Here is a 124,669-nt window from a genome sequence, read left to right on the forward strand (position 1 = left end):
CTAAGCCTCTGCCTTTGGCTCTGGTAATGATCCCAGGACCCTGGGATGGAGCCCCATCAAGCTCTCTGCTCAGCAAGGAGCCTGCTTCTCCCTCTCCCACTGCCTGCCGCTCCCCCTGCGCATGTTCTTTCTGTCAAATAAATAAAGAAAATCTTTTTTTAAAAGAGAATATAGAAATACATTCTAAAAATCTTTTTAGAAGATTTTATTTACTTATTTGACAGAGAGAGAGAGAGAGAGAGAGAGAGAGAGAACAAGCAAGGGGAAGGTGAGAGGGAGAGGGAGAAGCAGACTCCCCGATGAGCAGGAAGCCCGACGGGCCTCGATCTCAGGATCCTGAGATCATGACCCAAGCTGAAGGCAGATGCTCAACCAACTGAGCTGCCCAGGTGCCCCAAGAATATAGAAATCTTTAGGATGTAATGGACAAGACTTGGTGGCCAGATGTGGAACATGAGGGAAAGGGAGGGTGATGTCTTCGTTTCTAGTTTAAGCAACTGGGGGGGATGGTGGTGCCATCTCCTCAGAGCAGATTCTGTGGTTCAGCTGGGAGGCCTGGAGGAATCCAGGAGTTATACAGATAGGAACACAAATTCTGAGCTGGGGGAAATGTCTGGCTTAAGAGATGGTAATTGGAATGCACAATGAAATCATGACAAAATGGCTTTTTCTTCTGAGACCTCTTTAGGCTTACATGTAAATGTAAGTTACCATCAGAAAAGCTTACATGTAAATGTTTTCTGGTTGCAGACGGGCTTCTCCACTTCATCTAGACTGTTCTATAGCCCCCAGATACTTCTAGCAATGGAGGGCCCCTGTAAAGAAGGGGCCCAGAAGCTTAAACTTCTTAGCTTCAGGCTATCTGCCTCTGCCCTTGTGGATGTATTGGATAAGAGAAAGCAATGGAGGGCAGAATCTTGAGGAACGCCTACAATTGATGGACGGGACCAGATGAAGCGGCCTTTGAGGGAGACTGAGAAGGGGCGTCCAGGGAGGTAGGAGGTAGGAGGAGACTGGGAAAGGCTTCACAGAAGGCAAGAAGAATGGCTGTTTAGAGGATCATTATCACTAGCAATCAACCGTGTGCCAAGTTCTGCTAAGGCAACTTCTGCAATGTCTCACCCTCTAACTCCACTGCCACCTCCTGGTCAATAGCCCCCATTACAACTGGGTGACTGCTCTGGTATCTCTATTTCCAGCCTCTAGTGGAGCCTGGACCATGCCCATCCCACCTCCACGAATTTCACTAGCTCCCTGTCACCTCCAAACTAATCCCACTACCTAGCCTAGAATGCTGGACCTTTGGCCACCTGGTTCCAGGTGACTTGTCTATCTCAATCTGCTCCCTCATAAAGAAGATAAGCTGATCTATTCGCCATCCCCACATCCCTCAGCCTTGTTGCAGCTGTGTCATCTTCTTGAATTGCCCACCCTTCGTGCCTAAATTTTTCAAGGTCAGTCTCCAAGGACATCTTATCTAGAAAACCCTCCCTGATACCGACTTGATCTGATCTGACCCTTGACCACCTTCTCTTGTGACTGCAAAACACTGCCCTGATTTTCACCAAGCTCAAAGATTACCCCCAATGAGACTAAGTTCTTGGGAGTAGAGACTGTGTCATGATCTCTCCCGTCTCTCCCATTTAACCAGTATAGGCCCTGACACTCAGTGGGCAGAGAAAATGCTAGTAAGGAGAGCACACCCACTACCACCCAACTGTAGGAACAAGAAGTTGCGATTCAACTACCCTCAGGAGCCAGGCAGATAAGATAAGTGCATGAAGTTACCCAGAGTAAGACAATTAGGAATGGTGGGGTATGTGGCAAGTAGGAGCTTTCATTCTTCTGCCTAAAGTATTAATAACACTTGGAACATTAAAACACCCTGTAAATCATATCTTAAAGCTAACTTGACCTGAAGAGTCATGAGTTTGAGACTCTGAAATATGGATCCAAAGTACATCCCTCTCTTTGGAGCTTTCAAAGCAATTTTACATCAGTAACTCTATCTCCCTTACATGTGTGGGAGAAGTGAGGCTCAGAGACCTGAGGTGCTTCTTAAGATGACATAGCAAGGAATTAGTAGCACAAGGCTAGGTCCAACCCTTTTGGACTCTGGCCTGGCTTCCTGTCTTCTGAAGGTGATGGGAAGAGGGTCTAAAAAGATGGGCACCATTTAATTTTTTCAAATTAAGGCTATTTTAGGGGGCACCTGGGTGGCTCAGTCGTTAAGCATCTGCCTTTGGCTCAGGTCATGATCCCAGGGTCGTGGGATCGAGCCCCGCATTGGGCTCTCCGCTCAGCAAAGAGCCTGCTTCTTTCACTCCCACTCCCCTTGCTTGTATTCTCTCTCTTGCTTGTATTCTCTCTCTCGCCTTTCTCTGTCAAATAAATAAAATCTTTTAAAATAAAAAATAAATAAAAATTAAGGCTAACTTTTAGAACAATATTACATTGATAGCATTGAGGGAAAGGCACAGAGACTTCTTAGATACACCCGGTCCCCACACATGCAGAGTCTATTGCCAACATCCTTCATGATAGTGGGACATTTGTTACAACTGATGAACCAACATTGACACAGTCTAATCACCCAAAGTATATGATTTACCTTAGAGTTAACTGTTGGTGTTGTACATTTTGTGAGTTTAAACAAATATATGACGGCATGTATCCACCATTACAGTATCATAGAGAGAGTATTTTCTTCCCTAAAAATCCTCTGTTCTTGCCTCCTATTCATCCCTCCCCCACTGACCCCTGGCAATCACTGATTATTTTAGTCTCCATAGTTCTGCCTTTTCCAGAATGTCATACAGTTGGAATGATACAGTATGTAGCCTTTTCAGATTGGCTTCTTTCACTTGATAACATGCATTTAAGTTTCCTCCATGTTTCTCTTTCTCTCTCTCTTTCTTTAATTTTTAGAGAGGGAATTATGGGGGAGAAGGAGCAGAAGGAGAGGGGGAGAAAGAATCTTAAGCAGGCTCCATGCCCAGGGCAGAGCCCAATGCAGGGCTTGATCTCATAACCCTGAGATCATGACCTGAGCCAAACTCAAGAGTTGGATGCTTAACTGGCTAAGCCAACCAGGCACCCCTCTTCCATGTTTCTGTGTGTCTCAATAGCTCACTTCCTTTTCGTGTTGAATAATATTCCACTCTCTGGATGTATCATGGTTTATCCATTCATCTACTGAAAGCTAGTTTGGTTGCTCCCAAGTTCTGGCAATTATGAATAATACTATAAACATCCATTTGCAGTTTTTTGTGTGGATATAGGTTTTTAAAAAAATTCCTTTGGGAATTAAAAGGAGTTTGATTGCTGGATTGTATGGTTAGAGTATGTTTACTTTTGTAAGAAACCACCAAACCATCTTCCAAACTGGCTATACCATTCCCAAAAGCAATGAATGAGAGTTCCCATTGTTCCACATTCTTGTTGGCATTTGGCGTTGTCAATATTCCGAATTTGGGTCATTCTGATAGATGTGTAGTGGTATCTCACTGTTGTTTTAGTTGGCATTTCCCTGATGCCACATGATGTGGAACATCTTTTCATACATTCATTTGCTGTCTGTATGTCTTCTTTGCTAAGGTCTTTGGCCCATTTTTAATGTTTTCTTATTGAGTTTTAAGAGTTCTTTGAATATTTTGAGTAACAGTCCTTTATCAGATGTCTTTTGTAAATACTCTCTCCCAATCTGTGGCTTGTCTTCTCATTCTCTTCACATTGACTTTCACAGGGACATTTTTAGTATACGTGCTGCCGAAGCGAGCACTCACAGGGACGTTTTTAATTTTAATGAAATCCAGATTACCAATTATTTCTTATATGGATCATCCTTTTCTTATTGTTTCTAAAAGGCATCAATACCACAGTCAAGGTCATCTAGATTTTCTATGTTATCTTCTAGATGTTTCACAGTTTTGCTCTGTACATTTAAGTCTGCAATCCATTTTGAGTTAATTTTTGTGAAGGGTGTAAGGTCTGTATCTAGATTAATATTTTTGCTTATGCATGTTCAGCTGTTCTGGCTTCATTTGCTGAAAAGAGTATTTTGGCTCCATTGTATTACCTTTACTCCTTTATCAAGATCAGTTGCCCATATCAATGTGGGTCTACTTCTGGGCTCTCTATTGATCTATTTGTTCTTTTGATCTATTTGTCTATATTTTTGCCAATATCATGCTTTCTTGATTACTGCAGCTTTACAGTAAGTCTTGAAGTCTTTCAACTTTGTTCTCCTTCAATAATATCTTGGCTATTCTGGCTCTTCTGCCTCTAAAGTTTAAGGTATAAACTTTTAAAATCAGTTTGTTGATATTCACAAAATAACTTGCTGGGATTTTTATAGGGATCGCCCCAAATCTATAGATCAAGTTGGAAAGAATGGACATCTTGACAATATTTGGTCTTCAACACTGACTTCCCATTCAACTGAAATTTCATTTGTCAAATGGAATAATCTCCTTTTTATAGGGTTGTCTGAAATGTTATCCAGAGTACTGTAATCCCTAGCACAATGTCCCTGCTCTCAGGAAGCTTATCTTTTAGATGGGAGGGGGGCAGACAATAAACAAGCATCAGATAAATTAGTAATTTCCAAGTAAGTGTTGTGAAGAAAGCATGGAATAGGGAGTGACTGGCAGTGAAAGGGCTGTTCCAATGTCAGGGAACTTCTCTAAGGAGGCAACATTTAAATTGAGACTTTCATGAAAAGGGAGAGCTAGCCATGAAGAAAAACTTTCAGACAGAAGAAACAACAAAAATGAAGGCTCTGGAAGCAGAAATGAACTTGATGGTTTAGAGGACATGGTGGCTTCAGTGTAGTGAAAAAGGTGTAAATGAAGTTTTAAAAAATAAGTAGACAGGGGACATATTCTGTAGGATATTTATTCTTAAAATTAAAGTATAAAATGCAAGTGCACAAAATATACAAATGTTAAGTACACAGTTCAATGAATGTTCGCATCTGTCTCGATCTGGAAATGACCTCTTCCAGATCAAGATAGAGAACAGAGGTCAGCAGACATTTTTGGTAAAGCACCAGACAGAAAATTGCTTGGGCTTTGTGGGCCGAGGGCCTTTCTTGCAACTACTCAGCTATAGTACCGTAATAGGAAAGCAGACATAGATGCCATGTTAGTCAGTCGGTATGGTGGGATTCCAAGAAATCTTTAGTTACAGTGAAATTTGATTTACATTTGCTTTTCATGTGTCACAAGAGTTTTCTTCCTTTGACTGTTCCTCAACCATCTGTAAATGTAAGACTTGTCACTTAGACTTGTTAACACTCTTAGCTTGCAGGCTGTATGAAACCTGGGGCTGTACAAGACTTGCCCTCTGGGCCATAATTTACCAGCTCCTAATACACGTTTCTAGTATCCTCCTTGTGTCTCTTCCCAGGTAAAAGTTATCTCTCTCAATGGGTATTATTTTTATCACCATCAGTTATTTTTTTTAAAGATTTTTTTAAAGTTTATTTTATTTTATTTTATTTGACAGACGGAGAACACAAGTAGGCAGAAAAGAGAGAGAAGAAAGGAAGCAGTCTCCCTGCGGAGCAGAGAGCCTGATGGGGGGCTCGATCCCAGGACCCTGGGATCATGACCTGAGCCGAAGGCAGAGGCTTAACCCACTGAGCCACCCAGGTGCCCCTTTTTTAAAGATTTTTATTTATTTATTTGACAGAGAGAGACACAGTGAGAGGAGGGGCGGGGTGGGAGAGGGAGAAGCAGGCCTCCCACCGAGTAGGGAGCCCAATGCAGAGCTCGATCCCAGGACCCCGGGAACATGACTCAAGCCATAGGTAGAAGCTTAACAACTGGGCTACCCAGGCGCCCCACCATCAAGTTAGTTTTGTCTGCTCTTGAACTTTATATAAATGGGATCATATGTCAATTCTCTTGTGTTGGCTTCTTCAACTCAACATAATGTCTGTCCTATGGAGATTTTAAGATACATAATTTAAGTGAATTAAGATGCCACTCGGGGGTCATAAGTATGAGAGCAACATGATCTTATTTATATGTAAAGGTCACTCTGGTTGCTATGTGGAGAATGGAGTAAAGAGAAACAGAAGTGGATGTGGGAAAGCCAGTCAGGAGTAATCCAACCAAGAGATAATGGTGGCTGGCTCTAGGGTGATAGTCATAGAAACAGAAGAGAGATTTGGGGTTTATTTTCAGTTTGAGCTCATGAATCCAATACCAGTTATTTTTGTTTTTAACCAAGTATTATAATACAAGTAGTTCACACTAATAAGTTTCCTGAATAACCTTTCTGAGACTGGCTTCGCGGATTTTCATGTATAAACCATGTTCCTATCCTCAAGGGGTTAAAACTTTTTGGGGTGGGGTGGACAGACACGAATCCAGATATAATGCAGTCAGTGCTTTAAGAAACCCAGGAAGGGGGCGCCTGGGTGGCTCAGTGGGTTAAAGCCTCTGCCTTCGGCTCATGTCGTGGTCTCAGGGTCCTGGGATCGAGCCCCGCATCGGGCTCTCTGCTCAGCAGGGTGCCTGCTTCCCCCTCTCTCTGCCTGCCTCTCTGCCTGCTTGTGGTCTCTGTCTGTCAAATAAACAAATAAATAAAATCTTAAAAAAAAAAAAAAGAGAAAGAAACCCAGGAGGCTATGGGAGCCAACAGTAAGGACAGCAGCCTAGGTGTGGTCAAATGGGATCAACTGGGGGTTGTCACCCTTGAGCTGAATTTTGAAGGAAGAATAGCTGAAAAAGGATGAAATGGTTTATGAGAAGGCCAAGAAATGTGAGATCTCTTGGGAGCTCAGTGTGGTTCTATGATGGGGTCTCAGAAATATGTAAGCTTGGTATGGAAAAAACAAAACAAAACAAAACACACTGACCTGGGCCTAAATGGATGGACATTCATCCACTTTTTCAATCAGTCAAATAATCTGTCCTGGGTCCTTCTTTATGCCTTGAGGCTCCAGCATAGGCCAGAGGTAGCAAATGGGCAACCTGTGGCTGAATTTGACCCTTAGATGTATTTTGGCCTGCTGGGTGACCACTGGAAAATAGTGGTTTGAATAGTGGCTATTCTTGCGAAACAGAGCATATAGTCTCCAGTCCCTCACATTCCTCACCTGACCTTCTTCACTTATATTACTTTCGTGGCTCTTTTAGGTATTTTAGCTTTCTATCTTTTTTTCACATTTATTTTCTTATTGATGTATAATTAGCATACAATGTTATGCTAGCTTCACGGGCATACGTTTTTCAGTTTTCAACCCCTGATCTTTCCTGTAAGAAAAACAGATCTTCAAGTAAGTGACACAGAGAGAAGGATCAACTCTGAGTAAAATAGGTAAGAACTAAACTGAGTGAAGAGTTTTTGAACGAGAACTTCATCAGGGCTCCCTAATCTGGCTCCCAAGGTGGGCTTTAATCGGTAAATTTTGTATGTGGATCCTTGTGATTTAGACTGCTTGGCTATGAATCCTGGCTTTGGGCTCTGTCACTGGTTAATCTATGAGCTTCAGTTCATTTGTAAAATGGAGTTTGTTGGGATTAAAAGAGAGAATCAGTGCACAAAGTGGTCTCAGTAGAAGGTAACTGTTGTTATTCTATTCTGGGGTGAGGGCATCTCCAAGGAGTTCTTAACCTAGAAAGTTGGCCAACAAATGGCATGGAGGTGATTAGGAGCTACCGGGAATAACACCCTTGCGTAAAACGAAGCCGTTCTCTGTTAAAGTGGACTGCCGTGGGGAATCCAGAGGCCCAGGCCCTACTACTAACTTGCTGACAAACAGCTTCAGCTCTCTGGGTGATCTATTAAAAAACGGGGGAGTGGTCCGAATTGGCAGCCGCAATGCAGCTTCACTGGGACTTTCTCTGGTGGAGGATAAAGACGCTTTGCCGCGGGGCAAGCGCGGAGTCTCCAGGACGACTACATCACCCAGCCTGCTTTGCGCTTCAGGCAGCGCCCTACGCTAGCACGCGAGCCTCCCCGTTCCCCCAACCTCCAGTTACTGTCTCTCGCGAGAGGACGGGCCGCGCCGGCGGTAGCGATAGTGAGCTGTGGTGGTGGTGTTGGTGGTGGTGGTGGCGGCCGAGACGGCGGCGGCCATTTTGGTGGGGCCTCAGAAGCGGCGGCGGCGGTTCGCTGAGAGTAGCGTCTTCCATTTTTCCCACCCACCGCCCGCATCTCTGTGCCGCGAGAGGAGGCAGTGGAAGCAAGGCGGTGAAAGTAGCCGCGGGCCCCAGGGGAATTTAAAGGCCGCGAAAGCGGCAGCCAAGAGGGTGCCCTCCCCCCTCCTCGGCGGGAGGGGGGGTGGAGCGCACGCCCCCGAGGACGCAGGTAAGGAGAGGGAGACAAGATGGCGGACGCTCCACAGTTCCCCCTCCCCTGACGGGTGACTGCGCGCGCATCTTTCCGCCACCGCCTCTCCTCCCACCTTCCCGGGGTGCTGCGCGCGCACCTTCGGCCGGGGCCCCGGGGCCGGTGCGCGAGGCTGTCGGCGCGCGCCCATAGAGACAGGCTGAGGGGGGCCAGGCCGGCCAGCACAGGGCCCGGGCGCATCTCCTCTCCCCTCCCGCCCGTCTGCGCACGCGTGCCTGAGCGAGCGAGCGAGCCCTGAGAGGACGGACCCAGGTGCGCTCCTGCCCGCCCACCAACCCCAGCCCCCCCCCAGGGGCGCGCGGGAAGAGGAAGGGGGGCGTGGGACGAGGAGTCGGGGCGCGCGCCCACCATATCCAGTCAGTAACCAGGACCTGGCGGCACGAACCCTCCCTTATGTCAGCCCTTCGCGGTCAGGTGGTGGGGGGCTCCCTGACGGGTAGGGATGAGAGACTTTCCAGCCTGCGACCCTTGTGTGCGTGGGTTTGGGCTCTGGCGGGAGCCCCCGGGCGGTGCGCGCAGCCGGCTCTCTCCACCTCCAGGCGCGCACGCGCGGGCCCCTCCCCCAGTCTGTCGCGCACGTTGGGTGGGGTGGGAGTCTAGGAGGGGGCGGGGCTATCTTAGGGTTAGTGGCAACTGGGGGCAGAGGTCAGGGGTCACGCCGGGTCAGTCTGTTGGAAGGAGTTGGGAGAGAGCAGTGAAGCCGGGGGTCAAGAGTTCAGGCGTCTTGGATTCTGGTTAGCTCGGGTCCTGCGAATCTGTTGTGGAGGAAGGAGTGAATCAAAGGCTGCACTCTGGTGAAGGAATTTCCTTAAACACTGGGGAAACACTTCCGGGCCTTCGGTGGGTTTACCCCACCTGTTTCCGGGGCATGGTTCTTTGCCGAGCGGTCTTCCTCGCTTCTGACTTCTCCAGTTTCCTGCTGCAGTTCTTGTGTTTGGGGAAGTGTCTCATGCTGCAGGTAGAGGAGTTACAGGGCCCTGTCCTGAGGAACGGTGGATTCTCCTGTGATTCTGTTCAACACTCACTGCAGAGGAGAGCCAACATCTTTCTGAGCTTCTGGATGTGACAGCTCTTTTTACTTTGTTATATGCTCTCCATTCAGTGGTTGGAGCCTTTTGCACTTAAGCTTTTTAAACTTTTTTTTTTTGCTTCACTTCAGGGCTTCTCTTCCAGCCAGAATCTTTGGTCTTTAGGGAATTCCTTTTTCACAAAACATGATTTGCTTTTATTTTTCTGAAATGTGAGCTTTTCTTACTATTGTAACTCTCTTTTCAGCCTTTGATTTGGGTATATTTAAAAACCTCAGAAGTTGTTGGAAAAAAGGCTTTGATAGATGTTGGTAAATGTGGATTGGTTACTCACTGTTGTTTTCCATCCTTTCTGTTTGTTTCAGGCGTGATTCCCCTCAGTACGGCGGCACCGTGGAAGTACAGACTTTCACAGGGGGTGTGGTCTCAGCTCACACAGGTGAGGGTTCAGATACCGTTTTCTGTACTGATGCTAATGGGAGAGATGTTTGAGATAATTAATGAGAAAAATTATGTCAGTGTTTTCGGTTTGATGATAGTGGTACAAGAACAAACTGGACATGTGGTTAGAGAAAGGTCTGATCATCCTTGTTTTCCCAAGGCGAGTAGCACATTCTCCATGGTTTTGGCATGAAACTACCTCAGTTTCAGTCTTCCTGTCAATTCCATTTATGTCTCTGTGTGTGATGACTTCCTAACTTAAAATAGGGAAAGCATTAGAATGCATGCTTCATTGAGGTCAGGGATATTCTCTCTGTGTCTCTATCTTTAGTACATAGAAGGAACTAAACTTTTACCAAGGTGTGAAAGGTACCTGGCTTGCAAGGTAGGTGTGAGGATTATAGAACATATCAAGTTGGTGCTTAGTAAAGTATGACACGTAGTGGAAGCTCGGGAAACATAGGCTATAATCATTGTTCATTATCTTTATTCTTCTTCTTTTTTTCAAAAGATACTTATTTATTTGACAGGGAGAGAGATCACAAGTAGGCAGAGCAGCAGGCAGAGAGAGAGGGGGAAGCAGGCTCCCTGCTGAGCAGAGAGCCCAATGTGGGGCTGGAATCCAGAACCCTGAGATCATGACCTGGCTTGAAGGCAGAGGCTTAACCCACTGAGCCACCCAGGCGCCCCCATTATCTTTATTCTTTAACGTTGTTCTTGGTTTTTGTTTGTGTTTGTTTTTTTAAGATTCGTTAATGTTTTTAAATCCCATTTTTACTCTTTTTGCCCTATTTTAGGTGCTCCAGAGGCCGGTGGACCTGAGCGGAGGCTGGGACGCCCTAGTGGGCCCCGGGCCCTGGAAGGCGGGTCCCGGTGGCCGGTGGCCCAGAATGAGGCCAGCTCCCAGCATGCCCTGCAGCCGGACGCCAGCCCCTCGGCCAGCAGCAGTGGTGATAACGACCCAGTCATTCTTCAGGCGTCCAAAGAGGAGCCTGGGAGTGGGACCATGCAGAGCAGCCCCTCCCCTGCTCACCCTCAGCTCCCAATCCTGCAGACACAGGTTTGAACGTGGGGAGGGTTCCTTCTCTGGTTCTGCTTTGTGGGCTGTTGGATCTGAGGCAGAAGAAATGTGGCAAGTTTTAGCCACATTTCCATGATCCTAGCTATCTGTATATGGAAAATTTTTGGTGCTCAGGTTCACCATCAATGTGATTAGATATTCACACACTTTTTGACAATAATATGATATTGATTGCTAAGAGTGAAGAAACTCATTGTTACCTGAAAAGGGTAGAATTAGGCCAGGTTTGAAATGGAGGTTGGGACAACATGCTTCCTAAGACTGAGCTTTGAGAATAGCTCAGTTTCCTTAGGAACTGGAAAAACATAAGTATTATGGATGGTGTGTAGTGTTTATACTTTTCTCATACTAAGGAAATGTAAGAGTAGGAAAAATGTGGCTTTTGAGAGTAGACATACATAGGTTTGCATAGAGTAGGCTTTTGATGGGTATGGATTTGATACTTAAAATTTTCCTGAGCAGCTGGGGAATTTTGTGATACACAGTCTTTTGTCATTTAACTGAGGTAGGAATTTCAGTGGCACACTTGTTAGGCTAGTGTGCTGGAGTGATTTGTTTGCTCACATCCACATTTAAGTGAGACTTTGTTCTCTACTTACTATTTTTTGTGCACTACTTTATGAAGTAGTAGGTGAGTGTTTGAGAGCAGTGACCAGCCCCCCTCGCCTTCCCTTCCACCTTCCTAGTAAAGGAAACTACCAAGATTGATGAAGAACATAAAGAAGTTTAAGTAATCTTGGAGGTGGTCATTGTTGCTTTTTGAATTTGGTGGTAACTCAGATTTATTCTAATAGGTGAATCTGCCATTCTGTGTAAAGGAAGAAAAAATAGGGAGTTGTGTATGTGAATGAAATTCTTTAGGTTCTGAAAGGATCATTAGAGTTTGAAATTATATACTATGGTATTATTCTTGAATTTGGGAATTGTAAATGTCTGGCTATAACTCCTTTTGTATGCCAGGCATCTATAAACTTGGGTCTGCTATCTTGAACACCTTACCAAAACATTATTTTGTATATTTATGTTGATAAAAACGAGGTTGGTTATTTACTCGAGTTTTTTCTTGTAAGATAGAATGATGAGAACTTCCAATATCTTGCTAAGCATTCATTTTATCTATCATTTTCTGTTTATTTTTAGATGGTGTCGGACGGCATGACAGGCAGCAATCCTGTGTCCCCTGCCTCATCCAGTTCCCCAGCCTCTAGTGGGGCAGGCGGCATCTCCCCCCAGCATATAGCTCAAGATTCCTCTCTGGATGGACCTCCAGGACCCCCAGATGGTGCCACAGTGCCCCTGGAGGGGCTCAACTTACCCCAGGCTGCTGACCTGGCTAACAAGGGCCCAAAGTGGGAGAAGAGCCATGCTGAGATTGCAGAGCAGGCCAAGCATGTACGTATTGGGAAGGCCCATGAGGATTCTTCTTTCCTCAATTTCTATGTCCCATGAACATTTTACATTTCTTTCCTTGTGGATTTAGAGTATGGGCTCTGCCTTAAATTGCAAATCTTGAGCAAGTTGCTTGGTCTCTGAACCTCCTTTTCTGTAAGTTAGAGGTGGTGTAGTAGTCTATAAACTGTTGTGAGCTCTAAGTTAAAGGAGAGAATAGACCTGGAATGCTTTTTAAACTGTGAGGTTCTTAAGATTTACTGGTTTCTACTGCTCATTTCTATTCTCTAGCCTCTGCTGCTTCACCCAGTGGTAAGTGTGGTCCCTAGACCAGCGGCATTGGCATCACCTGACAGATTTGTTAGAAATTCAAGTTTGTTGGTACTCCTCTTACATCTATCCATTTAAAGCTCGAGGGTGGGGGCCCAGCAGTCTGTCTTAAAAAGCACTCCACGTGATTCTGATGCATGCTTAAATACAAGAGCTATGGTCTAATAATACCCTTGTCTTTCTTGATTTTTTTCTTTACCATCAGGCCATTTGTTCTCTGTCCTCTCTGGCTGTTATTTCCTATGATTTAGTTTTTGTCAGGAGAAGACAAGAATAATGAAAGCAGTTGTCTTGAGTTTGTTTTTAAAGATTTATTTCTTTATTTTAGAGAGTAAGTTGTTCAGGGGGAGGCAGAAGGATAGGGACAGGGAGAAAAGCTGAGAGGGGAGTCTGACAAGGTTGCTGGATCCTACAAGCCTGAGATCATGACCTGAGCTGAAATCAATAGTCCAGTGCTCAACTGACTGAGCCACTAGGGCTCCCAGTTGTCTTGAGTTTTTAAGTCACTTTTGTAGATTTCAAATGCTTTCACTTTTTTGCGTGTGAAATTTAACCATTGTAGAAACATGTTATCTTTTTATCATACTATTGTTTAATCTTCTACGTATAATTTTTCAGTATTTTCACCAAAATGTATATTTTTATAAAAACAAGTCAGATTGTATATGTTGGGCTTTATATATCTAAGCATGAACCTACTCTTAAGTGGAATTCGACAGCGATGAAGATCCTTTGTATCCAATCTATAAGGGAGGGTACACCCCCTGCTTCCCTGGAGGCTTCCCTTGAAATCTGTTTTCCTCAGTCTTTCCTATGTTCGTGGGGCATGGAGATTGAGTGAAATAATGGAAAGAACATGAAATCTGTGTCTGGAGTCATTAGACCTATTTTTAATTCCCAGCTCTTACCACTTCCTGGTTGTGTGATCTCAAGTAAATCACTTAATCTAAACTCATCTTTTTCTCCCTCTCACTTGAAAAAGTTATAATACCTAGTTACTTGCAGGATTGGTATGCGGACTTTAAGACACATAAAACATTCAGTCCAGACAGTGCCTATATTTAATCAGTGCCCAGGAATTCAGTTGTCTTCATGAGGTAGCATGTGTGTGCAGTAACTTGACTGACCTAGCTCTTCCTTGTTAGGAGGCTGAGATTGAGACTCGGATTGCTGAGCTGCGGAAGGAGGGTTTCTGGTCATTGAAGAGGCTGCCTAAGGTGCCTGAGCCTCCCCGCCCCAAAGGGCACTGGGACTATCTTTGTGAGGAGATGCAGTGGCTCTCTGCTGACTTTGCTCAGGAGCGTCGTTGGAAACGGGGTGTGGCCCGTAAGGTAGGTCATCAGCTGGGCGTACCTTCCATCATTTCTTTTCCAGATTTCCTTTTCCTTGATAAGTGGGTTGGTTTGAAGGGAACCAAACAGAATAAACAGTATAGGGTGCTTATTAATGCCCATAGTTTCAGGAGGCAGGCTCTGACTTCCCAGATTTCTTGGCCTTGATTATTCTCATTGCTGTTGGTTTGAGGAGGGAATAGGAGACTGGCCTTGGAGTGTTTTCACTCTGGTTCCTTATTCCCACAGGTTGTGCGCATGGTCATCCGGCACCACGAGGAGCAACGGCAGAAAGAGGAACGAGCTCGGAGAGAAGAGCAAGCCAAGCTACGCCGAATTGCCTCCACCATGGCTAAGGATGTCAGGCAGTTCTGGAGCAATGTGGAGAAGGTAGGCAACAGGGATTAGGAAAGGGAAATGCCGGAGGTTTGCTTAGTGGTAGCATGGTAGCAGGAATGATCAAAACTTCCTGAGAGAGGGGCGCCTGGGTGGCTCAGTGGGTTAAGCCTCTGCCTTCAGCTCGAGTCATGATCTCGGGATCCTGGGATCGAACCCCGCATCAGGCTCTCTGCACAGCGGGGAGCCTGCTTCCCCATCTCTCTCTCTGTCTGCCTCTCTGCCTACTTGTGATCTCTCTCTGTTGAATAAATAAAGAAAAATCTTTAAAAAAAAAAAAAAAAACTTCTTGAGAGAGTGAATATTCTAACTTCAGGCAACTCTGGTGACATTTCTGTTGCGCATTGGATCGCTCTAGTATTGAGTGCTGTGAGGAAGAAAGAAATAATGTGGAAAAATATGGTCCTGCTTTTGGGGATTGTTAATAAGATTCCTGGATCCCTCTAGGCCATTTGTCCATCTGCAGGGCATTCAGCATGCTTTTCCTAAAGCCTCTTAATGCCATTTACCTGTTTAAACATCATTGAAGTTCTCAGTAATCAAATTGTTCTCACATACGAAGTTTTGTTTCTCAAGTACTGCCTGGTTTCTGTCTGTATATTCAGTCTTGTCTCCTGCCAGTTCCTTTTCTTTTCTACTTCAAATATTCTTTTTTTGCACATCCCTGGTAACTTACCCATGTTCTTTCTGCTGCCAGGAATGCCTTTCTTCTCATGCACACTTAGGGAACCCCTACTTAGTTTTTAAGATTCAGCCCCAGATACATTTGTAAATCTTTCTCTGCTGCCTGAAGCTAAATTGGCTTTTCTCTTTCCTGTGCTTCCTTTTTGATTTTTTCAAAAGCACTTTTTTGTTTTGTTTTGTTTTCATCAGAAGCACTTTCAAGGACATTTGGTTTTTCCCTCTTGAAAAGCAAGTCCAAAGACTAGCACAGAGGAAGTTTCCCTAAATGTTGGGTTAAAGATTACATGAATAAAAGATTCTATTAGTGACCTGTCCATTTCATGCTGTGGCAGGTGGTGCAATTCAAGCAACAGTCCCGGCTTGAGGAAAAACGTAAAAAAGCTCTGGATCTGCACCTGGACTTCATTGTGGGGCAAACTGAAAAGTACTCAGACCTTTTATCTCAGAGCCTCAACCAGCCACTAGCATCCAGCAAAGCTGGCTCTTCCCCTTGCCTTGGCTCTTCCTCAGCTGCCTCTAGTCCTCCACCCCCGGTTTCCCGGCTGGATGATGAAGGTGTGTGTCCTCTTTGGCTCTGTTACTCTTCCTCATGTACCCTTTCCAGAGCTGAAAACCCACCCTGTGGCTTGCAGGGCCCCGTGGACTTTGTGACCTTGTTCTCCTGCTATAGATGGGGACTTCCAACCCCAAGAGGAGGAGGAAGAGGATGATGAGGAGACGATTGAGGTTGAAGAACAACAGGAAGGCAATGATGCAGAGACCCAGAGGCGTGAGATTGAGCTGCTTCGACGTGAGGGAGAATTACCATTGGAAGAGCTGCTCCGTTCCCTACCCCCTCAGCTGCTAGGAGGGCCTTCCAGCCCCTCAAGAACCCCCTCATCTCGTGACAGTGACACCCGCGATGGGCCTGAAGAAGGTGGTGAAGAAGAGCCCTCTCGGGTGTTACAGGTATGGGGAGAATGGGTAGAGGGAGGACTCAGTGGGAGCAGAGCTAGAGGTTCAAGGACTGAGTTCTGGTTTATAAAGTCGTTGTGGTTTTTAGGAGTTCTCCCTGGTTAAGGGCATTTGGCTCTCATTGAGGGATGGATAGGGAAGAATCCGGGTTTGGGGCAAGTTGCATTCTGAGATGGGAAGTTTCCAATGCTGTAGTGGAAGAGTACTGTACTCTACAACTGTTATGTGACCTTGAAAAAAAATACTTAATCTAGTTCTTGCCACTTTTGTGAAATGGTCCTAATACTCCCTATTGGTTTGTAGGTTTGGAGCTAGGATGATAATCCTGAAGTCTTTCTGGACCTAAGCTGTCTCTTTCTTATAAGTCTGAGTGTGTGGGGTTGGTGCTGGGGGCCTGTGTTTCTTATCTAGCACTTTCACAGATCCTCCTCTGGACAGTGGGGCCAGGATTTGGTAGCTGGTGCTGAAAGAAAACCCTTGATTGCATCCTTGCTCTGGGACTGTGCCAGTGGCAGCTGTTACTCAGTGGGACAGAGAGACTGTTCTGTGACGTCATATTCAACATTGCACCTTTCTCCTGCTGTTCTAACCTTAGGTCTTGTCCCTTTTCATGCTTTGCCATTCAGGTGAAGCCCCCACCCTCTGTCACACAGCGCAACAAACAGCCTTGGCATCCAGATGAGGATGATGAAGAGTTTACTGCCAATGAGGATGAAGGTCAGGCATGTTCTCTTTATCTTATTGCCCCTTGCCCTTTGAATTATCTGGACCTAACATTTCATGCTTTCTCCTCTCTTCAACTTGGACTGGGTCCTATGATTCTGTTCCCATTGATTTTGGTTCATTCTCTCTCTCAGCGGAGGATGAAGAGGATACCATAGCAGCTGAGGAGCAGTTGGAAGGGGATGTGGACCATGCCATGGAGCTGAGCGAGTTGGCTCGAGAAGGTGACATTCACCAGACGTTTCATGAGCATCCGCTTGGTGTCTCTTCTGTGTAGGATGCGAGGGATAAAGAGATGAATAAGAAAGACACTTTTTATCCCCCTTGGAGGAACTACAGGTCTAATGACAGAGAGATGTAAACAAATAATTATAAATAGAGTATGACGACCAGTTATGATGGAAGTTTGAACAAAGTGACATGACCACTTAGTGGAGCTAATGTAAGAGCATGTTGGCCACATTTGACCTGAACCTTAAAGAGAGGTTTAGTTTGATGCTGTCCTTCCCAGTGGAAGGCAGCAGCATCTATAGTTCTAGCCCAGGTTGTGGGGCTTGGCTTTGTAGCTGGTGCTGAAAGCACACTCTTCTGTCTCCCTTCAGACCTGAGCCCAGTAGTGTGTGTAGAAACCCAGATAAAATGAATGGGCACCACTCAGACCTCTCTTTTGTCTTTACCCCTTTTCCCTCAAAGCACCCGGAAGCTTAGCTGTTGTTTCTTTTCCAGGTGAGCTCTCAATGGAGGAGCTATTGCAGCAGTACGCAGGAGCTTATGCTTCTGACGCCTCTGTCCCAGGCTCTGGGAGTAGTGAAGAGGAAGACGAAGATGAGGTTGAGGCTAACAGCTCTGACTGTGAACCAGAGGGGGCCACAGAAGCCGAAGAGGCTCCTCAAGAGGATAGTAGCAGTCAGTCAGGTGACTGTGTGGGCCACAGGCACCCTGGAGGGGAGATACTAGAGGAGTAGGTATGGTGAGCACTAAGCCTTGGTCTTGTGCTTTAGAATCTGCTGAGGAGCAGAGCGAGGAAGAGGAAGATGAGCATTCAGAGGAGGAAGAAACGAGCGGCAGTTCCGAATCAGAGGAATCTGAGTCTGACGAGTCTGAGGAGTCTCCATCACAGAGCCAGGCAGAGGAGGAGGAGGAGGAGGAGGAGGAGGAAGATGATGACGACTTTGGGGTGGAGTACTTGCTTGCCAGGGATGAGGAGCAGAGTGAGGCAGATGGGGGGAGCGGACCTCCCACCCCAGGACCTGCCACTACTCTAGGCCCTAAGAAGGAAATTACTGACATCGCTGCAGCAGCTGAAAGTCTTCAGCCCAAGGGTTATACCTTGGCCACCACGCAGGTAAACCCAAAGCCCAGCTTCTACTTTCTCATATCTTGACTTTTCTGTTTCCCAGTGACTCGTGCCTCATTTCTACTGTGCTACCTCTCTTTTTCCCTACCAGGTGAAGACGCCCATCCCCCTGCTCCTGCGGGGCCAGCTCCGGGAGTACCAACACATTGGGCTGGACTGGCTGGTTACTATGTATGAGAAGAAACTTAATGGTATTCTTGCTGATGAAATGGGGCTAGGCAAGACAATCCAGACCATCTCCCTGCTTGCTCACTTGGCCTGTGAAAAAGGTAACGAGGCAGGGCCCTCCCATTTGGGTCTCCTTGGCCAGTCCCCTGCAAAGACTGTTTAATGGGGACTAACCGCAGGATGGTGAACCACTCCCTGTTTTGTGCTGTCTTGGTAGCTTTATTGACTTTGGTCAGTAACTGGAGATGCCAGCGTAGGATTCTTAGGAGAGGCCATTAGGTAGAGTGATCAAGGTTATACCTGAGGAACCAGAACAGAGCCCTAAAGTTTGTATTTCCTTACTATCTCTCTTTTTAATTCTGCTTAAAATCTTTCTATTTTGTTTAAGTTGAGATATAGTTGGTATATAACATTATACGACTTTTAGGTGTCTAGTATGACGTTCTGATACTAGTATGTGTTGCGAAATGATTAGCACAGCAGGTTTAATTAACGTACACTACCACACAGTTGGAAAAACTTTTTTTCTATTGTACTGAGAATTTTTAACATCTCCTTTAATGGCTTTTGAATATGCAGTCCAGTATTATTAACTATAGTCATCATGCTGTACACGTCTCATTCTTTTGCTAAACAGGTAACTGGGGTCCCCATTTGATCATTGTCCCCACCAGTGTGATGCTGAACTGGGAGATGGAGCTGAAGCGGTGGTGTCCCAGCTTTAAAATCCTCACTTACTATGGAGCCCAGAAAGAGAGGAAGCTCAAGCGGCAGGTTCGCTCTCTGTGTGATTGATCACTCCCGCGCCTCCTTTGCCCCACAATGATGCCTCTTTTACTCTTAGGCCCTTTTCTCAAAGAAGTTCCTTTTCCTCCCCTTTCTGTTGCTGCCTTCTTCTTCTGGGACTTGGCTGTTTTCTCCAGACCTGACTTATGTCCTTTGAGGACCTTAGCATACCTTTTCTTTATCCTTTCTTTTCTTTTCACCCCACCATCTGCTGCTTTCTCCTGATTCCTCAGGGCTGGACCAAGCCCAATGCCTTCCACGTGTGTATCACGTCTTACAAGCTGGTGCTGCAGGACCACCAGGCCTTCCGTCGCAAGAACTGGCGTTATCTCATTCTGGATGAGGCTCAGAACATCAAGAACTTCAAGTCCCAGCGCTGGCAGTCCCTGCTCAACTTCAACAGGTGGGGATGCAAATGGGCATTTGGAAGAGGGTTGACTTGACTTGAAGAGTGGGATGCTCAGAAGGTTGGGACCCTGCTGATCATCCTTCCAATTCCCTGTGTTTCTTTGCAGCCAGAGACGCCTGCTCCTCACAGGAACTCCATTGCAGAACAGCCTCATGGAGCTGTGGTCCTTGATGCACTTTCTGATGCCCCATGTCTTCCAGTCTCATCGCGAGTTTAAAGAATGGTTCTCTAACCCCCTAACTGGCATGATTGAGGGCAGCCAAGAGTACAATGAAGGTCTGGTCAAACGCCTGCACAAGGTAGGGCCTGAAACAGTTTGGCAGGGTCTTGGGAGTGGCAAACTAAGGGTAGTACCTGGAAGACCTTTAGGGAGAGGGAAATCAATGCTGGGCTGAATTTGCTCAGTTGTCAGGTGGCAGTGTTCTGGTGACTGACCCATTGCCAAATTGAGTGACCTCATCTTAGTCATCATTTTACTTGTCCCCACCCCCACCCCAACTAGTGACACTTGTCTTTATTCTCTGAGTAGAATGGTACTGCTGATTGGTCCTTGCTTAGATTTCTTCTTACCAGGCTTTCCTCAACTTTTGGGTTCTTTCTCTTTTTCTATGGGTTTTTTTTTTTCCCCCCTTCTCTCTCTCTCTCTCTCTCTCTTTCTTTTTTTTTTTTTTTTTTTTTCCTTTTGTTTTCTCTGGCTCCTTTTGTCCAGCTTTTTTTTTTTTTTTTTTTAATTTAAAGATTTTATTTATTTTAGAGAAGGGGAGGGGGAGGAGCAGAGGGAGAGGGACAAGCAGACTCCACAGTGAGTGCAGAGCATGATGTGGGGCTCCATCCCACAAAGCTGAGATCATGACCCAAGCCAAAATCAAGAGTCGGATGCTCTACTGCTTTGTCCAGCTTCTAAGTAACATCTCTCAGCATTCTGGTGAGACAACTCTTTTGTCTCAGTTTATATGTCTTAAGGCTTTAAAGACTTTCTGATTTGTATTTTTACTCTCCCAACCAATCTGTATTTAAATTTCTGACTTGGTATCTTTAATTCAGAGTTACTGAATTTGAGTCTTGAATACACTGTATTTAAGCCAAACATCTCAAATTTTATAGCCTACTGTTTCTACTCCGTTTTGTTCACACTGTCACTTCGGTAAATCAAACTAGAAACCAGAAGCTTTTTTAGCTCTGTCTCTTTTCTTCATTATATTTATATTTTTCGTTTCTTCCATGTCTATTTAAAGACTATCCTATCAGATTTTACCTCTTTGGATTTCAGATTCGCCTTTTGTTTTTTCTGCTGTCACTGCCACAATTTTTGTTCTCAGCTTCTTTCCTGGATTTACTTTCATAATATTATAAATTTACAGTTCCTTTTTGAAATGTAATTTAAGCCATCCCTTCTGCATAGTTACTCTGCCCTCGGTGTCTTTCTCTCTCTCTCTTTTTTTTTTTTTTAAGCATTTCTTAAGGAGTGGTATTATCATCTTTATATAGATCTCCTTCAACAGACCGTAAAGTCCTGAGAGGAGAGCTTACATTTGACTCCTCTGTGTGTGATTGATTCCTGGCATACTTTATGGCTTTACGAGTATTTACAGAAGGGCTAAGCTAGGGTTCTGCTGGTCATTAGGCCAAGACCCAGCTAGAGGGGCTAGGCTGGGGCTCAGTGCCCATCGTTCTCCTATTAGCCTCCTGCTTATTTGCTTTTAGGTTTTGCGGCCTTTTTTGCTGCGCCGGGTTAAGGTGGATGTTGAGAAGCAGATGCCTAAAAAATACGAGCATGTTATCCGCTGCCGGCTCTCCAAACGTCAGCGCTGTCTCTATGATGACTTCATGGCACAGACCACGTAAGGGAGGACAGAGGGTAGGCCCTTCGGCCCTATGTTGGAACAGATGTGATTGTCAGGATGCCCCATTTATTTTTCCTCTCTCCCAGAACTAAGGAGACACTAGCCACAGGCCATTTCATGAGTGTCATCAACATTTTGATGCAGCTGCGAAAAGTCTGCAATCATCCAAACCTGTTTGACCCTCGACCTGTTACCTCCCCCTTCATCACCCCAGGAATCTGCTTCAGCACCGCCTCTCTGGTGCTAAGGGCCACTGATGTCCACCCCCTCCAGGTAAGTCGTTCCCAAAGTTATTGGCCCTAGCCCAACCCTGTATCCTTTTTTTTAGGCTAGAGTCCAGTTATTGCATCCTTCCCTTATAAATTGAGCACTCTTCCCCTAGTTTCATCGTTTTCTATCTGTGTGACTTAGGGCAAGCTAATTTTTAATTGATCTCTAACACTAAGTTTGGTTGCCCTTGAAAGTAGGGATTATAAAGGCCTATTATCTGCAATATGTTTGTGAAAACTGTGTTAATATTTTTGAAAGTGCCTGACATGTTAGTGATACTTAAATACTATTTTGTTTTTTCCTGTTCCTTCCCTCTTTTTGGACACCCCCCCCCGCCCCAAACTTTTAATTTTGTTGTGGTAAAATACACAAAGTTTACCACGTTAACCCCTTTTAAGTGTGTATTTTAGTGGCATGAGTATATTCATGTTGTGCGACCACCACCACCACGCATCTCCAAAACTTTTTTCATCTTTCCAAATTGAAATTCCATGCACACGAAATAATAACTCCTCATGGTCCCCTTTCCCCCAGCCCTTGGCCGCCACCATTGCTTTTTCTAAGTTTGACTCTTCTGGGTCCTCATATAAATAGGATCATATGTATTTGTCCTTTTGTGACTGGCTCATTAGCAGATTGTCTTCCAGGCTCATCCATGTTGTAGCATGTGCCAGAATTTCCTTGTTAAGTGGGTGATGCCATTTCATACATGTGTCTACATGTCTGTATACATCCACGCTTACACACGTATATGTCCTGCATTTTGTTTATCTGTTTACCCATCATTGGACACTTTGGGTTATTTTCATTTTCTGGCTATTATAAATAATGCTACAGTGAACATGGGTGTACAAATACCAGTTTGAGTCCCTGCTCTCAATTCTTTTGGGGACACAAAATTGCTAGATCATATAGTAGTTTGATTTTTAATTTTTAGAGGTAAACTGCTGTAGTATTTTCCATAGTGGCTGCTGCATTTCACATTGCCACCAGCGATGCACAAGGGTTCTGATTTCTCCACATCATTGCCAGCACTTGGTGTTTTTTTGTTTTATTATCATAGCCGTCTTAACAGGTGTGAGGTGGCAGTACCTCATTGTGATTTTGATTTGCATTTCCCTAATGCTTAGTGATGCAGAGCATCTTTTCTTGTGCTTTGTGTATTTCTTTTGGAGAAATGTTTATTTGGCATATCTGCCTGATTTTTTTAATTGGGTGGCTTTGTTGTTGAGTTGTAGGAGGTCTTTATATGTTCTGGATATTATCCTCTTATCAGATACATGATTTGCAAATATTTTTGTCCCATTCTATGGCTTACCTTTTCATTTTGTTGGTAGTAGCCTTTGATGCAGTCCCATGATCAGTTTTTTTCTTTTGTTGCCTGTGCTATTGGTGTCATATCCAGGAAATCATTGCCTTATTGGTCCATCTGACATCATGCTTTTGTGTTTCTTCTACCAGCGGATAGACATGGGTCGGTTCGATCTTATTGGCCTGGAGGGTCGTGTCTCTAGATATGAAGCTGACACATTTCTACCCCGGCACCGCCTCTCCCGCCGGCTACTGCTAGAGGTGGCCACTGCTCCTGATCCCCCACCCCGGCCCAAACCAGTCAAGATGAAGGTCAACAGGTACCAGGGCTGAGGGATAAAGGAATGGGTTCCTAGAAAAAGTGGCTACACTGGCTGGGGGCAGAAATTGGGGTGGAAAGGAGAGAGTTGGAGGCTAGGCTAAATGTTTGTATGGGACGGATGAAAGTACTGGAGGAAGTTGGGGAGAGAAGAGAGTCCTGGGAGGTGCCCTTGTGTTTGTCACCGATCTGTTGCCCCCTTTTTCTGCTTGGTGCTTTTTTGGTTATCTTGGATTTCTTTCCCTCTTTTCCTTTGTGTTCTTTGTCTTTATCTCCTTTGCTTTTGTAATGTTTGTCTTATGTTTTTGCTTCATCTTCCTTATTCCTTTCTTTTCCTGTTCCTATTCTCCTTCCCTCCCTACCCACCCTTTTGATTTTGTCTTTATAGGATGCTGCAGCCAGTGCCCAAGCAGGAAGGCCGTACGGTGGTGGTGGTGAACAGCCCACGGACCCCCATGGGCCCTGTCCCTGTCCGACCCCCTCCAGGCCCTGAGCTCTCCACCCAGCCCACCCCTGGCCCAGCACCCCCAGTGCTGCCAGCACCGCTGATGGTGTCGGCCTCACCTGTTGGGCCCCCGCTTATTCCGGCATCCAGGCCTCCTGGCCCTGTTCTATTGCCCCCACTGCAGCCAAACAGTGGGCCTCTGCCCCAGGGTGAGTTACAGGGGGGCCAACCTGCTGGGGGTTTACCTCAGGCAGATTGTTCAGGTCTGGGAAGGAGTAATGAAATTAGTGTTGAGGGAGCTAAGTTGGAGACAGAGTTGTGGTGGTTTCTGGCTTGGGAGTGTGTGTGGAGATTGCTGGGAGCAGGCTAAGGCTCCAGTCAGTATATCTGACAGATGTTTGCTTTGTGTCTGCAGTGTTGCCATCCCCCCTGGGGGTCCTTAGTGGGACCTCACGGCCTCCTACGCCAACCCTGTCCCTGAAACCGGCCCCACCTGCTCCTGTTCGCCTAAGCCCTGTCCCGCCTCCAGGCTCCTCCAGCCTGTTGAAGCCCCTGACTGTGCCACCAGGCTACACTTTCCCTTCCGCTGCTGCCACCACCGCCTCTACCACCACGGCTCCTGCTTCCACCACGGCAGCACCAGCTTCTACTCCTGCACCGCAGCGCCTCATCTTGTCTCCTGATATGCAGGCTCGCCTGCCTTGTAAGTTCTCAGTGGTCTGTGAGTGAAGGCTTTGAGATGAGAAGAAGGTTTACATGCTACAGGGCTGGAGAAAAGCTCAGGAGTATAAAAGTGTAAAATTCTAGGTAGCTAATGTATGTGAAGTATCTTGCTGTATGCTGGAAATTCATAATCAAGAGCTGTCAAGGAGTTCTCGGGCTAGTGTGGGAGATGACCCAGAGAGGAGTGAATAATGGTAAACCGAGCAGTGGAAAGTTTATTTGGGGTTAAAGGGCAGCATGGAGTTGGGGGTGGTGATTAGCTCAGTATGATGGCAGCCCATTAGAAGATATAAAGGAGATTGTTAGGCAAACAAGTGGGATTGAAAGTAGCAGCACATTGAAGGCTCAAAGGCTGAGTTTACTGGAATTTGGTAAATTGAGGGGGAGGGTTGGAGGAAGTGGAGACCTGTGCTTCGTGGGGCAAAGTGGTGTTCGAGTCATCCCTGGGTATATTCGTCCCTTTCTTTGTTCCCAGCAGGTGAAGTGGTCAGCATCGGGCAATTGGCCTCACTGGCACAACGTCCAGTGGCTAGCGCAGGGGGGAGCAAACCTCTCACCTTCCAGATCCAGGGCAACAAGCTGACTCTGACTGGTGCGCAGGTGCGCCAGCTTGCTGTGGGGCAGCCCCGCCCGCTGCAAAGTAGGTAAAACCCACCCCCTGTCCTGCCTTTTTTCTCCTCTTCTTTGTCTCTTTGTTTTTGTTGCTCTTTTCAGACGTCAGTCTTAATGTTTCTTTCCCTAGCTTTTGGTGGGTGGGGCCAAAGGGAACGTTTGAGAGGGTCTTTTGAAAAAGATAGGGTTGACATCATTCTAGAGAAGTTATCCCCTCTCTGTTCTTTCCATTTCCTCTTGCCCTTGCCTCTGTCCTCCTCCGGCTGATAGCTGCTTCTCTTTCTCTCTCTCTTCCCTTAACCCAGGGAATGTGGTGCACCTGGTGTCAGCAGGGGGGCAGCACCACCTCATCAGCCAGCCTGCCCATGTGGCTCTCATCCAGGCCGTGGCCCCGACCCCTGGCCCCACCCCTGTCTCTGTGCTGCCTTCTTCGACCCCCAGCACCACCCTTGCCCCCACTGGCCTCAGCCTTCCGCTTGCTGCTAACCAGGGTGAGGCTCCTGGCCTTCCTACTTACTTAGCCCTTGCTGGCCTTGGTCCCTTCAGGCATGCCCTGGGTTACTGTCTGTCCAGCCTTCCCTCAGTGTTGTTTTCCCTTGCCAGTATCTCCAGTATCTGTCTGCTACCCTCTCGTGCCCCTGGACTATTTCCATCCTTTGGGTCTCTTGTTTCTTTTCTACCTTCCCTCAATGTAGCTTCCTCTTGCAGTGCCACCAGCCATGGTGAATAATACAGGCGTGGTGAAGATTGTAGTGCGACAGGCCCCTCGGGATGGACTGACTCCTGTTCCTCCATTGGCCCCAGCACCCCGGCCTCCGAGTTCTGGGCTTCCAGCTGTGTTGACTCCACGCCCCACATTAGCCCCTGGCCGGCTACCCACGCCTACTCTGGGTACTGCCCGGGCCCCCATTCCCACGTCCGCTCTGGTGAGGCCCCTTCTCAAGCTGGTCCACAGTCCTTCGCCCGAAGTCAGTGGTGAGTCCAGGTGGCTAAGAGCAGATGTTTTTTCCAGGAATAGACATAGGGTGGCCCAGAGGATTTCTTAGTCGCATAGGTTTCTTATTTATCAGCATACTGACTTGCTTTGTAGTGGGCCCCAGAACTAGGCTGCTGAGGTCTTGCCTTATTTTAGAATATACTTCTTAGAATCTTGGGAGGGAAAGGAAATGTTAAATTGTCAAAGTCCTTGAATCTTTCATGTCATGGGGTGGGAGTGAAGGTTTTCTGGGAAAGGGATGAAGTGTGGGGGGTAAGGGAAAGGGTGGGACAGGGTAATAGAGCAAGAAAAGAATTCTAGGGCTAACTCATCCTCTGTCTCCACAGCTTCAGCACCCGGAGCTGCTCCCTTGACCATCTCTTCTCCTCTCCCTGTGCAGTCCTCACTCCCTGGGCCAGCCTCTTCTCCAATGCCAATTCCCAACTCCTCCCCCCTTGCTAGTCCCGTGTCCTCTACAGTCTCTGTTCCAGTGTCATCTTCACTTCCCATCTCTGTCTCCACCACGCCTCCTGCCCCAGTGTCAGCTCCACTCACCATCCCTATCTCAGCCCCCCTGCCTGTTTCGGCTTCCGGCCCAGCTCTGTTGACCAATGTGACTCCAGCACTGGCACCTGTTGTCTCAGCGGCTCCTGGACCTCCCTCTTTGGCACCAGCTGGGGCTTCCCCATCAGCGTCAGCCTTGACTCTAGGTTTGGCCACAACTCCATCCCTGTCTTCATCTCAGGCACCTGGCCACCCTCTGTTGTTGGCTCCAGCCTCTTCACATGTTCCAGGCTTGAACTCAGCTGTGGCCCCAGCATGTTCACCTGTCCTGGTACCAGCTTCTGCTCTGGCCAATCCTTTTCCGGCAGCACCAAATCCAGCTCCAGCTCAGGCTTCCCTTCTGGCTCCAGCACCTTCTGCATCTCAGGCTCTAGCCACCTCTCTGGCTCCCATGGTGGCTCCACAGACAGCAATCCTGGCTCCTTCTCCAGCTCCTTCTCTGGCTCCTCTTCCAGTCCTGGCTCCATCGCCAGGTCCTGCTCCCCTCCTGGCTCCATCGCAGACTCCGGTTCCAGTTCTGGCTTCGTCATCTACTCCAGGAACCTCTTTAGCTTCAGCTTCTTCAATGGTGCCAGCCCCAGCTCCTGTGTTGGCTCCATCATCAACTCAGACCATGGTACCAGCCCCGGTTCCATCACCTCTTCCAAGTCCAGCTTCTACACAGACACTGGCCTTAGCCCCAGTTTTACCATCCACTCTTGGTGGCTCGTCTCCATCTCAAACCCTCTCTTTGGGAACGGGGAACCCTCAGGGGCCTTTTTCAGCTCAGACATTGTCATTGACTCCAGCGTCATCCCTAGTACCAGCTCCAGCCCAGACATTGTCTTTGGCGCCAGGACCACCACTGGGTCCATCGCAGACGCTGTCTCTGGCTCCAGCACCCCCTTTGACTCCAGCTTCTCCGATGGGCCCAGCCCCAGCTCACACGCTGACTTTGGCTCCAGTATCGTCATCTGCTTCACTCCTGACCCCAGCTTCAGTGCAAACATTGACCTTGAGCCCTGCCCCAGTTCCGGTGTCCACCTTGGGTCCAGCTGCAGCCCAGACTCTGGCGCTGGCCCCAATCTCAACACAGGCCCCAGCTTCCCAGACATCCTCCCTTGTGGTTTCGGCATCTGGCGCTGCTCCCTTGCCCGTCACCATGGTATCCCGGCTGCCTGTTTCCAAGGATGAGCCTGAGACACTGACATTGCGCCCTGGTCCCCCCAGCCCTCCCTCCACTGCTACCTCGTTCAGTGGTCCCCGGCCTCGACGCCAGCCCCCACCACCACCTCGTTCCCCTTTCTATCTGGTAAGTTTTACTCCCTCAGAGAGAGGGAACAGGAACTTGGGGTTTCTTTGGAGTTCTGGTAGAGTGAATGGAACAATGATGTTATATTTTATCCTGGTAGATTACACAGCCTAGTTTTGTGGACCTGATAGAGTGTGCAGTTGGCCAAGTCCCTTCTCTTTCCTGGCCCTTTCCTTTTTTCTGTGTAATGGGAATGATAATCTGTATTCCGCTTTTCTCAGAGGAGAAATTGAGGACCTAATGTGCTTTTTAAAACTATGAAGAATTACTGATACATTCAAGGCTGCCTTGTTACTGTTGGTCTGTTTGGTACTTGCTTATTCTTGAGTCAGTGTTAGCATCTGATGGCCTCATTTTACAGATGGAAAAACTAGCTCACTAAGTGATGTTATAAATGTGGCACAACTTGTGAGAACTCAGATGTGTTGACTCCATTGCTTTCTCCTCTTCCACGCAAAAGGCATTCCTCAGAGATAGGAAAACTTTTTTCAGTTGCTAAAACCATCGCAGTTGTCAAGTATTTGAGCTTCTGTGGGAAGGGGGTGGCACCATGGAATACAGTTCCCTAAAGATCACAAGCCTCTGACTGATGGCTTTCTCTTGTAGGTTTGTTGGTTTTTTTTTTTTTTTAAAGATTTTATTTATTTATTTGACAGACAGAGATCACAGGTAGACAGAGAGGCAGGCAGAGAGAGAGAGGGAAGCAGGCCCCCCGCTGAGCAGAGAGCCCGACGTGGGGCTCGATCCCAAGCCGAGATCATGACCTGAGCCAAAGGCAGAGGGTCCAACCCACTGAGCCACCCAGGCTCCCCTGTTGGTTTGTTTTTGTTTTTGTTTTTGTTTTACCTCCACGGTGTAGAAGGAGCTATGTTTCTTGTCCTTCCATGAATTTTGTGGTAACCATTTTTCTTTGTTACGTGTATGGTTCCATATATGTTTTTGGTTAAGTTAAACTTACAGCTCAAATTAGAGTAAATAATTCAAGAACTAATAGAAAGAAAGATCTAGTGAATTGTTCCAGGTCCTCTGTGTCTTTCTGTCCCTTTAAAATAAAGGGAGCTGCTGCTTATTCAGAGCTGCCTCTTATTTTTTTCCTCAGCCCCAGACCCCCACTCCATCAGTGCCGTTGACTCCGCCTTTCAGTCTTTTTCTAATGCTGCCAGGTTGGTCTGGCTTGCTGCAAGGAGAAGAGAGCTAGATCCTAGCCCAAGAGTGGCGGCTGCATGGTCTGTGCTAAATTTTGGTTGCTCTGCAAGTATGTGGAAGCTTTTTTTTTTTGTAAGATTTTATTTGTTTATTTGACAGAGACACAGCAAGAGAGGGAACACAAGCAAGGGGAGTGGGAGACGAAGAAGCAGGCCTCCCACCAAGCAGGTCCTACCAGGACCCTGGGATCATCACCTGAGCTGAAGGCAGACGCTTAATGACCCCCTGTAGAAGCTTCTCAACACTTTTTTTTTAAAACACTTTTTTTGTTTAAGCAGTTTATCATAAAGATCACATACTTCACAGTTTACCCATGTAAAGAGTGGCTTTTAGTATATTCACATAGGTTGCAACCATCACTGCTGTCGACTTGAAAACATTTTCATGGTCCTGAAAAGAAACCCCACACCCTTAGCCATCATCTTCCAACTCTTCCATCTCTTCTAACTTTAGACAAGCACTAATTTTTCTGTTTCTTTAGATTTTGCCATGGAGTCATGGCATATGGTCTTTTGTGACTGGCTTTGTTCATTTAGCGTAATGTCTTTGAGTTTCATCCACGTTGTAGCATATGTTGGCATTTTGCTTTTTTTATTGTTGAATAACATTCCATTGTGTGGCAGTACATTTTATATATCTATTCAGCAGTAGATGGACACATTTGGAATATTTCTACTTTTTGGCTCTTATAAATAATGCTGCCCTGAAGGTCACTTGTAAGTTTTTTTGTCTTCATATGTTTTCAGTTATATTGGATGTATGCCTAGGAGCAGAATTACTGAGTCGGATAGTAACTATGTTTAACTGAGGAGTTACCAAACTGTTTTCCAAAGTGGCGATAACCATTGATACCACTTTACATTCCCACAGGCAGCACAGAAGGATTCCAGGTTCTCCACATCTTTGCCAACACTTGCTGTTATGTCTTTATGTTTATAGCTGTGCTAGTGGGTGGGAAGTGGTATCTTGTGGTTTTGATTTGTTTTCCTAATGGCCAGTCATGTTGAGCATCTTTTTGGTGGTTTGCCATTTGTGTATCTTCTTTGAAGAAATGTTAGGTACTCAGATCCTTTGTGTTTTTAATTTTTTTAAATTTATTTTTATTATTATTTTTTCTAAGTAAATCCTATGCCCAGTGTGGGGCTTGAATTTGCAACTCTGAGATCAGATCAAAACCATGCTCTAGGGACACCTGGGTGGCTCAGTCAGTTAAGCCACTGCCTTCTGCTCAGGTCATGATCCCAGGGTCCTGGGATCAAGTCCTGCATCGGGCTTCTTGCTCCCCAGGGAGCCTGCTTCTCTCTCTGCCTCTGCCTGTGTTTGCGCGCACACGCACGAGTGCTCGCGCACACGCACGAGTGCTCGCGCGCACGCGCGCTCTCTCTCTCTCTCTCTCTCAGAAATAAATAAATAAATAAAATCTCTTCAAAACTGTGCTCTACCAACTGAGCCAGCCAGGCACGCCTACCCTTTTTAATTGGGTTATTTTACTGATTTGAAAGATACATTCTGGATACGAATACCTTTTCAGATACATGATATGCAGATATTTTCTCCTTTGCTGCTACTTTTGAGAGTGACCTGCTCTGCTAGGATGCTTTCCTTTTTCACTTTGATCCCCAAGAGCCTCAAGTTTAAGGGAGCAGACAGGAAGGGAGATTTGGGACATTGCTTTTTTTCAGGATCATCTCCTAGGGTTCATCTTCATTTGTTCATTCTCATAGCAGCTGTTTATTGAGAGCCTGCTTGGTGCCAGATAACTGAGCTAGATAGTGGGTAATTATAGTGAGCAAGGTAAGATACAGTTTGTGTTATGGTTGCAGTTTTGTGGATAGAAGACGTTAGTCAAAGACTCATACAGATGTAAAACTACCAATGTGGTGAGTGCTGCAAAAAAAGAGGTAGTTTTTTAGCCTGTGAAACTTGAAGTGCTAGTGATGGGAAAGGACTGGGTCAAAGTCCTACAAATTTCCTGTCTGCCAGGGCCCTCCCCTTTTCTCTCTTAGGGTGATGAAACCCAGATGTCTGATTAGCTTTTCCCAATTCTACCCCATTCTAGTAAGACCCTTGGCAGAAACCTCCCATGGATTTGATTAGCCACTCTGTCCTGGTCAGTGATTGGAGGAAGGCTTTCAATAATTGTTTCGGATCTACTTCTAAAAGCCAAATTAACTTGAACGGTGTGGAGTTTAAGTGTTATTTAAGAAAATTTCCAGAAATCATCCATTTTATAAGCTTATTAAATATACAGATCTTAGTTTTGAATATTCAGGCATTCTGTTTGGTAGCATATAAAGGAAGATCGGGGGTTTTTTGCAGAGAAGTTATTTCATATAACATTATGAAAAGAGTAACTCATAACTGACAGCTTGGAAAAAAACATTAAAAGCATAATGTAGTTTTGAATCCTGTGGTTTCCATAGGTTATGTTTAATTCTGGGATGAATGGTCAGGTTTTCTATGAGGACACTGATCACTTTGTGTGTGTGTGTGTGTGTGTGTGTGTGTGTGTGTGTTTTCCTCTCATCCCCAGGACTCTCTGGAGGAAAAGCGGAAGCGGCAGCGGTCTGAACGCCTGGAACGGATTTTCCAACTTAGTGAGGCTCATGGGGCCCTGGCACCTGTGTATGGGACTGAAGTCCTGGATTTCTGTACCCTGCCCCAACCTGTTGCCAGCCCCATCGGCCCTCGTTCTCCTGGCCCCAGCCACCCCACCTTTTGGACTTATACCGAGGCTGCCCGCCAGGCTGTACTGTTTCCCCAGCAACGACTAGACCAGCTGTCAGAAATCATTGAGAGGTTGGCAGGGCTAAGTGCTAATGGGAACCGGGTCTTGGGGCCTCTGAGTGGATATAGTGGTTAGGGCTGGTGAAGGTGCACTTTTGGGGCCTTTTTAGAGTTCCATCTTTTATACTGCTTGCCTTCTTCCTTTACAGGTTCATCTTTGTCATGCCTCCTGTGGAGGCACCTCCCCCTTCCCTGCATGCCTGCCACCCACCTCCTTGGCTGGCCCCACGTCAGGCAGCCTTCCAAGAGCAATTGGCCTGTGAGCTCTGGCCACGGGCTCGTCCTTTGCACCGTATTGTGTGTAACATGCGCACCCAGTTCCCTGACTTGAGGCTCATCCAGTATGACTGTGGTAAGTTCATTGGTCAGTAAGGATCCCTAGACCTTTTCCCCCACCCTCTGTGAGTAGGCAAAGACAATATCAAAGGGATGCTGTAGCTTGATTTTTGTGAATTTCATTAAATATCAGCCAGTTTTTCAGGCTATGTTTATAGGCAGGATGGAGAAATGTAGACCTTATGATGGATTCTTGGCATTCATGGATTTGACTTCGATGAAAGTTGAAAATGTGTGTTAACTCATGCATTTGGTAATTATTTTGTGAGTATCTGTTGTATTTTACACTTAGGATATGGTGGCAAATTAGCACAGCAGAGAGTTTTCAGGTTCATGGGGAAAGGTGCAAGGTGGTACAAGACTGCACAGTAAATAGTAAGTGTGTTTTAGGAAAACACAAGGATCTTCCTGTCTTTGGTTAGAATCTTTTTGGTTAGAACACATTTGGCTGCAAGTATTGGAAAACTGAATAGTGGCTTGAACCACAAGAGCATTTATTGTTTCCTTAATGAGAAATTCTGAGAATAGTGGTATATGACTGATTCAGTTTACTGATGTTTTCGTGGACCCAGGACCTTCTGGTCTTTCTCCCATCCTTAGCTTTTATCTTCTTATTCTCATGTTTATTTCTTGATGGTTCTACCATGGCTGCCACAACTCCAGGGAGCGCAGCAGTGCTCTGAGCAGGAAACAGGGCTTGAGATAAAATATTCTCAGCAAGTTTCTCTTTTTGGGGGGTGGGAAGAAAGTTCTCCTCATTGACGATGCTTCATAGCTCACTGCTTTAATTTGGGCCATATGCCCATCCCTAGAATAATCTCTGACAAAGGGAAATGGCAAAGAGGAACTATGGCTTTTTTATTTTTATTTTTGTTTTTGTTTTTTAAAGATTTTATTTATTTATTTGACAGAAATCACAAGTAGGCAGAGAGGCAAGCGGGGAGGGGGGAGCAGGCTCCCCGCTGAACAAGGAGCTAGATGTGGGGCTCGATCCCAGGACCCTGGGATCATGACCTGAGCCAAAGGCAGAGGCTTAACCGACTGAGCCACCCAAGCGCCCCAACTATGGCTTTTTTAGACCAGTCATGATTTATCTTTTGGGGTTGGATTGGGGTTTATCATCCCTGGATCAAGGGATCTCTGCCAGGGTGTCTACAGTGTAAATCAGGTTCTATTATGCAAGAGTATCTATTGGACAGTAGCGAATTGTTTCTGCAACAACCCAGCAGAGATGTTTCTTCAGTAACATGTTTGGAGATTTTGTAAATGGCCTTAGAATGTAAGACAGCAAAATTTTTATTAATGTATGTTTAAGAAATATTTTAGTTAAAAAAAACAATTTTGTAACATTTGAAGCCATTGAGAGTAAGTAGACAAATTGAAGTCTTTGTTAAAAGCATTTAAACTGATTCATCAGAAACATTATAGAAGGTATTTCTGTGTTTGATGGGAGATTGAATTAGATAACCTCATAGGATCCTCTCTCCATGGTTATGATCTTAGGGATCTTCAGTCCTTGTATGTAAGTCATAACATCCAGTGGATGTTGTTGATGTCTGTCCTGTGAATCTGTTGTGTGTTTCAGCTGGCATAACTCAGAGTAGCTCCTTAAAGATTTCCTTCCTGTTCATATACCATTGAGGGTTTCCTTTTTTCCCCTGAGGGTCTATATGTTATTCCCCCCCCAGTTAGACATAGAAGGTAGATCCTAGACAGGAGCAGACTGAAGAGGGGGATCCCATAAAAGAAGAAAATAAAGTTGAATATATTTTTAAAAAATATTTAATTAGGGATTCTCTGGTGGCTCAGTCGGTTAAGCCGCTGCCTTCGGCGCAGGTCATGATCCCAGGGTCCTGGGATCAAGTCCCACATCGGGCTTCTTGCTCAGTGGGGAGCCTGCTTCTCTCTCTGCCTCTGCCTGCCACTTTGCCTGCTTGTGCTCCCTTTCCCTGACAAATAAATAAATAAAATCTTTAAAAAAATTAATTAACTTATTTTAGAGAGCATGTGTATGGGGATGGGATGGGAAGGGAGAGGAAGAGAGAATCTGCACTGAGCGTAGAGCCCAACACGGGGCTCAGTCTCACAACCCTGAGATCATAACCTGAGCCGAAACCAAGAGTCAGACACTGAGCCACCCAGGCGCTCCTAAAGTTAATTTTTCTTTTTAAGATATTTTTACTTATTTGACAGAGATCACAAGTAGACAGAGGCAGGCAGAGAGAGAGGTGGAAGCAGGCTCCCTGCTGAATAGAGAGCTTGATGCGGGGCTTGATCCCAGGACCTGAGATCATGACCTGAGCCGAAGGCAGAGGCTTTAACCCAGTGAGCCACCCAGGCACCCCTAAAGTTAAATATTTTTGATCTCTTAGGCTAATTGAAACCCTCAGCTAAAAAAAACTTTTATTATTTTTCAACTAGAGTCTTTCAGTGCTAAGTGTTCTCCCTATTCCAGCTTATAACAAGCTCCCCATACCCTTCATTTTTCGTCAGGAAAGTTGCAAACATTGGCAGTGCTGTTGCGACAGCTCAAGGCGGAGGGCCACCGGGTGCTCATATTCACCCAGATGACCCGGATGTTGGATGTATTAGAACAGTTTCTCACCTACCATGGCCACCTCTACTTGCGTCTGGATGGGTCTACTAGAGTTGAACAGAGACAGGTAACCCGGACATCTGCAGACCTTTGAGGCTCACCTCAGCTACTGTCTCCATTTTCTAGACCTCACAGTCCAGAAGGGGCCCCACTAAGCCTTGGGTCTGTGTGGGTGGCCGTGTCTCCTGATACAGTCTTTTTTCTTTCTCTCTAGGCTTTGATGGAACGATTCAATGCAGACAAACGCATATTCTGCTTCATCCTTTCAACTCGGAGTGGGGGTGTGGGTGTGAACCTGACAGGAGCAGATACTGTTGTTTTTTATGACAGTGACTGGAATCCCACCATGGATGCTCAGGCCCAGGATCGCTGTCACCGAATTGGCCAGACCCGAGATGTCCACATCTACAGGTATTGCCTACTCCCCTCATTTTGCATCCTCTTTACTGGTAGGGTTTTATTAATCTGTTTGGCTGTTTACACATCGCCTTCATCACTCCCTAGACTTATCAGTGAACGGACAGTGGAGGAGAACATCCTAAAAAAGGCAAATCAGAAGAGAATGTTGGGAGACATGGCCATTGAGGGAGGCAACTTCACCACAGCCTATTTTAAACAGGTACTAAGATCTTCCCGTCTATGCAGGAGACAACTGCTGTGCCCGTAGGGGTTGCTCCTGCTCATTAAAGTCGATTCTGGGGCACCTGGGTGGCTCAGGCTGTTAAGCGTCCACTCTTGGTTTCAGCTCAGGCTGTGATCTCATGGGATTGAGTTGTGCGCTGGGCTCCGCAGTCAGCAGGGAGTCTGCTTGAAAGAGTCTCTCCTTGTGCCCCTCCCCTCAAGTTCCTGCGCTCTCTTTTTCTTTTTCTCTGAGATAAATGCTGGATGTATTAGAACAGTTAAACAGTAAATCTTTAACAAAAATAAGTAAATAAGATGCTTTGGTCTCCACAGATCTTCCTCTTCAACTAGTGGCATTCCTGATTATTTCTAAGAGCTTTTATTTCATAGTAGACTTGGGTCCAGCATTCTATTGGCTCTGACACTTCCCTCTCTTCTCTCCAAAGCAGACCATCCGAGAGCTGTTTGATATGCCCCTGGAAGAGCCATCTGGCTCATCTGTACCCTCTGCCTCTGAAGAGGAGGAAGAGACTGTAGCCAGCAAGCAGACCCATATTCTGGAGCAGGTGAGAAAAGAGCAGGCACTCTCTAGAGTAGAGCTAATAGTTAAGGTGTGGGCTGTCTGGGGTGAAAGAACATTTCTGCTGCTTCTCAAATGACTGTTGGCCTTTAGGAGTTGTGAGTAGATTGCTTATTGGCTCATAAGATTTCATAGAAGAAAGGATTTGGAATCCTCAGTTACTTGTTTGAATTCTAATAGTACCTCTTACTAGCTGTGTTTGTTAAGCCAAGTCTGCTTCATCTTCTGAGCCTGGAATCTTGCTTTTCACCTTTCTAAACTGCTAATGGGAAGGAAGTAACTGAGGATGAAATGGAATAGTGGAAGTAAGAAGTGCTTTGTGTGTGGTGTGACCTCTTGTTTTCCAGATACTGATTAATACATAATAGAATCATTTGGGGAACATTTTGGCTTTTTATTTTAATTTGTTTTAAGTAGGCTGCATGGCCAACGTGGGGCTTGATAAACACACGACCTTGAGATTAAGAGTCGTGTGCTCTACTGACTGAGCCAGCCAGGTGACCCTAAAGAGCTTTTTAAAGGATTGATTCCTGGGAGCCCATCTGAGAATCTACTAAGTTGTGATTTGGCAGGGGCAAAGGCTGGGCATTTGTATTTTTTCAGAGGTAGATGTTGGGAACTATAAGGTACAGTATGAAGGTGCTTTTCCCTGCACACACTCTAGGTTGTGTCCCTCAGTGACTTCAGTGTGTGCTTTCTGGCTATTCATCACAGGGGAAAAAACCAGAGGTGGTTAGTCTGTTGTCAAGAGGTATCAGTGCAAAAGGGAGTTAGGGATTTTTTGTAATTACAGCTTTCTGGGACTGCTCTCTTAAGGAGACAGAAGGCGGACTTGAATGGAAAAGGAAGCGGAGCTAGAGGTTTTTAAAACAGATGCTTTCTCACTAGTGGGCTTCCAAGTGAGATCTAGTTTATCCTATGTGGAATACTGCATTGCTTTGATAACTTCGAGGGCTCAGAAGAGAGTTGAGTTCAGTTATATACCTGGTTTGGTATAAATGTGGCCTCAGATTTTTGTCTGAATCAAACCACAGGGTGTAGAATTCTTTAATTCTCCTGGTTTTTCTTCCCACACCTTTGCAGGCACTGTGTCGAGCAGAGGATGAAGAGGATATCCGTGCAGCCACCCAGGCCAAGGCCGAGCAGGTGGCTGAGCTTGCAGAATTCAATGAGAATGATGGGTTTCCTGCTGGTGAGGGAGAGGAGGCCAGCCGGCCTGGGGCTGAGGATGAAGAGATGTCCCGAGCTGAGCAAGAAATCGCTGCCCTTGTAGAACAGGTCAGTGTTGGACCCACTAGTTCTCAACCTCACCCTTCACAGCTTCTTCCTCTGGGCCTTATGATCCTCCTCCTGTCTTCTCTGGTGAAAATAAGGATATTGGGCCCCGGTTATCAAGTCCCTATGTTGTTGATTACCACTGTTCCTTCCCACAGCTGACCCCCATTGAGCGCTACGCCATGAAATTCCTGGAAGCTTCACTGGAGGAGGTGAGCCGAGAGGAGCTCAAGCAAGCAGAAGTGAGTATATCGAGGAGGTGGGGATGGAAGTGAGAAGTGTCTGCTTTCTACCCACTCCCGACCCTGCTTGCCTCCCTCTGACTGCCTACCATTTGGGCTCTCTTGTTGGTAGGAACAAGTGGAAGCTGCCCGCAAGGATCTGGACCAAGCCAAGGAGGAGGTGTTCCGCCTACCCCAAGAGGAGGAGGAGGGGCCAGGGGCTGGGGATGAGGTTTCCTGTGGGACTGGTGGAGGCAGTCACCGGCGCAGTAAGAAGGCCAAGGCCCCTGAAAGGCCAGGGACTCGCGTCAGTGAGCGTCTTCGTGGAGCCCGGGCTGAGACTCAAGGGGCAAACCACACTCCTGTCACATCCACCCATCATACCCGCAGCACTTCCACAACCCCACGCTGCAGCCCTGCCAGGGAGAGAGTTCCCAGGCCAGCACCTAGGCCTCGACCCACTCCAGCTTCAGCTCCTGCTGTAATTCCTGCCCCAATCCCTGTTCCAATTCCTGCCCCGATCCCCATTTCAGCCCCAAATCCAATAACCATGCTTCCTGTTCATATCTTGCCTTCTCCCCCACTGCCTCCTTCACAGATTCCTCCCTCTTGTTCTTCTGCCTGTACCCCTCCTCCTGCCTGTACCCCTCCACCAGCTCATACGCCACCTCCCACCCAAACTTCTCTCTCAACTCCTTCCTCCCCTCTCCTGCTTGGTCTACCTTCTGTGCCCGTTTCCCCCCCAGTCACCAACCTCTCCTTGGGCTTGGGGCCTGAGACAGAGCTGTGTGCACAAGCATTGGCATCTACCGAGTCCCCGGAGCTGGCTGATTTGGCCAGTTCCGAGACGTCCCCGCTTACTCTTGTGCCCCCTAAGGATCTGTTGCCAGTTGCTGTTGAGATCCTGCCTATATCAGAGAAGAACCTTTCTCTCGCCTCTTCTGCACCTAGCCCAACCCTGGAGGCTGACAGCGTCCCCAACGGTCAAGAGCAGGAAGTGCCAGAGCCTGCTGAGGGGACCGTCCTCACAGTGCTGCCTGACGGTGAGGAGGTGCCCTCGTGTCTGAGTGAGAGCAATGGGCTGGATCTCCCACCTTCAGGAGCATCTGATGAGCTACTTCCGGAGCCAGTGGAGGCTGACAAGAGCTCAGAAGAGCTGATGGAGGCCCAGACCCCAACCTCCAGCCCAGAGAAGCCACAGGAACTTGTTTCACCAGAGGTCGCAGCCCCATCAACCTCATCCTCTGCCACCTCCTCACCTGAGAGTCCTTCACCTGCCCGGCCCCCTCGGCGTCGCACCAGTGCCGATGTAGAAATTAGGGGTCAGGGGGCTGGTCGGCCAGGGCAGCCTCCAGGCCCCAAAGTGCTCCGCAAGCTGCCGGGACGGCTGGTGACCGTGGTTGAGGAGAAGGAATTGGTGAGGCGACGGCGACAGCAGCGGGGAACTGCCAGCACCCTAGTGCCTGGGGTGTCTGAGACTGGTGCCAGCCCGGGAAGCCCATCTGCCCGCAGCATGTCGGGGCCAGAATCTTCACCTCCCGCCAGTGGGCCCTGTGAAGCTGCTCCCCCATCCACACTGCCCACCCCAACCCAGCAGCCCTTCATAGCTCGCCGTCGCATTGAGCTGGGGGTGACTGGTGGGGGCAGCCCAGAGAATGGAGACGGGGCACTGCTTGCCATCACCCCTCCAGCTGTGAAACGTCGGAGGGGGAGGCCCCCCAAGAAGAACAGGTCTCCAGCAGATGTTGGGCGAGGGGTGGATGAGGTACCTTCATCCACCTCTAAGGGAAAAACCAACGGGGCTGACCCAGTCCCTGGGGCTGAGACCCTTATTGTGGCGGAGCCTGTCCTGGGACCCCAGCTTAGTCCTGGGCCCCAGCCTCTTGGAGCCCAGCCAATTCACAGACCAGAGCCCATCATCCTATCACCTGTGGAGAAAAGAAGGCGTGGGCGGCCCCCTAAGGCACGAGATTTGCCCATTCCTGGGACCATTTCCTCTCCAGGGGATGGCAACTTAGAGAGCCGGACACAGCCACTCCCGCTACCACCTCCCCTGCCACCACTCCCACCACTCCTAGCCTGTCCCACTGCTACTGTCGCCAACACTGTCACCAATCTCACCATTTCAACATCCCCACCCAAGCGGAAGCGGGGCCGACCTCCCAAGAATCCACCATCACCTCGGCCCAGCCAGCTCCCTGTCTTGGACCGTGACAGCTCTTCTGTCCTTGAGAGCTGTGGATTGGGGAGGCGGCGGCAACCCCAGGGCCAGGGGGAGAGTGAGGGCAGTTCCTCTGACGAGGACGGAAGCCGCCCCCTCACCCGCCTGGCCCGCTTGCGGCTTGAAGCGGAGGGAATGCGGGGACGAAAGAGCGAAGGGTCCATGGTGGTGGCTGTAATTCAGGATGACCTGGATTTAGCAGATAGTGGGCCAGGCGGGTTAGAATTGACACCTCCTGTGGTCTCGCTAGCTCCAAAACTGCGCTCCACCCGCCTGCGTCCAGGGTCTCTAGTCCCCCCACTAGAGACTGAGAAGGTGCCTCGCAAACGGGCAGGGGCCCCAGTTGGAGGGGGTCCTGGGCTGGCAAAGCGGGGCCGCCTACAGCCTCCAAGCCCCCTGGGACCTGAGGGTTCAGTAGAGGAGTCTGAGGCTGAAGCCTCAGGTGAGGAGGAGGAAGGGGATGGGACCCCACGACGCCGGCCTGGCCCCCGCCGACTTGGTGGGGCCACCAACCAAGGGGACCAGCGCATTCTGCGTAGCAGTGCCCCTCCCCATCTGGCTGGCCCTACCATTAGTCACAGAGGCCGCAAGGCCAAGACGTGAGTGGGCTGCCCCTCCACCTAGGCTTTCCGCCATGGCCCCTCTCCCTCCACAACCAGGCCTGACTCTGTTAACCACTACTTGAAGTCTTGAGGGGGAAAGCCTCCTGGGAGTCATAGGGGCCCTCTCCCTTCTTTCCACCAAAGTAGGGGGTAGGCAACTGGTTGTCATGGAAATGGGGCTCTTCACATACCCCCTTCCCTTCCACCCCACATGGCTGGGCAGTGTTAAGGGTGGCAAGATAGTCTCTGTCCCCACCCCCTTGTACTTGATTCCCCAGCTATCTTTCACAGCCCCCCGCCCTTAGGGGAAGGGAGAGGGGCTTCTCTCTACCATGAGTTTTTTTTTTTCTTTTTTTTTTAAGAAGAAAAAATAATAAACTTAGTTTCTGTATGAGCATCCGCGTAAGGAGGCTTCTGATTTTCTGGTCTGGTGGAGGGTTGGGTGGGAACTTGGGCATCGTTTTCTTCCTCTCGTTCTTGCCAAAACCCTAGTACCTGATATCTAACCCAGAATTATGTGTCTTTGAGGCAGAAATCCTGCAAGAGGAGGAAAGATTGGCAAATCTGATCTGGTAGGGTGCCTTTCCCTAAATTTTCAGTTTTAAGTCACTCCAACTCATACTTTTTCTCTCCTCCTATTCCCTTAGTTCCTGGACTTTCACTCAGAGCTCTCTGATGCCTCATACTTTTCCCTGCTTTCACCCCTCTTGTTCAGGTGCTTTCACTCCTTTTCCAGAAGGCAGGCATCCTACCTTCAGTGGCTCCATTCCCCCCTCTTTGCTTTCCTCCACCTAGCCAAACTAGTTTGAGTCAGCCACACCCCTTTCTGAGCTCCTGGGGCCTTTTGGGTGGTGGCTGGCCACCCAACCCCACCCCCGGGCTTGGCTTGGAGACCTGAGTCAGCTCCATCTCCACCCAAGCCAAATCAAACCAGAGTCAGGAGCCGAAACTCGCAGTCCCTCGAGGCCCATAGCCAGGTAAGAGCCCCTGTTTGTTTTTTATATTTTCTTTGGTCTCAACTCCCTAAACCCTCTCCTTGCATTCTCCCCCTAATGACTGTGTCTATGTTCACCACATCACCAGTTCTTGCCTCATATCCCCTGTCCTGCAGCTTTGTGGCAGAGAGTCTTCGCGCTCTGCTTATCTTGCTTCCTGTCACTCCAACCCTTGTTGCTTGTGTTCAGAGAACTGCAAATGGCTCCATTTTGTATAGCATGTAGGGGGATGGTTGGAGATGAGGGTGGAAAGGCGGTTTGATGCCACAGCTCAGAGGAGTTGAGAAGTTAGGGAGATGAGAGATGATTAAGCAGGGCATCATTATGCAGGTTTCTGTGTGGGTTATGAGGTCATGTTGTTACTCTGAATATATTGGGTGGCCTGGGTTAAAATGGAGAAAAGAGGTAGCAGGGAGTCAGCATAGCAAAGGAGGCCCAATTTGGGGAGGTATGGTTTTACTGATGTTCAGCTTCCTCAGCTAAGAAGAGAGCTTAAATGGGTCCTTTCCCTCTGCATTCTCCCATCTCTGTGTTCTCATCCACTCTGTTTTCACATGAGACAGCTGCTGTGCTTGAAGTGGGGTAGCAGGGCTCAGGGTGCCATTTCATGAGCCCTCCTTAATATTCACGAGCAGCTTTTGAGGGACTTCAGAGAATGTTAAGACCCTTTGAAATACAGTTTAAAATCACTCATTCGTGGAGTCTGATTCCTGCCAGCTTTTGAGATTCTGTGTTTCTCCTGCTTGTCAGTGTGCACCTGTCATTGCGTTTTTCCCTACTTGTCAAAACAGTTAAGTAATACAGATAATGCTACGTTTGTGCCGGCTTGCCTTTAAACACTCAGAATCTTAGGCTGAGAATAAAGGATTCCGGCCGAACGTTTCCTCTCTTGGTCTGTGAGTCATGAGAGGAATTCCCCAGTAAGGCAGCATTCCTGAGAGTTGGGCTAGGTCACAAGGACACATCAGAGAGAGGGGCGGAGTCTGACCGACCCAGGCCAATGGCTCAGTTGTTGGGCTTACAAGTACCTTGACTGTCGCCCACAGGTGATGGAGGACGAGGAGAAGGCAGTGGACACCTTGGTGAGCAACACGGAAGCTGCTCATCCTGCACCCCCCGTCCGCTGCTGCCGGCTCCGCCTCCGCTGCTTGGCGGCTGCTAGCATTATCTGTGGCTGCTCTTGCCTGGGAGTCGTGGCCCTGGTGTTTGCCATCAAGGTGAGGAGCGCGATTCCCGTGGGAGCAGAGGGGTGGCTGTAGTTAGGTGATAGATTAGTGTATTTGATCTATGTACACTGATCACACAGCTGCTAAGTACTTGTCACAGCTTGGCTCTGGGCCTGGTGTCAGAAATAAGACATGCTTCTGGCCCTCAGAGTGCCCACAGTCTAATGAAAGAGAGCGCTGTGAACATGGGTAATTAATGCAGTGTGGCTCATCAGTATTGTGATGGAGGAAACACAAGGTATTCTGAAAGCAAGGGAGGATATATATGTGTGATTACATACCTGTGTATGTAGAGTAGGTGACAGGAAAGTAACCTTGAAGGATGAGTGACTAAAGGTTGAAAGGGCATTCCAGGTAAAGGGAGCAGTGTGTACAAAGGCCTGGGCTCTTCGTTCCCCATGACTGGACCAGTGAGGAATGGTGACAGATGAAGCCCAAGGGCCCAGATTCCCAAGGGTCTCCCAATGCTGTGCTTCAAATTTAAACTTTATCTTGAAAGTACTGGGCGGACAGGGGGCGGTGCACCTGGGTGGCTCAGTGGGTTAAGCCTCTGCCTTCCGCTCAGGTCATGATCTCAGGGTCCTGGGATCAAGCCCTGAATTGGGCTCTCTGCTCAGCGGGGAGCCTGTTTCCTCCTCTCTCTCTGCCTGCCTCTCTGCCTACTTACGATCTCTGTCAAATAAATAAATAAAATATTTTTAAAAAGAAAGTACTGGGGAGTACTTTAAAGAGTTTTTGCAGAGGAGAGTGACATGGTCAGGTTTGTGTTCTAAGGCCTGCATGGAGATTGGGTTGGAAGGGGCAGGACTGGAGGCAGCTGAGCAGTGATTAGAGCAGTCTGTAGCAGTTGGGGAGAAGCTGTGGGGTTTTTGAGAGGGCTCCACCATTTCCAAACACCTGACCGAAACTGCATGTTTACCTTTTTTTTTTTTTTTAAGATTTTATTTATTTATTTGACAGAGACAGCAAGAGAGGGAATACAAGCAGGGGGAGTGGGAGAGGGAGAAGCAGGCTTCCCACTGAGCAGGGAGCCCGAGGTGGGGCTGGATCCCAGGACTCTGGGATCATGACCTGAGCCAAAGGCAGGCGCTTAACAACTGAGTCATCCAGGCGCCCCCACATGCACCTTTTGAAAGGCCACACAGACTAACTTAAATGTCACATGGGAATTTTCTCAATCCTGGTTTTATTTTAATAATCAGAAACTGTATTCTTATGATCTTGAGACTTTCTGGCTTCATCAGATCAAAATCATAAAAAGAATTCTTAATAAAACGATGAGGCCCATTGGGCTAATGAGAAGGGGGTGGTGTTTGGCTGGACGGGAGGGAAAGACTCAAGATATCTCTCGGTTTCTTGCCAAGGATTCCAAATTCTGAATGAATGTTGGATGAGTAGAAAAGTATTAGGGATAAAAGGTTTGAAAAGTACTTTCCCATATGTGATCTTGTGAGCTAACAATGGCTACTTGGAAAAGTACACAGAGCTGAGTAGAAACCTTATTTTGTAGATGAGGCATGAGAAATAGACATTGGAAAGGAAAAAGACATTTTATTTCAGGGGGTTTGGGTGTCAGGTTTTGAGCCATTACAAGGATGGAGGATTGGTGTGGGGCAGTGGGCACTTTGGGGAAGAAGCAGGGGAAGAACCTAACCAAAAACCTGCCCCCGCAGGCGGAAGAGCGGCATAAGGCAGGCCGGTTGGAGGAGGCAGTGCACTGGGGGGCCCGGGCCCAGAACTTCATCCTGGCCAGCTTTACTGTCTGGTTTGCTGTCCTCATTCTGGGCCCCCTGCTTCTGTGGCTGCTCTCCTATGCCATCGCCCAGGCTGAGTGACCCTGGGTGGCCTCTGCTGAGAGTCAGCAAGACCTCCTGGATCCTGCAGTGCGGCATTGCTAGCGTCTGAGGCCAGCAGTGGTCCTTCCTGGCTGGAAGGATGATGCCTCTCTCAAAAGGCTTTGGAAGAGCTCTTCTAGACCTTTCTAAAAGGGGGCAGCAGCTTAAAACTGTTGAGGGGAGGCCAGCCTGCTCTGTTCTTTCAGTGCCCACCATCCCCTATTTCCCCCAGCCTGCTACATCCTAGGGGCCTCGACCCAGAGGTGGGGTTGAAGACCAGGCCTGATTTTATTAGAGTTTGTTTTGTAATAAAAATCTTTTTTAGTGGTGAAATGCTCCTGTCTAATTGTTGTTCCCCTACTTCCCCTGGCCCTTGGCAAGAGCCGGACCGACATCTGACTGATGGCAAAAGTCTGCATTTTCCCTTACTTACGAGCTGCAAGAGGGTTTTTCTTCTTTTTTCCTTCTTCTGGAAGTTTCCCTTCTTGGAAAGACCCCAGCTTCTCCCTTGCACATCAACAGAGAGCCCCTGTGGCCAGATAAGACGAGGAGCAGCTGCTCCTGTATTTATGGAGTGCTTCCTATATTCCAAGCTGTGTTCTTAAGCACTTTCTGTTACTTAACTCCTTCACCCCTCACAGCCACTCAGTAAGAGTGTTTTCACTCTTTTCATTTTATAGTTGAGGAAGCCGGCACCCAAGGTCATACAGCTAGTGAGATTCTGAGCTGGCATTGAACTCAGAGGCTTTGGTTCCAGAGTTGAGAGAGGAATGAAAGGGATGGCGGCAGCAGGTGAATTTCTGCCCTGGATGTGAAACTCTGTAGGATTATCATGAATTTTTATATCCTTTATCTTGGGCCCTCCCGGTAATATTTTAAACACATTTTACACCTGATCTTAGCCAAAAGGCCGAGAAACGATTAAACATATTTCAAATTGTGAAGCATATCATAAATGTAGGAAAATATCCAAAAGGAATACATAGCTTTTAAGTTAACACAAAGCCAACATCTGAAAACCATCATTCAGTCAAGAAATTGAACATTGAGATACTCCAAAGCCTCCTTTAGACCCTCCCAATCACTACTCCTTCCTTTCTTCCCACAGATACCTAGCATTCTGACTTCTAACAGTGGAGTTTAGTTTTGCCTGCATTTGAATACTATATAAATGGAATCCTATGTATTCTTTTTATGTTTGACTTCTATGACTTAATATTGTTGGTGAGATTCATCAATATTTGGTGTAGCTGTAGTTGACATCATACTGTAGAGTATTCCATTATATGACTTTGTTAACGGCTTAGCCATTATCTGTTGGTGAACTTTTGGGATGATTCCATTTGGGGGATATTATGAATCTTGCTACTGTGGACATTCTTACACATGTCTCTTGGAGTACATGTGCCCTGGGAACTGAATTTTTGGGCTATTTCACCATAATTCAGAGACCAGCAGAGCACCTAAAGGAATTAAAGGTATTTGTTGCACACTAAAGAGAGAGGTTTAAAGGGGAAGATGGTTGTCTTCAATGTTCCAAAGTGCTCCAGGAAAGAAAAGTGAAGAGTATCCATTGCTGGTCCCAGAGGTTAGAGTTACAACACTGGGTAGAAGCCATACCTAGGGCAGTGGCTCTCAATCAGCTTCATAGTAGAACCACTTGGGGAGCTTTAAAAAGTACTTATGCCTGGACTTCAGCCCTATAGATGTCGATGGAATCGGTGTAAAATGCTGCCTGCCTGGGCACATTTTAGAGAGATTTATTTATTTATTTATTTATTTTTAGGTCTTTCTATTTTTAAACTCAATTTTGAAAAAATTTCAAACCTACTGAACAATAAAAGAATAGTACAATGAACTCATGTGTGCTCTTCACCTAGGTTTAAAATTTTTCACGTTTGTTTTACCATGTTTCACATTTACCACGTGTTTCACCACATTTGTTTTAAGATCTTTCTAAATACACATATTGTTGGGGCGCCTGGGTGGCTCAGTGGGTTAAAGCCTCTGCCTTCGGCTCAGGTCATGATTCCAGGGTTCTGGGATCGAGCCCCGAATCAGGCTCTCTGCTCAGCAGGGAGCCTGCTCCCCACCCTCTCTGCCTGTCTCCTCTGCCTACTTGTGATCTCTGTCTGTCGAATAAATAAATAAAATCTTTTAAAAAAATAAAAACACATGTTGTTATTGCGGAGCCATTTGAGAATAAGCGGAAGGCCCTTCATTCCTAAATTATTCTTCTTTTTTTTTAAATTTTACTTATTTGACAGATCACAAGCAGGCAGAGAGAGAGGAAGGGAAGCAGGCTCCCTGCCAAGCAGAGAGCCCGACGCGGGGCTCAATCCCAGGACCCTGAGATCATGACCCGAGCCGAAGGCAGAGGCCTTAACCCACTGAGCCACCCAGGCGTGCCCCATTCCTAAATTCTTATTTACAGTTTTTAGTGTCAGTATGGTCTCAGATTGTTTTTTAGTTCAATTTGTTTTATCCATTACTGTCATCCTTCTTAAAATACTAGGTTGGGGTATAATTTACATGAAGTAAAGTGCACAGATCTTAAGTGTGTGGCTTGGTGAATGTTTCATATAAACCCATCTGTATAATCACCACCTAGATGAATAGAACATTTCTAGCACATTAGAAGGCTCCCTCGTGGCCCTCTCCGTCTCATTATTCTTTTTGTTTCTGATTTTGACCAGTGGAAATTGCATCAGCCTGGTTCTTTTGTCCTGATAAGTCCCCACATTTCTTCACTTGCTTCCTGGCACAAATTATTCCAGGCTCATCTTACACTTTCTCTGCTCCAGCCTGGGAATTGGTCATTTCTCCCAAGGAATCCTGGTTCCTTCAACTGGGGCCTGTCACGTTGAAATCAGTATCTAGACTAGTGGTGCTCATTCTCCTGAGATGTGACTGCTTCTAGGCCCTTTCAGAGGTTAAAGCTAGAAAATATCTATTTTTAAATCTATGTTTAAAATTATACCTCCAGGGGCGCCTGGGTGGCTCAGTGGGTTAAGCCTCTGCCTTCAGCTCAGGTCATGATCCCAGGGTCCTGGAATCGAGCCCCGCATCCGGCTCTCCGCTCGGCAGGGAGCCTGCTTCCTCCTCTCTGCCCACCTCTCTGCCTACTTGTGATCTCTGTCTGTCAAATAAATAAAATCTTTAAAAATAAATAAATAAAATTATACCTCCAATTTCAATCAGTCATAAGATTCTTTCTCTCCTTTTCCCATCTCAAATTCCATAGTCCCATATTAAGAACCTTGGCTGCCAGATACATCAATATGTTTATTCATTTGCAAATATATATAAATATAAAAATATATTCACTTGCTCAATTTCTGAATAATCCTATTATAATAACAAACAATAAGCCTACTAAGTAAAGCTCAAGTTTTCTTTGCAATTATTTTGTCTTTAGATTGGTGGTATAAAGTCAAAGTACTCTGTTAAAAAGTTACTTGGATTCGTTTTTCTCTTAAATGGTTGTGACCCCAAAGTGACATTTCTAAGATAGTTGTTAGAAGTAAATGAATTCATTCTGTGCCTCTTTTGCTGGAACAGGATCTCCACAGGGTAAGGACTCCCTCCGCCCCCGCCTTCCCCCTCCTCCCCTCGCCCCAGTCCCGCCGCTGATAGTTTAGCGTTTAGACGCTCGGCAAATATTTATTGAATGAGTAGGTGAATGCCAGGGTTGAGCTGTGCACTGAAAAGTCTTAAGAAGTAAGTCGCTCCTGGCAATATCTCAACTCGCCAGTTTTAGAACAGAGTGTGATACTCCCCAAGGCTTATGGGAGGCGGTGGTAGAAGACTGGGAAAATGTATAACCCCAGACGGTGAGCATGAGAGCTTTGGAGGTATTCAAGAATCCGAGTGGCCGGAGGACTAAGAAGCCACTTCTGGTTGACGTGCCGTGGTTCGTCCAAGTCCTCACCAGGTGGCAAGTTGGGGATCCAAGCTGCGAGCTCCGAGAGTTTTAAGAGCTGGAGGCGGCCCCTGAAAGCATACACTTTGGACCAGGCGGCCAATTTTAAAAAGAGCGGATCTGGACAGTGATGCTAGGAAGGGAATGAGGGAGTCATGCCCAAGTCAGCGAACGTGAGGCGCAGCAACTCCCGCGTCCTACAAACCCAGAAGCCACGCCTTCCGGTAAACCTAACTTCCGGGTCCCGTTCCGGGCCTCCAACCCCACTAGACAACAAGCACTCCGCCCCCGTCGTCCCTTGCAGATGCTGTGCGCTAATTGGCTGCATCTGAATCCCCGCCCCAACGTCTCTGCCTTTGGTAACTCCGAGCTCTAACGCCCGCGCCAACCTCGAGACTCTCCGCTTCCTATTGGACTGCAAATTTCCAATCGGAATTGTTTTTGAACCACAGTTTTCAAGCGCCGCTGGCCATTGGCGGACAGGATGGGGGCGGGGCTTGGGGTCGTTGCCGGCACCGCCCGGGTGTAAGGTAAGGGACAAGAGGCGAACCCCGCGATAGAGCGGCTTCACGTCGACCCTGGCTTCTCTCTCCTCCCCCGCGGGTGAGCCTGCGCGAGACCCCGCGCCCCCTCCCAGTGCCCGCCCAAGTGCGCCTGCGCAGCAACAGCCACCTTCCAGTGTGCCCCTTCCCTTTTTCCTCCGCACCTTTTCCCTTCCCTCCCCCGCCCCCCTCCCTGCCCTGACACCCCTCCCGCCCCCAGGCCCTTTCGTGGGGTCTCCCCAGCCCTGATCCTTCCCCCACCCCGTCCCCATCCCCGAAGATCCTGGCGCCCCAGCCGCAAGGGCTGCGCCTCCGCGAGCCGCGATGTGCGTCCTCCCAGAGCCTGTGGGCCTCACTGCCCTCACTGCCTTCCGTTTCCCCCACACAGGCCCCCACCACCTTCAGAATGACACTGGACGTGGGGCCGGAGGATGAGCTGCCCGACTGGGCCGCGGCCAAGGAGTTTTACCAGAAGTACGACCCTAAGGACGTCATTGGCAGGTGAGGCTTAAGCCAGGAAAACAGAGGTCCGGAGAGGTCGGGCCCTGGCCAGAACACACGGTTCCATCTGAGGGCGGGATAATTCTTTTTTTTTTTTTTTTTTGAGATTATTTATTTATTTATTTGACAGAGAGAGAGAGAGAGAGAGATCACAAGTAGGCTGTGGGGGGGGGGGGGGAGCAGGCTCCCCGCCAAGTGGAGAGCCCAATGCGGGACTCCATCTTCGGACCCTGAGATCATGACCTGAGCCTAAGGCAGAGGCTTAACCCACTGAGCTACCCAGGCGCCCCTGGATAGTTCTAAATGGGAACGAACAGTGGTTAGTGGAGGACCATTTGGGGACTTAAGTCTTTGTCTGGGTCAATCCCCATTTCTTTCACATTCACTCATTTATGTGTTCAACAGACGTAGTTAAAGCAACGAAGGTCTGCCAGACACAAAGCTAAACACAGGGAGCATAGAAGAGATTTATGCCTTGGAGAAGAAGTAACTGAAAGAGACACATGAGCATTCAAGTGGTATCAGGTTGTGGGATGGGGCTCAAAACCACAGCTTTCCACAAGGGGTGATCTTTGGGTCTTGAAGGATGAGTAGTGGTTCTGCATGCAGAAAATAGAAGGAAGGCCTCACCTGTAGAGACAGTGACAGGTACACTTATTCATCCAAGGTTTCCTAAGCATGTACAGTGTGCTAGGCGCACTGTGTGAGGCACTGGGGATACAAGTCTCACATGTTTTCTGTTCTCCTGGAGTTTGTATTCCAGTGGTAGAGAGAGACAGTAAACACAAAAACAAGACAACAGTCATCATCTGCTCAGGTGAGGGGATGAGAGTAATTAACGGCGCTGATGCTTGAAGGATGGGCATGAACAGGAGGATATATTTGGGGCAGAGGGAACAGCACATACAAAGGCACAGGCAAAAAAAGGCCTATTCTAAAGCAATAGGCAGATGATCATGGTGACTGGGATGTAGTAAGTGGGACAAGGTGGAGGAGATGAAGTTGGAGAGGTAAATAGAGGCCTTATGCCATGATAAAGAATTTCTATTTTATTCTAGTGAAACTGATGGTTTCAAACAGGGTAGTTAAATTAACATGGTCTCATTTATATTTCTGTGATCTGGGGGCTATAGGAACTCAGCCTTTCTGTGCCTCAGTTTGCCATTTAGATTGGGAATAAAAATAGACCCTACCTTGTAGGTTGCTGTGAGGATGGGAAGAATTAATATGATAGTCTTGGAACACTTCTGGCACATAGTAAGTGCTCAACATGAGTATGTTACTACATTTTAAAAAGATCATTCTGACTCTTGTGTATAAAATGGATAGGAGGGGGACAAGAATGGATGTGTGGAGACCAGTTAGGAAGCTGTCGATTGATTCAGGCAAGAGATGGTGGTGGTTTAGATTTGAATGGTGGTGGTAGAGATGGGGAGAAGTGTGTCGCGGCCGGCACGACAAATCGACCAGGGTCGAGAGGGTAAGAGGATGCTGAAAAGAAATTAAGAGACAAAGAGATGGGGGTAGGAGGAGCACCAAGGAGGATGTCCAATAGTGCCAAGTTTATTCAAGGCAGCAAGGCATTATATAGCTAACAGAAACAATCATAAGAAAGTATCTATTTTTAGTTGATTACTAAAGAGTTTGCAACATGCACAGAAAATCCTTCAAGCTTTCCCATTATCTGTTTCCCAAGCACCAATAGCAGACCCTCCAGCGCCAGATGTACTGACTTCAAGGCTACTCAAGACATAGTTTATGTAAGCACAGCACAGTCTTACAATGGTGTAGTCTATAGCCCGTGCAAGGACAGCAAGGACCAGCCAAGAATTTCTGACCCTGACCAAATCGTCTCTGACTAGCAAACATGTGGGAAGTCACGTAGGCGAGCGCACAACACATAGCACAGACCCTTTCTCAGTGCTACTCGACTTTATCGACCTAAGCCTTTTGTTCGGCTATTCAACCATTAAAGGAGGCACAAGTCAGGGCCTGGTTTGGTTCTTGTCTCAAGCCTTATCGTGGCCTCCCACAGAAGTGGGTAGATTGAGGTGATGATTTGAAGAGAGACTGATACAGTTTCCTGAGAGACCAGATATGGGCCATAAGAAGAAGAAAAGGAAATAGGAATAATGTCTAAGGTTTGGGTTTGAGTGCCTGAGTACCATTTTCTGAAATGAGGAAGGCCAAGGAGGATCGGATTGCCGGGAGGGCCGAGCAAGTCAAGAGTTCAGCTTTGGAAATGTGAAGTTTGAGATATCCAGCTGGAGCTGTCAAGTGGGTACATGCCCCTGCAGCTCAAGACAGCTGTGATAGAGCAATCAGTTTGGGAGGCAGTAGCATATGCATAGTAGCTGGCGAGAAAATATATGGAAAGAAGTGAAAGGGGCCAAGCTCAGGCCCTGGGGCATGTCACCATTAAGGAGTTAGAAAAGGAGGAGTCAGCAAGGGAGACTAAGGAGATAGCATCTTTGAGTTAGAAATAAAAACAGGAATAGAATGTGCTTCTAGAAAGCTGGCATGGTCTGCCATGATCAGTGCTTCTGAAGCCAGGAAAGCAGAAAGGACTGACTATTAGATTTGTTCAGACTCCTTTCAGATATCACATGCAGATGTTAAAGAGGCCTTTGGGATCAGGAATTCTGGAAAGGAATCAAAACTTGAGGCAGTGCAGTGGGAGCCATTTGCACAATTGGTACTTAAATCGCCCAGAACAGGACGGTCATCAGGGGGAAAGGGTATCTGGAAAAGAAGAGAGCTGACATCCAAGTCCTAAACTGATGCGGGGTTTCAGGACCAGGTAAAGGAGGATTCATTGAGGCTAGGAGAGCCCTTAGGGAAGAACAATGGTTCCACTGCCATGGGGTGCAGAGAGATCAGTTTCGGAGAAAGCAGGTCAGGGAGTAGGGTTCGTTAGCCTCTCATTCCAGCATTACTGTAGCAGCAGCATCCCTGGTCTCTGTCTTTTCCCTGTGTTTCTACTGCACAGTGAATTACCTGTACACTCTCACTAAATGAGTTCCCAGAGTGCCAGTTTCTTCATGTATGAAATCTTCATGTCTGAAGTCTTCATGTCTGAAGCTTTAAAAGAGCTTGCTGCATTCTAGAAATTGGTGATAAGTTCTAAGTCACTGAAGCAAAGATTGAATAGCAGGGACATTGCCAAAAATGAGGCTGCAAAGAAACTGAGACCATTTGGTGAAGGCCTTGAATGACTGGCGAAGGAACTGGGATTTTACTTCTATCTTGCAGGTAATAGGGAGGCAGTATGGAAAGAATACAGTGTTGAGTGTCCTCCATAGTTAACTGTATAAGGTTGAAATTATTAGGGCTCACTTAAAAAGAGCACAGTTGCTCTAGGGGTCCCGCTGAGGAATGAGGGTATGCTTAGAACTTAGTTGAGAATTTAAGCTGGAAAGGTTTTAAGCAGGAATGACATAACTGGGGCGGTCATTCTGGAAGCAGTGTGGTGGATGGGTTGCGTGGCCGAGGTTGGCAGCGGGGAGATTAGTGAGGAGGCCGTTATGGCTATGGGGGTGGAGTACTAGGAAGCAGATTTGAGAAACACACCAGAGGGAGTGGACTGGTTGGATGTGGTAGATTGTGAAAGAAAGGGGAATACCACGAACTCTACTAAGATTTCTAGTTCGGGAGTCTGATTGAATGTCATTACTGTTAATGGGGGAATTAAAACTGTCAAGTGGCAAAGAGTAAGATAGTAGGAAGTGGTGAGCACTGTAGCAGCTAGAAGGTTCTTGTCCCACTTAAGATGGGAATTCAGATTTGAAAAGAGCAGCTCACTGACCAAACATAACACATCTGTGGGCTGTGTTTGGCTGGAGGGTCAGTGGTTTAGATCTCTTGATGGAAACAGAGATGTGGGTGACAGGCATTCTAAGCAAAAGGCATTATGTAAGAGCAAAGGAAGCCGTGAAGGGCAGCCAGGGAATGAGCACAGGAAATGTGGTGTGAGGTCCGATCTTAGAGAGATTCATACTTAGCCTGAGGTACTTGTAGGATCGTAAGGAATTGGCGACAGATTCCAAGCCAGGAAATACATGTCTAGGACTTTCTCTTCACCATGCCAAATGGATTTTTCTTCTTCTACCTCATGGCATTTGACACCTCTTCAAGTTGACGTTGTCCACACTTCAGAGCCCGCAAAATGGAAGTCCAGAGACCTGATGTCAGTGGGTCACTTGGAGGTTAGTTAGTGGCACATTTGGGACCTACACCAAGGTCTCCTGATTCACAACTTTGTTCTCCAGTCAATGGTCTGCTGTTTATTTGGAACCTCTTACACTTGAGGTATTGTAGGAGAACTTTGGGATTTGGAAGGGGTAATCAAGGGAAGTGTGAGTAAAATTTGGAGGGAGCTTTAGATCATTTCTTCTTGCTTTCTCCTTGTGGGGTTCCGGGAGAAGGGGCAGGTTCTGGGGCTCAGTGTGGAAAGGACCTCCCTAAGCTTCTCCATGCAGGGAGTGGCTGAGGCTGGATTCGAACCCAGCACCCCGCCTGCCTTCCCTGTGAGCTTTGTGTTGCATCTTGCTGGGTACTCACATGGCTTGCTGAGGCTACTGTGAAGCTGCTGTAGGCCAGGGTGAACCGCGGCAGGCTGCCTTATTGTCCCGATGGGGCTTCAGAATACGGTGCAGCGGGTACAAGGATGGCGAGGCTCCACACTGTGTGGAAATGAGAGAGCAGGAGGCCCTGACGCGTGTGCGGTCTGACTCTGGCAGAGGAGTGAGCTCCGTGGTGCGCCGTTGTGTTCATCGAGCCACTGGCCACGAGTTTGCGGTGAAGATCATGGAGGTGACAGCTGAGCGGCTGAGTCCTGAACAGCTAGAGGAGGTGCGAGAAGCCACGCGGCGAGAGACGCACATCCTTCGCCAGGTCGCCGGCCACCCCCACATCAGTGAGGCTGCGTTCCCCGCTCCCATTAGCCGACAGCCACCTCCTGCCGGCCCTGCCCACAGCCCATTTCCCCCAGCACTGCCTCCACACCTCTGCTCCCTTCATCATGGCTCCGTTCCACCTCACAGTGTGGCCAGCCTTTGGGTCCCTACTGCCTCCTTTTGGTTCTCCTTCCTTCCCAGTAACAGCCCACTGCACCTCGGGGTGGAATGCCCCTTTAACTTGCACCTGCTCCTTTCCATCTCCGTATCTCTGCCTTTCTGCCTCTTTCCCAGTCACTCTCATCGATTCCTACGAGTCTTCTAGCTTCATGTTCCTGGTGTTTGACCTGTGAGTATCTCCCTGCCCTGATCTGAGAAGCATCCTCCTCCCCTCCATGCATGGCCCCAGCCTGACAACACAGTGGGCTAAGATTACCCTGCTCACACTTCCCATGGGCCCGTGGCCCAGGCCCCTCTCCCTGGGTGCCCTGAGGAGACAAGTTCTTCCAGAGTGCTCATGACCAGCCAGTTAAAAAGGGTTTCCATGACCCCCAGGCACACTGTCCCAGTCCCCCATGGTTATAAGATCAGCAGGGAAGACTGAAGAGCTGAATACTTCTTGACAGATTCTTGCTCCCCTATCTGTTGCTGTGAACACCCTACTTGGTGTTTGTCTCTGCCCATTGGTTCATTTCCTGGGTAGTCTGAATCCAAGTGTGAGATGTTCTACAATATAGTGTAAACCAGTGCAAAGGCACTTCAGAAGAGTGGTTTGAATAGCAAGTAATTAAGAGAGACCCCTGGAAAAATTTCACAAAGTCTTCATACAGAAATGACCCTCTGCAAAAGGGGCGGGGGAGGTAGGAAGTGTCTGTCCCCTCGCCATGCAGCTTTGCAGAACAGTTGCATGCCCCCAGGCAACCCCTGACTTCGAGGGTCGACGCAGAGTTGCAGTTAGAAACTTGGTTTTTGAAAGACAAGATAAAAATAAGATCCTTCCCATCTTTTTTGCCATTATTACCTGTGAAGTTTTGGTCCATGATCTAAATAGATTCACTTTAGAGGGTCCTCTTCGAATATAATGAGTCTCATATAATGAGGACCTCCCGTAAATTGCGGCTGCAAGAAGGTTCTTATTCTTCTAGCACAGCAGCCATGGCATGGCGCATGTATTTTGACTGGCAACCCCTGGGCCAAACTGCCCCTGGCATCCAGTTCACTCTTGGGGCACTCTGATCGCTCAAAAAAAAACCAAAGAGGACTCTCTCTCCCCTGGCCTCTTCCATGGTATTTTCTATGAGCACTGGCTTATTTTTCCCAGCCCTCATGTAAGGTACACCCACCTCCCAACCCCTCCTGTCCCTTAGGATGCGGAAGGGAGAGCTGTTTGACTATCTCACAGAGAAGGTGGCCCTCTCCGAAAAGGAAACCAGGTAATGACAGCCTGTGGCCCGTGGGGTGACCAGGGGGCAGGGCGGGGTAGGGAGAAGCAGACGAGGAGACTGTGCCTTCCCCAGGTCCATCATGAGGTCTCTGCTGGAAGCAGTGAGCTTTCTCCACGCCAACAACATTGTGCACCGAGACCTGAAGCCTGAGAATATTCTCCTAGATGACAATATGCAGATCCGACTTTCAGATTTTGGGTTCTCCTGCCACTTGGAACCTGGCGAGAAGCTCCGAGGTGAGGGGGCCTGGCGCCCTAAGAGGCTTGGGAGGGAAGGGGACCCAGGCCTGAGGCTGGTTAGCTGGGTCTGACAACCGAGTACCCAGGAATCAAGAAAAAGGGAGAAGTGAGTGAGCACTTGCCAAGTACCTTCTGTGTGCAAAGCCTTGTGTGCATCTGAGTGGGCTTCCCGGTCTGCGCGGGGGAGGGGACAGAGATAGGTGTGCAGGTCGTGGGACACAGCCAGGCAAGGGACCATGCAGGGGAAGCCAGGATGGAGGAGCGCCTGATTCAGCTGGAGGGACCTACTGAAGGAGGGGTCTCCAGAGCTGGGCCTGTCCCGAGGAAGAAGGTGGTGGAGGGGTGGGGGTGGATAATAGGCCTCAGCTGCGTGTTTGGGTTTTGGTACAGATAGGATGGCAGTGTGCTGCTTGGGTGCTAGGAAGAGCCCCATGCGGCCAGACTGTGCTGCTCCACTGGTGCACTGGGACTCACCCTGTGTGACACCATTGTGTCACCATTGTGACAGAGATATTTTTATTTTTTTATTTTTATTTTTTTTTTTTTTAAGATTTTATTTATTTATTTGACAGAGAGAGATCACAAGTAGATGGAGAGGCAGGCAGAGAGAGAGAGGGAAGCAGGCTTCTTGCTGAGCAGAGAGCCCGATGCGGGACTCGATCCCAGGACCCTGAGATCATGACCTGAGCCGAAGGCAGCGGCTTAACCCACTGAGCCACCCAGGCGCCCATGTGACAGAGATATTTTTAGTGCAAATGGAAGACTTCACAAAGTCTGACTGTAGACTCCTTAGAGCTATTAACATTGTACTTTCTGTCCCTCATTGGCTTGGCGCTGTGCTATTAACAGCTGACGCTCACTGGCACCGCACTAAGTCTTTATATGGCTGGGTTCTCTAGATCCTCTTGACCCCTCTTTGAGATAGTGCCTGGATCACCATTTGATAAATGGGCTTAAAGAGGTGAGGGGACTTGCCCACAGTCAGGTAGCTGGGACTTGAACTTGAACAGTCTGACTCCAGAGCTCATGTTCATAACCTATGGACTTAACATGTTTGTCTTGCGGATGCTGTGCTTTGTTTCCCTTTGGGCTTCCCCATACACTTTTCCCCATTCTGGAACCATCTTTGCTCCTCCCCCACACCACCCTTGCCCTTGGCTTTAGGAACTCAGGTTTCCCTTTAAAGCTCCAGGTTAGGTTAGATCCCCTGCTTTCTCCTCTTCTCCCTTCAGGACACACCTCTTACTCTATTATTTCTTGTTTGCTTTTGGATAGACAGCTTGGTAAGGGCACATCTAATTTCACCAGTGTCTAGTATGGTGCCTGGTACATGGTGGGCATTCTTCAATACTTTTGGTGGGAATGAATTACCCAGAGAGTCAGGCCTATTAAGCTCTCCTGGAAGTATGGCACAGAACACAGTTGGGCAGTTGCCAAGATGGAAGATTTGGTGCCTGAAGCAGAAGCAGCTACATATAACAGGCTTGGATCAAGTCCTGGAGGGCTCTGTGTTGGAGGAGTCTAGACTTGAACCCAAGGCCGTATGGGGTGGGGGTGGGGGCAGCCAGGGAAGGATTTGAAATGAGAGACTTACCTAGTGTGTGCCTTAAGAAATCCCATAGGCCCACTCGTTCTCCTTGGGTTTGAGTGCTGATTCCACTATACAGAATAGCGATCATAGGTGGAGGAATCAATTTGAGCAGAAAGGAACATAGAAAAGAGTGAAGATTTGTTTTCCGTGTGTATTATGTATGTAAGAACGTGATAAAAGGCTATGTAAGGGGTGGGTGGGTGGGATGGAGGCGCCAAGAGATATGGTGACTGAAGTCAGTCCAAAAATCAGATTTTCCCAGGAATACCACAAGGAACCTTGGTGGTCACTTGAGTTGTTCAGCAGGGATGGATGGGGTTAGGTGAGCCCTCAGTGGAGGGTGGGCAAGAGCAGAATGGGAACCCTTTCGGCCCTGGCAGTGTGGGGGCTCAAGCAGAGGTCTGGAGTTCGGGACCCTTGAAGGAGCTGGTGGCATCCGTCAATCTCAGCCTTCTCTCCCCAGAGTTGTGTGGGACCCCAGGGTACCTAGCACCAGAGATCCTTAAATGCTCCATGGATGAGACCCACCCCGGCTACGGAAAGGAGGTCGACCTGTGAGTTTCCGATCTCCCCGCCTCCCCGATCCTCTGTGTTCCATCGTTCACACGCCGGCCTGGCACCTCGTTCTGCCTGACTCCGCTCTCTCCCCCCAGCTGGGCCTGCGGCGTGATCTTGTTCACACTCCTGGCTGGCTCACCACCATTCTGGCACCGCCGCCAGATCCTGATGTTACGCATGATCATGGAAGGCCAGTACCAGTTCAGCTCGCCCGAGTGGGATGACCGTTCCAACACAGTCAAAGACCTGGTGAGCCAAGGCTGTGAGTGGGCTGGGGAGGAGGCCCAAGCACTGCCTCTCACGCTCTGGGGTTCCCCCTAGATCTCTAGGCTGCTCCAGGTGGACCCTGAGGAGCGCCTGACAGCGGACCAGGCCCTGCAGCACCCGTTCTTTGAGCGCTGTGAAGGCAGCCAGCCCTGGAACCTCACGCCCCGCCAGCGGTTCCGGGTAAGCCTGCGAGCTTCGGGGTTGCACCTGCTCCTCTGTGCCGTGATCTTTCTCCTATGGTGGCTACTGCACTGGAGCTCACACGGCCCCCCCGCCTCCCCACCAGGTGGCAGTGTGGACTGTGCTTGCTGCGGGACGCGTGGCCTTAAGCACCCAGCGTGTCCGGCCACTGACCAAGAGTGCACTGCTGAGGGACCCTTACGCCCTGCGGCCTGTGCGGCGCCTCATCGACAGCTGTGCCTTCCGGCTCTATGGGCACTGGGTGAAGAAGGGGGAGCAACAGAATCGCGCCGCCCTCTTCCAGCACCAGCCCCCCGGGCCTTTTCCCATCTCAGGCCCTGAAGAGGAGGGGGACTCTGCTGCTATCCCCGAGGAGGATGCTGTGCTGGCGCTGGGCTAGCACTTTGGCCCCAGGGACCCCAGAGTGTAGGACTCTCCAGGAGGAGGATTTTTATCATTCCAGCCCTTCTGGGCTTTGGCCTTGGGCCTTGCCCCTCAGGCTGGCCAGGCCCACCACTGCTTGTAGTACCATGAAGAACAGCCATGTACCCCTGCCCCCACCAGCTGGGGCTTTGGGGTCGGAGCAGAGGGGGAAGGCAGCCACTCGCAACACCACACCTAGCCTCATCTGTGTTGCTTCTGCCGCATTTGCAATAAAATCTGCACGCCAGAGGGAGCCGGTGCCCAGTGTCTGGTGTCCGGCTTTGGCACGGGAGCCCAGAAGGTGCTCGGGAGCAGGGCGGGGATGGAGCTGCCCTGCCCTGGGCCTTTATTGGGGAAAATGCTGGGGGTCACTTGGTCTTGTTCTTGCCTTTGCCAGAAGGTGGCTGGAAGGGCCGCTCTAGGGTGGTCAGCTTGCTGCTAAGCCGTTCCTCGCTGGCCTGGAGCTGCTCCTCCATCAGCTGTTGGAGCTGCCTCAGCTCCTTGTTCATCTGGGTCCTGATGTAGGCTTGCAGGCTGGAGACCTCGCCTGCCGGGACAGGGAAGAAGGGGCAGGTCAGCAGAGATGCTGTGCTGCTGCACCAGTGGCAGTGTAGCTTTATTTCAGGGAAAGCCAGCTATAACCCTTCCTCGGAGAGAGGTGGGGGAGCTGGCCAGCCTGGATCCTCTGGGTTGCCGATCAGCAGATAACTCCTGCCTCACCCCCAGCAGCTGCACTCTTATTACCTGTTTGTCACCTTGGACTTCTGCATAAGGAAGTATTTGGAGAAAGGACACTGTGCCTAAAACAGACCTGAAGTCCTGATGTGATCTAAACCCTTCATTTTATACCTGCCCAAAGTCACGGGGGACCCTAACCCATCCTCACTTGGCTCTGGCTCCGGCTCTGGCTGGACCCCTGTTTCTGGTTCCTCTTGTGGGCTGATGCCCTGCTCCACCTCCTCGCCGCCTTTCTCTGCAGGCCAGAAGCAGGAAGAGCCTTCAGCTTCAGCCCCAGCCCCAACCCCAGCCCCAGCATTCTTTCTTACCTGTTTCCTCCTCTGGCAAGAGCTTGGGGGGCTGTAGCCCCATGTAAGTCAAAGACAGATCCAGTCGCACCTGGGAAGGAGGAGGAGAGAGGCTGAGAGGAGGACATCTGCACTGAGTGAAAGGGGGCGGTGAAGGGCGGCCTCCGTACCTGGGGCGTGAAGACATATTTGTAGAGCTTAAAGTGGCGAAAGTAGGTGTTGACCACATAATCTGCCAGGGCCAGCAGCTGTTCCTCCCTAAAGAGGTTGATACTGAAGGGGGGCCGCTGTGGGGATGATTGGGAGTGAGAGGACTGACCACCTCCAGGAACCCTGACCTTTTCTCCTGGTGCCCCGCCATGGAGGAGCAGGGAGAGCCCCCTGCAGCCTTCAGAGGAAGAGGAGGGTGATGAGTGTGCGAGAGGACAGGAGACTGGGCTAGACCTTATCTGTGGGAGACCAAAGATCTCGTTTCAGGGGAACTGACCCTGACTCCATGGCAAAAAAGGACACTGATGAAGTAACGGTAACATTCCTCCACGTTGCCCAAGGGGGTTGCTGGGAGAGAAAACAAGATGTAACAAGTGAGTGCCCTCCCGGATAGTCATTCATTTCACTCACTCACCAGCTACCTTACTGAGCATGAGCTTTGGAAGTGAACAGCTCTAAGGTTAAGTCCTTGTTTCATTAATTCACTCAACAGCACCCACAATGCACTGTTCTAGGCACTGAACAAGACAGACGAGATCCTGCCCTTAAGTAACCACAATAAAACAAAAACTACGGAATTTCAGCTCTTGTTAAACATCCCACGGGATATCAGTTCCCAGAATAAAGTGGGAAGTGAAGGAGGAGCTATTTACTAAGCATTGTCTCTATATTTGTGTGTATTACCTACAGTATTCCTCAGAACAGTCTCATAAAGTTGGTGCTGTCTATAAGGAAATGGATGGTTTCAAAGCTGAAATAACTTGTGCATGATAATGCTGCTTGTAATGACAGAACAAAGATTCCAGGTGGTAATCCACTACTGCTTCCCGTGGTCCCTTGTGCCATCCCAGCCTTCACTGTCCCCTGGGCTCAAACCCTTTGGTAGCCGCCTCCTCTCACCAACACAGGCCTTATGAAGATCTTGGAGCAGGGCACAAGCTGTCGATGTCTGTTCCAGTGAGAAGCCCTGCTGACGGCAGAAGATAAGTGCGTGGGAGAAGAGGTCTAGGGTGATGGCCTCCTTCAGGCTTTGCTCAGGACAGCTTAGCCCCAAGAGCTCAGCTAGCACCCTTGGGAGGGAGACAGGAAAGAAGAATTGAGCAGCCCCTCCACCACCCTTCACTGGTGCACCATGTATTCTGGAGCTGAGCACCCATGCCTTCCCAGCCCAGCCCTCTTAGCCTTCCCCAGGAGCCAGCTCTTCTGCTCTTCCCTGTCCCATCCCCATACTCCCTCATCTCCTCAGTGTTGGCTGTCTTCTCCAGCCTGTGCATGGAATGGATATCCAGGTACTTCCTGTCGTAAGACAAGAGGAGAATAGGTGTTGGTAGCCATCAAGCATTAGTCTCATGACAGGGCTGCGATGGCTAGAGCATTGGACTGGGAACCAGGAGACCTCAGCTTGAGGGTTTGCCCTTCTACTACTCTCACTGGGCAAGTCACTTCCTCTCTGGTTGTAACTTTCTCCATCTGTAAATGAGGGATATGGTGTAAAGGAACTCTTGGGATTCTCTTCATTTATAAAGCTGAGGATTAGGTAACTTGAGTTCTTGTCTCTGCCACTCCCTACAGCGTCAGTGTCTCCATTTATACAATGCTCCGTAGCAGTCGGTATTGCATTTACATCTGTAGTCTTCTTCCCACCCTCCCTCTTTGGACTGGGGAGGCAGGAAGGCTGGAGATCTAGTCATCTTGGATAATTGTAGTTTCCTCATCTATCAAATGGGGAATGCCCCAGCTGTCTGACAGGACTGTTGGGGAGGAATAATGCAAGCGTAAAGTGTAGCTTTCCCCAAGATTCTTCACACTCACCACATGCAGATCCGGGGTTGGGGCAACGGGGGCTGCGGAGAGAAAACGGATTGGGCAGGCGGAGCTTTGCCGTCCCTGGCCCCAGTCCCTGACCCATCTGGAATCTCCAGCGGGCCTAAGAACCTGCTAACTTGCCTTCTCATTTTAAGGATTGTGTACGAGCAACGCTGGCAGGCCAGGCTTCGGTAGGCCCTAAGTACTATTCATGAACATTAAACAATCGGAGTCACGCACCCCTGCCTCTTCACCAAGGCACCCACAAAACGTCTGGAACGTTAATAAACATGACGGGTGACGCCCTGCCCGGGAGCCCTTTTACAAGCATTCATGAGCGGACCACTCTGTCCCGCCCTCACCGGGAACAAGTTGGCTGCAGGATCCTCATCCGCTTCTACCGAGGCCGTGGTTCTGGACTCGGTCCGCACACGTGTTACCATCCGCGTGACGGACCCATCCACTGAGCTGAGGTCCTTCTGGGGTTCCCGCTGCAGCTCTGAGGGCTGTTCACGCTCCGGCTGTATCTTCAGGACCGTGAATTGGCTGGACTTCTGGCGGATCATCTCGTCGCTCTTCCTAGGTGTGGGTCACCACAGGCTGTGTCCCGCCCAGGTCCTGGGAACGCCGGTTCTTAGGCAGTGATTGTCAAGTCCTCCCTCCAGCGACGCCTCAGCCAATCTACGCCGCAGAGAGGCCGGGTGCGGCCAATCCGCAGGGAGCGTCTCCCTCTGTCTCAACGGCGACCGTTGCTAAGGGAGTTCGTGGGGGGGGGGGAAGCAAGTGTAGGACGCTCACCAATCAGTGAGAAGAGAAAGCGCATGCGCAATAAGTTTCAAGCTTCGCCCCCGTGCCCTCGCTTCAAAGTGGCTAACAGGAGGTAGGCGATGCCCTTAGGGCTGGAGGATGTGAGTGTGGTGTCAGTTGCCACGGGAACTGTCTGCTGGCCAATCACCGGGAAAAAGAGGAGGTGTTCGGGAAGAGATCAAACCGGACCCGAGAGGCGGGACAAAGCGCGACCAATAGAAACAGGAAATGAAGTTTCGCCACATCCGGCATTGCCTGCGGCGCTTGCGCTGTGAGCTGAGGAGGCCGGTGACGTCCGGTGAAGTCCAAGATGGCGCTAGGCTGAGTCCGCGGCGGGTGAGGGTCCCGGGCAGGTGGGGGCGGGATCTAGCAGGTGTGTGCGGGGAAGGCTTGGGGCTGCGGAGCACTGGCTGCCTCTCCACCTCTGCACTCTGTCTTCTACAGGTGACGGAAGTGCCGCCTACGCCCTCCTGACGTCCCTCGGGAGACCCTGCGCCGCTCCTCGCAGCCGCGGCCATGTCTGGACCCGGCAACAAACGCGCCGCAGGCGACGGCGGCTCGGGGCCCCCAGAGAAGAAGCTGAGCCGCGAGGAGAAGACCACCACCACGCTTATAGAGCCCATTCGTCTTGGGGGCATCTCTTCCACGGTTCGTGGGCCTCTACCCCAGTACTCAGAACTTGCCAGACTCCCATCTCTGTTCGCCGGAATGATCCAGAGCCTTTACTCCGTGTTCCCCAAGCTTAGCGGGATCCACTTTACAGAACACTCTGTTGAAAGAAACCGAGGACATGACATCTGCCTTCTTTTTACAGATAGGAAAACAGGTTCCCAGAAGGCCTGTGACTTGTCAAAGACCTGAGAATTAGAAAGAGGGAGAAAAGCAGAACTTGACCCTCCGCACAATTAAGATGCTCTCTCTGTGGGTGCCTAAATGTCTTTAAATCCTGCTAGTGGTTAGTGTGGGGATACTGTCTTCTCCATTCCAGTTGCTCTCTTTTGTCTCTCTCTGTGATTGGTTTCTTGGGCCCTGCTTGACCCTCTACTCATCCCTTTTGTTTTCCTTTGGTAGGAGGAGATGGACCTGAAGGTTCTGCAGTTCAAGAACAAGAAACTAGCAGAGCGGTTGGAACAGCGACAAGCTTGTGAAGATGAACTCCGAGAACGAATTGAGAAGCTGGAGAAGCGGCAGGCCACAGATGATGCCACGCTCCTCATTGTCAATCGCTACTGGGCCCAGGTGGATGCCCCTCTGCTTTCCAAGACCTGGCCTTGATCCAGCTGCCAGTCCTCAGACTACTGGGAAAGGAGTATCATGCTGGGAAGCACCTGAGGGATTCATAACATTTTTGGTGCTTTCTCCCTTCAGCTGGATGAAACTGTGGAAGCCCTTCTCCGACACCATGAGAGCCAGGGGGAGCTGTCTGGAGGGACAGAGTCGCCTGGAACCCAGGAGGGGCCGACACGTGATGAGACCCCTCTCACAGAGCCAGGGACATCGGACCTGAGGGGTAGGGCCAGAGCCCTAGGATCTGGGGAGCTTAATTAAGTCCTGGGAACGGTCCTGGTGAAGAGGGAACTTTTATATTAGTCTCCTGAGTTCCCCACCACCCTTCACACAGACACACACTTTGATTTCATGTTTGGATAGCAAAAAGTAGTGGTTAAGGACTCAGGCCCCAGGCTCTGGAATCTGAGTGACTTGGTTCATAGTGCATGTCAGGTTTGACACTCATTTAATTCAGAAAATATTAATATCAAGTGATAATTGTGAATTCATACTGTAACAGCCTTGGATGAGACAAAGATAAACCAAAAAAGAAATATCGCCTTTGCCATCGGGGAGGAAGTGATTATAAACCACAAGTAAAAAGAATAGGAGCCCATGAAAGGGAATTAGTGTATGTGCACTTGTGTGTGGGTCTCGTTGAGATTGCGAAGGCAGAGGCGGCTTCCCTGAGGAATGATTTGGAAGCTCCGTGGCCTTGAAATTACTTTAGTTTCCTGAGCCTCCATAGTTTCACTTTGATGATGGGGACACCAGTGTATTAACGGGCACGGTGTATGTTGAATCAGTGAGCCACAGGGTGTCAAAGGGCTCAGTCTGGAACTTGGTATGGAGTGGCGGTAACTGCTGCTCTTAACCTCATGAGATCCTCATGAGGGTCTGTCCACCCCCCACAGAGCCCCTGCCCATGCAGCTGCGGCCCCCGCTCAGTGAGCCAGCCTTGGCTTTTGTGGTAGCGCTGGGCGCCAGCAGTAGTGAGGAGGTGGAGTTGCAGCTGCAGGGCCGGATGGAGTTCTCCAAGGCAGCTGTGTCCCGCGTCGTAGAGGCCTCAGACTGCCTGCAGCGCCGGGTGGAGGAACTCTGTCAGCGAGTATACAGCCGAGGTTAGTTCTCTGTGTCCCACCGCAGAGGTATCTGTCCCCGTTTGTGTCCTGGTTGTGTCCCCTCAATGTCCGAGTCCAGGGGCAGCCATAATTCTCCAGGGAATAAATTAGCCACGTTCTTGGGAAAGTGGTAGTTAGTAGATGGGGCTCTGCCTTTGGTTCATGGGGTTGAGCTCTAGAGAGCCAGGGGGGAGGAGTTCTTGTTGCTTCTGGGGCCACTGCCTTCCAGCTGGAGACCTCTTTGGAACACTTTGCACAGATTTTAGTTGCAGTTGCTGACCCACAAGGCATAGTAGCAAGTGTCCAGGCTTTGCAGGCTGACAGGTTCTCCCAGCCCTAGCCTGTTATTCTGGGCAGATGGTTCTCCTCTCTGAGCTGGTTTCCTCCTTTGTGCAGTGGAGATAAAAGACTCCGGGCTTTGTCATGAGAAATTGGCAAGACAGCTGGTGGATCACACTGGGCACATAGCAGACTCCAGAATGAGTTAGTACTTTGCCCCATGGCCCTGGATTTGGCTCTTACCTGAGCCCTGCCTTCTCAGGGGACAGTGAGCCCCCCGGTGAGGTGGCTCGAGCACGCACCCGGGAGCTGGGTCGTGAGAACCGGCGGCTGCAGGACTTGGCCACCCAGCTACAAGAGAAGCACCACCGCATCTCGTTGGAGGTGGGATTAAAACCAGGGCAGGGTTTGGATTAGACGCATACGAAGGCTCTCGGGGACCCAAGTTCCCTGCTCTAAGTATCTGACCCTGTCATTGTCTCCAGTACTCTGAGCTCCAGGATAAAGTGACATCAGCAGAGACCAAGGTGCTGGAGATGGAGACGACAGTGGAGGACCTGCAGTGGGACATTGAGAAGCTGCGCAAGCGTGAGCAGAAGCTCAATAAGCACCTGGCGGAAGCCTTAGAGCAGGTGGGGCTTGGGTGCTGGGTCAGACGGAGCCACGGCTAGGCACTTGGAGCCCTTGTTTCTCTCCTCCACCCCCATGGGTCTGTCTCTCCACAGCTCAACTCTGGCTACTATGTGTCTGGGAGCTCCTCCGGCTTCCAGGGGGGCCAGATCACACTTAGCATGCAGAAGGTGAGTAGGCACCATTCTTCCAGTCCCTCCCTTTTCTCTGCCCCACCCATGAAAGTCCCCTCCAAATTTAGGACAGATATCTGCATGCTCTGAGTCCCTTCCTTGTCATTCATGCTGCTCTGTTTTATTCATTGATTTGTGTATTTAGTAAGTGATTGTTAACATTAAATTCTAGGCATGGTGCTTAGAAGCAGGCACATGCGAGGACAAAAGAGACAAAAAGCAAAGCTTTCATGGAACTTGGGTAATAGTTGGGGGAATAAACAAGAAGTAAGATAGTTCATCAGGTGGTTAAAGGTGCCCCCAAAGGAAAAGCATAGAAAAGAGACAAATGAGGGCACTTAGGTGGCTTATTAGGTTAAGTGTGTGCCTTCGGCTCGAGTCATGATCACCAGGTCCTGGGATCGAGTCCCATGTCAGGCTCCCTGCTCAGCGGATAGTCTGCTTCTCCCTCTGTCCCTACCCCGCTCATGCACGTGCACACTGTCTCTCTCACACATGAAAGTAAATAAAACTTCAGAAAAAGGGGAGAGGGAAATGGAAGTATGTTGGAGTTGACTGGCATTCTTAGCTGGCAGGCTGAAAGAGGGGTCTCACTGAGAGGGCTGTCTCGCTTGTTCATTGAACATATTTTTTGGTCCTGTGAGGATCATTGTTTCCTGTTAAGCCTTAATTCAGGTTCCTTTTCAGGTCTTTCAAGAAGGTTTTTCTGATTCCCTGTCAGTTATGAGCCTTGGTTTGCAGCACTGATCATGTAGTGTTTTCTCCCACTTATCTGGAAGCCCTTAGGAAAATGCTTGGGTTTGGCTTGTCCCTGGGGCTTCAGAATCCTTTACTGCCCACCTTGGGTGGGGATGTGAGGGAAGCATGCATCCTGGCCCGGCCCTGCCTCCCACAGCTTCTCCCATTCCACAGTTCGAGATGCTGAATGCAGAGTTGGAGGAGAACCAGGAATTGGCCAATAGCCGGATGGCAGAGCTGGAGAAGCTGCAGGCCGAACTTCAGGGGGCTGTGCGGACCAACGAGCGCCTCAAGGTGGGCTCTGTTTGGGACTGGGAGGCCTAAACCTACAAGGTAGTGGCCAGGTCCTGAATCCTGTTGCTGATCGCTTGTGGGCACCCTGGCCCTAGGTGGCCCTGCGGAGCCTTCCCGAGGAGGTGGTGCGGGAAACGGGGGAGTACCGAATGCTGCAGGCCCAGTTCTCGCTGCTCTACAACGAGTCTCTGCAAGTGAAGACGCAGCTTGATGAGGCCCGGGGGCTGCTACTGGCTACCAAGAATTCCCACCTGAGACATATTGAGCACATGGAGGTAGGGCCTTGGAGCAGACCTCAGGGTCAAGGTGTCGCTGGCCTTTGCAGCCCCTGTGTGCTGCCAGGGGTCCCTTGGGAATAAGTTCGCCTCAAGCCACAGAGGCCTGAGGTGGGGGGTGGGGGGATGCGAGGAGAGGAGTCTGCTAGGGGGCTGAGGGGTCGTGTGGGTCCTTAACGCTTCAACCTACAGAGCGATGAGCTGGGGCTGCAGAAGAAGCTGCGCACGGAGGTCATCCAGCTGGAGGACACGCTGGCCCAGGTACGCAAGGAGTATGAGATGCTGCGCATCGAGTTCGAACAGAACCTGGCGGCCAACGAGCAGGCGGGTATGTGGTGAGAACAGGGTGGAGGGGGGACCTTATCTGGGATTGCTCGTCCCTGGTGTGGGGTTGCTGCTTATCCAGATGCAAGGGGGTTAAACCCCTTCCTTTCGCAGAGCCTCCTCTCCCTGGCCAAAACGGGGCTCCTGCCACCTGACTCAAAGGCACGGTGAGGGTCACAACCAGGTGAGGTGGCTGACAGAGCAGGCACAGCCAGAACATGAGCTCTTGGCCCCGCCTGTGGTTCTCTGGCCTTACGGTGTCTCTCTTTCTTAGAGGTATTCATTCATTTTATGAAGATTTTTGAACACGACCTATGAGCCGAGCTCTTTTCCAGGCTTTGGGAGTATGTCCATGAACAAAACACCGATGATCCCTGGTACTATGGAATAGTATTGTAGTGAAAGAAGACAACAAAGTAAAAAACAGACTTGCCTAACCAGATCTTAGATAGTGGCAAATATGTCCAGAAAAAGAAAACAGGGAAGAAAGAAAGTGTGGGGAGAAAGGGGTTGTGGTCTTGGATCTGGAGGCTAGAGAAGTGAAACTCACAAGGTGACATTTGTTTAAAAATACAATGAAAGTGGACTAATTTACTTTGGTGAATATTAGTCATATGTTCCTTTAAAGGAAATTTGGAAATACTAAAAAAAAATCTACATTAACAGAAATAACCCAAGTAGGCAGTCTCATTTTAGTTTTGGGTGAGTTTTCTTTGAGGCTGGGTTATCACTTTGAGGTGATCATGCTCTATGTATAAGGCCTCAGTTTCCGTGTCGTCCACAATGGGAGTGATGGCTGCGGCTCCTCTTCTTCCCCACTGAGGGCTTGGGCCCTTTGTGCAGAGGCCAGTCAAACTACTTCCTTCCCAACCCTCTCCTAGGGCCCATCAACCGGGAGATGCGCCACCTGATCAGCAGCCTCCAAAACCACAACCACCAGCTGAAGGGGGATGCCCAGCGGTATAAACGGAAGCTGCGGGAAGTGCAGGCTGAGATTGGCAAGGTGAGAGGGGGCTGCCTGGGAAAACCCTTGACTGGACCTAGGTGAGCACTGTCTCACCTCAGCCCTGTTCTCTTGTCTTTGCAGCTCCGGGCCCAGGCCAGCGGCTCAACCCACTCCATCCCCAGCCTGGGCCACCCAGAGGACTCTAGCCTCAGTGCCCCAGCCCCAGGGAAAGAAGAGGGTGGGCCAGGCCCTGTCACTGCCCCCGACGGCAGAAAGGAGATGGCTTCAGTGCCTGGTGCCACCACCACTGCCTCCTCAGTGAAGAAGGAGGAGCTGGTCCCCTCTGAGGAGGATGCCCAGGCCCTAACTCCTGGGTCCCAGGGCTCCTCCTCTCGGGGCCGAGAACCTGAGCCCAGGCCCAAGCGGGAGCTTCGGGAGCGGGAAGGGCCTGGCCTGGGACCCCCATCTGTAGCCTCGGCTCTCTCAAGGGCTGATCGGGAGAAGGCCAAGGTGGAGGAGGCCAAGAGGAAGGAGTCAGAGCTCCTCAAAGGTCTCCGAGCAGAGCTCAAGTGAGCCCCTGTTCTTGTTTCCCTCCCACCCCTATCAAAGTGGCCTCCACCCCCAGTCACCAAGCCTTCCTCCTGTGGCTCCCCAGGAAGGCCCAAGAAAGCCAGAAGGAAATGAAGCTGCTGCTGGACATGTACAAGTCAGCACCCAAGGAACAGCGGGATAAGGTGCAGCTCATGGCAGCTGAACGCAAGGCCAAGGCTGAGGTGAGGACAGGTAGGGCCTGCGGGGCCTGCATAGAGGCTGCCCTGGGGAGTTCTGACCAGAGCAGAGCCCTAGGTCAGCAGCAGGCTCTGGCCAGCGCTCACTCTGGTGGCTGTAGGTTGATGAACTGCGGAACCGTATTCGGGAACTGGAGGAGAGGGACAGGCGGGAGAGCAAAAAAATCGCGGATGAGGACGCCCTGCGGCGCATTCGGCAGGCAGAGGAGCAGATCGAGCACCTGCAGCGCAAGCTGGGTGCTACCAAGCAGGTGAGAGCCTCTTGTGGTCCCCTTGCTTCTGAATGTTGGGATTCCCTTAACTCCTTGTTGAGTGCTTCCAGCAGATGGTCTGGGCCCACGCTCTTCAGCCCTGTTCTCCCATGGTTTCCTTGCAATCATCGCCCGTATTCGGTGTCATCTTTGCCCGTTGGCCGCAGGAAGAGGAGGCTCTGCTGTCCGAGATGGATGTGACCGGCCAGGCTTTTGAAGACATGCAGGAGCAGAATGGGCGGCTGCTGCAGCAGCTTCGAGAGAAGGATGACGCCAACTTCAAGCTGATGTCGGAGCGGATCAAGGCCAACCAGATTCACAAGCTGCTGCGGGAGGAGAAGGACGAGCTGGGCGAGCAAGTTCTGGGGCTGAAGTCCCAGGTAAGGCTGCTTGGGGCTTGCAGGCTGGAGCCGGAAGGGCCAGCGGCTCCCCAGCACTGAGCCAGCACCCCTGACCTCAGGTGGATGCCCAGCTGCTGACCGTGCAGAAGCTGGAGGAGAAAGAGCGGGCCTTGCAGGGCAGCCTTGGGGGTGTGGAGAAGGAGCTGACGCTGCGCAGCCAGGCCCTGGAGCTCAACAAGAGGAAGGTGAGGCTAGGCCCGAGGGGAGGAAGGTGAGGCTAGGCCCGAGGGGAGAAAGCAGCCTAAGATGGTGGCTCACAGCTGAAGCCTTGCTGTGCCTCTGCTCCCAGCCCAGCTCACATCTTGACTGCTTACTGTGTTCCCATCCCTGTGCTGAGCCTTATCTCTGCCCAGTTGCGTTTTGGTCTCATAACAGTCGTGAGATGGTGTTTGTTATTATTTGCTTTTCTCAGTGAGGAAATTGAGGCTTAGGGCGGGCAGCTGACTTGCTCAAGAAAGAGTGGACCTGGAATTGGGCCCTGGATCTCCTTGGCTCCATAACCCACGTTTTTGTTTTTTTTTTTTTTTTTTTTTGTTTTTTGTTTTTTTAAGATTTTATTTATTTGACAGAGAGAGAGAGAGAGATCACAAGTAGGTAGAGAGACAGAGAGAGGAGGAAGCAGGCTCACTGCCGAGCAGAGAGCCCAATGCGGGGCTTGATCCCAAGACCCTGAGATCATGACCTGAGCCGAAGGCAGAGGCTTAACCCACTGAGCCACCCAGGCGCCCCCATAACCCACGTTTTGAGCACTGTGTTGGTTAGCTGTAAAGTAGGCATGCTGGTCCTTGTCACAGAGTTGTATGAAACCTCAGGAGCATCTAGGTCACGGCAGAGGCTTAAGGTCAATATTGGTTTTCATTTTCTTTCCCTCATTGGGCTTTTCCTTCCCCATTTCATTCATTCATTAAAGCAGTCGTACTCATGCCCTTGCTCTGAGCCCACGGCACTGAGTGCTGGGGAGAACCTGGAACCAGAGGGCCCTACCAGAGGTGGGAACCTCCGGTCTTGAGGGGCAAATAACCAGCCAATAATCCCACAGGTAAAATAGGCTATTGCTGATCCCAGTAAGTCTTGTGAAGGAAACTAAGGTGCTGTGAAAGAAAAATAGGGGAGCCTGACTCGGGAGCTGAATGTAAGCTGGGGCTTGAGGGGGCCACTGGGAAGAAGTATGTGTGCTGTGGGAGTTGAGGGGAGCAGAGAGAACAGCCCCGTGGAGGTTGAAGGATGGGTGTGCGCATTATGCAGGTGTGGAAGTGAGTGTGTCAGGAGCTGTGGAGAACAGGAGGAGGTGAAAAGTGGGGAGGTCAGGAGGCAGGACTAATTCTAGTGAAGATACTGGACTTGATTCCAAAAGCAAGAGTCACTGGAACATTGGACACAGGCATCTGGAGCGTGGCTCCACACACCTGACTCCCCAGGCTCAGGTGATCGGTGCCCCCCCGACGCCCCCATCCCACCTCTCTCAGGCTGTGGAAGCGGCCCAGCTGGCCGAGGATTTGAAGGTGCAGCTGGAGCATGTGCAGACACGGCTGCGAGAGATCCAGCCTTGCCTGGCGGAGAGCCGGGCTGCTCGTGAGAAGGAGAGCTTCAATCTCAAGAGGGCTCAGGTGTGTGCGTGGGGCAGGGGCAGTGTGGCTCAGGGTCACTGATATGGCCTGGGGCTGGGTGGTTCAAGAGGAGAACCCTTGCAGTTAAGCTAGTCCTCCTCCTGCTCTAGGAGGACATCTCACGGCTGCGGCGCAAGCTGGAGAAGCAGCGGAAGGTGGAGGTGTATGCGGACGCTGATGAAATCCTCCAGGAGGAAATCAAGGAGTACAAGGTGCGGCTATGGGGCTGAGTTATGCCCCATCAACCCAGGAAATCGTAGATGGGGAGTTGGTGAGAGCTGTAGTGGATAGTCTGGGGGCCCCAGAAATAAGTAGCAAAAAGTGGGCAGCACGTTGGTTGTGGAGACTCGAGCAACTGACCAGGTACTGCGTGTGCTTGTGCCAGGCGCGGTGCACGGCCGGGCGGGGGAGGGCTGGGAGCTAGCCCTAGTGCCAGACCTCTTGAAACTGACCAAGAGGAGGCGGCGGAGTATTCTGAGTGATGAGCACTGTGATGGCAGAGGCCAGGGCGCATGGCAGGTCCGGGGGTTAGTAGGCTTCCTGGAATGAATGTCATCCAAGGAAAACCTGAAGTGTCAGATCCTGGAGGGTGTGGTGAGTCAGGCTGAGATGCTTGGCTTATCCTATAGGCCGCATGGAGACATCAAAGGGTTTTAAGCCAGAGAGTGATGTGGTCTGATGTGCTGTTAGATTCAGCAGAGAGGAGGTGAAGACTAGAAGCAGAGAAGTCTGTTAAGCTGTTGGAGTCACTGAGGCAAAAAATGGACAGGGAGCTAGCCCGGATGTTAGAGACAAGTAGAGGAGATCAGGAGGCAGAAGTGCTTGGACTCCGCGATGGATTGATGCGCGGAGTGAGGAAGAGGGAGATACTGAGAGTACTTGCATTCCTGATTTGAGAAACGAGGTGGGTGACAAGTGGCACATGATGGGATTAGGAAGACTGTGGAGAAGCAGGTTTTGGTGGACAGTGTGTCTCCAGGATGTTGAAAATGAGGTGCCTGTCAGAAGCTGGCTGGGAAGGCACTTGAAGCAGGAGGACTGTCTGGACGACAGGGGCTTGGGGGATCGTGAGTAGAGGCAGCGGTGGGAACTCCATCAACTGTGGTCCCCCAGGGAGGGTCTGTGGCAGGCTAAGAGACAGGCCATTCTTTTCCCTTAGGAGCCTCAAAGCTTCAGTGATAGAGGAAGAGAAGCCTCTGGTTTGGCCCTGAAGAAGCAGAGGCAGCTGGGGGACAGCCATGGGGAGGGAGAGGAAGGTTTCTCCAGATGAGAGCGCTTGCATGGGTGTGGTTTGAGAGCTAGGGAAGATGTGATGCTGGGGCAGTAGGCTGGGCTGGGATTTCAAATAGGATGAGCAGAGGAAGAATGTTGGGGAATGCTGAGTTGACGGAATTCCTGGACTTAGAGGTGAGATCTGGTGGCCGATGAGAGGTTTCAGGATAGGAGAGGAGATTTGTAAAACCTTCGTAGAGAAGAGTGAGTCCAGGGACCCAGCCAGATCTCTGGATGGCACCAGGCGTGCGCTCAGTAAAGGGTAGAGACAGCAGATTTCTAGTGGCACTGCTCTGCCCAGCTGTGACTTAGCAGGTGCAGATGAGGAGAAGGTAGACAGAAAGCTTCAGCTAAGACTGGGGTTTTGCCAGAGAAGGCCAGAGGAGTGATGATCCAGCCCCAGGGCAGAGGATCCCAGGCTGAGCCTGTAGATTGTCAGTCTTGAGAGGGGACATGTTGTTCATGGGTACCAGTGAGCAGGGTAGAACTCTGCTTTTGTCAAGTTTTGAGAGCTTGCTCAGTCCTTATCCAGAGAGCGCTCTGCCCCTCTTGGTTCTGGGGAGAGTTAGAAGGAGTCTGTATGTGATGGGTGTGGCCTGGACCACCTCCTGCCCTCAGCTCGGGGTCTGGGTGCCATCAGGACTGGGCCTGAGCTGCTGCCTTTGCCCGGCCTAGGCGCGGCTGACCTGCCCCTGCTGTAACACCCGCAAGAAGGACGCGGTCCTTACCAAGTGCTTCCACGTCTTCTGCTTCGAGTGTGTGCGGGGCCGCTATGAGGCCCGCCAGAGGAAGTGCCCCAAGTGCAACGCAGCCTTCGGTGCCCATGACTTCCACCGCGTCTACATCAGCTGAACCCTCAACTCAGGGGACTTCGGAACACCCACGGACCCGGGGGCTGTGCCTCCAGTCCCTCCCTACCCCACGTTCAGTGGCCCCTATGCTCCATTCCAGACCCTGTGGGCCCAGCCCCTCTCCACCTCATTGGTTTGGGGGTCCCAGTGCATGCTGGTGGGAGTAAGATCTGTCACGTTCCGTTCTGTCTTCTCCCCACAGTCAGAGATGTAGCCTGGGGCGCAGCTGCCCTGCAGGAGGGGTCTGCTGTGAGCAGCTTGCGGAGCCTGGAGCACTCACCTGAGCTTCCTGGAAGCTGGCCCTAGCCCTTCTCCACAGGCTGACTCCTAGTCCGCTGTCTCCATGGGCCCATCCTAGTCCAAAGGGTGCGATCCCCCAGGCTGTGACCTCCTACCCAAGAGAATGTTCATTCACTACCTGCTTACCCACAAGTGAGGACCAAGGGTGGGCCATTTTCCCCAATCCCTAAACTCTAGGGCCCAGGGAGACTTTCCACGCTTGGGTGGGGCTTCCCTCCTGTGGAGTCCCCTGGGCTCTTTGGTCTGGCTCTTACGCTAAGGGCCTAAGGAGGTACCCCCTGGGTGGGGGTCACTGTCCTCTTTTTTGGGGGAATTTTGGCTGCTGCGGTCACCTTCCCCTCATCTCAGGAGTGCTGAACCAAGATCATCAGTTTCTATTCTAATCAGCCTCCCCCACACCATCTCGGTTTCTTTTCCAAACCCACACTTACCTGCCCCCGTCCCATGCTTCCCAAGACTCCACTGGGTCCCCAGCCTGACCCTCCTTTCATCTTGATGGCCTTAACTGCAGTGGAGGCGGAATTTCCCAGGAGGGGAAGGGACAGACTAGTGGCTGGGCCAACTTCCAATCATTCCAGGTAGAGGAGCTTCATCTAACACCCTGTGACTGAGCCTGTCCCCATGATGCTCCCTGTGCTGCCTGCCCAAGCAAACGCCCATGGGATGTGAAGGCAGCAGGCAGGGCCCTGGAAGGTGGAGCTGCTGACAGGTGCAAGGGTCCATTCAGACCTGCAGGCCCTGCTCTAGAGATGTCTTGTACAGGCTGTTAATTGTTATGAATAAACGTCCAACCCTCAGCCTACACGCTGAGTAGCCAGGCTTCCTGCCCTAAATGTGGTCCCAGGTTTTAGCTGCTACACTTTTCCCATCGCTGCCCTGGCTGGCACAGGAACCCCCAAGGGCCTCCATAGAGACCTCGCCCTTCCCACCCAGCATCTAGTTACATTTGGACCTAACTGCTGCCTCGGATCCCAGACTGTGCTCGCAGGAGGAGCATGTCTGCAGAGAGAAAGCGTCCATTCGACCGTCCAGCTGGCTTCCCCAATTCCCACCCTGTGGTGTTGACACTCCGCAAGGATCCTGGCGACCCTGCCGGAACCCCTCCGCACGGGCTCACCACGCCCGTCGCAGTCATTGGCTGCAGGGATGCTGGGAGCCTCGTGTTGGGTCCCGGGAAATGTAGTCCTTTGTTAGCACCTGGCAACAAGGCTCCTCCGTGGGGTGAGCTGGTTCCCGGGTTGTGCCTGCCCGGCCTGGACCCAATCTGCGAGCTGTCCCTTCCCGCCGGCTTCACCACCCCCCTCCCTCGCGAGCGGACAGATTAGAGCAGCGCAGCGGGTGACTTCCTTCATTGCAATTTGTGCCGGCCGCTGTCCGCGTTCTCGGGAACCGCGTGTGGATGGGTGTCTGGGTTCAGCGATCTGTCGGATCCGCGGGTGGAGCCTTCACTGCAGCCGTCTGGGGGCTCATGCCGGGGCCGGTACTGATGGAGCTAGGGGCCGGAGTCGGGCGCATGGTTGTGGTGGCTGCGGCTGGCTTGGCAGCAGTGGCGCCTTCGCGCGGCCCCGCGACCCTTTCGGCGGTCGCTCCTTTGCGGGGACTCGTGGCCTTCTCCGCCTTCGGGCTCCACCTGGCGTCCGGGATTTCGGCGGGGTTGCGGCGGCTGGACCAGGTCGGAGTAGAGGCGGAGACGCGGGCTACGGTGACTTCCGGCGCTGGGCTGGCCGCGGTGGGCATGCTCACCGAGACCCGGGCCGCGGCCGGGGATGGCATCGGGCCGTTGAGGAAGTGTCCACCGCCCAAGCGCAGCACACGTCAGGCTGGGGAAAACGCGGCATATTGCATCATAGAGACGCCGGCGGGCTCAGAGGAGGGCTGCCCGCCCCCCGAGCGGGTCAGGGTCAGCCAGCCCCCCTGAGCACTATCTTTCTCGGGAGTCTTCTCCACACGTGCTCTTTCGGTAAATATTAGTAACTGCACATCACCTCCCCAAATGTCTGTTTGGCTGGTGTCCGGATTCAGAGAAGTAAAAACTCATGTCTAGTTGTCTGGTAGGCATCAAACCACTTTCTCAAGCTGAAGGGCAGAGGGATAAAGATGCCAGAATTTCTGGGAGGTTCTGCCTTAGGGGGCTGATCAGGTCCCTTCACTCAGGAGGTCAGATCCCTGATAACCCCCAGTAACCCCAAGTGGCCTCAGTGGCTGTGTGATACCCTGGGCCCCTAGAATGGGCAGGCCAAAGTTCCACCTTAGCAAGCCTCATGGTGAATGTACCTGTTTTAGCTAGAACTAGAGCTACTACTGTATGATTGGCCGCACAATCCAGTGGAGTATCTGACATTGCCCACTCTCTTTGAAACTTCCTTGGACCGTGGTGCTACACCCTCCTGATTGTTCTCATACTATCTTCTGCTGGCCCTGCTCCTCCAACCCTAAGCTACACCCTCTCCTTTTTTCACTACTTTCCCTGTGTCTTTATCCATGGCTTTGGCTACAGCTAAGCTGCTAAGATCCAGTTCTCCCTGGATGGGAGAACCAGTTCTCCTTCCTGAGTTCCAGACCTACAAAACCACCACCATGGTGGGGAGGGCGGAGGGCAAGGTCGTCACTCTCCTCCAGATGGTGCCCTACCGCCAAGTTCCTCAGACAAGATGTACCACACTCTGGCTTCTGTTCTCTGCCTTACCTCAGTCTCTACTGGTCTATGTGCTACCGCCTAGCTAGTGTAATGTTCTGTACTTTCTATCCCCCACCCCACCCCTGGCCCATGCCCTTTACCTCAGGTCACTTCCTCCAGCCAGTTTCCTGACCCTCTGCTGTGGCAGGCACCATGTCTAGGTCCACAGCCTTTTCTGCTAAGTCTCTGAACCAATCACTGTGCTCCAATGCCTGTTGTTTCCCTGAAGTCCCCTCACTTGACTGAAGATTCCTGCGCTGGGACCAGGATGGCGAACATAGAATGCAGGATAACCTTCCCTGCTCACCTCCCTGTGAAAGGCAAGTCCCTTCTCCCTTACTACCCTACTTCCTGCTTTCCCGATAGGGAAGGGGAAGGAGAGACAGCAAGACTGCTCTGGAGGTCTAGGTCAGAGAGGTGCAGAGAAAGTGGAGAGAAAGCTTCCTGGCTGAGGCATGAGGCTCCCTGCAGGCCGGGGCAGAGGCGGGCTACAGGTTAAAGAAAGTGTGGATCTCAGGTGACTGTTCAGGGGGCCATGGCCCGGCCTAGGCCCAGGAGATGGCAGCTGAGGCAAACCAGGCATTGAGGATTCAGCAAGAGCAGCCCCTCCTGGCCAGACAGTGTGGAGCCCAGGCCAGGCCCAGGCAGGTCCCATGCTGGGGGAGGACAGGTTTGGCTGGGTACGGAGCCTGCTCCCGGCTGTTCTGGTTTCCCTTACTGCCTTCCTGTGGATCTCGGGCAAGTGGTGCCCTTCTCCGAGCCTCTCCACACAGTGAGGGCTTGTGAGCTACCTCTTTTTTTTTTTTAAAGATTTTATTTATTTATTTGACAGAGATCACAAGTAGACGGAGAGGCAGGCAGATAGAGAGAGAGAGAGAGGGAAGCAGGCTCACTGCTGAGCAGAGAGCCCGATGCAGGACTCAATCCCAGGACCCCGAGATCATGATCCGAGCCGAAGGCAGTGGCTCAACCCACTGAGCCACCCAGGCGCCCTTTTTTTTTTTTTTTTTTAAAGATTTTATTTATTTATTTGACAGAGATCAGAAGTAGGCAGAGAGAGAGGAAGCAGGCTCCCCCCTGAGCAGAGAGCCTGATGTGGGGCTTGATCCCAGGACCCTGGGACCATGACCTGAGCTGAAGGCAGAGGCTTTAACCCACTGAGCCACCCAGGCGCCCCCAACTTGTGGGCTACCTCTTGGGGGGAGATCTCCACCCGTGCCTCCTCAGGGTCTAGGAGGCTCTGTTCCAGAGGTAGGCTGACTGGGCCCCAGACGGACCAGGGGAGGTGCCACCGGCTTTTGCAACTAGATCTTTGGAGCTTTTCCTTGTGACGGGAGAGGCCTCCCTGGGGCCACATGGCTGGACCAGAGCCAGTTAGTGCCAGAATCACCAGGCAGCCGCCCAACGGTCATTTTGCTGGTGGCAAAAGCCAGGCACCAACAAGAGCTGCTTGGCTCTGCCACCATCTCAGCGTGTTTCTCTCTAGGACCGGGATTTTAACGATCCATAAAGCCTCTGGCTTCTACCTGTGAGCAATGTTTGGGAATTTGAGGGCATCTGCGAGAATGGGCCCAGCTGAGCTTTTGAGCAGACACACAGACGCTGGCTCTGGGAGAGGACAAAGCTCCTTCAGCTTGCTCCAGGCTTGAAAGACAAGACAGAAAACACCTGGGAAATCTTATTCCCTTTATTCTCTTCAACTAATCAACATGACCACCGGTGACACAACACTGTTATTGACACACAACACTCAAAAGTGGGGCCTCTCTTCACTCCACGGGGACAAGTCAGGTTGAGTGGGGCTTCCCTAATAGGGGCAAAGGAGTCTGGGGGCTGCTCGCCTCCTGAGCAGGTGTCATGGAATCTCCCCTCTTGGCTGTGACCGTTTCAAATGTCCCCACCATTCAGGATCCATGCCCAGTTCTGTCGAGTTCCCATGTGACCTCCACAGCCATAGAGGTTCAAGTTGCACCCTAAGCTCAGATCAGTGTCTACTCTCCCCTCTGCTTTCGCCAGTGACCCTGTGACCTGTCTGTTGGGCTCCTCCCCCAGGGCACTTCTGAAGCCTGAAGCCAGGCCTGCGAGGAGCCGGACAAGAGGATTTGGCTATGCTGCACCTTTTGGACTAAGTTCTGGTGGGCATGTGCCACGACCGTCCCCTGGGCCTTTGCCTCATCTGGCCAGAGGCCACCTCCCCAGGCCACTCCCTGCTTAGTTCCTCCCAAGATGCAGCTCGCTCTGGGAGGGAAGCACCTGGGTAAAGAAGTTTGGGGAGGTGGGCAAGAGAGAACAAGTCAGGCCCCAAAGGTCTCTGATTCGGCCCCTTTCCTGCTACAAAACCCCGGACCCCAACTAGTCATGCCCACGTCATCCATTCAGTACCGGAGCCAAGACTGCTGGCCCTCACCAATCCCTACACATGCAAGCGTCCTACTATGTATGCTACACCCTAGTCCTCAACAGGCTGACGGCTGGCCTTCGACCACACTGACCACCTCACCCGCTACCACCCCAGACTGGCCCTGGAGCCCCACAGGCTGCTCTCCAGGACTCTTCCGAAGACAGAGTCCTCAGACCTGTTTCCAAGGGGAGCTGTTTCTAGCTTTACAAGGGCTTTGTCTCTACAACTGGTTTCTTTCTACTACCATCCTAGAACAAATCTGCTTTGACTTGGAGGACTGTCTCCTCTTCCTTAGTCTCACAGGGACACCCCCTCTGCTGATGCTTCGGTCAGTAGAGATTCGGCGGGCAGATTCCTTCTCCCCTCTCAGTAGTGCTTTCTGGCCTGGCGCTTGGGTGGGCTGGGGCTTTATGCAGATGGTGACAAGTGTCTCCCCACAATTATCCAAGGCCTGCCTCTCCCTTCTCCCCACCAGGCCTGGGTTTTTCCTCCTACAGTGTTCTAGATTTTGATCCTTTGAATTTAAGGTCATCACTTCGGGCGGGCAGGAGAGATGAAGGGTGAAGTGCTTTCACCATTCAGGCTTTTAGGTCGTGGGATTAGAGGTCTCTTCCACAGCTCTGAGGAATGCGGGTCGCCCTCTCCAGGGAAAGGCCCCCTCACCTAGCATCTCAGTTCTCTGAGTCGAGGACCAGCATGGGGCCCACGGGCACTTCCTTTGGACCCAGCACTGGACGGAGTCCTCTCCTTTAAGAGTCTCCTGGGTTAGAGGGTGGTTCTTATTACAGGTGTCGCGAGAGTTTCCACTTGACCATTTCCTAGGGCAGCAGTCTCTGTATCCCCCCAACCCCTGCCGCCACACACACACACCCAGTTATGTTAGCGGGCTCGGCTGGGTTAATGAAAGGGCATTACTGTGTGTGTGTGAGGACGGGAGATGGGGCTGGCAGGGGAGCGGGTTTCTCATCCTTCCATTTCCCTCTGGAGGTTTCTGGCTAAGGAGGAGAGGAGCCCAGGAGGGTGGGATCTGTCCCCTTCCAAGGCCACGATCGGGCTGGGTCATCACCACCTCAGAGCACTCCAAGTACCAGGGTGAGGAAGGTGGTCAGGCCTCTGGATGCTCTTCAGGGACCCGTGGCCCCATCTGTGGGGTGTCTGGATGCCCACCACTATGTGCCGGCTGGCTCATCCCACCAGCAGCCTGGCTAACAGCTCAGATGGAAGAGTGAGGCTTAAAAAAGCAGGTTGCCAGCTAATCCGAGCGCTGTTCTGTCGACTCGCTGTCCCTCGTGGCCACAGAGAACTGACACGTGGCTCTTTTGACTCGGAGAAGAGAAGTCTAGGGAGGATTTAACCACACACAAGCCTTGAGTCTCTGAAGGGCTTTATTCTTTGGAGGTCGACTAGCAGCGGGTTCCCCCTCTCCACTGAGGGCAGAATTCGAGGATGCGAGCTGCCACGGCAGCGAGTCTGGTGGCAGTTAGATGGCAGGAGACCGCTCCTGACGGCGAGACCTGAGAATGGGTAGGCGGGACCCTCCATCTGGGGAGGCCTCTTGGAGTCGAAGTCCCCCGTCCTGCCTGGCCGGGGGGGACAGCCCTGGTGGCTGGAGCTGGGATCTGCTTGCACTTGCAGCTTAACAAGCTCCCAGAAACGGGGAGCACTGGGCAGCCCCGAGTCTGCTGGCCTCCATCCAGACACCACTTCACCTTGGCTTGCTTTCCTCAAAGCACCCTAACAGAAATCCCTCCCTGCCCCCTATTGTGGTGGTTTCCCAGTGTTCTTTGAAGTTCCTATGCACCCCAAACTTAAGCCTTTAAAAAGGCTTGACATCACTTTTTTTTTTCCTTCCCCATTTTTGGGTTCTTCCTCCTAAGGAATTCCGTGGGCCTCTTCCTCTAACATGCGATCACCTAAGATCGGCCTCATCCCCTGAGGAAGCCCCAGGGCAGCGAGCTGAACTTTCTCCTCCTAGTTTCTCCTCCTTCCCCAGGTGGTTTCTTCTCTGTGGGCCTGGGGGCTCCTCCTCCCTTGTTTTTCACCTCCCCCCACACTAGTCCCCAGCTAAGCATTTTCCTCAGTGTCACTGCCAAGGCTTCTGGGAGAGAGGCCCCCTCCGAACTCCAGGGGGAGGGAACACTGCGGGACAAGTTCATGGGAGGCTCTGCTACACCTTCTGAGGGTCACTCCTTTCAAGTCAATGCCACTGGATTCCCTGCACTTCCCCGACCCTATAGTTTCACAAGGATTTTGATACAGTTTTATAGGGTTGCCTAGAGACGTATTGGGACCTCTTCCTACAATTAATAGGGCTTTTATCCACTATGGTTTATAGGGTTTTTCTGCTACAGACTTAAAGGGCTTTTTTTTTTTTTCCTACATATTTATAGGGTTTCTAACCCAACAGTTTTTCTCTACTGCCTTATTAAGTGGTTCCCACCAACATTTTTATAGGGTTTCTCGTCACTGATGTAAAAGAACTATTTTTACCCCGGGTCCTTTATCCTCCGCTTCTCTACAACCTGATAGGGTTTTCCTCCTTTCCCCCACACCATCTCTGGGGAGAGCCAGTGTTCCTCTCAGGAGAGAGAGGCCCTTGGTCTCCAGAGACCCATTTCACAAGGTGACCCCGGGGTGGCAGCTCCGATGTAGGAGGAGGGCTGCGACTTCCGTGAAGCCGTCTCCACACTCAGGGCACAAATAGGGCTTTTCTTCCAAGAGGGTCTTGGGGTTTTCCCCGTCCCCATGGTGGCCACTCCCCGTGGGGGTGGGGGCCTCTGCCGCACTTTCCTGGCCGGTGGACAGGGTGGCTGATTCTGGAGGGGGATCCTCAGGTGTGGGGGGCTTTTCTTGGGTGTGGGTCTCCTGGTGCCGGGTGAGCGCCAGGCGATCAAGAAAGGAGGCCCCACAGTCTGAGCAGCTGTAGGGCCTGGCCCCCAGGGGGCTCCTGAGGTGCTCCAGGAGGACAGAAGAGCTCTTCCCCAGCTCCGGACTCTTCTGGGATTTCCCACCTGCGTGGACTTTCTGGTGCAGCAACAGCTCAGAGCTGAGGCCAAAGCTCTTTTTGCATTCAGGGCATTTAAAGGGCTTTCCACTTAGGAAGGGGCTGGGCCCGGCCCCTTCCCCTAGACCAATCCTATAATCAGGGAAGAGAAAGGGCTTTTCATTGCCGTGGGTGAGCTGATGCTGGAGGAGCACAGCCCGATCCAGAAAACTTTCTCCACAGTGGGAACAAATGTAGGACTTGGAAGAGAGCAGGCCCAGCCTTTGGCTGAAGCTCTCCTGCCCCTCGGGCATTTTAAAGGGCTGTCCGGGGGGTTCAGCTCGGCCCTCCGCAGCTCCTGGGTAGGAATTGCCTCCGAAGGGGAGCCTGGGGGGTCGGAACTGAGGCGCCTTGGGGGCTGGGTGTGCGATGAGGCCATCCGAGTTTTTGTAGGGGTTTTCTCCGATGTGGATCCGCTGATGCTGCATGAAGATGCCCTCGTCGTTGAAGCCCTTTCCGCAGACAAGACACTTGTGTGGTTTGGCTCCTGGGGGCGGTGTCAGCAGGGCGGGGTCGCCCAGCCCCAGCAGGCTGTCGCCCTGAGCTCTGCGCGCCGGGGTCTTGCCCCTCTCGTGGACCACCCGATGCTGCTCCAGCTCGTGCGCCTCCAGGAAGGCCTTCCCGCAGTCGGAGCACACGAACAGGTTCTCATCCATGTGCGTGCGCACGTGGGTGATGAGGTTGGAGCTCTGGCTGAAGCTCTTGCCGCACTCGGGGCACTTGTAGGGCTTCTCGCCCGTGTGCGTTCGCCGGTGCTGGATGAGGTGGGAGCTGCGGATGAAGCTCTTGCCGCAGTCGGAGCACTTATAAGGCTTCTCGCCCGTGTGGATGCGCTGGTGGCGGATGAGGGTGGAGCTCATGATGAAGCTCTTGCCGCAGTCCGCGCAGATGTAGGGCCGCTCGCCGCGGTGGATGCGCTGGTGGTTGATGAGGTTGGAGCTGACGCTGAAGCTCTTGCCGCACTCGGGGCACTTGTAGGGCCGCTCGCCCGTGTGCGTGCGCTGGTGCCGCAGCAGCGTGGCGCTCAGCGTGAAGGTCTTGCCGCACACGGGGCACTTGAACGGGTCCTCGCGCAGGTGGGTCCGCTGGTGCTTGATGAGGGTGGAGCTGTGGCCGAAGCTCTTGCCGCACTCCAGGCACTCGTAGGGCTTCTCGCCGGTGTGCGTGCGCTGGTGCTGGGTCAGCTCCGAGCTCTGGATGAAGCTCTTGCCGCACTCGGTGCAGCGGTACGGCTTCTCGCCGGCGTGGATCTTCTGGTGCTTGAGGAGGTTGTGGTTCTGGCCGAAGCGCTTGCCACACTCGGGGCACTTGTAGGGTTTCTCGCCCGTGTGCGTGGCCTGGTGCTGGATGAGGTCCGAGCTGCGGTAGAAGGCGCGCCGGCACTCGCCGCACTTGTACGGCTTCTCGCCCGTGTGCGAGCGCTGGTGCTTGATGAGGTTGGTGCTCTGGGTGAAGGCCTTCTCGCACTCCGTGCACTTGTAGGGCTTCTCGCCCGTGTGCGTGCGCTGGTGCTGCACCAGGTTGGAGCTCCAGCTGAAGCACTTGCCGCAGTCCGGGCACTTGTAGGGCTTCTCGCCGGTGTGCGTGCGCTGGTGCTGCACCAGGTGCGAGCTCTGCGTGAAGCTCTTGCCGCACTCGGAGCAGGTGTTGGGCCGCTCGCCCGTGTGGATGCGCTGGTGCCGCAGCAGCTTGGACCACTGGCTGAAGCTCTTGCCGCACTCGTTGCAGATGTAGGGCTTCTCCGCCCCAGAAGGGCGGCCCTGCACCAGCTCCCGGAGGCTGGGCTCATTGGCTGGGACCACCGGGGGGCTGTTCCACGTGGTCAGAGTCCCCCACTGCCAGCTGGCCTCACAGGCCTTGGTCCAGTCCGAGGGCGTAGGGACTACCTCAGGGGCGGGGGGATCCAGAGCGGTCTGCTGGTCCAAGGGGTTGGGGTGACCCAGTGGGGTTGGGGAGTCCTGAGGGACTGTCGGATCCTGGGAAGGTCTCTCCGGGGGCATCTCTGATGGGTCCTTGAATTCTGGACTCTGAGCTGGATCTCCCAAGATGATCTCCTCCCCAGAACTTTCCGGCTGAGCGTTCTCCTCTTCGTTCCCACTCTCGGCACCTACAGAGAGAAAGGGAGTCTCCAGCCCCCATTTCCTTTCAGAACACAGGGCCGGGGCTCTCTTCCCTCCCCTGGGTTTCCCCCAGAGTCTGGGCCCCTCCCTGAACAGGGGCCGCTGCCTTGTCAGGCCTGCAGTCCCTTCTTGTGCCCCTCACCTCTGTGAGCATCGCTGGGGCTCTGTTCAGGACCCTGCAGATCGGGGCCCCACAGCGCCGTCTCAGGCTCCATCCCAGAGCTCAGGACTGCCCAGTGTTCCAGGCACCCTGGGGGAGGGGGATAGGGGAGAAGAGAGGATCACGCGATCGGAGCTGATCTGCAAGTTTCTTTACTTCCCAAGCCCGACTCCTTCACCTGCTGGCCCCAGGCCGTGTTCCTCCTCGGGTGAACTTCAGTTTCCCACCTCCCCATTTTTCCGGGCGTCTGTTCTCACAGCGGCCCCCCTACCCCTGCAGGCCCGATTCCTGCTCCAGATCTTAAGATCACAACTAAGCTGGTAGATGAATATAAGTGTGTAATTAAAAGCTCATCAGTCATAACCCTCTGAACCCAGACTGGGGGCTAGAGAAGTATCTGACACCCACGGGGGAAGGAGACTCTCACCCCACCCCTCTGATGCCCAGAGGCTGGGAAACCTGTTATTTTGCTAATCAGAGGAAGCTCATTAAGACTCTAATTTTCCTCCTTAATGGGGCTGCTAATTGGGACCAATAAACTTTCCTTATGAGCCCAGAAAACTTACAGTGCCTGGAACACTTGAAGAGTTAAAAAAAAAAAAAAAAAAAAAGAAAGAAAGAAAGAAAAGCAAGCAAGCAAACAAGCACGAAAGCAATCAGATTTCCCTGAGGGGATGGGGCCCTCCAAAAGGACCGGGGCACTTTCCCGTTATCCAAGCACATAAAGTTTAAGCCAGAGGTGGGGGGGCAGTCTGAACCCATGGGGGACTTCTGCAGAGATGACCTTGAGAGGGAAATGAAAAAGAAAGGGGAGAAGGGGAAAATGTGTGGAGGCCGCCCAGTCCCTGCCCAGGCGTGTGTCCTGTCCTTATCTCTCCCGATCCTTCCCACAGGCCCATGAGGGGACGGAGGAGTCAGTCTGTCCATTTTACAGATCAGGAAATCAACACTCAGGGAGATTTCTCCAAGGTCACAGGCTGGGAAGTGCCAGAGCTCAGACCAGAAATGCAAGGTTCTGGGTCTGGCTTGCCCCAGCCTCTGGGAGGGAGATGACCTTGGAAGTCACGTGAAACTCATAAATGTGGACTGCTGGCAGGAGACTGGTGATGAGGAAAACTCAGACAGAACCTGTGGGCCATGATATGGAGAAATTCCCAGGACCATCCGCTTTCCTTGGCTTGTCGGATCCGGTGACTAGGCCTGACAGTCTGTGCCGATGACCTCAAAACAGTACTCCCTGCTGAAGGCCCGCCCCCATTAACACCCCTTCTTCTGCTTCATTTGTTCTGTTTTGTTGTGGCTGTACCCTGTGCCTAGGACAGTGCCTGACACCTAAGAGGTGCCTTAGACATTTTGTTGAATGAATGAATGAGGGAGATGCCCCTCGTTCCTGGAAAACCTGTCTGGTCTAATGCCTTTAAAGGTCAGTTTGCAACGGGGTTGGCGCCAAAGGAGCAGGAGTTCAGAGTGGCCTCCTGGTAAAACTTCACAGCTAGCTATCCCTCCAAAAAGGGTGACGGGATTCCAGCTTGAGGGAATAGGTCCTCAGGAGCTAAATTCTAGGCTCCCACAATGTTTAGAGCCTAGAGTCCCTGGGGGAGGGTCCTGGCTTCCAGAGGCTGTGTGGGAGGGGCACAGTGCCTAGGGGGGCAGTGGTGCAGGAAGACAGGGCCAGCACTCATGAGGCAGCTGGGAGGCAACCAAAGTGTAGCAGGAGCGAGTTGCACCCTGCCAAACACCGGTAGGGGAGACAGGAGTTGGATTTTGGGAAGTAAATTAATGTCTTCATTTCTGCAGCTCCTTAGGCCATGAAATGTCCCTTCCCCCATCTGTAAGTGTCTTTGGAGCGACGGGAGCAGGGGCCTCCGCCTATTCTGAACAGGCCCGCTGGGCTTCCTAGGACAGGTAAGACCTCATGTACCTTGATTGTCCCAAGAAATTCAAGCTCAGCGGTCCCGAGCAGAAGGGAAGGGGTTAAAGCCAAGGCCGCCATGGAGTAGGAAAGTAGGAAGACGGAGGGAGGCAAGAAGTGGTGGGAGCCCACCCAGGCACAGGCCGCGGGGCACCGGCCTTGGACCTCGGGCGGCCCCACCGCGGAGGGAAGGTGGGAGGGAAGGACAGGAGGAGGAGGCTGCCTCGCAGAGAGGGGTGGAGAACGGCCCAGGGTGACCCTGACATGGAGGCAGCTGCGGGAATGCAGCCGCCCCGGCCCCGGCCCCCCCCTCCCCCACGCCCGCACCAACGCAGACCCTGGACTTGTGCTCGCGTGGGTCCCCGCGACCCTCTTCCGGATCCCGGGCCGGAGCCCCGCATCCTAGCCTCCCCCGCCCGCCGGGCCCCCAGGATTGCTGCCCTCCGCAGCGCCCTGGCCCCGCCGGCGGCCCCATTCCTTCTTCCCAGAATGCTCACGCCCTCCCTCCCCTCCCCCACAGCCAGACCCTCGCGCTCTTCCCAGAATCCTCGGCCCCTCGCGGCCCCTGCCCGGCCCCCACCCCACCGGCGCCCGGCGCGGGGAGGGGGCTCAGGCCCGCGCGCCCCCGCCTCCCGCGCCCCATTGTTCCCGGCGGCCGTCCCGGGCCCTCCGGGCCACCCCCCAGGAACCCAGGCGTCCCCAACTCACGGCTCTGGAGTCTGGGGAAGGCCGGAAGGCAGAATCCAGCCCCAGGGGACTTAACCCCTTGAATGCCCTGCCTCTGGGGGCAGGCTGGACGCCGAGGACTCTGGGGTCCTTCTCAAGGGGTGATCCCAGGCTGAGGACCCGGGGACCAGTTCAGGGTGACTGGGACGGAGCAGGAAGTGACCCCAGCTTCCCGGGCCCCTCTAGCCTGGAGTCAGAGCATCAGCTCTATGGGATTTAACCCTTTGCCTCCCGCAGCCTGGGGAAAAAAAAAAGAGGACAGGGAGCGGGGGAGGTGGCTGAGACGCCCCTCTCTCGGCCTAGAGCGGGAGCGGGTCCTCAGGGGGAAGCCCAGATGCCAGTGAGGGGTCTCTGGATTGCTGGCTGCTCTCCATCTGAAGGGGGTTCTGCTGGCCACTGCCGGCAACCCCGAGCTTGGATTTGGTGGCTGCTTGTCCCCTGGGGCCTGCCTTTGTTGGGACTCAGACTCAGGGATGGGGTTCAGATGCCTGGGTTGTGGGGTGGGAGCATGGACTGGCTGGGCAGATGCCAAGAGGGAGCATCCTACAGACTGAAAATGGCATAAATGAAATAAGTCATGACAGCAGGAGTCTGGGCTGAGGGGACCCTGGCAGCCAGGAGGGATTTGCAGCATGCTTCTTGCCCCGTTGGCTCTCCTCTGAGCTGACATGGTGGCAGGAGGGAATTCAGTTGTGTGGGGGTGGGGGTGTCACTGACCAGGGAGGGCCCTTTCCCAGCCGCTCAGGGGGTACCCAGCTCATAACAGGAGAAATGAGAACACTGGTGGCTTCCCAAGGCCCAGGTTACCTGGACTCCCAGTTCTTACACGGTCGTCATTATTTCCATCGCACATTTGTCTCTTGAAGCCTGGACGCTGCGGGGAGAACAGTGGTGGAGAGACCCCAGAGCTGAACAAGTATCAAGCTTTCTACCCTCAAGAACTCAAGAAGTTTGACAGTGTGTAAGTGATAGACAACAGGAGATTCCCAGGAGAAGGTGAACAGGGTTATTTGTCCGGGGATGTGAAGGAGCGAGCGCAGGAACAAACTGTGTGTCAGAAATTATTCAAGAGGATGCAGGGCCTACATCTGGGGTGCGGAGAGTGTGGGCACCAGGACAAGTGGCCCCCACCCCCGGGCCCTGCCCCTGCTCTGGTCTCTGTGCTATCTCCTTCACCCACCTTCCCAGCCAGCTATATCCCTGTCTTACCTCTCGCTTCCATCACCTTTGACACCTCTCTCCCACCTCAGGACCTTTGCCCCTCCTGGTCTCCCTTTCTCTGCTGTTTCTCACAGCACACTATTGCCTCCTCCCTGCAAAAGCCTGACGTGGCCTGGGGGCAACAAGTCTAGAGAGGGGTTGGGGGTGGGGGGTTGGAAACTGCATCCTGGAGGCTCTCAGAAGGGTTTAATTTGGCCTACACCCTGTTCCGTGGTGGGGGTGGGGTGTGTGTGCACACGTGTGTTTAACCAGATTAATCGGCACCTTTAAAAATCAGTCCATTTCGGGATGCGTGGGTGGCTCATTCGGTTAAGCCGCTGCCTTCGGCTCAGGTCATGATCCCAAAGTCCTGGGATTGAGTCCCACATCGGGCTCCTTGCTCAGTGGGGAGCCTGCTTCAATCTGCCTCTGCCTCTGCCGGTCACTTTGCCTGCTTGTGCATTCTCTCTCTCTCTCTCTGACAAATAAATAAAATCTTAAAAAAAAAAAAAATCAGTCCACTTCACATATAGATCCAAATTTCCCGCTTCTTTGGAAAATCCAAAGCTGTGGCAACAAGGCCCAAATTTTCACGTGGCAGCCTCTGGTTGGGCAGTAGCTTCCTTCATTACAAGACCACCGGCTTTCCAGTTTGCCAGTCTCTGTCACTCTCTTGTGTCTCCAACCCGGAGGCTGAAGTGGTTTCAGTGTATCTGTGATCACTCACTGTTGGTGTTCCAACACCCACTTGATGTGAGTCCTGGTTCTGTACCCCTTGATGTGTCCCCCAGGTCAGAGTAACAAGTATGAGGAAGATGTCTTCTGAGGAGTTCCGTTTATTGTGCATTTACTATGTGCCACTACTCACTCCAAGGGCTCCGCGGACCTTGATAACAACTCACAAAACCAATATTATCATCCCGAGGGTAGGGTAAGTCCCTTGTACACGACTAAGTAGTGACGGAACTGGGTTCACTTCCAGACACACTGCCTTTAGAGCCACACGGCTTCTAACCACAACTCTCAGAATGGCTCACGTGTGTCTGGGGGCAGCCCCTGAGCCACTCAGGGGCGCCATCCTCTCCCCCAACTTGCTCCAGGAGCTGGAGAGAGGAACGGGCAAGGGCGGAGTGCCCCTGCTCAGACCGGGCCCTTATGATGGCAGGTGACTGCGTGCTGTCCGTTGCCCACAGTCAGCTGGCGCAGTGGCCGAAAGGAGACCCTCCTGGAAAGATGACTGTCCCCCCCCTCCTTGCCTTTCATGGATGGCCCACTGCCAGGCTCTTCTTGGCTGCCACTCAGCAGCCTTCCACGTGGCCCCTTAACGCAGGCCCCCATGTCCTGAGACCCAGGTTGTGTGAGGGCTGTGAGGTCCTGGAGATGGGCCCTGATCTGTCCCTGCTTTGTCCTCACTGCTCAGGGTGGTGTTGGGCACCTAACTTGGGGATCTGGCTTCTTCTTTGGAAAGGGGATGGGCCTTGGTTCCCAAAGGGATGGGAGGGTATAATGAGATGATACGAGAATTCAGAGCAGACCAGCTCTAGAAATGGCTGCCTCATTTTTTCGCATCAGAGCGCACAGTCCTCAGCCCGGTGGGCAGGCGAGCCAGGAGCCTGGAAAGCGTGTCCTGAGAGACACAGGGAGTGTGTAACTTGGGAGGACCTGAAGCGGTGACCCGAGAGTCCAACCCTCTCCTCTGTGGGGGACGCTCTCAGGCAGGATGTGAGAGCTGAGAAGGTGCTGCCTGAGAAGGGTGGGGAGGGCTGCTTCCTCCCCACCCCTCTCCCGAGGACAGCTGCCCACCCGCAGGCAGGGGGCCTCCAGCCAGTGCCGGCAGGACAAGCTGGGCCCGCTTCCCTGGGGCTGTGCCTGCCCACAGGATGTATTAGGGGCTGCTTTGTAGGAATGTGGTCCTCAAGTGTGGAATAAGAGCAGAGTCCCAGGACTGGGAGATCCCTTCTGCCTCTAAGAGTCCAGGAGCAGTCACTCCTCTGCTCAAGAACCTGCAGTGGCTCCCTAAGACTTCTCACATCGAGTCCTACCCTCCTGCTGCCTCCTAACCACCAAGTCCCTAAGGCTCAGAGCCACGTGCTTCCTTTACATTCTCTTCCTCGAACATTTCCTGCTCCGTGTGGTCAGTTCCAGAAATCCTTCCACGTCAGCGGCTTAGCCTTGTCCCTATCCTCGAGGCCTTGTTCCTTCTGTCCATTTGCCTGACAGACCTGTGCGTGTCACGGTTGTCCGGGTTTGCCAGCTCCATTTCTCTCCTTGATACCCAGTCATCCTGCTCCCCAAGGCCTGAAGGGCCCTCCTCTGCACCCTGTTTGCCAGCAGGTCCTCAGGCCTATGGCACCTCAGCGGAGTCTGCCCACCTCTTCTGTCACCCTGCCCCAGGCCACTGGCACTCCCTGGTGGTCATCCCTGAATGACCGGGGTGACTTTCTGACAGGTTCTCTGGCCTCTAGCCCCCTTGGCTTCTTCCCACCTGTCCGGTCCCCCAGGATTCTTCCAAAAAGGAGCAGTGTGTTCATGCTCAGAACACCTCCTCAGACCTCATCATCAATAGGGAAGTTTTTTGTTTGTTTTAATTTTTGAAAATTAAGAACTTTTATATTATTTCTATTTTGACAATAACTTTGATTAAGCTATAGAAAGCCATGGGGCACCTGGGTGGCTCAGTGAGTTAAGCGTTTGTCTTCGGCTCAGGTCATGATCCCAGGGTCCTGGGGTCTATCCCCACATCACATCATTGGGCTCCTTGCTCAGCAGGGAGTCTGCTTCTCCCTCTGCCTGCTACTCCCCGTGCTTGTGCTCTCTATCAAGTAAATTAATAAAATTTTAAAAAAAGAAAGCTGAATATATAATTGGGTAAATACAATAAATTTATATATTAAATAATTGTAGGCATGTATAATTTAAATGAAAAGAAAAGTAAATATGGGATGCCTGGCTGGCTCAGTTGGTACAGCACATGACTTGATCTCAGGGTCATGAGTTTAAACCCCATTTTGGTCATGGAATCTACTTTAAAAAATAAATAAGGATGTCTGGGTGGCTCAGTGGGTTAAGCCTCTGCCTTCAGCTCAGGTCATGATCTCAGGGTCCTGGGATTGAGCCCCATATCGGGCTCTCTGCTCTGCAGGGAGCCTGCCTCCCCCCTCCCCCGCCTGCCTCTCTGCCTACTTGTGATCTCTGTCTGTTCAAACAAATAAATAAAATATTTTAAAAATAAAAAAAATAAATAGAAAGCATGAAAGTAAATAAAATATACATATACTGTTTTGTTACCAGGTATTTGCATAAAGGCGTGAACCAGAATAGCTCCAGTCATCACGATTCTGGGCCTCAGTCACCTTATCCGTAGAACAACCCATCAGATCAGATGTTCTCAACAGTAAGGGTCTGGCCATATGGAAAGCTTGTCTACATAGTCGATGTTTTGGGGAGGGTACATAAGTGCCTGGAAAGGACAGTGACTTCTGGGGAGAAAGACTGAGGATCTGTGGTAAGAGGAAGACTTAACTTGGGATTCTTTGGTTCTGTTTGATGCTTTCCAATTTGTAAATTGGAAATTTCCAATTTCTACTTTTTAAATGGTAAATATTTAGAGTATAAGGTTGGAGTGGAGAGTGTGGGTTAAAACAACACGTTGATCTCCTTTTCGGGTTTGTCCTGATCCAAGTCACATTAAATCATATGCAGCTGATTTCCTACTCACATGTGACACGTAGAGTAACCTTTGAGAGAGGTCCCCGTTCCCCTGGAACAGACGCTTGACTGCACCCTAAGCACGGGAAAGGAGATTGAAGACAGATGGAAGAGAGGATTATATTGTCACACACGGTTACGATACTTTAAAAAAAAAAAATCAGTAAGCTCCTGGATACTTGAAGCCTGATTCCACTGTCACCACACTCCCAAGGACCCTAGACTTGTGGGTGGAGAAGTGATGTGTAAATGCCAGGGAAGCGGGCCTGTCTGAAACCAGCCTTTCTACCTCTTTCCTCAGTGTCCCCCAAGGTGATCCCCATTGTCACATAGTGCCACAGGCTCCACGCCCACTGGTCCCCCAACCCAGGAATGTCTGTCTTGCTCCTCGGGCCTTTCACCAAGCATGGCTCCCTTCGCCTCCTCTAGAATGTTTCCCTGTCTCCTTTCCACACAGCCAAGTCCTGTCTTCAGGGTCCTGTTCAGAGGCCAGCCAACGTTAAGTCTCGACCCTGACACTCAGCCCCACTGAGCAAGTGCTTTAGAACCTATACTTTCGGGGCACCTGGGTGGCTCAGTGGGTTAAAGCCTCTGCCTTCGGCTCAGGTCATGATCCGGGGTCCTGGGATCGAGCCCTGCATCGGGCTCTGCTTAGCAGGGAGGCTGCTTCCCTCTCTCTCTTTTTCTCTGCCTGCCTCTCTGCCTACTTATGATCTCTGTCTGTCAAATAAATAAATAAAATCTTAAAAAATAAAAAAAGAACCTATACTTTAACTCACATTCAGACATTTGTGTCTCTTGATATGAGGTGGTTATCCTCACCCTTCGTTTACTCCTGGGGGTACAGGACTTCGGACAGGTAACATGTTCAGATCACAGAACAACCCTGAGAACCTGGGGTCTATGAGCCTTGGATTTGCTGACTGCGGGTCTGGGGCTTCCCTTCTTCAAAATCCCACTAAATCCTACCCCGTCCTTCCCAGATGACATTGTCTCCTAGAGAACTGCCCTCCTCTTTTGTCACAATCTGACTGCAGGGATTCCTATGTTTTACTTGCCATCTTGGCCACATCGGGGTACCCTCTCTAGTGTTATTTGATATTTTTTCCTCAGTGTGTGTTTCTTCATGGAATAAAACATATCTGAGACAGAAACTCAATGTCAGTGTGATAAATAGAAAATTGCTTGTTCCTGGGGCACTTGGCTGGCTCAGTCGGAAGAGCATCCAACTCTTGATCTCAGGGTTGTGAATTTGTTAGGTGTAGGGAGTACTTAAATAGGTTAAGACTTAAAAAAAAAAAGAAAATTGCTAATTATGAGTGTAAAAATAAATACAAGGCAAAAGTAACTCCAAATGATTCAAAGACCTAATACTACAAAACTTTTAGAAGAAAACTTAGGGGTAAATCTTCATGACCTTGAATTTGGCAATGGTTTCTTAGATATGATACCAAAAATACAAGCAACAAAAGAAAAAAAGTAGGTAAATTGGACTTCATCAAATTTTAAAAATATTGTACATCAAAGGAAACTGTCAAGAAAGTGAAGACAACCACAGAATGGGAGAAGAAACTTCAGCCAACTATGTATCTGATAAGGAACTAGTATCCATTATATATAAAGAACCACAGGGGCACATGGGTGACTCAAGTTACGTAAGTGTCCAACTCTTGATTTCAGCCCAGGTCATGATCTCAGTGTCATGAGATCAAACCCCATGTCGGGCTCCCCACTTAGCATGGAGCCTGCTTAAGATTCTCCCTCTCCCTCTGCCTTAACCACTCTTAAAAAAAAAGTCACTGTAACAACACAACAATAAACACAACCCAATTAAAACATGGGCAAAGGACTTGGACATTTATCCAGTGACGATCTATAGATGGCCAACAACACATGAAAAGATGCTCAACATCATTGGCCCCGAGGGATATGCAGATCAAAACCCCAGTGAGATCCCACTTCGAACCCACAGGGACAGTTACAATAATAATACTTTATAAAAACCCAAGAGTAACCAGTGTTGATGAGGATGTGGAGAGCTCGCAACCCTCACGCACTGCTGATGGGAATGGAAAATGCTGCGGCCACCGTGGAAAAGAATTTGGTGGTTCCTCAAAAAGCTAAACAGAGGACCACCCATGACCCAGCAATTCCGGGTCTGCATGCAAGAGAAATGAAAACATATGTCCACACAAAAACTTGTTCACAGATGCTCATATCAGCATTCTTCATAATAGCCCCAAAGTGGAAACAGCTCAGATGTCCATCAAGGAATGAAGAGATAAACAAAATGTGGTGTGTATCCATACAACGGAATATCATTAAGCCATAAAGAGGAATAGATGGCTGATAGGTGCTACAATGTGGATGAGCCTTGAAAACATTGTTTTGGGGTTTTTTTTTAAAATATTTTATTTATTTATTAGAGAGAGCGAACACAAGCAGGGGCGGGGAGGGGAGAGGAAGAGGGAGAGGGAGAAGCAGACTCCCTGCTGAGCAGGGAACCCAACGAGGGGCTCGATCCCAGGACTCTGAGATCGTGACCTGAGTCGAAGGCAGACACTTAACCAACTGAGCCACCCAGGCACCCCTGAACTTGAAAACACTATTTTATTAAGTGCAAGGAACTAGATGTGTGGGGTTGCATATTTTATGATTCTGTTTATACGAAGTATCCGGAACAGGTGAATCCAGAAAGACATAAAGCAGATGAATGGTTGCTAGGGGTAGGGGGCGGGATGCGGGGAGGAATGGGGAGTGGCAGCTTAATGGGTACAAGACTTCTGTTGTGGTGATGAGAGTGTTCTGGAACTAGACAGGGGTGATGGCTGCACATCATTGTAAATGTACTACATATCACTGAACTGTAGACTTCAAAATGGTTGAAGTTATTGTTATGTGAATTTTACAATAAAAACTTCAATCAGAGGCGCCTGGGTGGTTCAGTGGGTTAAGCGTCTGTCGCCTTCGGCACAGGTCAAGATCCCAGGGGGCCTGGATTCTAGCCCCCTCATAGGAGTCCTTGCTCTGGGGGGAGTCTGCTTCTCTCTCTGCCCCTCCCTGCCCTGCTCGTGCTCAATTTCTCTCTCCCAAATAAAATCTTCTTAAAAAATTCAACAAAGGGCGCCTGGGTGGCTCAGTGGGTTAAGCCGCTGCCTTTGACTCAGGTCATGATCTCAGGGTCCTGGGATCGAGTCCCGCATCGGGCTCTCTGCTCGGCAGGGAGCCTGCTTCCCTCTCTCTCTGCCTGCCTCTCTGTCTACTTGTGATCTCTCTCTGTCAAATAAATAAATAAAAATCTTTAAAAAAAATTCAACAAAAAAATTCAACCAATATTAAATTATGCTAATAAGTGCCATTGTATATTGTTGCACAATAAGGGTCTAAAGGGCTCTTTTTGTGTGTATGTGAGAAGGAGTGACAGAGACAGAGGCACAGTGAGCGTGCAGTGGTGATAAAGTCCTCTGCACCAACCTGATACTCTCCCCTGAGTGCCCTCAAAGGGTTCTCCTGGGAAGGGGAACAGAAAGGACCACCCTGCTCCCGGTGCCGTCTCAGCACACTGGCAAAGACCTTGACATCAATCACCAGGATGCCACCTTGTCTCCCCATCTGGGCGCTGGTGCAGGTTATATCCTATGCAAAGGCATCGGCCACGGGGACCAATATGATGACATTTCAGTTGAGGCTTAATCCCCCAGCCAACCCATGGGTCAGGGGCTGCCTGCCCAGAAAAGGGATCTTTCTGCAATTTGTCTGCCCCGAGGGGGCACCTTCCTCGTAAATTGCTAAAATTCCTGTGGAGACTTCCTCAGTTGTGAGACACCTGGAAAGCCGCCACCAAAGTCAGACTTTGTTTCAGTTCTTGTTTCTATCACATTCAGTTGTGAGACCTTGTTCTAATTCCTGGACCTTCTCTGATTCTCCATTTCCTCATCTGCAAAATAGGAAAACAACCCTTCCAGAGTGTGAGGACTGAATGCGGTGTGAGCTCACACTGACCCTTGGTTTTTTTCCCCCTGTAGCTAGCTTCAGCTTTTATCTTTGCTTAAATACATTTTTTTTACACTAGAAAAATAGTATAACCATACCAACGAAAATATAAAAAAACAAAATCATGCATTTTGCATCTGCTCCTAGTTCAACTATTTTTGCCTTTCATTGTATTTCCTTCCTGAATTTTTTTCAAAACTTTTTTTTTTTAACCTTAGTTATATGTTTTTGGTGCTTCATCGTCTTCATGGCCATAATTTTACAGGCTGTCTGCAGAATTCTTTCTACCTACACCATATTTTGCTGAGTCATTTCCCTGTTGCTGAATATCTACACTGCCTCCGTTTTTGTTCTTATAAATAAAACTTCGGTGAACATCTCTGAGAGTATATGTCACCTCAATTTTGATTGTTTTCTTAAAAGATAGTTCCAGAAATAGAAATATTGGGTCAGATCTAGGAGCATTTCCCTGGCTTTGGTGATGTGTTACCTTGTAATTAGTTGTGCCTCTAAGTGCATGATAGTCGGTCTCTGTCTGTCTGTCTTGTCTAAAGGATGTGAGGAAAGATTTGATTACATGCCTTGCTGAAATCCATCTAAACGAAATCTAGAAAATTTCCTTGGTCTGTGAACCTAGTAAGAAACCTTGCAACCATAGAAAATAATTCCTACTTCATAGGGTGGATGTGAGTATTAAAGGTATCATGGCATGACCGTTCAGATCAGGGCCCCGTGTGAGTGAGCCCTTGACCGGTCAGTCCTTATTCTTGTTTTATCCTTATAAAGGATGTGAGAGTATCCTGGGACTGCAGCTCTCTGTGGCCTTCTAGGGATCACTGCTTTCCTTACCAAGCTCGTAGGGTTTGATTCTTGTAAGGTTATCGTCCCTTGACTAATGGTTTCTCTTTCTTTCTTTCTTTCTTTCTTTCTTTCTTTCTTTCTTTCTTTCTTTCTTTAAATAAGGATTTTATTAATTTGAGAGAGAAAGAGCAAGCATGAGCAGGGGGAGAAGGAAAGGGGCAGAGGAAGCAGCAGAGGCAAAGGGAGAAGCAGAGGCAGAGGGAGAAGCAGACTCCTCCCTGAGCAGGGAGCTCCATGTGGGACTCGATCCCTGAACTCCAGGATCATGACCAGAGTCAAAGGCTTAACCAATGGAGCCAGTCAAGCACCCCTTAACAAATGGCTTCTGTTTGCTAAAAGATTTTGTTTTGCTTTGTAGACTTGTTCATTTCCAAATATATGTCCAGAAAGAGATGAGGTCCAAGATGTACAGCCTTTCTCTAGCATGTATGATATTATAGATATTAAAAAGATATTAAATCAGATATTAAAAAGACACCTTTAAGAGCGAGGCTGGCAGTTGGGCTTGTTTGTTTATTTATACCTTGCTTGGTTTCAAAAAGGACCCAAGGCATTTACAGAGCCACATATTCTACAACAGGTGCCTGGCATCTAGGAAGACCCACAGCTGTTCAGCACTGGCCATTATCACTGATAACAGCAGCAGTAGTAAAGTGTTATTAACAAGACCATAAAAAACCCAAACAAACCCAAAACAGAAAAGGCAAAGGTGAAACATAGGGGGACATGATAACATGCCCAGGGTTGATACCCAAAACAATTGCTAAAAGTGAGGCACCCTTTGGCGAACTTTCTAGAGGTCTGGACAGATATTGGTTATGTGATTCATGTGAGACACGGGAGAAAGTTCTGTGAGTCCTCATCAAAACGACATTTTGGGACTCTTGGGTGGCTCAGCCGGTTAGGCATCTGCCTTTGGCTTAGATCATGATCCCAACATCCTGGGATCGAGTCCCGCATCAGGCTTCCTGCTCAGCGGGGAGCCTGCTTCTCCCTCTGCCTACCTTCCCCTTGCTTGTGCTCACTGTCTCTCTCTGATTAAAAAAAAAAAAAAAAAAAAAAAGACATTTCGTGATGCGGAGGACATGTCTTCAACCCTACCCCCTAGTTCTGAATCTGGTCCAACACAGAGACAGATGGGCACACAACGCCCCAGTGCTGTGGGAGATGGCTCATGCCTGTGCTAGGTTCGCAAGTTCAGCCAGTCTGCCTTGAAAGCCATTGTTACAAATCACACATCCCAGGCTTAAGCAATCCTAATAAGGGCTTAGCTACATGTATCTTTCGGGTCTGGGGTTTGGTAGATACACAGTAGCTCTAGCTTGCCAGTTCCAAGAGCCATCACCAAGAATGGAAGAGAGTGGCCCTGGAAATACACACGGGCAAGAAGATGGCTTTGTTTCACGTTGTTAGAGGGATAATATAGGGAGCTTTTGTTGTTTGGCATTTCACCCTTGAGATCTGACCACTAGGTTTGGAGTAAGCCTGCTTTTAACAGGGGCAATCAAGCTGTGCCTACTTCTAGCTGTTCTGTCTCCCGGTCACCTTCCTTTTTCTCAGGGGTCTAGAGCCTGTAACCCCAGAGGGCTTGGATTTGACCTTCTTCCTTCCATTTTAATTAATATTTTTTGTGCCAAGCAATTGACATGAGTTATTTTAGTTTTATCATAACTCCGGCAGGTGGGTATTGGTGCCCCTGCTTTATGCTGACAAAATAGAAGTTCAGAGATACAGGAAATACCTTGCCCAAGGTCGCCCTGCTAGTATGAGCTGTGATTCATTGCCTTCCTGTAGGACTCAGGACCCTTATTCCTCCCTGCACCAAGCCATCTTGCAAATCACCTGTTTGATGCTCTGATTTAGGATCCCAATTGAGATAAGCATCAAGCTTTCTGGCCTTTGGCTTGTGTTATTAATATCTTTCCCTTGTTTGGAAAACTGGGACTTCAATTTGTCTGTCTCTAGATTTTGGTATCTCTCCTCTAGTGAGTCAGGTGGCTTGGAGCACTCACTGGCAATTTTTCTCTTTTTACTTCTCCAAGTCAGATCAGGAGGTGAGGATTGATTCAAAACCACACGATGCTTTTTTAAAAAATTTTTTACCTCCACTGTCAGGTTTCAATTTCCTCTTACCAGAGTTTGTTATAAAAGAAATCTCATAATGCAAATAAAAACCATGAAATACAAGTTTTAACCTAAGAGGTTTGCAAATATAATTTGCTTATAGACTACATGGAATCAGGAACTCTCAAACATCTTTAGTAAGAGCATACATCTGCACTGCCTCTTTGGGGGAAGGAAAATTTGGCAACACTGGTCGCAATTCAACATGTGCACACCCTTTGACCCAGCAACTCCACTTTAAGGTCCTACAGGCACGGGGGCACCTGCACACTAAGCTATTCAGCAAAGTGTTGCTTCTACAGCAAAAGACTGAATGTAACCTACAAGTCCACTAACAAGAAGTCGATTAAATACATTACGGCATATCCATATAACAGGATACTCAGCAGCTGTGAAAAAAAGGAAGCAGATACACACACACTGACGTGAGACAGTCTCCACAATATCTTTGTACATGAAAGGAGGGGAAAAGCAAGGGACCACAGTGTGCATTATCGTATTTGTGTTGCGTATGGATAGACTATCTTTAGAACGACACAAGAAATCGGTCACAATTCTCCGGAGATGATGACAGGGGCTGGGGACAGGCATAGTCAGGAGGGCAGCCTGCTTTCCCTTTTTTATCCTTTTATACCATATGAATTTTTCCCCCAAATATAAAAGGAAGTGAAAAGGAAAAATGTAAAAGGAATCTTATTAGAAAACATCCACCCTATGTTGTAAGGGCATGATTTTCCTCACTGGAGAAAGCCAATGTGGTCATTAGACCTGGGTGGCGCCATACTCCTCATCCTGCCCTTGGGTACATGGCGTGGGATGCCCCAGTGCCCTATTCTGAAAAACCAGTAACTTGTGGAGTGACCCGGGGAAAGCCTCACACTCTCTTGGCATTAGGGTGCAGAAGACAAGATGGACAAAGTCCTGCCCTCCCAAAGCTTACACCAGGTAGAGGGAGCAGCATGGCCAAGGGGCGTGAAGGTGAGAAAGTTCCTTGTCCCCCATCTCTCATGGCCACCCACCCTTTCTCCTCACAGCTGCCATGCCTTCGCTTTTCCTGGTGACTTCCTGCATGACTGTCAAGTTGCTAAATGCCTAGGGAATGAAAGGCAAGGGCACAGCCTGACCCTATCCTCCAGGCTCCACGAACTCACTAACAAAGGGCGTTTAGTAGTAAACGCTGGAACCCAGTTGGAACTGCCCAGAGGGACCCTGAGAGTGGAAACAGGGAGAAGTGGCCGGCTGGACTGGCCCCCCAGGTTTCCACAGGTCATGTCAAAGGTTGGACTTGGTTGGTTTTGCACCTGAAAACATGGTTATATTTTATCCTTAAAAAATAGGGGTGCCTGGGGGGCTCAGTCCATTGTGTCTGACTCTCGGTTTTGGCTCACGTCGTGATCTCAGGGGCGTGAGATCAAGCACTATGTGCGGCTCCACGCTCAGCGTGGAATCTGCTTAAGAGTCTCTCTCTCCCTCTGCCCCTCCCCCTGCACATGCGCTCTCTCTAAAATAAATAAATCTTTTAAAATAGGGGGGGTTGGGGCGCCTGGGTGGCTCAGTGGGTTAAGCCGCTGCCTTCGGCTCAGGTCCTGATCCCAGGGTTCTGGGATCCAGCCCCACATCGGGCTCTCTGCCCAGCAGGGAGCCTGCTTCCTTTCCTCTCTCTCTGCCTGCCTCTCAGCCTACTTGTGATCTGTCTGTCAAATAAATAAATAAAATGTTAAAAAAAGGGGGGGTGCCTGGCTAGCTCATTTGGAAGAGCATGTGACTCTCAATCTTGGGGTGGTGCGTTCCAGCCCCAAGTTGGTGTAGAGATTGCTAAAAAATAAACTTTGAAATATATATTTACTCAGTGTCTTTCTTTTGCTCTCTTTTTAAAAAGATTTTATTTATCTATTTGACAGAGTGACAGCAAAAGCAGGAACACAAGCAGGGGGAGTGGGAGAGGGAAAGCAGGCTTCCTGCAGAGCAGGGAGCCCAATGAGGGGCTCGATCCCAGGACCCTGAGATCATGACCTGAGCCAAAGGCAGACACTCAACCACTGACCTACCCAGGTGCCCAGTGTCTTTCTCTCTTTGGATGTCTGCAACTTACTTCTTTTGAAGGTCACAAGATCCTTGTCTTTAAGCAAGTATAGCGTCCATGCTGGGCCAGCATTGCTCATTACTGTGTGTGTTAGCCTGGTGTAGGAATCGGGTACCTTTGCCCAGGACTGATGGGACATTCCTGTCTGACAGTCCTATTGGTTTTGAAGCTTCAGGTCAGAATTCCCAGAAAAGGTTCCTAAAATCAGTGCTGCAGGGGCCTAGGTGGCTCAGTTGGTTTAGCATCTGTCTGCCATTGGCTCAGGTCATGATCCTGGGTCCTGGGTCCTGGGATGGATCCCCACATCAGGCTCCCCTGCTCAGCAGGGAGTGGGCTTCTCCCTCTCCCTCTGTCCCTGCCCCTCCTAGTTGCACACAGGCACTCTCTCTCTCAAATAAACTCTTAAAAATCAAATCCAATCAAATCAGTGCTGCCCTGTGGAGGAGAAGAAAAAGCATACGCTCCGGGGTCAGAGGACCTTGAGTCCAAATCCCATGCCGACATCCACTCAGTTCCTAACCCCATTCATGAAATGGGAATCGTAGTATTGCCTTCACGGAATTGGCCTAAGGCTGTAGAGATAGGTGTGTCAGGAACCCAGCGCAAAGACGGCCCTCAAGAGACAGCAGCTCTTACTAGACTGTCACTTTCTTCATTGTCCTGTCACAAAACGGACCCTCGAACACCTGTCCTTTTTCAAAAGGTAGCAGTAAAAATCGTGACAATGACGACTAGCATTTCCCGAACACTTATTAGGCGACAGGCCCTCTTCTAAATCCTTCACATGTTCACCGAATCCTTACAGCAAGCCTTTGAGGTAAGCACCGTGATTTTTACAGATCGGAAGGCCGAGGCTCAGAGAGGTTCAAGAACCCGCCCGAGGCGGCTCAGCGCCTTAGCTGAGTGGGCGCACGAACCCAGCGAGCTGGGCGCTGTCCTCTTGATATGGGCACGAGGGTCACCGAACCGTCGCCCGGGGAGGACACAAGCCAAGTCAGCCCTCCGCAGGGACAAGAGGACGACCCCCACCCCCTCCCCCGCCACTCCCCCTCCCGCTGCGGCTCGGGCCCGCTGGGGCCGAAGGGGTTATTCCCACTGAGACGCGGGCGCCCGCGGCGGCTAGAGAGGCCCTGCGGGCGGCGGGAGCAGCGCGCACTTCCGGCCGCGGCCTGACTGCGGGCGCCCCACGGGCGGGATCGGGGCGCGGGGCGCTTGGCGGCGGCCTTGGGGCGCACAGGACGGGGCGGGGCTCCAAGAGCTCCTGCGCCCCGAGCTCCAGAGAGCGAGCCCCGTGCGCGGGGCGGGGGCGCACCCGGCCGTGCGGCAAGAGGTGTCTCCGATCGTGGCAGCCGGGGGGCCCCTGGCCTGTCCCCGCGGGCCGGTCCGCGGGGGCTCGCGGCGGGCCGGCGGTGCTCCCCTGAGGGACTTCGAGCCTTCCAGAGCCCCGGCTCAGCGAGCGCCCGCTCCTTTCGCCTGCTCCCAGGTGCCCCCTCAGTCCCCGCAGCCGCCGCTTTTGTAGTCGGGCTGGTTGGAGACGCTCGGCGGAGCGAGGAGCGGAGCCGGAGCTCGCGGCGCAGGCTGGGCCCTGGCGCCGCTGACCCGTCGGGATGCGGGCCGGCTTCTGGGACCTCTCAGTAGGCCTCCACCCGACCTGGCCGGCCCTTGCCTTTCTTCCCTTTCGGGCGAGAGACGTGGGTCACGGTGGAACCTCGCTTCTCTTTTCTCCCGCCGCTCCCCGCGACTCCCCTCATCCTCTCCGGACCCTTTTCCACTTCATCTTATTCTTGTCCGCTTCGTCTTTTCCGTTCCCACTGCCATCATCTTTCGATTGCATTGTCACAAACCTTCCTTACTGCGGTGACCTTCAAACCTGACTGCTTCCCCGCTGGTTCGTATGCCACTGTACACCCCACCGGTCCCCAGACTCTTGCCTCGAACCACACCCTTGTTCAAAAAGCGTTTTTGGCCCCAAACTGAAGCTATGAGCTCAAGTCAAAAGTCTTTAGCACGGCGTTCAAGGCCCCTTAAAAATTTAGCTTCGGCCCATCTTCTAACCTGATCTGTCTCTCGGTGCCCTGAGTTAGAGACTGGTAGCTACAATTCCAAAGTGTGTTTCAACTGGTGGGCAATTTCTTTCAAAAATTTGAGTTGATACTTACTTTAAAAGTGGGAGATTTCATCTTAAAAACAGTTAACCAGGGACGCCTGGGTGGCTCAGTTGGTTAAGCAGCTGCCTTCGGCTCAGGTCATGATCCCGGCGTCCTGGGATCGAGTCCCACATCGGGCTCCTTGCTCGTCAGGGAGCCTGCTTCTCCCTCTGCCTCTGCCTGCCATTCTGCCTGCCTGTGCTTGCTCTCTCTCCCTCTCTCTCTCTGACAAATAAATAAATAAAATCTTTAAAAAAAAAAAATAAAAAAAAAAAAAAAAAAAAAAAAAAAAAACAGTTAACCAGATTTCTAGCTTTTGATGCATCAGTAGAGCTGGAAACAGTTCACTCATGTTCTTCCACTAAACTGGTTCAAACAGAGTTGGCACCCCCGCTTAGCAGGACTGCACCCCCTGATTCATCCTCCACTCCCAAGCCCTCCCTGTCTGAGCCTGAGGAACAGCAGCTATGCTTGTGCTGATGTTTTTCCTGTAAGGGAAGCAGGTTTTGGTTCCTGTGTCTCTATGACAAGGGCACAAATGTAAGGTAAACCAAGAGGCATTCAGGTGTAAAGACACCAGAGTAAGCACCCAGCCTCCATGCCCGTCCTGTCCTTTCCTGGACCCTATAGCCGTTTGAATTTTCCACTCAGGCCCTAAAGGAACCCTCATAGATTAATGGCCTCCCAGATTCTCGAATGAACCTGAGGACGGAATCTTTGTACCATCTTTTCCAGTGAGTAACCTCTATTCTGCAAGGTCCTTGGCTTGATCTCCTACCATGTGAAACCTTCCCTAACGACCAGACATCTACCCTACTTCCATCCACCCATCCACCCACCCATCCACCCACCCATCCACCCATCCATCCATCCATCCATCCATCCACCCATCCATCTCGACAGCATTTCTAGAGGCCAGGCTTGGGTTAGATGGGTTAGGACCAAAGCAACCACCGTCATTTCTCCCTCCTGGGGATTTTTGCGACTGGGACTCAATATCTTACACGATGTCGTACACACGGTATGTGATCGATAAATACTTATCAACTGGGTAAGTGGCATAGTCATGCCCATTTTATCCCCCTAGTTCAGTTGTAAGATCCTAGAGGGAGGGGTCTGAATCAGATCCATCTTGGCACTGTCCCAGTGACTGGCACACTGCCTGGCACATAGGATCCGAGGAAACATGTGCCCTAAGGAGGGGCCCCAGACAGGCTATAGATCCCGAGTTTCAGTCCAGTCCTGTGGCTGGAGATGGCACCCCCACCACCCTCCCCCAATCCTGAGTGATGCAGAGGAACAGAGAGGCAGCCCCAAGAGAATGGAGAACAGAAGCCTTACTCAGTACTGAGAGCCAGGAACTCTCCACAGACCCCTCGACCTGGAGGCTCTGCTCAGGACTCAGCTGAAGCCGTGTCTAGGACCCAGCTGTATCCGTGTGACCTTGTGCGTGAAACCCAGCCTGATTCTGATTCTGAATTCCAAGCTCTAGAATAACAACAATGGTTCACATGCACTGAGGCACTCTCTGAGCCAAGCACTGGCAAGGGCTTCATCCCCGTGGCCTCCTTCCAGCCCTACAATGTTGGAGTCAAGACTCTGAGTATCTCTTCTTTGCTGATGTTAAGGCTGAAGTTCCATGCCTTGCCTGAGGCCATGTAGTAATGCGCTGAGCCAGGAGTTCAAGTCCATATGGGCTGAATCCAGAGCTCCTGTGCTTAGCTCTGTGCTCCTTGCAGACATCCGAGGCTATACCTAATACCACTGAACTGGACCCTGGACAATATTAAGGGGGCAAATGTTACATTATGTGTACTTCAATTCCATTTTTTAAGAGCAAAACAAAAACAAAACTCAGGCTGAAGAGGGATTTGGGGCAGGGCCCAGGGACTCAGCATTCCAATCCTTAGGGTTCTGGGTAACGCATCAAATGGTAGAGCTGAAGCAAACACCAAACCCAGTTCCCCATTCTCTAACTTTCTCTCACATCCTTCTTTAAGTCCTTACTTAAATAATTGAAAAGTGCACTTTTAGAATTAATATATATCTTCAAAACTCTTTATTTTTTTTTTAAAGATTGTATTCACTTATTTGACAGAGGTCACAAGTAGGCAGAGAGGCAGGCAGAGAGAGAGGGGAAGCAGGCTCGCCACCGAGCAGAGAGCCTGATGTGGGGCTTGATCCCAGGACCCTGAGATCATAACCTGAGCTGAAGGCAGAGGTCCAACCCACTGAGCCACCCAGGTCCCCCCTTCAAAACTCTTTAAAAGTCCAAAGTGACAACCGGATTTAAAAAAAAAATCAAACTGACAATGTAGCTTTACAGTCTTGAGGAATAAGCCTGTATTCACAAGGAGAAGGTCACAGGAGAGAAATTATCCCCCCCCCAAAGCAAAAATTAATCAAATACCTACTGCATGCCAGGGACTGACACCTGTTTTCATATTTTATCTCACCAAATCCTTACAACTATGAAAGTATTTTCCTATTGTGCAGAAGAAGGAAGTGAAGCTTTAAAATGTTACGTAATTTTGCAAACGTTAAACTGATTCTGAGAGCTGGAGTTGGATCAGAAACCAGTCCCGGTAGTCAGAAAGGTGACTGGAGGGGTATGTGACTCCTGATCTTAGAGTTGTGGGTTTGAGCCCCACATGGGGTGTAGAGAGCACTTTAAAAAATAAAATATAGAAAAAGAAAAAGAAAAAAACATGGCTGGCGTTCATCCTCTCTGCTGTCTCTATATCGATGATCCAGTTTTTTTTTTAAGATTTTATTTATTTGAGGGGCACCTGGGTGGCTCAGTGGGTTAAGCCACTGCCTTCGGCTCAGGTCATGATCTCAGGGTCCTGGGATCGAGTCCCGCATCGGGCTCTCTGCTCAACAGGGAGCCTGCTTCCCCCCCCCCATCTGCTTCCCCCCCCCCCCGCCTGCCTCTCTGCCTACTTGTGATCTGTCCCTGTCAAATAAATAAATAAAATCTTTAAAAAAAGATTTTATTTATTTGACAGAGATCATAAGTAGGCAGAGAGGCAGGCAGGGGTGGGGAAAGCAGGCTCCCCACTGAGCAGGGAGCCCGATATGGGGCTCCATCCCAGGACCCTGAGATCATGACCTGAGCTGAAGGCAGAGGCTTTAACCCCCTGAGCCACCCAAGCATCCCGATGATCCAGTTTTGTTTTTTTTTTTAAACTCTTAACTTATGAGTAATGAGTTACGATTTCATCATGCTAGTCCCTCACCACTCAGATGTCATTCTGGACCTCTCTCCTTGAACTCTAGAGGGGTGTGTGTGCGTGTACTTGCCCACACTAAGATGGGTCCAAATGAGGGAAAAAAGGCTTCTTTCTGTCCCTTGCCTCGGAACTATGAAGCTGTCAGATTTACAATATACGCTCTTGAGACCTTTTCAGCGTGTTGTAGTTCATTCTTTCATTTATCTACTCATTCATTTATCTACTCTGGGCTCTTCCAGACACTGCAGATACACTTGTGAACAAAACAGCTAAAAATTAAAACCCAAACCCCCAAATCCCTGTCCTTACAGAGATTAAATTCTAAGGAAGGCAGACAACTAAGAAGAAGGAAAAAACAGGGGCGCCTGGGTGGCTCAGTGGGTTAAGTCTCTGCCTTCGGCTCAGGTCATGATTCCAGTGGGATCCAGCCCTATGGCGGGCTCTCTGCTCAGCAGGGAGCCTGCTTCCCCCTCTCTCTCTGCCTGCCTCTCTGCCTGCTTGTGATCTCTGTCAAATAAATAAATAAATAAAATCTTAAAAAAAAAAAGAAGGAAGGAAAAACAAAGTGAGCTAGGGAGTGTGGAGGACAGGGAAGGTACTGAAGTGTTAGATGGGGGAGACCGAGGGGACTGCTCTAGATTGTGGAACAGCCCACCACATGGTGCTCCCTCCAAGAGCTCCTCCAGGAGAAAGACAGCCCAGATGAGGATAAAAGCTACTCACACACTGCCATCTCTGAAGTAGCCCAGGAGGGGGAAAAATCACAAAAGATCAATGTTGATTTCTTTTCCTCCTCAACATTCCCTTTCTTTCTGATTTTTCTCTATCTCACTTCAATATCATGTGAGGCTCTATTCTGCCATGTGTATCCTTCCCCACCCACCGCCCACCTTTTTCAAAGATTTTTAAAGTCATCTCTCCACCCAGTGTGGGGTTTGAACTCACAACCCCAGGATTGAGAGCGATGCACTCCACCGGCTGAGCCAGCCAGTTGCCCCAGGTACAGCACAGCCCCTGTTACTGCTTTCTGGTAGGTCTCTCTTGCTCTCAACTTCATTGAGATAGAATTCACATATTGTGCACTTATTTAAAGTGCGATGCACAATCCAGGGATTTTCAGTCTGTTCACAGAGTTGTGCAACTGTCACCATAATTTTAGTACATTTTCCTCATTCCTGGGATAAACTTCATATCTATTAGGAGTCACTTCTTGTTTCCCCTCAATCCTAACACACACACACACACACACACACACACACACACATACTTTGGGCAACCACTAATGTACTTTCCATCTCTATAAGATTTGCCTCATCTGGGCATTTCATATACATGTCACACCTGGGGTTTGGCTTTAGTTGGCTTTTTTTTTTTTTTTTTTTTTTTTTTTTTTTTTTTTTTTGGAAGATGGGTGGATGATCACTGAAGAGTACTACAGAGGGGTGTTTGGGAACATCAGAAGTTGAGAAGCTCTTCTGAGGAGGTAAGGATGACAGAAAGAAAAAGCAGAAGAGGGAAATAACTTGTTTCTGTTTTATTTTTTATTGCTCTGTTTCTGCTTTGAAGGTCACCCTAAATGTAGGCAGGATACAAATCTTAAGTAAACAAAAGTGGGAAGTTTCTAATTCAATTAAAAACTTTTATTTTTTAAAAGATTTTATTTATGTATTCAACAGAGAGACACGGTGAGAGAGGGAACAGAAGCAAGGGGAGTGGGAGAAGGAGAAGAGAAACAGGTTTCCTGCTGAGCAGGGAGCCCATTGCAGGGCTTGATCCCAGGACTCTGGGATCATGGAAGGCAGGCACTTAACAACTGAGTCACCAGGCACCCCAACTTGAAAAGATTTCAAGTTACCAACTAAATTGCTTTTATTTCTGTGGACAATTTCTCTACCTGCTTTTACATGTTTATGCCTTCTGTTAGCCAACACTGTGTGTAAAGGGACTGATCATGCAGTGAAGCCAGAAAACCTGGGTTCTTCCTATTAGCGGCCGGACCTAGCTACTCTCATAGTTTTCTCCTCTGTAAAGTGAGGGGATTAAAGTATAGAGGATTATTCCATTCTCCTTTCCAGCAACACCTCCTGAGCTGCAGGCTCTCACTCCCCTGTTAACAGTCCCTATTTTATTTTTAGATGCCATTCTAGACTTTTCCCTCATTCCTGGAACACTTACAAAGAAACTTCACACGTGTTATCAGGGCAGCCTCATAACTAGGAAGGACGAAAAGGGACCTTAGAGGACATCAAGTCCTATCCCCTTCGCAGTGAGATGAGGGAACAAGCCTACTAATAGGGTGTGTCTTGGTCAAGGCCACACAGCAAGTGAGTCCCAGAGCTGCAGCCAGTTCTGGGTTTCCCGATGTCTATTCGTTTACACTTGAGGAAGCCAAAGCCCCCAGAAGCCCAGGGACTTCCGTGAAGAAAAGGATCTGTCTGACGGGGCTGGCTCGTTGGAGATCCTCTATTGAATCCAATCCCTCCTTTAAGCGCGACTTGGGCGAGATGCTGGCCCTGGGCCGAGGTTTCTCGGAATTTCCTGGCCCTGGATCCAGGTCCGGGCTGGCACCGCCGCGCGAATGAATAACCGGACACCCTACAGGGTCCCGGGGGCTGAAGCACATCTCCCCGCGACGGCCCGGGGCGATTACCCGAAGAAGTGCGCCTGTGTCCGGGGCTCTGAGGGTTCCTCGCTAGGCTGGAGCTTCCGCACCTGGCCCCGGACTGCTAACCGCTGGGGGCGTGGCGAGAGCCCGGTTGGGGGCGTGGCCCGGCAGTGGCGAGCCAATTCCAAGACGAACCGTGATAGAGGAGGGAAGTTCTCTTCCACACCCCGCCCATTTTCTCTCCGCCCGGGTTAAGCCCCGCGGTGACCTAGGCAACCGCCCCAGCGTACCGCCCACCTGCTAAATTTGCTACGCCCCGCCCCTCTTGGCACAAACTTTCGGAAAGCGAAGTCCTTTAAGGGGCAGAAAGGACGGAGATTTTGACTGGTTGGCTGAATGAATGACCCTGGAGCTGGGGGAAGGGGAATCTCGTCCAGGTTGGACAAGGTGAGCCCGGGACGCACACTTTGCAGAAGCTGAGCAGAGAAAGGGCTTTGGTGAGCTGAAAATTCAGTGTTTCCAGTTCAAAGTAGCTGCCCTCCTAGGTGCGAGTGAAGATAGTGGGCGTCCAAGATCCCCTGGGTCTCACGACCTGATATTGTTAGTCATACTTCTTAGTTGTAGTATTGCGAGGAATACAGGCATTCAAATTTTATATTAAAAAAATAAAGTTTACGTTTGACATTTTTGAAGCCACTGTGATAGACACTTTCCTTAGTTCTTGGGCTCAGTGAACAAAACAGATTTCTGCCTTCTTGTAGCTTCTATTCTTAGACAAGGGAGATAATACATTATGTAGAAGATGGGACAAGGCTATGGGGGGGGGGAAGTACAGCACAGTACAGAAAAATACAGTACAGTACAGAAGACCCCTCCGTAGGGGTGTGTGTCTATGTGAGTGTGTGTGTGTGTGTGTGTGTGTGTGTGTGAGAGAGAATATGTTCCAAGACCCCCAGTGGATGCCTGAAACCCCAGATAGTACTGAACCTTACTTATACTGTGTTTTTCCTATACATACATACATACCTATGATAAAGTTTAATTTATAAATTAGGCATAGTAAGAGACTAACAACAACAATAATAAAAAGAGCAATTATAACAATATACTGTAGTAAAAGTTCTGTGAATGTGGTCTCTCTCTCTGTCTCAAAATATCTTAGTGTCCTGTCCTCACCCTTCTTGTGATAATGTGAGATGATCAAGAGCTTACACGATGAGAGGAAGCAAGGTGAATGAGGTGGGCATTGCAGTGTAGGCTACTACTGACCTTCGGAAGAATTCTCTGTTTCCAAACTGTGGTTGACCCTGTGTAATGGAATCTGCGGAAAGTGAAACCATGGCTAAGGGGGCACTAAGGTAGAGCAAGGTCAAGGGAGCAGGTTTGGCTAGATTACACACAAGTGAGAAAGTGAGAATTGAAGGAGGGAAGATGGTTAGCTAATGGGCTGTCTGGTGGAAGAGCATGCCAGGCGGAAGGAACAGCTGGCTGGTGTTACTGAAGAACAGCAAGGAGAAGTGTGTGTGTGTGTGTGTGTGGCAGGGGGAGCATTGTGAGTGAGGGGAGAGTGCTGGAAGCAACTGGGAGAGAGAGAGAGAGAGTGCAGATTTTGTCTGCTTCTTGTATGCTTGGCCTTTACTCCTAAATAGGGAGCCATTGCAGTGTTTTGAGCAGAAGGGTGACATCATCTGACATATTTTAAAATAACCATTCTGGCTGCTGGGTTGTGAACTAACCAGAGGGACAAGGACAGAAGCAGGCACGCCTGCTAGAAGGTTATTTCAAGAATGCATGCCACAGCGTGTAGGAGATGATGGTAGCTTGTACTAGAGTGGTGGTGATGCATGTGGTGAAAGATGGTCAGATTCTGGGTATATTTTGAAGGTAGAGCCCCCAGGATTTCTCAAAAGGTTGGAAATGGGTTATGAGATAAAGACACGAATTAAGAGTCACTCTGAGATTTTTAACCTGAGCAACTAAAAGAGGAGTTTCCATCAGCTGAGGTAGGAAGGCTGGGATGGAGCAGCCTTGTGGTCTTGGGAAAATAAATGTTTGCAATGTTTACTAGGACAGTCTTTTTTTTTTTAAGATTTAAAAAAATATATTTTTAGGGGCACCTGGGTGGCTCAGTGGGTTAAAGCCTCTGCCTTCGGCTCAGGTCATGATCCCAGGGTCCTGGGATCGAGCCCCACATCGGGCTCTCTGCTCCGCGGGGAGCCTGCTTTCTCCTCTCTCTCTCTGCCTGCCTCTCTGCCTACTTGTGATCTCTATCTGTCAAGTAAATAAATAAAATCTAAAAAAAAATATTTTTAAGTAATCTCTACACCCAGTGTGGGGCTCAAACTCAAAACCCTGAGATCAAGGTTTGCATGCTCTGCCCACTGTGCCAGCCAGGTGCCCCACAAGGAGTTTCTTTCTTTCTTTCTTTCTTTTTTTTTTTTTTTTAAAGATTTTATTCATTTATTTGACAGAGAGATGGAGACATTGAGAGAAGGAATACAAGGAGGGGGAATGGGAGAGGGAGAAACAGGCCTCCCGCTGAGCAGGGAGCCCTAGGCAGCCCAGTGCCAGGACCCTGGGATCATGACCTGAGCTGAAGACAGACACCTAATGACTGAGCCACCCAGGCACCCCAAGGAGAATATTTTAATCAGAGAAGCATGGATGTGACCAGATTACAGAACAGAGTTTGGTAACTTAGTCAAGGGTCAGGAAGTCTTCCTTTCACCTCTGTAAGGGGTGAGAGTTACCCCAGTGAATCTCTAATGAGTGATAGGTTCCTATTAGAATCACTGGGAAAATCTTTTCAATCGAAGCCATGGAGAGGGGCGCCTGGATGACTCAAGCTGCTTAAGTGTCTGACTCTTGATTTCTGCTCAGGTCATGATATCAGGGTGGTGAGAACGAGTTCCGTGTCAGGCTCTGCGCAGAGCCTGGAGCCTGCTTAAGATTTTTTCTCTCCCAGGGTCGCCTGGGTGGCTCAGTGGGTTAAAGCCTCTGCCTTAGGATCGGCTCTGGTCATGATCTCAGGGCTCTCTGCTCAGCGGGGAGCCTGCTTCCCTTCCTCTCTCTCTGCCTGCCTCTCTACTTGTGATCTCTGTCTGTCAAATGAATAAATAAAACCTTAAAAAAAAAAAAAGATTTTCTCTCTCCGGAAAAAATTAAATTAGAAGAAACCAGAGAGGGAGACAAACCGTAAGAGACTCTTAATCTCAGGAAACAAACTGAGGATTGCTGGAGTGGAGGGGGGTGGGAGGGATGGGGTGGTTTGGTGATGGACATTGGGGACCGTATGTGCTATGGTGAGCACTGTGCACTGTGTAAGACTGAGGATTCACAGGGGCTCCTGGGTGGCTCAGTGGGTTAAAGCCTCTGCCTTCGGCTCAGGTCATGATCCCAGGGTCCCCGCATTGGCCTCTCTGCTCAGCAGGGAGCCTGCTTCCTCCTCTCTCTCTGCCTGCCTCTCTGCCTACTTGTGATCTCTGTCTGTCAAATAAATAAATAAACAAAATCTTTAAAAAAAAAAAAAGACTGAGGATTCACAGACCTGTACCCCTGAAACAAACAACACATTATATGTTAATAAAAAAATAAAATAAAACAAAAAAAATAAAAAAGATTCTCTCCCTCTCCTCTGCCCCTCCCCCTCCCCTCGCCCCTGCTTTTGCACGTGCTCTCTAAATAAATAAATACATACATAAAACCACTGAGCCAATCTTTATTCCCCCAACTCTTGTTTACTGGTGGGGGCTGGAAGGGGTCGTGCGAGCCGTGGCTGCTACAGTGCATCCAGTCCATCCATCAGTGAACACTGTGGATAATGAGGAAGGGAATGGTATCTGCTCTCTAGGAAAGTGCTCATCTTGTGCAACATCTATTTCCCCCAAGTTGGAAATCAGCCATGAAGTGACAGGACTGAAGAGAAGGATCCTGTTCAGCCTCTAGACTTTTATTCTTTTAGTCACATTTTTATTTGCCGAGAAGGAATTTTTTTTAAGGATTTTATTTATTCATTTGAGAAAGAGAGCATGAGCAGGGGAGAGAGGCAGAGGGGAAAGCAGACTCCCTGCTGAGCAGGGAGTCGGATGCAGGGCTCCATCCCAGGACCCCCAGATCATGACCTGAGCCGAAGGCAGACACTTACCCATCTGAGCCACCCAGGCGCCCTGGGAAGGAATTTTTTTTTAACAGCTTTAAGTACACAAAGAGAACTACAGAAGAGATGAGAGCCAATAGCAGATAAACTTTTTTTTTTTTTTTGGAAGCTTAAAAGCAGAGAATTGTTTCTGGTGAATATAGTATGGTATTCAAACCAATCTGCTTACTGAAAACAATAAAAATGCAGACTAAAAGACATAATAATAAATTCTTTTTAGAAATGAATATATACTAGTTATTATTAGTTTCAGGGATAGAATTTAGTGATTCGGGGCGCCCGGGTGGCTCAGTCAATTGGGCATCTGCCTTCTGCTGGGGTCATGATCCCAGGGTCCTGGGATTGAACCCCACATGGGACTACCTGCTCAGGGGAGAGTCTGCTTCTCCCTCTCCCTCTGCCCCCGACCCTGCTCATGTGTGTGCACTCTCTCTCTCTCTCAAATAAGTAAAAAAAAAAATCTTAAAAAAAATTTAATGATTCATCAGTTGCATACAACACCCAGTGCTCATTACTTCAAGTGCCCTCCTCAATGCCCATCACCCACTTACTCCTTCCCCACACCCACCCTCCCTCCAGCAACCCTCAGTTAGTTTCCTAGAGTGAAGAGTCTCTGTTTTCTTCTTCTTTTATTTTCCCTTCCCTTCCCCTATGTTCATCTGTTTTGTTTGTTTCTTAAATTCCACATAATAATAAACTTCTTAAAAGTACTGAAGAACAGGGGCGCCTGGGTGGCTCAGTGGGTTAAGCCTCTGCCTTCGGCTCAGGTCATGATCTCAGGGTCCTGGGATCCAGCCCTGAATCAGGCTCTCTGCTCAGCAGGGAGCCTGCTTCCCCCTCTCTCTCTCCCTGCCTCTCTGCCTACTTGTGATCGCTGCCTGTCAAATAAATAAATAAATAAATCTTAAAAAAAAAAAAAAGAACAGGGAGGTCTGGGTGGCTCAGTCCGTTAAGCATCTGCCTTTGGCTCAGGTCAGGATCTCAGGGTCCTGGGATGGAGCTCCAGGTCAGGTTTCCTGCTCAGTGGGGAGCCTGCTTCTCCCTCTGCATCTCCCCCTGCTTACATTCTCTCTCTGTCAAATAAGTAAATAAAATCCTTTTCTGAAAGTACTGAAGAACAAAGAGGAACTACCAGTCTAAAATCCAGATGAAAATGTGAGCCCAGAGAGAAACCCGAGTACTGAAACACCCTTCACCCTGAAAACATTTGCTAAACTAGGTCAACTTGAGCAGGCATTTCAGAACAGAAATCCAAACCCATCCTAGTGATTAAGGAGATGCCCCCTGCTGGATTAAAAAATGAGTCAACCAAGAGTAACCTAACCCAGGTGCTTTGCCCTAGGGGATTACAAGTAAGTACCTAGGTGCTGAGCAGAAGAGAAGAAACTATTTCTGAGTTGTGATAAAAAGCCAGGCCTGGAGTGGATATGTAGCTTCAAATTACATCATTTGTGTGGTCAAAAAAGAGAAAAATACTCAAGCTGTATATTTAAAGTGACTGCAGATTGGCAGTGTTCAGGTAACTAGTAGAAGCTAATTCCTTCAAATAAGTTTTCGAAGAGAATATACAGTCAGAAATATCCCAGCACACAGAGAAATGACAGAAAGCAGAAGCCAACATTTGTAAATATATCATATATTGGAATTATTAAACCAAGACTATAATCTCTGATTATTGTTATGTTTGTTTGTTTATGTTTATTTAAGTAATCTCTACACCCAATGTGGGACTTGAGCTCACAACCCCAAGATCAAGAGCTACATGCTCTACTGACTGAGCCGGTCAGGTGCCCCTGAATATTATGTTTAAAAAAAAAATAAGACATAAACTTGAAAAATAATCGCAAGAAGCCGGAAACACCACCACTACCACTACCAAATGACCTAACAGATTTGAAAAAAACCAAATAGAATAGAAATATAATACAAATAGCCAAATATAGTAACCAAAATTAAAAACTCAGTAGAAGGGAACTTCTTTTTTTTTTTTTTTAAGATTTTATTTATTTATTTGTGAGAGAGAGAGAGAGCCTGAGGGGGGCAGGGTCAGTGGGAGAAGCAGACTCCTCAGTGAAGAGGGAGCCCGATGCGGGACTCAATCCCAGGACTCCAGGATCAGGACCTGAGCCAAAAGCAGTTGTCCAACCAACTGAGCCACCCAGGCGCCCAGAAGGGAACTTCCTCATCTCACAAAATATATGTAGAAAAAAATCTACAGGGGCGCCTGTTTTGCTCAGTCATTTAAGCATTTGACTCTTGAACTCTGCTCAGGTCATGATCTCAGGGTCATGAGATCATGCCCAGTGCCAGTTGGCTTAAGATTTTACCTCTCCCTCTCCCTCTGCCCCTCCCTTGTTCCTTTTCTCTCTCTCTCTCTCTCTCACACACACACACTTTCTCTCTCTCTCTCTCTAAAAAAAAAATAATTTTTTGAAAAAAGATCTACTCCCAAAATCATACTTAAAGGTGAAATATTGTATACTTTCAATCTAAGATTGTGGACAAGCCAAAGATGACCCCTTTCACCACATTTATTTGACATATTCCTGGAGGTACTGGCCAGTGCAATAAGTCAAGGAAAAGGAAAGGTGTAAGTATCAGAAGAGAAGTAAACTGTTTCCATTTGCAGGTGACATTAACAAGGAAACTTGTGAAACAACTACTAGAGCTGATAAATGAATTTAGCTCTGTCTAGGAAACATGGTCAAAATACAAAAATCAGTTTTCGTTTTTTAAGTTGTAATTTTTGTATAACATTAACAACATTTGGAAAATAAAAATTTTTTTAAAGATTTTATTTCTTTTTTATTTTTATTTTTTCTCCTTTTAAAGATTCTATCCATTCATTTGACAGACAGAGATCACAAGTAGGCAGAGAGGCAGGGAGAGAGAGAGAGAGAGCGAAGCAGGCTCCCTGCTGAGCAGAAAGCCAAATGTGGGACTCGATCCCAGGACCCTGAGACCGTGACCTGAGCCAAAGGCAGCGGCCCAACCCACTGAGCCACCCAGGCACCCCTAAAGATTTTATTTATTTATTTGACAGAGAGAGATCACAAGTAGGCAGAGAGGCAGACAGAGAGAGGGAAGCAGGCTCACCCCCGAGCAGGGAGCCGGACACGGGACTCGATCCCAAGACCCTGAGATCATGACCTGAGCTGAAGGCAGAGGCTTAACCCACTGAGCCACCCAGGCACCCTGGAAAATAAAATTTAAAGAATTTCCCTCCTCATCTCTCTTACACGAGAAAATAATGGAAGTTCTAACTCATGCAATAGGGCAAGAAAATAAAACAAAGGGCTTGCTGATTGTAATGGAAGAAATGAAAGGTCCCCTACTTGCAGATAACATGATCATTTACAGAGTAAATACTGAGGATTCTACCAACAAATTCCTAGATCTAATCAGTGAATTCAGCAAGGTCTCAGAATAAACAACACTAAAAAAAATTAATTGTGGGACACCTAGGTGGCTCAATCAGTTAAACATCTGCCTTCAGCTCAGGTCAAGATCCCAGGGTCTTGGGATCAAGCCCCTCATTGGGCTCCCTGCTCAGCAGGAAGCCTTTTTCCCCCTTTCCCACTCCCCCTGCTTGTGTTCCCTTTCTCTCTGTCAAATAAATAAATAAGATCTTTTAAAAAAATATTTTGGTCATATATAACATAAATTTTGCCTTTTAATCTATTTTTAAATGTACAATTCAGTGACATTAATTGCCTCACAATGTTGTGCAACCATCACCACTATCTATTTCAAAAGTGTTTTCATCACTCCAGACAGAAACCCTGTAACCATTGGGCAATAACTGCTGTTTCTCTCTCCTCTCAGCGCCTGGTAACTCCTAATCTACTTTCCATCTCTGTGAATTTGCCTATTCTAGATACCTCTTATAAGTGGAATCACACAATATCTGTTCTCTAGCATCTGACTTATTTCACTTAGCAGAATGTTTTCCAGGTTTACCTGTGTTGAAGTGTGTATTAGAACTTCATTCCTTTATATGGCTAGAAACTATTCCATTGAGGGTGTACACCACATTTTGTTTATTCATTTATCTGTTGATGGACATTTGGTTTATTTCCACCTTTTGGCTACTGTGAGTAATGGTGCCATGAACATTGGCATGCAAGTATCTGCTTGAATCCTTGCTTTCAGGTTGCTTGGAAGGAAGAAATAGTTGAATCTATGGTAACTTTATGTTTATCCTTTTAAGGAACTACCAGACTGTTTTCTATAGCTGAAAGTAGGGTAAAATCTCCAACTGTTACTACCATAAATCTATTTCTCCCTTCAATTTTGTCAATGTTTGCTTCATATGTTTAGAGACTCTCTTGTTAGGTGTGTGTATGTTTATAATTATTATGTCTTCCTGTATTGAATCTTTTATCAACATATAATGTCCTTCTTTGTCTCTTGTTATTTTTTCTAAAGATTTGACAGAGAGAGATACAGCGAGAGAGGGGACACAAGCAGGGGGAGCGGGAGAGGGAGAAGCAGGATCCCCGTGGAGCAGGGAGCCCAATGTGGGGCTCGATCCCGGGACCCGGGACTATGACCTGAGCTGAAGGCAGATGCTTAATGACTGAGCCACCCAGGCGCCCTTCTTATTATCTTTTTTTTTTTTTTAAAGGATTTATTTATTTGACAGAGAGAGAGAGAGCAAGGGAGAGCGAGCACATGCAAGGGGAGCTGCAGGCAGAGGGAGAGGGAGAAGCAGCCTCCCCACTGAGCAGGGAGCTGGATTTGGAGCTTGATCCCAAGACCCTAGGACCATGACCCCAGCCAAAGGCAGACGCTTAACCGACAGCCATCACAGTGCCCCTAAATAAATCTTAAAAAAAAAAAAACTATTTAAAAAAAAAGAGTCAGAGGCTCAACTGACTGAGCCACAGGCACCCCTCAACCTCTTTATGTTCTTATATCTAAAGGGGCTCTCTTGGGGCACCTGGATGGCTCAGTGGGTTAAGTGTCTGCCTTCTCTGCTTAGGTCATGATCCCAGGACCAGGTGTTGGGCTCCCTGCTCAGCAGGGAGTCTGCTTCTCCCTCTGCCTCCCCTTCTCCATCTACCCCCCCAACTCATGCTCTTGCTCTCTCTCAAATGAATAAAATTTTTTTAAAAGGTGGATCTGTTATAGACAGCATACAGATAGATCCTGTTGTTTTCATTGTTGTTAAAGATTTTATTTTATTTTTATTTTTATTTTTTTAAAGATTTCATTTATTTATTTGACAGAGAGAGATCACAAGCAGGCAGAGAGGCAGACAGAGACAGAGGAGGAAGCAGGCTCCCTGCCGAGCAGAGAATCTGATGTGGGACTTGAACCCAGGACACTGAGATCGTGACCTGAGCCAAAGGCAGAGGCTTAAACCACGGAGCCACCCAGGCACCCAAAGATTTTATTTTTAAGTAATCTCTACACTCAATATAGGGCTTGAATTTACAACCTTGTGATCAAGAATCACATGCTCCAATGACTGAGCCAACCAGGCACCCTTGTTTTGTTTTGTTTTTTTAATTAAATCTACCCATCGCTATATTTTAATAGAAGGGGAGGATTTAACCTGTTTAGATTTAATGTGATTGTTGAGAAGGAATAATCCATTTCTGCCATTTAGCTATTTATGTGTGTCTTATGTGTTTTTTGTTCTTCTGTTCTTCCCTTACCATTTTTTTTATTCAGTTGATTTTTTATGGTGTACCATTTTGATTCCCTTCATGTATATTTTATTATTATTATTTTTTTTTAGTGGTTGCCATAGGGTTACGACTACCATCTTAAACTTGTAACAATCTTGTTTGAAAAATACCAACTTAGTTTCAATACTATACAAACATTTTCCTCCCACATATCTCTGTTCTTGCCTTTTATACTGTTATTGTCACAGTTTACATCTTTATACATATATACCCATCAAAATAGATCTATAATTATTGTTTTATGCATTTTCCTTTTAAATCATACAAGAAAAAGAGAGAAGTTACCAACCAAACAAAAAATACAATAATACTGGCTTTTATATTTATCTATGAAATTAGTTTTACTAGTATTAAACTTAAATTTTTTTCTTATTATTTTGAGTCATGGTGTTCTTTCATTACAGCCTGAAGAACTCCCTTTAGCATTTCTTTCTTTTTCTTTTTTTTTTTAAATTTTATTTATTTATTTATTTGACAGAGAGAGACAGTGAGAGAGGGAACACAAGCAGGGGGAGCAGGAGAGAGAGAACCAGGCTTCCTACAGAGCAGGGAGCCCAGTGTGGGGCTCTATCCAAGGACCCTGGGATCCTGACCTGAGTCGAAGGCAGACGCTTAACTAATGAGCTACGCAGGTGCCCCTCCCTTTAGCATTTCTTACAGGGCAAGTCTACAAATAATGAGCTCCCTCAGTTTTCATTTATCCAGAAATGTCTTAATTTCTCCTTCATTCTTGAAGGATAATTTTTCCAGGTATAGAATTTTTGGTTGACAGTTTATTTTGTGACAGAATTGAAGGAAGGAGTAGGCAATTCAACAATAATAGTCAGGAGTCTTCAATACCCCAGTATCAATAACAGATAGAGGTACTAGATAGAAGATTAACAAGGAAATAGACGATCTGTCTAGTAGCATTCTATTTGCATGGAATAGACAGACAGAACTTTGTAGAACCCTCCATACAACAGCAGAATACATGTTTTTGTCAAGTGCGTATGGAATGTTGTCCAAGAGAGAACATAAATTAGGTCACACAATACGTCTCAAGGCACCTGAGTGACTCAGTTGGTTGAGGGTCCAGCTCTTTCACTGCGATCAGGTCATGATCTCAGGGTCCTGGGATAGAACCCTGCATCAGGCTCCACACTCACCTGGGAGCTGATCCAGGATTCTCTCCCTCTTCCTCTGCCCCTCCCCCTGCTCATGTTCTCTCTCTCTCAAAGAAATAAATATTATTAAATTTAATAATAAATTTAAATATTTAAATTTTAAATATTTTTTTTGGAGAAAGAGAGTACGACTGGGGTGAGGGGCAGAGGAAGAAGCAGGAAGCTGAGCAGGAAGCCTGACATGGGGCTCAGTCCTGGGACTCTGGAATCATGACTTGAGCTGAAGGTGGACATTTAATTGACTGAGCCACCCTCAGGGGGACTGAGCGCCCCTAAAATAAGTAAATCTTTTTTTTTTTAAGTCTCAGTAAATTTTTAAAATTTGTTTGTTTTTGTTTATTTTTGGTCTCAGTAAATTTAAAAAGATTGAATCAAACAACTTTTTTTGAGGTATAATTGATGTAGAACATTATATTAGTTTCAGTGTACAGTGTAATGATTTGGTGTTTGTATACACTGTGAAATGAATCACACAACTTTGACAAAAATGGAATGATATTAGAAATTGGTAACAGGAGGAAATTTGAGAAATTCACAAATATGTGAATTAAGGAACATATTCGTACATGGCCAATGGATCAAAGAATAAATTACAATGAAAATTAGAAGACATTTTGCAATGAATGAAGATGAAAATGTTACATACAAAATATATAAGACACAGCTAACACAGTGCTTAGAGGGAAATTTCCAGTAGAAGTGCCTACATTTACATCCAATTTATCTTCTTTTGTTAGTCATGATTTTAGTATCATATCTAAAACTTTATTGCCAAATTCAAGGTCATGAAAGATTTACCACTCTATTTTCTTCTAGGAGTTTTGCTTTAGCTCTTTTATTTAGCTCATTGATTCATTATGAGTTAATTTTTATATGTGATATAGGTATGGGTCCAGCTTTATCCTTTTGCATGTGGATATCCAGTTGCCCTAGCACCATTTCCTTCCACATTGAGTGATTTGGCACCCTTACAAAAATCAAATGATCACAGATGTAAGACTTTGTTTCTGGACTCTCACTTCTTTTTTTTTTTTTTTAAGATTTTTATTTATTCATTTATTTGACTGACAGAGATCACAAGTAGGCAGAGAGGCAGGCAGAGAGAGAGGGGGAAGCAGGCTCCCTGCTGAGCAGAGAGCCCAATGTGGGGCTCGATCCCAGGACTCTGAGATCATAACATGAGCCAAAGGCAGAGGCTTAACCCACTGAGCCACCCAGGTGCCCCTGGACTCTCATTTCTATCCCATTGATCTATTTGTCTGTTTTTATGCAAGTACCATACTGTTTTGATTACGGTAGTATTGTAATAAGTTCTAAAATTGGGAGGTATGGGGGCGCCTGGGTGGCTCAGTGGGTTAAAGCCTCTGCCTTTGGCTCAGGTCATGATCCCAGGGTCCTGGGATCGAGCCCCGCATTGGGCTCTCTGCTCAGCAGGGAGCCTGCTTCCTCCTCTCTCTCTGTTTACTTGTGATCTCTGTTTGTCAAATGAATAAATAAAATCTTTAAAGAAATTAAAAATAAAATTGGGAGGTATGAATCCTCCAACTTCGTTCTCCTTTTTCAAAATTGTTTTGGCTCTCCAGGACCCATTGAATTCCATATAAATAAAAGATTGGCTCTTCCATTTTTACAAAAAAAAAAAACAGCCGTTGGCATTTTATAGGGACTGCAACTGAATCTGTAGATTACTTTGGGTAGCATTGTCATCTTAACAATATTAAGTCTTTTAATCCATGAACAAAGGGTGTCCTTCCACTAATTCGGGTCTTTTTCTTTAATTTCTTTCAATGATGTTTTGCACTTTTGAGCATACAGTTCTTTCATCTCCTTAGTTTTGATTTATTCCTAGGTATTTTATTCCTTTTAATGCTACTGTAAGTGGAAGTTTCCTTTTAGATTGTTCATAGCTGATATGTAGAAACACAGCTAAATTTTTTGGTGTTAATCTTGTACTCTGCAACCTTGCTGAATTTGTTTATTAGCTCGAGTGGATTTTGGTGGAATCTTTGGGATTTATTTTTCATGTATAGGAACATGCCATCTATGAATAGACATAATTCTACTTCTTTTCCAGCTTGTATGCTTTTTCTTTCTTTTCCTTGCCTAATTGCTCTGTCTAGAATGTCGAGTAACAGTGGTGAAAGTGAGCATCCCTGTCTTGTCCTTTATCTTAGAGGGGAAACTTTCAGAGTTTCACCACCATGTTACTTGTGGGTTTTTCATAACTGCACTTCATGATTTTGAAAAAGATCCCTTCTATTCCTAGTGTACTGAATGTGTTTATCTCAAAAAATGTTGAACTTTGTCATATCTGTTATAACATCAGTTGAGAAGATCACGTATTTTTCCCCCTCATGTTATTAGTGTGCTGTGTTACACTGATTAATTTTTGTGTGTTAAACCATATTTGCATTTCTGGGATAAATCCTAATTGGTCATGGTATTTAATCCATTTCTCTATCTATTTATCTATCTATCTTTTTATTTTTTTTAAAGATTTTATTTATTTATTTGACAGGCAGAGATCACAAGTAGGTGGAGAGGCAGGCAGAGAGAGAGAGAGAGGAGGAAGTAGGCTCCCTGCTGAGCAGAGAGGCCAATGCGGGACTCTCAGATCCCAGGACCCTCAGATCATGACCTGAGCTGAAGGCAGAGACTTTAACCCACTGAGACACCCAGGTGCCCTCTATCATTTTATTTTTAAGTAATCTCTTCCCAACCTGGGGTTTAAACTCACAATCCTGAGATGAAGAGTCTCATGCTCCATAGACTGAGCCAGTCAGGCACCCCAATCCTTTTTTTTTTTTTTTTTTTTTTTAAAGAGAGAATGAGGGAGAGAGAGAGAGAAGAAGAAGTGGGTGAGGAGAGGGGGAGAGGGAGAGAGAAAGAGAATCTTAAGCAAGCTCCACACTTAGTGCAGAGCTCAATTTGGGGCTTGATCTCATTACCCTGAGATCATGATTTTTTTAAAAAAATATTTTATTTTTGGGACGCCTGGGTGGCTCAGTTGGTTAAGCCGCTACCTTCGGCTCAGGTCATGATCCCAGGGTCCTGGGATCGAGTCCCGCATCGGGCTCCTTGCTCAGCAGGGAGCCTGCTTCTCTCTCTGCCTCTGCCTGCTGCTCCCCCTGCTTGTGTTCTTTCTCTCTCTCTCTGACAAGTAAATAAATAAAATCTTTAAAAAAAAAATTTTATTTTTGCTTAGCGAAATAAGTCAATCGGAGAAAGACAACTATCCTATGATCTCCCTGATATGAGGGAGAGGAGATGCAACATGGGGGGTTAAGGGGGTAGGAGAAGAGTAAATGAAACAAGATGGAATTGGGAGGGAGACAAACCATAAGTGACTCTTAATCTCACAAAACAAACTGAGGGTTGATTGGGGGAGGGGGGTTGGGAGGGGGGTGGGATTATGGACACTGGGGAGGGTATGTGCTATGGTGAGTGCTGTGAAGTGTGTAAACCTGGTGATTCACAGACCTGTACCCCTGGGGATAAAAATATATTATATGTTTATAAAAATAAAATTAATAAAAATTAAAAAAATAAATCTTTAAAAATTTTTTCTATTAAAAAATATTTTATTTATTTATTTGACAGAGAGATCACAAGTAGGCAGAGAGGCAGGCAGAGAGAGAGAGAGGGAAGCAGGCTCCCTGCTGAGCAGAGAGCCCGATATGGGACTCGATCCCAGGAACTGAGATCATGACCTGAGTTGAAGGCAGAGGCTTAACCCACTGAGCCACCCAGGTGCCCTCGTTGAGGATTTTTATATCGGTGTTCATAGTGTTGGTCTGTTAATTTTCTTTTCTTGTGTTGTTTTGGTCTGAGTTTGGTATCAGAGTAATCCTGGCCTCATGAGTTAGGGAGTATTGCCTCCTCTTCTGATTTTTGAGAGAGTTTGAGAAGAATTGATGTTAATTTTTTTTTTTTTTTTAAATTTCAGTAGACTGTGGTACCTGGGTGGCTCAGTCGATTAAGCATCTGCCTTCGACTCCTGGTCATGATCTCGGGATCCTGGGGTCAAGCCCCACATTGGACTCCTTGCTCAGTGCGGAGTCTCCTTCTTCCTCTCCCTCTGCTCCCCCTCCCCCCATCATGTTCTCTCTCTCCTGTAAATAAATAAATAGATAAATAAATAAATCTTTTAAAAAATTGAGTTGGTAGACTGAGTAAAGCAGATTGCCCTACCTAGTAAGGGTAGACATCACTTCTTATATTGAAGACCTGAATAGAATAAAAGGCTGAGTAGGAAAGAGTTCTCTCTGCCTGACTGTCTTTGAGCTGGGGCATTGGTCTTCTCCTCCCTTTGTTCTTAGACTCAGACTGAAACTTACACCATTGGCTCCTGTTGGGACGTTTCAGCTTCTGTAATTGCAAGAGCCAATTCCTTGTAACAAATCTCTTCCTAATAGATACTGGTTTTGTTTC

General features: G+C 49.2%; 6 protein-coding genes and 1 non-coding gene across 17 annotated transcripts; 5 read left to right on the forward strand and 2 right to left on the reverse strand.

Moving 5' to 3' along the window:
• Nucleotides 1-7,969: 7,969 nt before the first annotated feature.
• On the forward strand, nt 7,970-40,636 carry SRCAP (Snf2 related CREBBP activator protein). 4 transcript variants are annotated; one of them, XM_047712905.1, is made up of 34 exons: nt 7,970-8,322; nt 9,758-9,831; nt 10,631-10,893; nt 12,055-12,306; nt 13,779-13,964; nt 14,214-14,354; nt 15,377-15,599; nt 15,715-15,992; nt 16,625-16,715; nt 16,856-16,945; nt 17,448-17,636; nt 17,723-18,066; nt 18,170-18,347; nt 18,884-19,020; nt 19,266-19,435; nt 19,548-19,740; nt 21,146-21,282; nt 21,372-21,558; nt 23,017-23,186; nt 23,574-23,839; nt 24,046-24,333; nt 24,832-24,993; nt 25,271-25,456; nt 25,674-25,940; nt 26,289-27,796; nt 31,536-31,801; nt 31,939-32,141; nt 34,619-34,788; nt 34,936-35,132; nt 35,226-35,340; nt 35,789-35,908; nt 37,006-37,200; nt 37,356-37,439; nt 37,552-40,636. In XM_047712905.1, the coding sequence occupies exons 3-34, from the start codon at nt 10,840-10,842 to the stop codon at nt 40,240-40,242; spliced, it is 9,738 nt and encodes a 3,245-aa protein (XP_047568861.1). In that variant the 5' UTR covers nt 7,970-8,322; nt 9,758-9,831; nt 10,631-10,839; the 3' UTR covers nt 40,243-40,636. The 4 variants fall into 4 exon arrangements, with proteins under 4 accessions (XP_047568861.1, XP_047568859.1, XP_047568862.1 ...); XM_047712903.1 differs by having other exon boundaries at nt 7,971-8,322; nt 24,829-24,993; XM_047712904.1 differs by lacking the exon at nt 7,970-8,322 and adding an exon at nt 8,418-8,616 and having other exon boundaries at nt 24,829-24,993.
• LOC125091226 (small nucleolar RNA SNORA30/SNORA37 family) lies at nt 16,406-16,534 on the forward strand. The gene has a single exon (XR_007124623.1). It is a non-coding gene; the product is annotated as a small nucleolar RNA SNORA30/SNORA37 family (small nucleolar RNA).
• Nucleotides 40,637-40,683: 47 nt separating the features above from the next.
• Nucleotides 40,684-46,246, forward strand: TMEM265 (transmembrane protein 265). The gene is made up of 3 exons (XM_047712907.1): nt 40,684-41,218; nt 42,283-42,453; nt 44,136-46,246. Exons 2-3 carry the CDS (start codon nt 42,286-42,288, stop codon nt 44,295-44,297), a joined length of 330 nt encoding a protein of 109 aa, XP_047568863.1. The 5' UTR covers nt 40,684-41,218; nt 42,283-42,285; the 3' UTR covers nt 44,298-46,246.
• A 2,389-nt stretch (nt 46,247-48,635) lies between these two features.
• PHKG2 (phosphorylase kinase catalytic subunit gamma 2) lies at nt 48,636-59,113 on the forward strand. Of its 2 annotated transcripts, none has more exons than XM_047713641.1 (10): nt 48,636-48,749; nt 49,150-49,262; nt 54,002-54,177; nt 54,452-54,506; nt 55,525-55,590; nt 55,675-55,838; nt 57,896-57,986; nt 58,086-58,239; nt 58,312-58,437; nt 58,544-59,113. In XM_047713641.1, exons 2-10 carry the CDS (start codon nt 49,168-49,170, stop codon nt 58,835-58,837), a joined length of 1,221 nt encoding a protein of 406 aa, XP_047569597.1. In that variant the 5' UTR covers nt 48,636-48,749; nt 49,150-49,167; the 3' UTR covers nt 58,838-59,113. The 2 variants fall into 2 exon arrangements, with proteins under 2 accessions (XP_047569597.1, XP_047569596.1); XM_047713640.1 differs by having other exon boundaries at nt 48,734-48,822.
• A 115-nt stretch (nt 59,114-59,228) lies between these two features.
• CFAP119 (cilia and flagella associated protein 119) lies at nt 59,229-62,799 on the reverse strand. 2 transcript variants are annotated; one of them, XM_047713642.1, is made up of 9 exons: nt 62,264-62,799; nt 61,908-61,939; nt 61,326-61,391; nt 60,996-61,165; nt 60,373-60,443; nt 60,056-60,172; nt 59,907-59,976; nt 59,747-59,833; nt 59,229-59,407 (listed from the first exon to the last, which is right to left on the reverse strand). In XM_047713642.1, the coding sequence occupies exons 1-9, from the start codon at nt 62,465-62,467 to the stop codon at nt 59,229-59,231; spliced, it is 996 nt and encodes a 331-aa protein (XP_047569598.1). In that variant the 5' UTR covers nt 62,468-62,799. The 2 variants fall into 2 exon arrangements, with proteins under 2 accessions (XP_047569598.1, XP_047569599.1); XM_047713643.1 differs by having other exon boundaries at nt 62,335-62,454.
• Nucleotides 62,800-62,946: 147 nt separating this feature from the next.
• Nucleotides 62,947-75,029, forward strand: RNF40 (ring finger protein 40). 2 transcript variants are annotated; one of them, XM_047713634.1, is made up of 20 exons: nt 62,947-63,044; nt 63,153-63,356; nt 63,780-63,947; nt 64,077-64,218; nt 64,892-65,098; nt 65,640-65,761; nt 65,863-66,009; nt 66,103-66,177; nt 67,093-67,212; nt 67,308-67,487; nt 67,680-67,815; nt 68,693-68,814; nt 68,899-69,326; nt 69,413-69,530; nt 69,647-69,796; nt 69,964-70,176; nt 70,257-70,382; nt 71,664-71,804; nt 71,915-72,016; nt 73,752-75,029. In XM_047713634.1, exons 2-20 carry the CDS (start codon nt 63,225-63,227, stop codon nt 73,926-73,928), a joined length of 3,006 nt encoding a protein of 1,001 aa, XP_047569590.1. In that variant the 5' UTR covers nt 62,947-63,044; nt 63,153-63,224; the 3' UTR covers nt 73,929-75,029. The 2 variants fall into 2 exon arrangements, with proteins under 2 accessions (XP_047569590.1, XP_047569591.1); XM_047713635.1 differs by having other exon boundaries at nt 62,967-63,061.
• A 527-nt stretch (nt 75,030-75,556) lies between these two features.
• Nucleotides 75,557-104,835, reverse strand: ZNF629 (zinc finger protein 629). Of its 5 annotated transcripts, XR_007124419.1 has the most exons (4): nt 87,249-87,433; nt 84,611-84,718; nt 79,998-84,455; nt 75,557-75,569 (listed from the first exon to the last, which is right to left on the reverse strand). XR_007124419.1 is itself a non-coding variant. In XM_047713638.1 (3 exons), the coding sequence occupies exons 2-3, from the start codon at nt 84,681-84,683 to the stop codon at nt 81,922-81,924; spliced, it is 2,607 nt and encodes an 868-aa protein (XP_047569594.1). In that variant the 5' UTR covers nt 84,684-84,718; nt 104,724-104,835; the 3' UTR covers nt 78,570-81,921. The 5 variants fall into 5 exon arrangements, 4 of the variants coding, with proteins under 4 accessions (XP_047569594.1, XP_047569593.1, XP_047569592.1 ...); XM_047713638.1 differs by lacking the exons at nt 75,557-75,569; nt 87,249-87,433 and adding an exon at nt 104,724-104,835 and having other exon boundaries at nt 78,570-84,455; XM_047713637.1 differs by lacking the exons at nt 75,557-75,569; nt 87,249-87,433 and adding an exon at nt 92,185-92,203 and having other exon boundaries at nt 78,570-84,455.
• Nucleotides 104,836-124,669: the final 19,834 nt, after the last annotated feature.

Source organism: Lutra lutra, chromosome 18, assembly GCF_902655055.1.
Source record: "Lutra lutra chromosome 18, mLutLut1.2, whole genome shotgun sequence".
Taxonomy (NCBI): domain Eukaryota; kingdom Metazoa; phylum Chordata; class Mammalia; order Carnivora; family Mustelidae; genus Lutra; species Lutra lutra.

Excerpts from the sequence above, each read along its gene's own strand:
- CFAP119 (XM_047713642.1), bottom strand. The coding sequence starts at position 62,467 with ATGATCCGCCAGAAGTCCAGCCAATTCACGGTCCTGAAGATACAGCCG. Across the intron at positions 61,166-61,325 it reads AACACTGAGGAGATGAGGGA|GGTGCTAGCTGAGCTCTTGG; the intron begins GTATGGGGATGG and ends CTCCCTCCCAAG. Across the intron at positions 60,444-60,995 it reads TCTTCATAAGGCCTGTGTTG|CAACCCCCTTGGGCAACGTG; the intron begins GTGAGAGGAGGC and ends TTTCTCTCCCAG.
- RNF40 (XM_047713634.1), top strand. The coding sequence starts at position 63,225 with ATGTCTGGACCCGGCAACAAACGCGCCGCAGGCGACGGCGGCTCGGGG. Across the intron at positions 67,816-68,692 it reads GGCGGCCAACGAGCAGGCGG|GGCCCATCAACCGGGAGATG; the intron begins GTATGTGGTGAG and ends ACCCTCTCCTAG. Across the intron at positions 69,797-69,963 it reads AGCTGGGTGCTACCAAGCAG|GAAGAGGAGGCTCTGCTGTC; the intron begins GTGAGAGCCTCT and ends CGTTGGCCGCAG.
- SRCAP (XM_047712903.1), top strand. The coding sequence starts at position 10,840 with ATGCAGAGCAGCCCCTCCCCTGCTCACCCTCAGCTCCCAATCCTGCAG. Across the intron at positions 19,021-19,265 it reads AGAGGAAGCTCAAGCGGCAG|GGCTGGACCAAGCCCAATGC; the intron begins GTTCGCTCTCTG and ends CTGATTCCTCAG. Across the intron at positions 21,559-23,016 it reads CTGATGTCCACCCCCTCCAG|CGGATAGACATGGGTCGGTT; the intron begins GTAAGTCGTTCC and ends TTCTTCTACCAG.
- ZNF629 (XM_047713638.1), bottom strand. The coding sequence starts at position 84,683 with ATGGAGCCTGAGACGGCGCTGTGGGGCCCCGATCTGCAGGGTCCTGAA. Across the intron at positions 84,456-84,610 it reads CCCCAGCGATGCTCACAGAG|GTGCCGAGAGTGGGAACGAA; the intron begins GTGAGGGGCACA and ends TTCTCTCTGTAG.
- TMEM265 (XM_047712907.1), top strand. The coding sequence starts at position 42,286 with ATGGAGGACGAGGAGAAGGCAGTGGACACCTTGGTGAGCAACACGGAA. Across the intron at positions 42,454-44,135 it reads CCCTGGTGTTTGCCATCAAG|GCGGAAGAGCGGCATAAGGC; the intron begins GTGAGGAGCGCG and ends CTGCCCCCGCAG.
- PHKG2 (XM_047713641.1), top strand. The coding sequence starts at position 49,168 with ATGACACTGGACGTGGGGCCGGAGGATGAGCTGCCCGACTGGGCCGCG. Across the intron at positions 49,263-54,001 it reads CCTAAGGACGTCATTGGCAG|AGGAGTGAGCTCCGTGGTGC; the intron begins GTGAGGCTTAAG and ends TGACTCTGGCAG. Across the intron at positions 58,240-58,311 it reads CCAACACAGTCAAAGACCTG|ATCTCTAGGCTGCTCCAGGT; the intron begins GTGAGCCAAGGC and ends GGTTCCCCCTAG.